The 144,179-nt window shown below is 45.6% G+C and overlaps 3 protein-coding genes and 1 pseudogene across 6 annotated transcripts; all 4 read right to left on the bottom strand.

The window, feature by feature from the left end:
* Positions 1 to 51,940: 51,940 nt before the first annotated feature.
* LOC125552460 (putative inactive receptor kinase RLK902) lies at positions 51,941 to 55,369 on the bottom strand. The gene is made up of 2 exons (XM_048716015.2): positions 53,776 to 55,369; positions 51,941 to 52,879 (listed from the first exon to the last, which is right to left on the bottom strand). Exons 1-2 carry the CDS (start codon positions 55,166 to 55,168, stop codon positions 52,227 to 52,229), a joined length of 2,046 nt encoding a protein of 681 aa, XP_048571972.2. The 5' UTR covers positions 55,169 to 55,369; the 3' UTR covers positions 51,941 to 52,226.
* Positions 55,370 to 58,335: 2,966 nt separating this feature from the next.
* On the bottom strand, positions 58,336 to 60,561 carry LOC125552462 (uncharacterized). The gene is made up of 5 exons (XM_048716019.2): positions 60,327 to 60,561; positions 60,197 to 60,246; positions 60,008 to 60,113; positions 59,866 to 59,924; positions 58,336 to 58,566 (listed from the first exon to the last, which is right to left on the bottom strand). The coding sequence occupies exons 1-5, from the start codon at positions 60,459 to 60,461 to the stop codon at positions 58,512 to 58,514; spliced, it is 405 nt and encodes a 134-aa protein (XP_048571976.1). The 5' UTR covers positions 60,462 to 60,561; the 3' UTR covers positions 58,336 to 58,511.
* Positions 60,562 to 60,650: 89 nt separating this feature from the next.
* On the bottom strand, positions 60,651 to 66,599 carry LOC125552461 (Molecular chaperone Hsp40/DnaJ family protein). 3 transcript variants are annotated; one of them, XM_048716016.2, is made up of 11 exons: positions 66,230 to 66,599; positions 65,419 to 65,487; positions 64,731 to 64,826; positions 63,856 to 63,980; positions 63,580 to 63,775; positions 62,880 to 63,055; positions 62,453 to 62,582; positions 62,094 to 62,254; positions 61,588 to 61,661; positions 61,424 to 61,517; positions 60,651 to 61,194 (listed from the first exon to the last, which is right to left on the bottom strand). In XM_048716016.2, exons 1-11 carry the CDS (start codon positions 66,518 to 66,520, stop codon positions 60,984 to 60,986), a joined length of 1,623 nt encoding a protein of 540 aa, XP_048571973.1. In that variant the 5' UTR covers positions 66,521 to 66,599; the 3' UTR covers positions 60,651 to 60,983. The 3 variants fall into 3 exon arrangements, with proteins under 3 accessions (XP_048571973.1, XP_048571974.1, XP_048571975.1); XM_048716017.2 differs by having other exon boundaries at positions 65,419 to 65,608; positions 66,230 to 66,366; XM_048716018.2 differs by having other exon boundaries at positions 65,419 to 65,546; positions 66,230 to 66,360.
* A 33,341-nt stretch (positions 66,600 to 99,940) lies between these two features.
* Positions 99,941 to 102,236, bottom strand: LOC125554843 (peptidyl-prolyl cis-trans isomerase CYP59 pseudogene; annotated as a pseudogene). Its single transcript, XR_015602136.1, has 2 exons — positions 102,081 to 102,236; positions 99,941 to 101,986 (listed from the first exon to the last, which is right to left on the bottom strand). The product of XR_015602136.1 is annotated as a peptidyl-prolyl cis-trans isomerase CYP59 pseudogene (transcript).
* Positions 102,237 to 144,179: the final 41,943 nt, after the last annotated feature.

Here is a 144,179-nt window from a genome sequence, read left to right on the forward strand (position 1 = left end):
CCACGACTATCGCTACCGCTTAGTGATAAAGTAAATCATTACAGCGCGATTGCATTGCATACAATAAAGCGACAACCATATGGCTCCTGCCAGTTGCCGATAACTCGGTTACAAAACATGATCATCTCATACAATAAAATTTAGCATCATGTCTTGACCATATCACATCACAGCATGCCCTGCAAAAACAAGTTAGACGTCCTCTACTTTGTTGTTGCAAGTTTTACGTGGCTGCTACGGGCTTAAGCAAGAACCAATCTTACCTACGCATCAAAACCCCAACGATAGTTTGTCAAGTTGGTGCTGTTTTAACCTTCGCAAGGACCGGGCCTAGCCACACTCGGTTCAACTAAAATTGGAGAAACTGTCACCCGCTAGCCACCTCTGTGCAAAGCACGACGGGAGAACCGGTCTCGCGTAAGCGTACGCGTAATGTCGGTCCGGGCCGCTTCGTCCAACAATACGGCCGAACCAAAGTATGACATGCGGGTAAGCAGTATGACTTATATCGCCCACAACTCACTTGTGTTCTACTCGTGCATATAACATCAACATATAAAACCTAGGCTCGAATGCCACTGTTGGGGAACGTAGTAATTTCAAAAAAAATTCCTACGCACACGCAAGATCATGGTGATGCATAGCAACAAGAGGGGAGAGTGTGATCTACGTACCCTCGTAGACCAACAGCGGAAGCGTTAGCACAACGCGGTTGATGTAGTCGTACGTCTTCACGGCCCGACTGATCAAGCACCGAAACTACGGCACCTCCGAGTTTTAGCACACGTTCAGCTCGATGACGATCCCCGGACTCCGATCCAGCAAAGTGTCGGGGAAGAGTTCCGTCAGCACGACGGCGTGGTGACGATCTTGATGTTCTACTGTCGCAGGGCTTCGCCTAAGCACCGCTACAATATTATCGAGGATTATGGTGGAAGGGGGCATCGCACACCGCTAAGGCTATGATCACGTGGATCAACTTCTGTCTATGGGGTGCCCCTGCCTCCGTATATAAAGGATCAAGGGGGGGGGGGGTGCGGCCGGCCAGGAGGAGGGCGCGCCAGGAGGAGTCCTACTCCCACCGGGAGTAGGATTTCCCCCCTTTCCTAGTTGGAATAGGATTCGGGAAGGGGGAAAGGAGAGAGAGAGAGAAGGAAGGGGGGCGCCGGCCCCCTCTCCTTGTCCTATTCGGACTAGGGGGGAGGGGCGCGCGGGCCAGCCCTGGCAACCTCTCCTCTCTTCCACTAAAGCCCACTAAGGCCCATATACCTCCCGGGGGGTTCCCGTAACCTCCCGGTACTCTGGTAAAATCCCGATTTCACCCGGAACACTTCCGATATCCAAATATAGGCTTCCAATATATCAATCTTTATGTCTCGACCATTTCGAGACTCCTCGTCATGTTCGTGATCACATCCGGGACTCCGAACAAACTTCGGTACATCAAAATGCATAAACTCATAATATAACTGTCATCAAATATAAGGAAATAAATAACAACATACCTCTCCTACATTCGGAGTGACAAATCCTAATCTCGAAATACGCCAACCCAACATGTACCTTTGGAGACACCTGTAGAGCACCTTTATAATCACCCATTTACGTTGTGATGTTTGGTAGCACACAAAGTGTTCCTCCGGCAAACGGGAGTTGCATAATCTCATAGTCATAGGAACATGTATAAGTCATGAAGAAAGCAATAGCAAGATACTAAACGATCGGGTGCTAAGCTAATGGAATGGGTCATGTCAATCAGATCATTCACCTAATGATGTGATCCCGTTAATCAAATAACAACTCTTTGTCCATGGTTAGGAAACATAACCATCTTTGATTAATGAGCTAGTCAAGTAGAGGCATACTAGTGACACTCTGTTTGTCTATGTATTCACACATGTATTATGTTTCCGGTTAATACAATTCTAGCATGAATAATAAACATTTATCATGATATAAGGAAATAAATAATAACTTTATTATTGCCTCTAGGGCATATTTCCTTCAGATAGTACTTGAAGTCCCTCGAACCAAAGACGAAATGCACGACCTCTCCACAGTTTGCAAGCATACAATATTCATGACCCGACAGCGCTTCGTCGTCCAGAGCTAACCGATACCAGAAAGGATTAGATCTAACTCTAATTAGATCAACTAGAACTAGAGGGGATTCCAAAACTTGTGTCTATCAAGGGCCAAAATCTTTAGTATATATAGGTTGGAGGAGAGGGAGGGGCGCCACAAGGGGGAAGGAATCCTTCCCCCCTTGGTCGGCTAAGAGGAGGGGAAGTTCCCCTCCAATTCGGCCTCCCCTAACTTGTCAGCTAGGGAAGCGCCTCAAGTGTTATTGGGCCCTCTCCAACACTTGGCCTTTTTCTTATTTCTTTGGCCTATTGATATTTAATTAATTATAAAAGCCTTCTAATTATTACGTATTAGAGTTTTTTATTATTAATTTATCATCTCCGGAAACATTTTCCACCTATATATAGATTTCCACCCTGTAAACCCCGAAGCTCTTCCGATAACTCTAAAACGCTTTCGGTTCCTCTAGAAACTATTTCTAATATTAATGAAAGTATTTCATAAATATTTTCTCATAACTCTTGCTCCACTAAGACTCAGCAGATCGTGATTCCCTTAAGCCCGTGACCCTGTAGGTTCGGTAAAACATAGACATGAATAACCCTCTTTTGTTCAATGACCAATAGTGGAACCGTGGACACCCATATTGATCCCTATGAATACACAAATGGCATTCGAGTGAACCTTTGGTTATCATGTTCTATTCCTTTTGCTTCACGATACTCTGCAAAACCTGAGGTGAGATATATCGATATCCTCTTGAGTCATTCTCATGCTCACTATATCAGTCTTCTCAGTACAGGTTTTGTTCTTATTTCTCTTTGACATGTTACAACATCCCTATGACCTAGTCATCTATGTCTGGCCAGACGATGTTGGATGCCGTCACACCGACAGGGCCCTAAGAATATCTCTTCATCGTTGGAGGAGCAAATCTCACTCTCGAGCTATCTAGCCTCTTGTCAAACTTTTCGATGAGCCTGTAAGTTGTCGTTATGGTCGCCGTGTTACGGATGACGTTTGAGCAACCCCAAAGTTCATCGTACGGTAAGAACTGACTATGATAGTCTCATGGTATAAGGAACTAAAGCATAAGTTAAGTATCCATGTTATAATGATTTACTTGTGATGATTGTATCTCAAAGTATAAAAAACAACTTTGATCAATTTAATATGACCGTTCTTCCAACGTCATATTCTCAAAGTTGTTTTAGGACTACCATTACACTTCAAGATATCCTAAGATCCGACAAACATGATCATAAACAACACTTGAGCTAGTCTTAGAGGCGAGACTAGGAATCAGATTTTTACCGTTCATCATTCCACACGTGCATATGAGTTTTCCACTGAATCACATATTTTAGGATCATAGCAGTTTAAACTCTTAATTATAAACATAAAAATAAATAATACAATATTTTATTGCCTCTAGGGCATATTTCCAACAGGAGTATTACTCAGGTGTGCTTGATCCTTAGAAGTTCAACCCTGCTGATGCTCATGACAAAAGTAAAAGTGCACGAAAGAGATATGTTAGGCTGGATGGGTCAGTCAATGTTAATGGTCAAAATGTCCTAAGTTTAGCAGACAAAGTGGTGGGAACAACTATGCTTTTGGAGAATGAAGGTGGGGGTAATGTTGATGTGGGGGCTTGGGTACCCCAGGGAAAGCACCTATTGTGAAATGAAGAAGGCAAGGTTATGGTTCGAAAGTAAGAGATTATGATATGACGAATGAGACAACCTCCTTAGAGGAGGGCCGATGGGATCAATGACTCCTTTATGCTGAAACAACCGTTGGATTGGCGACCCCGCGATAGTTCGAGAGATCCTGATCTCATCCGAGAGGTGGTGCCACGGCGGCGAACTATGGTGCCGAGATGGTTGCAACTATCAACAGTAGAAGCTGGGACCGGCAGAATTTTCTGCTACAACAGATGGAGTGGTGTTGGGGCAATTGGCGGGGGGTGGCGTCATGATTGTTGCAATCGTCAACCATAAAAGCTATGATTGGAGAGCTTTTTTGTTTGCTATGGCGAGGTGAGAAATTACAATCGGCGAGGGGAGAAAAGCTGCGACTAGTATGTAGCGATGCTACGACAGATGAGGCAAGAAGTTGGGACCGGCGTGGTGTGGCGCTGGAACCAGTGGGAGTGAGGTGCTGCGACGGTGACATGCGAGATGTCGTGCTTGGACCAACGAGGCAAGGGTGTTGCAACGATGACATGGATGCTGGACCAGAGATGGTGTGTCCATGGGAACAACAAGGTGAGGTGTTGAGTGTTGGGGAACGTAGCAATAATTCAAAAAAATTCCTACGTGTCACCAAGATCAATCTAGGAGATACTAGCAACAAGAGAGAGGGAGTGCATCTTCATACCCTTGAAGATCGCTAAGAGGAAGCGTTACAAGAACGCGGTTGGTGGAGTCGTACACGCAGCGATTCAGATCGCGGTCGATTCCGATCTAAGCGTCGAACAACGGCGCCTCCGCGTTCAACACATGTACAGCCCGGGGATGTCTCCTCCTTCTTGATCCAACAAGGGGAGAGGATAAGTTGAGGGGGAACTCCGATAGCACGACGGCGTGGTGGTGATGGAGCTCGTGGTTCTTCGGCAGGGCTTCGCCAAGCGCTACGGAGGAGGAGGTGTAGGAGAGGGGGAGGGGCTGCGCCAAGGGAAGGGTCTAGGTAGTCTGGCAGCCCTCCCACCTCCACTATTTATAGGAGAAGGGGAGAGGGGCCCGGCCCCTTCAGATCCCATCTAGGGGAGGGGCGCCTGCCAGGGAGTGAACCCTAGATGGGTTTTGGGCGCCCCCACCCCTAGGAGACTTGCCCCCCAAGCCAGGAAGGGAGGCTGCCCTAGGGGAGGCGCCCCCACCTCTCCTGGTTACGTGAGATGGGGTGGGAGGGGCGCACAACCCCTTAGTGGGCTGGTGTGCCCCTTCCCCATGGCCCATAAGGCCCCCCAACACTTGCTGGTGCCTATGAAACCACTTTCGGACACGCTGGTCGTCACCCGGTACCCCCGGAACAATCCCGGACTCCAATACCCTTCATCCAATATATCGATCTTCACCTCCGGACCATTTCAGAACTCCTCGTCACGTCCGGGATCTCATCCGGGACTCCGAACAACCTTCGGTAACCAGATACTATTTCCCATAACAACTCTAGCGTCACCGAACCTTAAGTGTGTAGACCCTACGGGTTCGGGAACCATGCAGACATGACTGAGACATATCTCCGGCCAATAACCAATAGCGGGATCTGGATACCCATATTGGCTCCCACATGTTCCACGATGATCTCATCGGCTGAACCACGATGTCGGGGATTCAATCAATCCCGTATACAATTCCCTTTGTCTATCGGTATGTCATTTGCCCGAGATTCGATCATCAGTATCCCCATACCTCGTTCAATCTCGTTACCGGCAAGTCTCTTTACTCGTTCCGTAACGCATGATCCCATGACCAACTCCGTAGTCACATTGAGCTCATTATGATGATGCATTACCGAGTGGGCCCAGAGATACCTCTCTGTCATATGGAGTGACAAATCCCAGTCTCGATTCGTGCCAACCCAACAGACACTTTCGAAGATACCTGTAATGCACCTTTATAGCCACCCAGTTACGTTGTGACGTTTGGTACACCCAAAGCATTCCTACGGTACCCGGGAGTTGCACAATCTCATGGTCTAAGGAAATGATACTTGACATTAGAAAAGCTCTTAGCAAACGAACTACACGATCTTGTGCTATGCTTAGGATTGGGTCTTGTCCATCACATCATTCTCCTAATGATGTGATCCCGTTATCAATGACATCCAATGTCCATGGTCAGGAAACCATAACCATCTATTGATCAATGAGCTAGTCAACTAGAGGCTTACCAGGGACATGTTGTGGTCTATGTATTCACACATGTATTACGGTTTCCAGTTAATACAATTATAGCATGAACAATAGACAATTATCATGAACAAGGAAATACAATAATAACCATTTTATTATTGCCTCTAGGGCATATTTCCAACAGTCTCCCACTTGCACTAGAATCAATAATCTAGTTCACATCACTATGTGATTGTAATGAATCCAACACCCATGGGGTTTGTTCATATCTCGCTTGTGAGAGAGGTTTATTGGTCAATGGGTCTGAACCTTTCAGATCCATGTGTGCTTTACAAATCTCTATGTCATCTTGTAGATGCAGCTACCACGCGCTACTTGGAGCTATTCCAAACAACTACTCTACTATACGAATCCGGTTTACCACCCAGAGTCATCTGGATTAGTGTCAAAGTTTGCATCGACGTAACCCTTTACGATGAACTCTTTTACCACCTCCATAATCGAGAAAATTCCTTAGTCCACTAGTTACTAAGGATAAGCTCGACCGATGTCATGTGATCCATTCCTGGATCACTCTTGTACCCCTTGACTGACTCATGGTAAGGCACACTTCAGGTGCGGTACACAACATAGCATACTGTAGAGCCTACGTCTAAAGCATAGGGGACGACCTTCATCCTTTCTCTCTCTTTTGCCGTGGTCAGGTCTTGAGTCTTACTCAATACTCACATACAACCTTTCCTCAAGAAAAACGTTGAGGAAACAATGTTTTGACATCCTATCTGCAAGATTTCATAAATAATGCAGTAACTGCTAACATAAGTCCAACAGACTCTTAGCATCGCTACGAGTGAGAAAGTCTCATCGTAGTCAACTCCTTGAACTTGTCGAAAAACATTTAATGACAAGTCAGCTTTCTTAATGGTGACACTTACCATCATTGTCCGTCTTCCTTTTAAAATCCATCTGCACCCAACAGCCTTACGACCATCAAGTAGTTCTTCCAAAGTCTATACCTTGTTTTTTTATACATGGATCCTCTCTCGGTTTTTATGGCCTCGAGCCATTCGTCGGAATCCGGGCCCACCATCACTTCTCCATAGCTCGTAGGTTCATTGTTGTCTAGCAACATGACTTCCAAGACAGGATTATGTACCACTCTGAAGTAGTACGCATCCTTGTCGACCTATGAGGTTTGGTAGTGACTTGATCCGAAGTTTCATGATCACTATCATAAGCTTCCACTTCAATTGGTGTAGGTGCCACAGGAACAACTTCCTGTGCCCTGCTACACACTAGTTGAAGTGACGGTTCAATGACCTCATCAAGTCTCCATCATCCTCCCACTCAATTCTTTCGAGAGAAACTTTTCCTCGAGAAAGGACCTGTTTCTATAAACAATCACTTTTGCTTCCGGATCTGAAATAGGAGGTATAACCAACTGTTTGGGGTATTCTATGAAGATGCATTTATCCGCTTTGGGTTCGAGCTTATTAGCCTGAAACTTTTCCACATAAGCGTCGCAGCCCCAAACTTTTAAGAAACGACAGCTTAGGTTTTTCTAAACCATAGTTCATACGGTGTCGTCTCAACGAAATTGCGTGGTGCCCTATTTAAAGTGAATGCGGTTGTCTTTAATGCCTAACCCATAAATGATAGTGGTAATTCGATAAGAGACATCATGGTATGCACCATATCCAATAGGGTGCAGTTATGATGTTCGGACACACCATCACACTATGGTGTTCCAGGCGGTATTAGTTGTGAAACAATTTCCACAATGTCTTAATTGTGTGCCAAACTCGTAACTCAGATATTCATCTCTATGATCATATCATAGACATTTTATCCTCTTGTCACGACGATCTTCAACTTCACTCTGAAATTACCTAAACCTTTCAATAATTCAAACTTGTGTTTCATCAAGTAAATATACTCAACATCTACTCAAATCATCTGTGAAGTAAGAACATAACGATATCCACTGCGTGCCTCAGCACTCATTGGACTGCACACATCAAAATGTATTACTTCGAACAAGTTGCTTTCTTGTTCCATCTCACTGAGAACAAGGCCTTTCAGTCATCTTGCCCATGTGGTATGATTTGCATGTCTCAAGTGATTCAAAATCAAGTGAGTCCAAACGATCCATCTGTATGGAGTTTCTTCATGCATATATACCAATGGACATGGTTCGCATGTCTCAATCTTTTCAAAAACGAGTGAGTTCAAAGATCCATCAACATGGAGCTTCTTCATGCGTTTTATACCAACATGACTCAAATGGCAGTGCCACAAGTATGTGGTACTATCATTACTATCTTATATCTTTTGGCATGAACATGTGTATCACTACGATCGAGATTCAATAAACCATTCATTTTAGGTGCAAGACCATTGAAGGTATTATTCAAATAAACAGAGTAACCATTATTCTCCTTAAATGAATAACCGTATTTTGATAAACATAATCCAATCATGTCTATGCTCAACGCAAACACCAAATAACAATTATTTAGGTTTAACACCAATCTCGATGGTAGAGGGAGCATGCGATGCTTGATCACATCAACCTTGGAAACACTTTCAACACATATCGCCATCTCACCTTTAGCTAGTCTCTGTTTATTTTGTAGCCTTTTATTTTGAGTTACTAACACTTAGCAACTGAACCGGTATTTTAATACCCTGGTGCTACTAGGAGTACTAGTAAAGTACACATTATAATGTATATCCAATATACTTCTGTCGACCTTGCCAGCCTTCTCATCTACCAAGTGTCTAGGGTAGTTCTGCTTCAGTGACCGTTCCCCTCATTACAGAAGCACTTAGTCTCGGGTTTGGGTTCAACCTTGGGTTTCTTCACTAGAGCAGCAACTGATTTGCCGTTTCATGAAGTATCCCTTCTTTCCCTTGCCCTTCTTGAAACTAGTGGTTTAACCACCAACAATTGATGCTCCTACTTGATTTCTACTTTCGCGGTGTCGCGAATAGCTCAAGGATCATCATATCTATCCCTGATATGTTATAGTTCATCACGAAGCTCTAATAGCTTGGTGGTAGTGACTATGGAGAACCATCACTATCTCATCTGGAAGATTAACTCCCACTCGATTCAAGCGATTGTAGTACTCAGACAATCTGAGCACATGCTTAACGATTGAGCTTTTCTCCCTTAGTTTGCAGGCTTAAGAAACTTGTGAGAGGTCTCATACCTCTTGACGTGGGCACTAGTCTGAAATCGCAATTTCAGTCTTTGGAACATTTCATATGTTCTGCGATGTTTCAAAAACGTCTTTGGTGCCACAATTCTAAACCGTTAGCATTACGCACTGAACTATCATGTAGTCATTAAAACGTGTATGTCAGATGTTTCCCAACATCTACAGACGACGCCTGAGGTTCAGCACACCGAGCGGTGCATTAAGGACATAAGCCTTCTGCGTAGCAATGAGGATAATCCTCAGTTGACGGACCCAGTCCGCATAATTTCTACTATCAACTTTCAACTAAATTTTCTCTAGAAACATATCTTAAACAGTATAACTAAAGTGTAAGCTACGACATAATTTGCAAGGACCTTTTGACTATGTTCATGATAATTAAGTTCATCTGATTATTTAATGAACTCCCACTTAGATAGACATCCCTCTAGTCATCTAAGTGATACATGATCTGAGTCAACTAGGCCGTGTCCGATCATCACGTGAGACGGACTAGTCATCATCAGTGAACATCTGCATGTTGATCGTATCTACTATATGACTCATGTTCGACCTTTCGGTCTCTTGTGTTCCGAGGCCATGTCTGTACATGCTAGGCTCTTCAAGTCAACCTAAGTGTTTCGCATGTGTAAATCTGGCTTACACCCGCTGTATGCGAACGTTAGAATCTATCACACCCGATCATCACGTGGTGCTTCGAAACAACGAACCTTTGCAACAGTGCACAGTTAGGGGAAACACTTTCTTGAAATTTTAGCGATGGATCATCTTATTTATGCTACCGTCGTTCTAAGAAAATAAGATGTAAACATGATAAACATCACATGAAAATCATAAAGTGACATGATATGGCCAATATCATCTTGCGCCTTTTGATCTCCATCTTCGAGGCGCAGCATGAACACCATCGTCACCGGCATGACACCATGATCTCCATCATCGTGTCTTCATGAAGTTTCTGTTGGGTTTCGTAGTAATTTCAAAAAAATTCCTATGCACACGCAAGATCATGGTGATGCATAGCAACGAGAGGGGGAGAGTGTGATCTACGTACCCTTGTAGATCGACAACGGAAGCGTTAACTTGGTTGATGTAGTCATACGTCTCCACGGCCTGACCGATCAAGCACCGAAACTACGGCACCTCCGAGTTCTAGCACATGTTCAGCTCGATGACGATCCACGGACTCCGATCCAGCAAAGTGTCGGGGAAGAGTTCCGTCAGCACGACGGCGTGGTGACGATCTTGATGTACTACCGTCGCAGGGCTTCGCCTAAGCACCGCTACAATATTATCAAGGACTATGGTGGAAGGTGGCACCGCACACGGCTAAGAATATGCTCACGTGGATCAACTTGTGTGTCAAGGGGTGCCCCCTGCCCCCGTATATAAAAGATCAAGGGGAGGAGGCCGGCCGGCCCTCTATGGCAAGCCAAGGAGGAGTCCTCCTCCTAGTAGGAGTAGGACTCCTACTAGGAGGGGGAAAGAAGTGGGGAGGGAGAGGGAAAGGGGGGCGCCGCCCCCCTCTCCTAGTCCAATTCGGACCAGGGGGAGGAGGCGCGCGGACCACCTTTGGCTGCCCCTCTCTCTCTCCACTAAGGCCCATATGGCCCATTACTTCTCCCGGGGGTGTTCCGGTAACCCACCGGCTCTCCGGTTTTCTCCGAGATCACCCGGAACACTTCCGGTGTCCGAATATAGCCGTCCATTATATCAATCTTTATGCCTCGACCATTTCGAGACTCCTCGTCATGTCCGTGATCACATCCGGGACTCCGAACTAACTTCGGTACATCAAAACTCATAAACTCATAATATAACTGTCATCGAAACCTTAAGCGTGCGGACCCTACGGGTTCGAGAACAATGTAGACATGACCGAGACACGTCTCCGGTCAATAACCAATAGCGGAACCTGGATGCTCATATTGGCTCCTACATATTCTACGAAGATCTTTATCGGTCAGACCGCATAACAACATACGTTGTTCCCTTTGTCATCGGTATGTTACTTGCCCGAGATTCGATCGTCGGTATCTCAATACCTAGTTCAATCTCGTTACCGGCAAGTCTCTTTACTCGTTCCGTAATACATCATCTCGCAACTAACTCATTATTTGCAATGCTTGCAAGGCTTATGTGATGTGCATTACCGAGAGGGCCCAGAGATACCTCTCCGACAATCGGAGTGACAAATCCTAATCTCGAAATACGCCAACCCAACATGTAACTTTGGAGACACCTGTAGAGCACCTTTATAATCACCCGTTTACGTTGTGACGTTTGGTAGCACACAAAGTGTTCCTCCGGCAAACGGGAGTTGCATAATCTCATAGTCATAGGAACATGTATAAGTCATGAAGAAAGCAATAGCAACATACTAAACGATCGGGTGCTAAGCTAATGGAATGGGTCATGTCAATCAGATCATTCATCTAATGATGTGATCCCGTCAATCAAATAACAACTCCTTGTTCATGGTTAGGAAACATAACCATCTTTGATTAACGAGCTAGTCAAGTAGAGGCATACTAGTGACACTCTGTTTGTCTATGTATTCACACATGTATTATGTTTCCGGTTAATACAATTCTAGCATGAATAATAAACATTTATCATGATATAAGGAAATAAATAATAACTTTATTATTGCCTCTAGGGCATATTTCCTTCAGTCTCCCACTTGCACTAGAGTCAATAATCTAGATTACACAGTAATGATTCTAACACCCATGGAGCCTTGGTGCTGATCATGTTTTGCTCGTGGAAGAGGCTTAGTCAACGGGTCTGCAACATTCAGATCCGTATGTATCTTGCAAATCCCTATGTCTCCCACCTGGACTAGATCCCGGATGGAATTGAAGCGTCTCTTGATGTGCTTGGTTCTCTTGTGAAATCTGGATTCCTTTGCCAAGGCAATTGCACCAGTATTGTCACAAAAGATTTTCATTGGACCCGATGCACTAGGTATGACACCTAGATCGGATATGAACTCCTTCATCCAGACTCCTTCATTTGCTGCTTCTGAAGCAGCTATGTACTCGGCTTCACATGTAGATCCCGCTACAACGCTTTGTTTAGAACTGCACCAACTGACAGCTCCACCGTTTAATGCAAACACGTATCCGGTTTGCGATTTAGAATTGTCCGGATCAGTGTCAAAGCTTGCATCAACGTAACCTTTTATGATGAGCTCTTTGTCACCTCCATATATGAGAAACATATCCTTAGTCCTTTTTAGGTATTTCAGGATGTTCTTGACTGTTGTCCAGTGATCCACTTCTGGATCACTTTGGTACCTCCCTGCTAGACTTATAGCAAGGCACACATCAGGTTTGGTACACAGCATTGCATACATGATAGAGCCTATGGCTGAAGCATAGGGAACATCTTTCATTTTCTCTCTATATTCTGCAGTGGTCGGGCATTGAGTCTTACTCAACTTCACACCTTGTAACACAGGCAAGAACCCTTTCTTTGCTTGATCCATTTTGAACTTCTTCAAAACTTTGTCAAGGTATGTGCTCTGTGAAAGTCCAATTAAGCGTCTTGATCTATCTCTATAGATCTTAATGCCTAATATGTAAGCAGCTTCACCGAGGTCTTTCATTGAAAAACTCTTATTCAAGTATCCCTTTATGCTATCCAGAAATTCTATATCATTTCCAATTAGTAATATGTCATCCACATATAATATCAGAAATGCTACAGAGCTCCCACTCACTTTCTTGTAAATACAGGCTTCTCCAAAAGTCTGTATAAAACCAAATGCTTTGATCACACTATCAAAACGTTTATTCCAACTCCGAGAGGCTTGCACCAGTCCATAAATGGATCGCTGGTGCTTGCACACTTTGTTAGCTCCCTTTGGATCGACAAAACCTTCTGGTTGCATCATATACAACTCTTCTTCCAGAAATCCAGTCAGGAATGCAGTTTTGACATCCATCTGCCAAATTTCATAATCATAAAATGCGGCAATTGCTAACATGATTCGGACAGACTTAAGCATCTCTATGGGTGAGAAGGTCTCATCGTAGTCAATCCCTTGAACTTGCCAAAAACCTTTTGCGACAAGTCGAGCTTTGTAGACAGTAATATTACCGTCAGCGTCAGTCTTCTTCTTGAAGATCCATTTATTCTTAATTGCTTGCCGATCATCGGGCAAGTCAACCAAACTCCATACTTTGTTCTCATACATGGATCCCATCTCAGATTTCATGGCTTCAAGCCATTTTGCGGAATCTGGGCTCACCATCGCTTCTTCATAGTTCGTAGGTTCATCATGATCTAGTAGCATGACTTCCAGAACAGGATTACCGTACCACTCTAGCGCGGATCTCACTCTGGTTGATCTATGAGGTTCAGTAGTATCTTGTTCTGAAGTTTCATGATCATTATCATTAGCTTCCTCACTAACTGGTGTAGGTGTCACTGAAACAGTTTTCTGTGATGCACTACTTTCCAATAAGGGAGCAGGTATAGTTACCTCGTCAAGTTCTACTTTCCTCCCACTCACTTCTTTCGAGAGAAACTCCTTCTCCAGAAAGTTTCCGAATTTAGCAACAAAAGTCTTGCCTTCGGATCTGTGATAGAAGGTGTATCCAATAGTTTCCTTTGGATATCCTATGAAGACACATTTCTCCGATTTGGGTTCGAGCTTATCAGGTTGAAGCTTTTCCACATAAGCATCGCAGCCCCAAACTTTCAGAAATGACAACTTTGGTTTCTTGCCAAACCACAGTTCATAAGGAGTCGTCTCAACGGATTTTGATGGTGCCCTATTTAACGTGAATGCGGCCGTCTCTAGAGTGTATCCCCAAAACGATAGCAGTAAATCAGTAAGAGACATCATAGATCGCACCATATCTAGTAAAGTATGATTACGACGTTCGGACACACCATTACGCTGTGGTGTTCCGGGTGGCGTGAGTTGCGAAACTATTCCACAATTTTTCAAATGTACACCAAACTCGTAACTCAAATATTCTCCTCCACGATCAGATCATAGAAACTTTATTTTTTTGTTACTATGATTTTCAACTTCACTCTGAAATTCTTTGAACTTTTCAAACGTTTCAGACTTATGTTTCATTAAGTAGATATACCCATATCTGCTTAAGTCATCTGTGAAGGTGAGAAAATAACGATATCCGCCATGAGCCTCAATATTCATCGGACCACATACATTTGTATGTATGATTTACAAAAAATCTGTTGCTCTCTCCATAGTACCGGAGAACGGTGTTTTAGTCATCTTGCCCATGAGGCACGGTTCGCAAGTACCAAGTGATTCATAATCAAGTGGTTCCAAAAGTCCATCGGTATGGAGTTTCTTCATGCGCTTTACACCGATATGACCTTAACGGCAGTGCCACAAATAAGTTGCACTATCATTATCAACTCTATATCTTTTGGCTTCAACACTATGAATATGTGTGTCACTACTATCGAGATTCAACAAAAATAGACCACTCTTTAAGGGTGCATGACCATAAAAGATATTACTCATATAAATTGAACAACCATTATGCTCAGATTTAAATGAATAACTGTCTCGCATCAAACAAGATCCAGATATAATGTTCATGCTTAACACTGGCACCAAATAACAATTATTTAGGTCTAATATTAAACCCGAAGGTAGATGCAGAGGTAGCGTGCCGACTACAATCACATCGACTTTGGAACCGTTTCCCACGCGCATCATCACCTCGTCCTTAGCCAATCTTCACTTAATCCGTGGTCCCTGTTTCGAGTTGCAAATATTAGCAACAGAACCAGTATCAAATACCCAGGTGCTACTGCGAGCATTAGTAAGGTACACATCAATAACATGTATATCACATATACCTTTGTTCACCTTGCCAACCTTCTTATCCGCCAAATACTTGGGGCAGTTCCGCTTCTAGTGACCAGTCTGCTTGCAGTAGAAGCACTCAGTTTCAGGCTTAGGTCCAGGTTTGGGTTTCTTCTCTTGAGTAGCAACTTGCTTGCCGTTCTTTTTGAAGTTCCCCTTCTTCTTTCCTTTGCCCTTTTTCTTGAAACTAGTGGTCTTGTTGACCATCAACACTTGATGCTCCTTCTTGATTTCTACCTCCGCAGCTTTCAGCATTGCGAAGAGCTCGGGAATAGTCTTATTCATCCCTTGCATATTATAGTTCATCACGAAGCTCTTGTAGCTTGGTGGCAGTGATTGGAGAATTCTATCAAGGACGCAATCATCTGGAAGATTAACTCCCAATTGAATCAAGTGATTATTATACCCAGACATTTTGAGTATATGCTCACTGACAGAACTGTTCTCCTCCATCTTGCAGCTATAGAACTTATTGGAGACTTCATATCTCTCAATCCGGGCATTTGCTTGAAATATTAACTTCAACTCCTGGAACATCTCATATGCTCCATGACGTTCAAAACGTCGTTGAAGTCCCGATTCTATCGAGTAGTCATTAGCTTTGCTCTGCCAGACGTTCATAACATCTGGTGTTGCTCCAGCAGCAGGCCTGGCACCCAGCGTTGCTTCGAGGACGTAATTCTTCTGTGCAGCAATGAGGATAATCCTCAAGTTACGGACCCAGTCTGTGTAATTGCTACCATCATCTTTCAACTTTGCTTTCTCAAGGAACGCATTAAAATTCAACGGAACAACAGCACGAGCCATCTATCTACAATCAAGCATAAACAAGCAAGATACTATCAGGTACTAAGTTTCATGATAAATTTAGGTTCAATTAATTTACTTAAAGAACTCGCACTTAGATAGACATCCCTCTAATCCTCTAAGTGATTACGTGATCCAAATCAACTAAATCATGTCCGATCATCACGTGAGATGGAGTAGTTTCATTGGTGAACATCACTATGTTGATCATATCTACCATATGATTCACGCTCGACCTTTTGGTCTCCGTGTTCCGAGGCCATATCTGTATATGCTTGGCTCGTCAACTATAACCTGAGTATTCCGCGTGTGCAACTGTTTTGCACCCGTTGTATTTGAACGTAGAGCCTATCACACCCGATCATCACGTGGTGTCTCAGCACGAAGAACTTTTGCAATGGTGCATACTCAGGGAGAACACTTCTTGATAATTAGTGAGAGATCATCTTATAATGCTACCGTCAAACAAAGCAAGATAAGATGCATAAAAGATAAACATCACATGCAATCAATATAAGTGATATGATATGGCCATCATCATCTTATGCTTGTGATCTCCATCTTCGAAGCACCGTCGTGATCACCATCGTCACCGGCGCGACACCTTGATCTCCATCGTAGCATCGTTGTCGTCTCGCCAATCTTATGCTTCCACGACTATCGCTACCGCTTAGTGATAAAGTAAAGCATTACAACGCGATTGCATTGCATACAATAAAGCGACAACCATATGGCTCCTGCGAGTTGCCGATAACTCGGTTACAAAACATGATCATCTCATGCAATAAAATTTATCATCATATCTTGACCATATCACATCACAACATGCCCTGCAAAAACAAGTTAGACGTCCTCTACTTTCTTGTTGCAAGTTTTACGTGGCTGCTACGGGCTTAAGCAAGAACCAATCTTACCTACGCATCAAAACCACAACGATAGTTTGTCAAGTTGGTGCTGTTTTAACCTTCGCAAGGACCGGGCATAGCCACACTCGGTTCAACTAAAGTTGGAGAAACTGTCACCCGCAAGCCACCTATGTGCAAAGCACGTCGGGAGAACCGGTCTCGCGTAAGCGTACGCGTAATGTCGGTCCGGGCCGCTTCATCCAACAATACCGCCAAACCAAAGTATGACATGCTGGTAAGCAGTATGACTTATATCGCCCACAACTCACTTGTGTTCTACTCGTGCAAATAACATCAACATATAAAACTTGGCTCTGATGCCACTGTTGGGTTTCGTAGCAATTTGAAAAAAATTCCTACGCACACGCAAGATCATGGTGATGCATAGCAACGAGAGGGGGAGAGTGTGATCTACATACCCTTGTAGATCGACAACGGAAGCGTTAACTTGGTTGATGTAGTCGTACGTCTCCAGGGCCTGACCGATCCAGCAAAGTGTCGGGGAAGAGTTCCGTCAGCACGACGGCGTGGTGACGATCTTGATGTACTACCATCGCAGGGCTTCGCCTAAGCACTGCTACAATATTATCGAGGACTATGGTGGAAGGGGGCACCGCACACGACTAAGAATATGATCACGTGGATCAACTTGTGTGTCATGGGGTGCCCCCTGCCCCTGTATATAAAGGATCAAGGGGAGGAGGCCGGCCGGCCCTCTATGGCGCGCCAAGGAGGAGTCCTCCTCCTAGTAGGAGTAGGACTCCTACTAGGAGGGGGAAAGAAGTGGGGAGGGAGAGGGAAAGGGGGGCACCGCCCCCCTCTCCTAGTCCAATTCGGACCAGGGGGGAGGAGGCATGCGGCCCACCTTTGGTTGCCCCTCTCTCTCTCCAGTAAGGCCCATATGGCCCATTACTTCTCCCGGGGGGTTCCAGTAACCCTCCGGCTCTCCAGTTTTCTCCGAGATCACCCGGAACACTTCCGGTGTCCGAATATAGCCGTCCAATATATCAATCTTTATGTCTCGACCATTTCAAGACTCCTCGTCATGTCTGTGATCACATCCGGGACTCCGAACTAACTTTGGTACATCAAAACTCATAAACTCATAATATAACTGTCATCGAAACCTTAAGCGTGCGGACCCTACGGGTTCGAGAACAATGTAGACATGACCGAGACACGTCTCCGGTCAATAACCAATAGCGGAACCTGGATGCTCATATTGGCTCCTACATATTCTACGAAGATCTTTATCGGTCAGACCGCATAACAACATACGTTGTTCCCTTTTTCATCGGTATGTTACTTGCCCGAGATTCGATCGTCGGTATCTCAATACCTAGTTCAATCTCGTTACCGGCAAGTCTCTTTACTCGTTCCGTAATACATCATCTCGCAACTAACTCATTAGTTGCAATGCTTGCAAGGCTTATGTGATGTGCATTACCGGGAGGGCCCAGAGATACCTCTCCGACAATCGGAGTGACAAATCCTAATCTCGAAATACGCCAACCCAACATGTACCTTTGGAGACACCTGTAGAGCACCTTTATAATCACCCATTTACATTGTGACGTTTGGTAGCACACAAAGTGTTCCTCCGGCAAACGGGAGTTGCATAATCTCATAGTCATAGGAACATGTATAAGTCATGAAGAAAGCAATAGCAACATACTAAACGATCGGGTGCTAAGCTAATGGAATGGGTCATGTCAATCAGATCATTCATCTAATGATGTGATCCTGTTAATCAAATAAAAACTCCTTGTTCATGGTTAGGAAACATAACCATCTTTGATTAACGAGCTACTCAAGTAGAGGCATACTAGTGACACTCTGTTTGTCTATGTATTCACACATGTATTATGTTTCCGGTTAATACAATTCTAGCATGAATAATAAACATTTATCATGATATAAGGAAATAAATAATAACTTTATTATTGCCTCTAGGGCATATTTCCTTCAGTTTCCTCGCCAACTATTACTTCTAGTACTTTGGCTAACGGTTAGCAATAAAGTAAACTAATTACATGGCGTTTTCATTGACACGCAGGTCATAAATAAATTAAGACAACTCCTATGGCTCCTGCCGGTTGTCATACTCATCGACATGCAAGTCGTGATTCCTATTACTCAATCTCATACATCACATATATCATTAATCACATCCTTTTGGCCATATCACATCACATAGCATACCCTGCAAAAACAAGTTAGACGTCCTCTAATTGTTGTTGCATGTTTTACGTGGCTGCTATGGGTTTCTAGCAAGAACATTTCTTACCTACGCAAAACCACAACAGTGATATGCCAATTGCTATTTACCCTTCATAAGGACCCTTTTCATCGAATCCGATCCGACTAAAGTGGGAGAGACAGACACCCGCCAGCCACCTTATGCATCAAGTGCATGTCAGTCGGTGGAACCAGTCTCAGTAAGCGTACGTGTAAGGTCGGTCCGGGCCGCTTCATCCCACAATGCCGCCGGATCAAGATAATACTTGTAATGGTAAGCAAATTGAACAAATCATCGCCCACAACTACTTTGTGTTCTACTTGTGCATAGAATCTACGCATAGACCTAGCTCACGATGCCACTGAGGGAGTCCTGGATTAGGGGGTCTCCGGACAGCCGGACTATATCCTTTGGCCGGACTGTTGGACTATGAAGATATGAGATTGAAGACTTCGTCCCATGTCCGGATGGGACTCTACTTGGCGTGGAAGGCAAGCTAGGCAATACGGATATGTATATCTCCTCCTTTGTAACCGACCTTGTGTAACCCTAGCCCCCTCCGGTGTCCATATAAACCGGAGGGTTTTAGTCCGTAGGACAAGATACAATCATACCATAGGCTAGCTTCTAGGGTTTAGCCTCTTTGATCTCGTGGTAGATCAACTCTTGTAATACTCATATCATCAAGAACAATCAAGCAGGACGTAGGGTATTACCTCCATCAAGAGGGCCCGAACCTGGGTAAACATCGTGTCCACTGCCTCCTGTTACTATCCGCCTTAGACGCACAGTTCGGGACCCCCTACCCGAGATCCGCCGGTTTTGACACCGACATTGGTGCTTTCATTGAGAGTTCCACTGTGTCGTCACCATAAGGATTGATGGCTCCTTCGATCATTGCTAGCGATGTGGTCCAGGGCGAGGTTTTCCTCCCCGGACAGATCTTTGTATTCGGCGGCTTCGCACTGCGGGCCAATTCGCTTGGCCATCTGGAGCAGATCGAGAGCTACACCCCTGGCCATCAGGTCAGATTTGGAAACTTGAACTAGATGGCCGACATCCGCGGAGACTTGATCTTCGACGGATTCGAGCCCATGTCGGACGCGCCGCACAGTCGCGCCGAGCATGACATAACTCTGCCGTCGGACAGTGTTTGGGAGATCGCATCCGCAACTACTCTGACCATTAATCCGGAGCAAATCGCGCCATCCGAGAGCGGAGGGATAGACCCCACCATGGAGGCCGCACTCTAAGTGGCAATAGAGCCAGATACTGACTTCACCCCTTTGAGAGCCGCGTCGCCGAACCATTGGATTTACCTCCGGCCACGGACTCCGAGCCGCCTACATCCGTGCCCGTCTAATTCGACGGGGCGCCGATCATGGAGTTCACCTTCGCGGATATCTTTCAGCACTCACCTTTCGGAGATGTGCTAAATTCATTAAGGTCTCTCTCCCTGTCAGGAGAACCTTGGCCGAACTATGTCCGGCTAGAATGGGATGCGGTCGACGAAGAAATTCGCTGCCCACCCACTTAGTAGCCACTATCGACGACTTAACCGACATGCTCGACTTCGACTCCGAAGACATCGACGGTATGGACGACGATGCAGGAGACGAACAGGAACCATCGCCCATAGGGCGCTAGACCTCCACTTCATCACATGACGTATACATGGTGGATACACCCAGAGAGGGCAATAGCAAAGAGACAACGGAGGATGACCCCTCCAAGCAACCCAAGCGCTGACGTCAGCGGCGCCGCTCTAAGTCCTGCCATAGCAAAAACAGTGATAACAACGCAAGAGGAAATAATAGTCCAGTCGACTCTAGAAACGACGACTGCACCACCCCGGTGGCAAAGCACGATCAAGATGCAAACTGCAAACATAGTACGGATCCGACGTCCGAACACGCCGCCGCCAAGGATAAGCCTCATCAAACCCCGCCTGGGGAAGAAAACAGTCCGGACAAAGATGCACACATTGATGTCTACTACACAACCTTCTTCTTGTAGACGTTGTTGGGCCTCCAAGTGCAGAGGTTTGTAGGACAGTAGCAAATTTCCCTCAAGTGGATGACCTAAGCTTTATCAATCTGTAGGAGGCGTAGGATGAAGATGGTCTCTCTCAAGCAACCCTGCAACCAAATAACAAAGAGTCTCTTGTGTCCCCAACACACCCAATACAATGGTAAATTGTATAGGTGCACTAGTTCGGCGAAGAGATGGTGATACAAGTGGTATATGGATGGTAGATAAAGGTATTTGTAATCTGAAAATATAAAAACAGCAAGGTAACTAATGATAAAAATGAGCGTAAACGATATTGCAATGCGTTGAAACAAGGCCTAGGGTTCATACTTTCACTAGTGCAAGTTCCCTCAACAATAATAGCATAATTGAATCACATAACTACCCCTCAACATGCAACAAAGAGTCACTCCAAAGTCACTAATAGCGAAGAACAAACGAAGAGATTATGGTAGGGTACGAAACCACCTCAAAGTTATTCTTTCCAATCAATCCGTTGGGCTATTCCTATAAGTGTCACAAACAGCCCTAGAGTTCGTACTAGAATAACACCTTACGACACAAATCAACCAAAACCCTAATGTCACCTAGATACTCCAATGTCACCTCAAGTATCCGTGGGTATGATTATACGATATGCGTCACACAATCTCAGATTCATCTATTCAACCAACACATAGAACCTCAAAGAGTGCCCCAAAGTTTCTAGCGGAGAATCACGACGAAAACATGTGTCAACCCCTATGCATAGGTTCATGGGGGGAACCCGCAAGTTGGTCACCAAAACATACATCAAGTGAATCACGTGATATCCCATTGTCACCACAGATATGCACGGCAAGACATACATCAAGTGTTCTCAAATCTTTAAAGACTCAATCTGATAAGATAACTTCAGAGGGGAAACTCAATCCATTACAAGAGAGTAGAGGGGGAGGAGAAACATAAGATCCAACTATAATAGCAAAGCTCGCGATACATCAAGATCGTGCCAAATCAAGAACACGAGAGAGAGAGAGAAAGATCAAACACATAGCTACTGGTACATACCCTCAGCCCCGAGGGAGAACTACTCCCTCCTCGTCATGCAGAGCACCGGGATGATGAAGATGGCCACCGGAGAGGGATTGCCCCCTCCGGCAGGGTGCCGGAACGGGTCTAGATTGGTTTTTGGTGGCTATGGAGGCTTCTGGCGGCGGAACCCTCGATCTATTGTGCTCCTCGTTCGTTTTAGGGTATATGGAGATATATAGGCGGAAGAAGTACGTCAGGGGAGGCACGAGGGGCCCACGAGGGTGGAGGGTGTGCCCAGGGGGCTGGGCGCGCCCCCCTACCTCGTGGCCTCCTCGAAGCTTCCTTGACGTGGACTCCAAGTCTCCAGGTTGCTTTTCTTCCAAAAATAAGTTCTGTGAAGTTTCAGGTCAATTGGACTCCGTTTGATTTTCCTTTTCTGCGATACTCTAAAACAAGGAAAAAACAGAAACTGGCACTGGGCTCTAGGTTAATAGGTTAGTCCCAAAAATAATATAAAAGTGTATAATAAATCTCATAAACATCCAAAACATAAGATAATATAGCATGGAGCAATAAAAAATTATAGATACGTTGGATACGTATCAGCATCCCCAAGCTTAATTCCTGCTCGTCCTCGTGTAGCTAAATGATAAAAACAGAATTTTTGATGCGGAGTGCTACTTGGCATAATTTCAATGTAATTCTTCTTAATTGTGGCATGAATATTCAGATCCGAAAGATTCAAGATAAAAGTTCATATTGACATAAAAATAATAATACTTCAAGCATACTAACTAAGCAATTATGTCTTCTCAAAATAACATGGACAAAGAAAGTTCATCCCTACAAAATCATATAGTTTGGTCATGCTCCATTTTTGTCACACAAGAATGCTCTCATCATGCACAACCCCGATGACAAGCCAAGCAATTGTTTCATACTTTAGTAATCTCAAACCTATAAACTTTCACGCAATATATGAGCGTGAGCCATGGACATAGCACTATGGGTGGAATAGAATATGATGATGGGGGTTATGTGGAGAAGACAAAGAGGAGAAAATCTCACATCAACGAGGCTAGTCAATGAGCTATGAAGATGCCCATCGATTGATGTTAATGCAAGGAGTAGGGATTGCCATGCAAAGGATGCACTAGAGCTATAAATGTATGAAAGCTCAACAAAAGAAACTAAGTGGGTGTGCATCCAACTTGCTTGCTCACGAAGACCTAGGGCACTTGAGGAGGCCCATTGTTGGAATATACAAGCCAAGTTCTATAATGAAAAATACCCACTAGTATATGAAAGTGACAAAAGAAGAGACTCTCTATCATGAGGATTATGGTGCTACTTTGAAGCACAAGTGTGGCAAAGGATAGTAGCATTGTCCCTTCTCTCTTTTTCTCTCTTTTTTGGGCCTTCTCTTTTTTATGGACTTTCTCTTTTTATGGACTTTCTCTTTTTGGGGGGCCTTCTCTTTTTTTATGGCCTTTCTCTTTTTTGGGGGGGCTTCTCTTTTTTTTATTCCTCACTTGGGACAATGCTCTAGAAAATGATGATCATCACACTTCTATTTATTTACAACTCAATGATTACAACTCGATACTTGGAACAAGATATGACTCTATATGAATGCCTCCGGCGGTGTATCGGGATATGCAATGAACCAAGAGTGACAAGTATGAAAGAATTATGAACGGTGGCTTTGCCACAAACACTATGTCAACTACATGATCATGCTAAGCAATATGACAATGATGAATGTGTCATGATAAACAGAATGGTGGAAAGTTGCATGGCAATATATCTCGGAATGGCTATGGAAATGCCATAATAGGTAGGTATGGTGGCTGTTTTGAGGAAGATATAAGGAGGTTTATGTGTGACAGAGCGTATCATATCATGGGGTTTGGATGCACCGGCGAAGTATGCACCAACTCTCAATGTGAGAAAGAGCTATGCACGATACCGAAGAGGCTAGCAATGATGGAAGGGTAAGAGTGCGTATAATCCATGGACTCAACATTAGTCATAAAGAACTCACATACTTATTGCAAAAATCTACAAGTCATCAAAAACCTCGGCACTACGCGCATGCTCCTAGGGGGATAGATTGGTAGGAAAAGACCATCGCTCGTCCCCGACCGCCACTCATAAGGAGGACAATCAAATAACACATCATGTTTCAAATTTGTTACATAACGTTTACCATACGTGCATGCTACGGGACTTGCAAACTTCAACACAAGCATTTCTCAATTTCACAACTACTCAACTAGCACGACTTTGATACTATTACCTCCATATCTCAAAACAACCATCAAGCACCAAACTTCTCTTAGTATTCAAAAACTCATAAGAAAAATTTACTAATCTTGGATACCTAGCATATTAGGATTTTAAGAAAATTACCATGCTATTTTAAGACTCTTAAAATAATCTAAGTGAAGCATGAGAGTTCATCTATTTCTATAAAATAAAACCACCACCGTGCTCTAAAAATATATAAGTGAAGCACTAGAGCAAATAACAAACTACTCCGGAAGGTATAAGTGAAGATCAATGAGTAGTCAAATAATCATGCAACTATATGAAGACTCTCTAACATTTAAGGATTTCAGATCTTGATACTTTATTCAAACATCAAGCAAAACAAAATAAAATGACATCTAAGAATAGCAAACATCATGTGAAGAAGCAAAAACTTAGGATCAATCGATACTAACCGATAGTTGTTGAAGAAGAAAGGTGGGATGCCAACCGGGGCATCCCCAAGCTTAGACGCTTGAGACTTCTTGAAATATTATCTTTGGGTGCCTTGGGCATCCCCAAGCTTGAGCTTTTGTGTCTCCTTAATTCCTCTCATATCACGGTCTCCCTAAATCTCAAAAGCTTCATCCACACAAAACTCAACAAGGACTCGTGAGATAAGTTAGTATAAATCATTGCCAAAACCTTATCATACTCTACTGTATCAAATCACTAAAATTATTATTCAACATTGCATACTAAATGCCTCTGCATATTTAATAGTCCTATCCTCAAATAGAATCATTAAATAAGAAAACATATGCAAACAATGCAAACATAACAGCAATCTGCCTAAACAGGACAGTCTGTAAAGAATGCAGCAACATCTATACTTCCCTAGCTCCAAAAATTATGAAAGAAAATTCCCACTGTAGTAAATTTATCAGAGATTAATATGCAAAAGGTTTCAACATTTTATCACATTCTTACTTTTCTAGGGAATTATTGCAACAGCGGTAAACTTTCTGTTTTCAAACAGCAACATGAGGACTTGTAAAATAGGCATAGTAAAGGCTACCAATGCTACTTTTATTGAAATAAAAGATGAAAAACATTGTTATAAATAACAGAAAGCAAATCCTAAAAAATTAAATTGACGCTCCAAGCAAAACACATATCATGTGGTGAATAAAATATAGCTCCAAGTAAAGTTACCGATGAACGAAGACGAAAGAGGGGATGCCTTCCGGGCATCCCCAAGCTTAGGCTCTTGGCTATCCTTGAATATTACCTTGGGGTGCCTTGGGAATCCCCAAGCTTAGGCTCTTGCCACTCCTTATTCCATAGTCCATCGAATCCTTACCCAAAACTTGAAAACTTCACAACACAAAACTTAACAGAAAACTCGTAAGGTCCGTTAGTATAAGAAAATAAATCACCACTTCAAGGTACTGTAATGAACTCATTATTTATTTATATTGGTGTTAAAATTACTGTATTACAACTTCTATATGGTTTATAAACTCTTTTACTAGCCATAGATTCATCAAAATAAGTAAACAACACATGAAAAACAGAATCTGTCAAAAACAGAACAGTCTGTAGTAATCTGGATCAAACGTATACTTCTGGAACTCATAAAATTCTCAAATAAATTGCTGGACCTGAGGAATTTATCTATTAATCATCTGCAAAAGTAATTAACTAAATATCACTCTCCAAATAAAAATGGAAGCAATTCTCGTGAGCGCAAAAATTTCTGTTTTTTACAGCATGATCAATAAGACTTTCCCCAAGTCTTCCCAAAGGTTCTACTTGACACAAACACTAACTAAAAGCATAAAACCACATATAAACAGAGGCTAGATGAATTATTTATTACTAAACAGGGACAAAAATAAAGGAACTAAAATAAAATTGGGTTGCCTCCCAACAAGCGCTATCGTTTAACGCCCCTAGCTAGGCATGATGATTTCAATGATGCTCACATAAAGGATAAGAATTGGAACATAAAGAGAGCATCATGAAGAATATGACTAGCACATTTAAGCCTAACCCACTTCCTATGCATAGGGATTTTTTGAGCAAACAACTTATGGGAACAAGAATCAACAAGCATAGGAAGGCAAAACAAACATAACTTCAAAACTTTAAGCACATAGAGAGGAAACTTGGTATTATTGCAATTCCTACAAGCATATGTTCCTCCCTCATAATAATTTTCAGTAGCATCGTGAATGAATTCAACAATATAACCATCACATAAAGCATTCTTTTCATGATCTACAAGCATAGAATTTTTATTACTCTCCACATAAGCAAACTTCTTCTCATGAATAGTAGTGGGAGCAAACTCAACAAAATAACTATCATGTGATGCATAATCCAATTGAAAACTAAAATCATGATGAAAAGTTTCATGGATATCATTATTCTTTATAGCATACAAGTCATCACAATAATCATCATAGATAGCAACTTTGTTCTCATAATCAATTGGAACCTCTTCCGAAATAGTGGATTCATCACAAAATAAAGTCATGACCTCTCCAAATCCACTTTCATCAATATAATCATCATAAATAGGAGGCATGCTTTCATCATAATAAATTTGCTCATCAAAACTTGGGGGACAAAAATTATCATATTCATCAAACATAGCTTCCCCAAGCTTGTGGCTTTCCATATCATTAGCATCATGGATATTCAAGGAATTCATACTAACAACATTGCAATCATGCTCATCATTTAAATATTTAGTGCCAAGCATTTTAATGCATTCTTCTTCTAACACTTTGGCACAATTTTCCTTTCCATCATACCCATGAAAGATATTAAAAAGACGAAGTCGTATGAGGCAAAATCAATTCCATATTTTTTGTAGTTTTCTTTTATAAACTAGACTAGTGCTAAAACAAGAAACAAAAAGATTCGATTGCAAGATCTAAAGATATACCTTCAAGCACTCACCTCCCTGGCAACGGCGCCAAAAAAGAGCTTGATGTCTACTACACAACCTTCTTCTTGTAGACGTTGTTGGGCCTCCAAGTGCAGAGGTTTGTAGGACAGTAGTAAATTTCCCTCAAGTGGATGACCTAAGGTTTATCAATCCATAGGAGTCGTAGGATGAAGATGGTCTCTCTCAAGCAACCCTGCAACCAAATAACAAAGAGTCTCTTGTGTCCCCAACACACTCAATACAATGGTAAATTGTATAGGTGCACTAGTTCGGCGAAGAGATGGTGATACAAGTGGTATATGGATGGTAGATAAAGGTATTTGTAATCTGAAAATATAAAAACAGCAAGGTAACTAATGATAAAAGTGAGCGTAAACGATATTGCAATGCGTTGAAACAAGGCCTAGGGTTCATACTTTCACTAGTGCAAGTTCCGTCAACAATAATAGCATAATTGAATCACATAACTACCCCTCAACATGCAACAAAGAGTCACTCCAAAGTCACTAATAGCGGAGAACAAACGAAGAGGTTATGGTAGGGTACGAAACCACCTCAAAGTTATTCTTTCCAATCAATCCGTTGGGCTATTCCTATAAGTGTCACAAACAGCCCTAGGGTTCGTACTAGAATAACACCTTAAAACAAAAATCAACCAAAACCCTAATGTCACCTAGATACTCCAATGTCACCTCAAGTATCCGTGGGTATGATTATACGATATGCGTCACACAATCTCAGATTCATCTTCAACCAACACATAGAACCTCAAAGAGTGCCCCAAAGTTTCTACCGGAGAATCATGATGAAAACGTGTGCCAACCCCTATGCATAGGTTCATGGGCGGAACCCGCAAGTTGATCACCAAAACATACATCAAGTGAATCACGTGGTATCCCATTGTCACCACAGATACGCACGGCAAGACATACATCAAGTGTTCTCAAATCTTTAAAGACTCAATCCGGTAAGATAACTTCAAAGGGGAAACTCAATCCATTACAAGAGAGTAGAGGGGGAGGAGAAACATAAGATCCAACTATAATAGCAAAGCTCGTGATACATCAAGATCGTGCCAAATCAAGAACACGAGAGAGAGAGAGAGATCAAACACATAGGTACTGGTACATACCCCCAGCCCCGAGGGAGAACTACTCCCTCCTCGTCATGGAGAGCACCGGGATGATGAAGATGGCCACCAGAGAGGGATTGCCCCCTCCGACAGGGTGCCGGAACGGGTCTAGATTGGTTTTCGGTGGCTACAGAGGCTTCTGGCGGCGGAACTCCCGATCTATTGTGATCCTCGATCGTTTTAGGGTATTTGGAGATATATAGGCGGAAGAAGTACGTCAGGGGAGCCATGAGGGGCCCACGAGGGTGGAGGGCGCGCCCAGGAGGGTGGGCGCGCCCCCTACCTCGTGGCCTCCTCGCAGCTTCCTTGACGTGGACTCCAAGTCTCCCGGGTTGCTTTCCTTACAAAAATAAGTTCCGTGAAGTTTCAGGTTAATTGGACTCCGTTTGATTTTCCTTTTCTGCGATACTCTAAAACAAGGAAAAAACAGAAACTGGCACTGGGCTCTGGGTTAATAGGTTAGTCCCAAAAATAATATAAAAGTGTATAATAAAGCCCATAAACATCCAAAACAGAAGATAATATAGCATGGAGCAATCAAAAATTATAGATACGTTGGAGACGTATCACACATCATCTCGGCAACGCACTTGAACCTCAGCAGAAGGCTTATTGCCACAGCGAGGAGCCTGAAAAAACAGAAGCAAAGGCTCAAGTTCGCACAAGATACGCTCAACAGTAGGTAGAACAAAGTAAGAAAGTATGGTGAAAGTTACCATAAAAATAGCTATCCAAAGCGCAAGCTATTACCGGAATTCGACGATGAGGCCTTAGAGCCCATACAGCCGAAGAATGATACGGCCAACCAGCCAGATCCACCACCTTGTGAACGCGATAGAGCGGCTAACAAAGTCGCGCATAAGTCAACACACGATCTACGTGAGAACTTGCGTCAAAAATCTGGCGCGACCAGATCCATCTATGGATCTAGGAAGCGCGCTACGGTACAAAACCAACACCGAATACTACAACCGTCTGAACACCATGGCACATCCTAATACAGGGTTGCCGTACACCCCTTATGTTTCACTGATGAGGTGCTGGATCATGAATTCCCAGAGGGATTCAAATCGGTGAACATAGAGGCGTACGACGGGACCACAGACCCTGGAGTCTGGATAGAGGACTTTATCCTTCATATTCATATGGCTCGTGGAGACGATCTCCATGCCATTAAATTCTTGCCCCTCAAGCTTAAAGGGCCAGCTCGGCACTGGCTGAAAAGCCTCCCTGAAAACTCAATTGGAAGTTGGGAGGAGCTCGAGGACACTTTTCGGGCCAATTTTCAAGGGACTTATGTCCAACCTCCGGATGCAGACGATTTAAGTCATATAATCCAACAGTCCGGAGAGTCCGCCCGAAAGCTTTGGAACAGGTTCCTCACCAAGAAGAACCAAATCGTTGACTGTTCGAACACCGAAGCCTTAGCAGCTTTTAAACACAGCGTCCGAGACGAATGGCTCACCAGACACCTCGGCCAAGAAAAGCCGAGAACAATGGCAGCCCTAATAAGCCTCATGACCCGCTTTTGTGCGGGCGAGGACACCTGGTTGGCCCGTAGCAGCACCAGCGACCCAAGCACATCCGAAGTCAGAGATGGCAACGGTAAACCACGACACAACAAAAACAAGCGTCGAAATAAAGAAGGTAGCCCAGATAACACGGCGGTAAACGCCGGATTCATGGGCTCCCGGCCAGGTCAGCGGAAAAAGCCTTTCAAAGGCAGTAGAGAAGGGCAATCTGGCCTAAAAAAAATTCTTGACAAACTCTGTCAGATTCACGGCACCCTAGACAAACCTGCAAATCATACCCACAGAGAATGTTGGGTCTTCAAGCAGGCCGGTAAGCTAAATGCCGAACACAAAGGGGAAGAGACACCAAGCGTAGACGAGGATGAACCTCGCCAGCAAAGCGCCGGAGGACAGAAAAAGTTCCCAATAGAGGTTAAAACAGTAAACGTGATCCATGTGACAAAGAGGAGAAGCAAGCATGCACTCCGAGGGACACGCGCCATAGAGCCCGTCACCCCTAGGTTCAACCCCTGGTTGGCCTGCCCGATTACTTTTGATCGTAGGGATCATGAGACAAATATCCGGCACGAAGGACTGACGGCCTTGGTGTTAGACCCAATAATAAATGAGTACCATTTCACACGAGTCCTCATGGACGGCGGTAGTGATCTAAATCTGATATATCAGGACACAGTCCGCAAAATGGGTATAGACCCGACACAAATAAGCCACAGTAATACTACCTTCAAGGGAGTAATACCAGGCCAAGAGGCCCATTGTACGGGCTCTCTACTACTAGAGGTGGTATTTCGTTCTCCCGATAACTTCCGAAGCGAAAGGTTAACTTTTCACATCGCCCCATTCCGAAGTGGTTATCAAGCACTACTCGGAAGAACAGATTTCGCTCGTTTTAACGCAATACCGCATTATGCTTTTCTCAAGCTTAAGATGCCCGGTCCACGTGGCATCATCTCAGTTAGCGGAAATACCAAACGTTTCTTACATACGGAAGAGGATGCGGCGGCTCTAACAGCCGCAAACTAGACGGCCTCACCAACCAGAAAAATGGCAGGTCGTCAAGACCACGGACACGGTTAAACGAATCCGGCGTTCCATCATATATACATGAGATTGGTTTGATGATCAAACCCTCATAAACGATACCAGGGCTTCCGGCGTGTAATCAGGGCCAGCCCGGCTCAACTTGGCTTCTCTTGAATTTTGATAGTTCATTGATAATAACCAATTCTTCTTTTTGGCACGGCAACTTTCACCTAAGTTCTTTCCTTTTACAGATGACGATCGTGCTACACCTGTCCAGGACACGGCACAACGGAGACACAGGCGCAGACGTGCGGCAGGGACCAACCCAAAGGTTTCTTTTTAGATTAAGACCCTGCGTAAACCTTTTTTACTGTCTCTTGTTGCTCACATCCTCCGGATACTCCACACAACCGAGAAGGATGCTGTCGTTATTGGCATGTGGCAATGTCAGGATTTTGCACGTACCTGGACACATGGGGTTTCTTATTAAGGGCATTTTTTAGCCCGGTATATGTTATAAAGACCGAACGCCTTAGGGAGTGTTCGGCGTCGCGAGATTGGCCCTATATACATCAGCTCCGAATCATGTCTTTGGTCACATGTTGGGTTTGCCCGGCTCCCACGTTTTGGTACCTTACGTTCCGTTATATCGGCTAAGGTAGCACTGGGAGAACTACTGCGATTGTGCCCTGGTTCATCCGGATGAGCACCTCAGTAGAGAAAGCCGAAAACTGACTGTCATGATATAGCGAGAGACTGGTCAACCACTCGATGACTCATCGGAATCTTCGGGATTCCTCCACATTAACCAAGGGCCGTTTTCCGGTCATGTACGTACGCGCCCCATATTCGGACGGGCGCAGAAGTGCCAGGGGCTATATAGTAGCCCCACCGTCAAACTCCTATGGCTAAGTGAAAGTGTTAAACCAATATAGTCCGATTGCCTCGTTCGCTGTGCTATCACCTCCTTAACGGACCAAGACGTTGGATCAAGTGTGGATATGCATTTTCTGCGAACACCCCCGCATTATATGCATGGGGGCGGAAGCCGACGACTGCTAACTTTCAGGTTATATACATATATACATAAACGGCCGCACAAGAGGCATCATAGTACTTTCGGGCAAAAGTATAAATACAACCTTGATAATTCAATAAAACATTGTTTTTACAATGGGAATACATGTCACTAGAACATAATATTCTTCGAGCACTGAGCCTCTATCGAACGAGCGCCTTCAAGAACTTCTTCAAAGTAGTGCTCGGCAGTCACTCGGCCTACGGCCGAACCCTGTGTCGCAACAATGGTGGCCTCCATCTCTGCCCAGTATGTCTTGACACGGGCAAAGGCCATCCGCGCACCCTCTATGCACGCCGATCTCTTTACGGCATCGATGCGTGGAACAGCACCAAGGAATTGTTGCACTAAACTAAAGTAGCTATTCGGCCTTGGCCCTCCCGGCCACAGGTGATCCACAATGGACCTCATGGCAAGTCCGGACAACCTATGGAGCTTGACCCACTCGGCCATTCGCTCATTCAACAGCAGCGGACAGACTGGAGCGTGAAACTATGACCAGAACAGCTTTTCCACTTCGGGACCTTTCTGATCCTTGAAGTACTCGGCCGCATCAGCAGCACTTGCAGCCAAATCCACGTAGGCATCCGCGGAACTCCATAGCCAGTCCAGAGGAGCATACTTCGGATCTCCAAACTTAGTCCGCAACAAGAAGGGCTTCCCAGACACGATATCTGCAGCTTGATACAGCTCCTCCTTCGTCGCTCTAATTTTGGAGCGGGCTTCCTTGGCAGCCACCAGGGCCTTCTCCAGGTTCGTCGCCTTCGCCCGGTTTTCTTCTTCGAGAAGCTGGTAACGGTCAGCGGCATCTTTTAACTCTACAGCCATCTTGGCTATTTTTTCCTTGCTCTCGCAATGCGCGGCCTGTTCGACCCCTAACTGTTCGGCTGCCTTTAGAGCGGCTGCATTGCTACTCCTTGCTTGCTCCTTGACTCGGGCAAGCTCCGCCCGAAGGGTCTCCATGGTGGCAGCTCCATCTGCAGTCACAACATATTAAAGATACTGACATCATGCTACTCTTATTATGTGACGATCACCAGAGAAATCGCTCACCCTGTGCCTCGTCAAGCCGCTGGTTGACAAGCACGATATCGGCATCGGCCGCATCAAGTTGCCGCTTTAGCTCGGTAAATCCATCAGTTCGGCTAGCCACCGTAGCCTTAGCCACCTGCACATAAAGGCAGTCGAATTATTAACTAGGTATATGATCCTCGGGTTGCCGCCATTCTCGACGACAACCAGAGTCTCAGGGGCTACTATCTGCATAGGGCACACCTTGAAGGAAATATGCCCTAGAGGCAATAATAAAGTTATTATTTATTTCCTTATATCATGATAAATGTTTATTATTCATGCTAGAATTGTATTAACCGGAAACATAATACATGTGTGAATACATAGACAAACAGAGTGTCACTAGTATGCCTCTACTTGACTAGCTCGTTAATCAAAGATGGTTATGTTTCCTAACCATGGACAAAGAGTTGTTATTTGATTAACGGGATCACATCATTAGGTGAATGATCTGATTGACATGACCCATTCCATTAGCTTAGCACCCGATCGTTTAGTATCTTGCTATTGCTTTCTTCATGACTTATACATGTTCCTATGACTATGAGATTATGCAACTCCCGTTTGCCGGAGGAACACTTTGTGTGCTACCAAACGTCACAACGTAAATGGGTGATTATAAAGGTGCTCTACAGGTGTCTCCAAAGGTACATGTTGGGTTGGCGTATTTCGAGATTAGGATTTGTCACTCCGATTGACGGAGAGGTATCTCTGGGCCCTCTCGGTAATACACATCACATAAGCCTTGCAAGCATTGTGACTAATGAGTTAGTTGCGAGATGATGTATTACGGAACGAGTAAAGAGACTTGCTGGTAACGAGATTGAACTAGGTATTGAGATACCGACGATCGAATCTCGGGCAAGTAACATACCGATGACAAAGGGAACAACGTATGTTGTTATGCGGTCTAACCGATAAAGATCTTCGTAGAATATGTAGGAGCCAATATGAGCATCCAGGTTCCGCTATTGGTTATTGACCGGAGACGTGTCTCGGTCATGTCTACATTGTTCTCGAACCCGTAGGGTCCGCACGCTTAAGGTTTCGATGACAGTTATATTATGAGTTTATGAGTTTTGATGTACCGAAGTTAGTTCGGAGTCCCGGATGTGATCACGGACATGACGAGGAGTCTCGAAATGGTCGAGACATAAAGATTTATATATTGGACGGCTATATTCGGACACCGGAAGTGTTCCGGGTGATTTCGGAGAAAACCGGAGAGCCGGAGGGTTACCGGAACCCCCCCCCCCCCGGGAGAAGTAATGGGCCATATGGGCCTTAGTGGAGAGAGAGAGAGGGGCAGCCAGAGGTGGGCTGCGCGCCTCCTCCCCCCTGGTCCGAATTGGACTAGGAGAGAGGGGCGGCGCCCCCCTTTCCCTCTCCCTCCCCACTTCTTTCCCCCTCCTAGTAGGAGTCCTACTCCTACTAGGAGGAGGACTCCTCCTGGCGCGCCTATAGGGGCTGGCCGGCCTCCTCCCCTTGCTCCTTTATATACGGGGGCAGGGGGCACCCCTAGACACACAAGTTGATCCGTGTGATCATATTCTTAGCCGTGTGCAGTGCCCCCCTCCACCATAGTCCTCGATAATATTGTAGCGGTGCTTAGGCGAAGCCCTGCGACGGTAGTGCATCAAGATCGTCACCACGCCGTCGTGCTGACGGAACTCTTCCCCGACACTTTGCTGGGTCGGAGTCCGGGGATCATCATCGAGCTGAACGTGTGCTAGAACTCGGAGGTGCCGTAGTTTCTGTGCTTGATCGGTCGGGCCATGGAGACGTACGACTACATCAACCAAACGCTTCCGTTGTCGATCTACAAGGGTACGTAGATCACACTCTCCCCTCTCGTTGCTATGCATCACCATGATCTTGCGTGTGCGTAGGAAAATTTTGAAATTACTACGTTCCCCAACAGTGGCATCCGAGCCTAGGTTTTATATGTTGATGTTATATGCACGAGTAGAACACAAGTGAGTTGTGGGTGATATAAGTCATACTGCTTACCAGCATGTCATACTTTGGTTCGGCGGTATTGTTGGACGAAGCGTCCCAGACCGACATTAGGCGTACGCTTACGCGATACTGGTTCTCCCGACGTGCTTTGCACATAGGTGGCTTGCGGGTGACAGTTTCTCCAACTTTAGTTGAACTGAGTGTGGCTACGCCCGGTCCTTGCGAAGGTTAAAACAGCACCAACTTGACAAACTATCGTTGTGGTTTTGATGCGTAGGTAAGATTGGTTCTTGCTTAAGCCCGTAGCAGCCACGTAAAACTTGCAACAAGAAAGTAGAGGACGTCTAACTTGTTTTTGCAGGGCATGTTGTGATGTGATATGGTCAAGACATGATGATAAATTTTATTGCATGAGATGATCATGTTTTGTAACCGAGTTATCGGCAACTCGCAGGAGCCATATGGTTGTCGCTTTATTGTATGCAATGCAATCGCGTTGTAATGCTTTACTTTATCACTAAGCGGTAGCGATAGTCGTGGAAGCATAAGACTGGCGAGACGACAACGATGCTACGATGGAGATCAAGGTGTCGCGCCGGTGACGATGGTGATCACGACGGTGCTTCGAAGATGGAGACCACAAGCATAAGATGATGATGGCCATATCATATCACTTATATTGATTGCATGTGATGTTTATCTTTTATGCATCTTATCTTGCTTTGATTGACGGTAGCATTATAAGATGATCTCTCACTAATTATCAAGAAGTGTTCTCCCTGAGTATGCACCGTTGCGAAAGTTCTTCGTGCTGAGACACCACGTGATGATCGGGTGTGATAGGCTCTACGTTCAAATACAACGGGTGCAAAACAGTTGCACACACGGAATACTCAGGTTATACTTGACGAGCCAAGCATATACAGATATGGCCTCGGAACACGGAGACCGAAAGGTCGAGCGTGAATCATATAGTAGATATGATCAACATAATGATGTTCACCAATGAAACTACTCCATCTCACGTGATGATCGGACATGGTTTAGTTGATTTGGATCACGTAATCACTTAGAGGATTAAAGGGATGTCTATCTAAGTGGGAGTTCTTTAAGTAAATTAATTGAACCTAAATTTATCATGAAACTTAGTACCTGATAGTATCTTGCTTGTTTATGCTTGATTGTAGATAGATGGCTCGTGCTGTTGTTCCATTGAATTTTAATACGTTCCTTGAGAAAGCAAAGTTGAAAGATGATGGTAGCAATTACACGGACTGGGTCCGTAACTTGAGGATTATCCTCATTGCTGCACAGAAGAATTACGTCCTGGAAGCACCGCTGGGTGCCAGACCTGCTGCTGGAGCAACACCAGATGTTATGAATGTCTGGCAGAGCAAAGCTGATGACTACTCGATAGTTTAGTGTGCCATGCTTTACGGCTTAGAATCGGGACTTCAACGACGTTTTGAACGTCATGGAGCATATGAGATGTTTCAGGAGTTGAAGTTAATATTTCAAGCAAATGCCCGGATTGGGAGATATGAAGTCTCCAATAAGTTCTATAGCTGCAAGATGGAGGAGAACAGTTCTGTCAGTGAGCATATACTCAAAATGTCTGGGTATAATAATCACTTGATTCAATTGGGAGTTAATCCTCCAGATGATTGCGTCATTGACAGAATTCTCCAATCACTGCCACCAAGCTACAAGAGCTTCGTGATGAACTATAATATGCAAGGGATGAATAAGACTATTCCCGAGCTCTTCGCAATGCTGAAAGCTGCGGAGGTAGAAATCAAGAAGGAGCATCAAGTGTTGATGGTCAACAAGACCACTAGTTTCAAGAAAAAGGGCAAACGGAAGAAGAAGGGGAACTTCAAAAAGAGCAGCAAGCAAGTTGCTACTCAAGAGAAGAATCCCAAACCTGGACCTAAGCCTGAAACTGAGTGCTTCTACTACAAGCAGACTGGTCACTAGAAGCGGAACTTCCCCAAGTATTTGGCGGATAAGAAGGATAGCAAGGTGAACAAAGGTATATGTGATATACATGTTATTGATGTGTACCTTACTAATGCTCGCAGTAGCGCCTGGGTATTTGATATTGGTTCTATTGCTAATATTTGCAACTCGAAACAGGGACTACGGATTAAGCGAAGATTGGCTAAGGACGAGGTGACGATGCGCGTGGGAAACGGTTCCAAAGTCGATGTGATCGCAGTCGGCACGCTACCTCTACATCTACCTTCGGGATTAATATTAGACCTAAATAATTGTTATTTGGTGCCAGCGTTAAGCATGAACATTATATCTGGATCTTGTTTGATGCGAGACGGTTATTCATTTAAATCTGAGAACAATTGTTGTTCTATTTATATGAGTAATATCTTTTATGGTCATGCACCCTTAAAGAGTGGTCTATTTTTATTGAATCTCGATAGTAGTGACACACATATTCATAGTGTTGAAGCCAAAAGATGCAGAGTTGATAATGATAGTGCAACTTATTTGTGGCACTGCCGTTTAGGTCATATCGGTGTAAAGCGCATGAAGAAACTCCATACTGATGGACTTTTGGAACCACTTGATTATGAATCACTTGTACTTGCGAACCGTGCCTCATGGGCAAGATGACTAAAACACAGTTCTCCGGTACTATGGAGAGAGCAACAGATTTGTTGGAAATCATACATACAGATGTATGTGGCCCGATGAATATTGAGGCTCGTGGCGGATATCGTTATTTTCTCACCTTCACAGATGACTTAAGCAGATATGGGTATATCTACTTAATGAAACATAAGTCTGAAACGTTTGAAAAGTTCAAAGAATTTCAGAGTGAAGTTGAAAATCATCGTAACAAGAAAATAAAGTTTCTACGATCTGATCGTGGAGGAGAATATTTGAGTTACAAGTTTGGTGTACATTTGAAACAATGCGGAATAGTTTCGCAACTCACGCCACCCGGAACACCACAGCGCAATGGTGTGTCCGAACGTCATAATCGTACTTTACTAGATATGGTGCGATCTATGATGTCTCTTACTGATTTACCGCTATCATTTTGGGGATACGCTCTAGAGACAGCCGCATTCACGTTAAATAGGGCACCATCAAAATCCGTTGAGACGACGCCTTATGAACTATGGTTTGGCAAGAAACCAAAGTTATCGTTTCTGAAAGTTTGGGGCTGCGATGCTTATGTGAAAAAGCTTCAACCTGATAAGCTCGAACCCAAATCGGAGAAATGTGTCTTCATAGGATATCCAAAGGAGACTATTGGATACACCTTCTATCACAGATCCGAAGGCAAGACTTTTGTTGCTAAGTTCGGAAACTTTCTGGAGAAGGAGTTTCTCTCGAAAGAAGTGAGTGGGAGGAAAGTAGAACTTGACGAGGTAACTGTACCTGCTCCCTTATTGGAAAGTAGTGCATCACAGAAAACTGTTTCAGTGACACCAACACCAGTTAGTGAGGAAGCGAATGATGATGATCATGAAACTTTAGAACAAGATACTACTGAACCTCGTAGATCAACCAGAGTGAGATCCGCGCTAGAGTGGTACGGTAATCCTGTTCTGGAAGTCATGCTACTAGATCATGATGAACCTACGAACTATGAAGAAGCGATGGTGAGCCCAGATTCCGCAAAATGGCTTGAAGCCATGAAATCTGAGATGGGATCCATGTATGAGAACAAAGTATGGACTTTGGTTGACTTGCCCGATGATCGGCAAGCAATTGAGAATAACTGGATCTTCAAGAAGAAGACTGACGCTGACGGTAATATTACTGTCTACAAAGCTCGACTTGTCGCAAAAGGTTTTCGGCAAGTTTAAGGGATTGACTACGATGAGACCTTCTCACCCGTAGCGATGCTTGAGTCTGTCCGAATCATGTTAGCAATTGCCGCATTTTATGATTATGAAATTTGGCAGATGGATGTCAAAACTGCATTCCTGAATGGATTTCTGGAAGAAGAGTTGTATATGATGCAACCAGAAGGTTTTGTCGATCCAAAGGGAGCTAACAAAGTGTGCAAGCTCCAGCGATCCATTTATGGACTGGTGCAAGCCTCTCGGAGTTGGAATAAACGCTTTGATAGTGTGATCAAAGCATTTGGTTTTATACAGACTTTTGGAGAAGCTGTATTTACAAGAAAGTGAGTGGGAGCTCTGTAGCATTTCTGATATTATATGTGGATGACATATTACTAATTGGAAATGATATAGAATTTCTGGATAGCATAAAGGGATACTTGAATAAGAGTTTTTCAATGAAAGACCTCGGTGAAGCTGCTTACATATTAGGCATTAAGACCTATAGAGATAGATCAAGACGCTTAATTGGACTTTCACAGAGCACATACCTTGACAAAGTTCTGAAGAAGTTCAAAATGGATCAAGCAAAGAAAGGGTTCTTGCCTGTGTTACAAGGTGTGAAGTTGAGTAAGACTCAATGCCCGACCACTGCAGAAGATAGAGAGAATATGAAAGATGTTCCCTATGCTTCAGCCATAGGCTCTATCATGTATGCAATGCTGTGTACCAGACCTGATGTGTGCCTTGCTATAAGTCTAGCAGGGAGGTACCAAAGTAATCCAGGAGTGGATCACTGGACAACGGTCAAGAACATCCTGAAATACCTGAAAAGAACTAAGGATATGTTTCTCATATATGGAGGTGACAAAGAGCTCATCATAAAAGGTTACGTTGATGCAAGCTTTGACACTGATCCGGACGATTCTAAATCGCAAACCGGATATGTGTTTACATTAAACGGTGGAGCTGTAAGTTGGTGGATGTTCTAAACAAAGCGTTGTAGCGGGATCTACATGTGAAGCGGAGTACATAGCTGCTTCGGAAGCAGCAAATGAAGGAGTCTGGATGAAGGAGTTCATATCCGATCTAGGTGTCATACCTAGTGCATCGGGTCCAATGAAAATTTTTTGTGACAATACTGGTGCAATTGCCTTGGCAAAGGAATCCAGATTTCACAAGAGAACCAAGCACATCAAGAGACGCTTCAATTCCATTCGGGATCTAGTCCAGGTGGGAGACATAGAGATTTGCAAGATACATATGGATCTGAATGTTGCAGACCCGTTGACTAAGCCTCTTCCACGAGCAAAACATGATCAGCACCAAGGCTCCATGGGTGTTAGAATCATTACCGTGTAATCTAGATTATTGACTCTAGTGCAAGTGGGAGACTGAAGGAAATATGCCCTAGAGGCAATAATAAAGTTATTATTTATTTCCTTATATCATGATAAATGTTTACTATTCATGCTAGAATTGTATTAACCGGAAACATAATACATGTGTGAATACATAGACAAATAGAGTGTCACTAGTATGCCTCTACTTGACTAGCTCGTTAATCAAAGATGGTTATGTTTCCTAACCATGAACAAAGAGTTGTTATTTGATTAACGGGATCACATCATTAGGTGAATGATCTGATTGACATGACCCATTCCGTTAGCTTAGCACCAGATCGTTTAGTATGTTGCTATTGCTTTCTTCATGACTTATACATGTTCCTATGACTATGAGATTATGCAACTCCCGTTTGCCGGAGGAACACTTTGTGTGCTACCAAACGTCACAATGTAAATGGGTGATTATAAAGGTGCTCTACAGGTTTCTCCAAAGGTACATGTTGGGTTGGCGTATTTCGAGATTAGGATTTGTCACTCCGATTGACGGAGAGGTATCTCTGGGCCCTCTCGGTAATACACATCACATAAGCCTTGCAAGCATTGCGACTAATGAGTTAGTTGCGAGATGATGTATTACGGAACGAGTAAAGAGACTTGTCGGTAACGAGATTGAACTAGGTATTGAGATACCGACGGTCGAATCTCGGGCAAGTAACATACCGATGACAAAGGGAACAACGTATGTTGTTATGCGGTCTGACCGATAAAGATCTTCATAGAATATGTAGGAGCCAATATGAGCATCCAGGTTCCGCTATTGGTTATTGACCGAAGACGTGTCTCGGTCATGTCTACATTGTTCTCGAACCCGTAGGGTCCGCACGCTTAAGGTTTCGATGACAGTTATATTATGAGTTTATGAGTTTTGATGTACCGAAGTTAGTTTGGAGTCCCGGATGTGATCACGGACATGACGAGGAGTCTCGAAATGGTCGAGACATAAAGATTGATATATTGGACGGCTATATTCGGACACCGGAAGTGTTCCGGGTGATTTCGGAGAACCGGAGAGCCGGAGGGTTACCGGAACCCCCCCCCCCCCCCGGGGAGAAGTAATGGGCTATATGGGCCTTAGTGGAGAGAGAGAGGGGCAGCCAGAGGTGGGCTGCGCGCCTCCTCCCCCCTGGTCCGAATTGGACTAGGAGAGGGGGCGGCGCCCCCCCTTTCCCTCTCCCTCCCCACTTCTTTCCCCCTCCTAGTAGGAGTCCTACTCCTACTAGGAGGAGGACTCCTCCTGGCGCGCCTATAGGGGCCGGCCGGCCTCCTCCCCTTACTCCTTTATATACGGGGGCAGGGGGGCACCCCTAGACACACAAGTTGATCCGTGTGATCATATTCTTAGCCGTGTGCGGTGCCCCCCTCCACCATAGTCCTCGATAATATTGTAGCGGTGCTTAGGCGAAGCCCTGTGACGGTAGTGCATCAAGATCGTCACCACGCCGTCGTGCTGACGGAACTCTTCCCTGACACTTTGCTGGATCGGAGTCCGGGGATCGTCATCGAGCTGAACGTGTGCTAGAACTCGGAGGTGCCGTAGTTTCGGTGCTTGATCGGTCGGGCCGTGGAGACGTACGACTACATCAACCAAACGCTTCCGTTGTCGATCTACAAGGGTACGTAGATCACACTCTCCCCTCTCGTTGCTATGCATCACCATGATCTTGCGTGTGTGTATGAAAATTTTGAAATTACTACGTTCCCCAACACACCTAACGTACGCAGTACTATCAAAAACATACACTATATTACGTACCTCGAAGCCTTTCAGCAGACTCATAAAGGCTTCATGCAAACCGCTTTCAGCGGATGAAATCCTTTCAATTACCGTACCCATTAGCGTACGATGCGCTTCCGAGATGGCCGCTTTCCCCAGAAGATCCTTCAGCGCGTCCGACCGCACACTGTACGGACCCTTGCTGTCGCTCTCCTTAGGAGCCGGATACTGGGGATTCCGGGTAGCCAAAGGGTTATCCTCTGGCCTTAGTGGATCCGGAGATACCCTTCGCGATGACACTTCAAGGTCGCCCGCTTCATAGGCGGGGTGCCAGGGGGAGGCGTTTCACTCTCCATCATCTCCGGAATAAGATCCCCCGAAGACGAACTCTGTCGAGAAGGGCTACGATCCGGACTACAATTTATAAGCATCGGTTATTGTCTTCGGAAGTAAGGTAGGATGTTTCCACTATTAAGTACTTTTCGATTACTTACAGCTCGATAGAGGGTTGATCCCCGTGCGGACATTGTGCCGCAAGAATACCCTCCGAGGCAGGACCCTCTGATGAAATTTCTTCTCCCGTTTGGAAACCTTAGTTTCCGGATCTTCAGAGGTAGTCCTCTTCCTTCCCCGGGGAGAGAGAATGTTAGATTCTTCCCTTTGGTTGTCCTCCCTCGCGGAGGTGCTCATTCCCCCGGCTGGAATAAGTAGCGAGTGAGGCCCGCTTTCGCCCTCTCTATTCCCCTCATCATCTTCCTTTGAGGTCACTAGATAAGGCGCCGGCTCGAGCATCTTGTCCAGTACCGGATTGTCCAAGCCCTCAGGAAGGGGGCCGAACACCTGATCATCATCGCCTTTGTTATCCAGTCCTGGTCAAAGAGCGGCTCTTTAGAATGATGCCATGATAAATAAAAGGACAGTAGGTTCGACATGGGATTACTTACTTGGGCAGCGGGGCGGTTGCAGCTCAGACCCACGTCTTCGGTGGTGTCCAGACACTCTATTTGGGGTTCGAAGAACGATTTGTACATCTCTTGGAGCGTCATGCCGAGGAAATGCTGAATAGCTTGCGGTCCTTCTGGGTTGAATTCCCACATGCGGAGGGGCCGGCGTTTGCAAGGATGGACTCGACGAACCAGCATAACTTGCATTACCATAACCAGACTGAAATATCTCTCAAAGAGGTCTCGGATACGGCTTTGCAGTATTGGCACGTCCTTTGCTGGACCCTAGCTCAGCCCCCTGCTGATCCATGACATCAGTTGCGGTGGGGGGCCCGAGCGAAAGGTGGGGGCAGCTACCCACTTGGCACTTCGGGGAGCTGTGATGTAAAACCACTCCCGCTGCCACAATCCGAACACCTCTGGAAAGGAACCCTCTGGCCATGGAGCGTCAGCGATTTTGCTTATTAAAGCACCTCGCTATGTGCCGCCCCTCGATCATCTTCAGCTTCACATCGAAGGTCTTGAGCCACAGGCCGAAGTGAGGGGTAATGCGGAGGAAGGTCTCACATACGACAATAAATGACGAGATGTGAAGAAGGGAATCCGGGGCCAGATCGTGAAAATCCAGCCCATAATAGAACATAAGACCCCTAACAAAGGGATCCAGAGCGAGGCCTAGTCCTCGGAGAAAGTGGGAGATGAACACAACGCTCTCGTTGGGTTCGGGAGTAGGGACGATCTGCCCTGGGGCAGGCAGCCTATGCGAAATTTCGGCGGTCAGATATCTGGCCTCTCTCAACTTCTTGATGTCCTCCTCTGTGACGGAGGAATGCATCCACCGACCTTGAAGGTTGGATCCGGACATAGTTGAAGGTCCGAAGCACCTGACCTGAGCTTTGGGTGTTAGAACTCGAGGCGGGGGAAGGATTCGATTGAGCACGGGAGAGAAAAAAGAAAAAGCCTCGTCCCCTTTATAAAGAGGGTGAATATCAAGCGTCCTCCTCGTGGCCGTTTGGGACTTGCCTAAGATCTAGGAGTCATACCAACAGGCACGGTTGGGTTACCCACGTCTGTATTGATGAGAATCCCGTGATACGGGGGACACGATCTCTGCTTTGACAAGACGTGTCAAGAAAACCGCCTCGGGTTATGTGCGGAGCTGGTTGAGAAAAATGGTTCGAATAATGACCGGGCCATGGCGTGATGTCATGTTGTCAAAACGTGTCAGCAGATTATATTTGTGGAAATATTATTCTCTCTACAGTGGTATGTGGAACTTATTTTGCAGGGCCGGACACTATCCTTGTATTCAAAACTCTTCCATGGTGTATGCAGAGGAGGAACCCGCCTTGCAATGCCAAAGACAATACTGCGCGCCGGACTCATCGTCATTGAAGCCTGGTTCAGGGGCTACTGAGGGAGTCCTGGATTAGGGGGTCTCCGGATAGCCGGACTATATCCTTTGGCCGGACTATTGGACTATGAAGATACGAGATTGAAGACTTCGTCCCGTGTCCGGATGGGACTCTACTTGGCGTGGAAGGCAAGCTAGGCAATACGGATATGTATATCTCCTCCTTTGTAACCGACCTTGTGTAACCCTATCCCCCTCCGATGTCTATATAAACCGGAGGGTTTTAGTCCGTAGGACAAGATACAATCATACCATAGGCTAGCTTCTAGGGTTTAGCCTCTTTGATCTCGTGGTAGATCAACTCTTGTAATACTCATATCATCAAGAAAAATTAAGCAGGACGTAGGGTATTACCTCCATCAAGAGGGCCCGAACCTGGGTAAACATCGTGTCCCTTGCCTCCTGTTACCATCCGCCTTAGACGCACAGTTCGGGACCCCCTACCCGAGATCCGCCGGTTTTGACACCGACAGCCACTGTTGGGGAACGTAGCAATAATTCAAAAAATTTCCTACGTGTCACCAAGATCAATCTACGAGATACTAGCAACGAGAGAGAGGGAGTGCATCTTCATACCCTTGAAGATCGCTAAGCGGAAGCATTACAAGAACGCGGTTGGTGGAGTCGTACACGCAGCGATTCAGATCGCGGTCAATTCCGATCTAAGCACCGAACAACGGCGCCTCCGCGTTCAACACACGTACAGCCCGGGGACGTCTCCTCCTTCTTGATCCAGCAAGGGGAGAGGAGAAGTTGAGGGAGAACTCCGACAGCACGACGACATGGTGGTGATGGAGCTCGTGATTCTCCGGCAGGGCTTCGCCAAGCGCTACGGAGGAGGAGGAGGTGTAGGAGAGGGGGAGGGGCTGCGCCAGGGGAAGGGTCTAGGTAGTCTGGCAGCCATCCCACCTCCACTATTTATAGGAGAAGGGGAGAGGGGGCCGAACCCTTCAGATCCCATCTAGGGAAGGGGCGGCAGCAAGGGAGGGAACCCTAGATGGGTTTTGGGCGCCCCCACCCCTAGGAGACTTGCCCCCAAGCCAGGAAGGGAGGATGCCCTAGGGGAGGCGCCCCCACCTCTCCTGGTTACGTGAGATGGGGTGGGAGGGGCGCACAGCCCCTTAGTGGGCTGGTGTGCCCCTTCCCCTTGGCCCATAAGGCCCCCCAACACTTGCGGGGGCCTCCGAAACCACTTTCGGACACGCTGGTCGTCACCCGGTACCCCCGGAACAATTCCGGACTCCAATACCCTTCGTCCAATATATCGATCTTCACCTACGGACCATTCCGGAACTCCTCATCACGTCCGGGATCTCATTCGGGACTCCAAACAACCTTCGGTAACCACATACTATTTCCCATAACAACTCTAGCGTCACCGAACCTTAAGTGTGTAGACCCTACGGGTTCGGGAACCATGCAGACATGACCGAGACATCTCTCCGGCCAATAACCAATAGCGGGATCTGGATACCCATATTGGCTCCCACATGTTCCACGATGATCTCATCGGATGAAGCACGATGTCGGGGATTCAATCAATCCCGTATACAATTCCCTTTGTCTATCGGTATGTTACTTGCCCGAGATTCGATCATCAGTATCCCCATACCTCGTTCAATCTCGTTACCGGCAAGTCACTTTACTCGTTCCGTGACGCATGATTCCGTGACCAACTCCTTAGTGACATTGAGCTCATTATGATGATGCATTACCGAGTGGGCCCAGAGATACCTCTCCGTCATACGGAGTGACAAATCACAGTCTCGATTCGTGCCAACCCAATAGACACTTTCGGAGATACCTGTAATGCACCTTTATAGCCACCCAGTTACGTTGTGACGTTTGGTACACTCAAAGCATTCCTACGGTATCCAGGAGTTGCACAATCTCATGGTCTAAGGAAATGATACTTGACATTAGGAAAGCTCTTAGCAAACGAACTACACGATCTTGTGCTATGCTTAGGATTGGGTCTTGTCCATCACATCATTCTCCTAAGGGCCAATTCCAGTTCTGCCCCTAACTCGAACCCACTACTCAGTTTTGCCCCTAATTTTCAGGTATGCTCAGTTTTGCCCCTCCGCCGTTAGTGTCACTTATAGAAATGCCCTTTTGCGCCGTTACCGTCCGGTCAAAGTAATTTGACCATCCAGAAAAAAATAGCAAAAAAAATCAAAAAAATATGAAATTTGATGGGATCGAAGATAGTCATGTCCGCAAGGCGCGTGCACATTTTTGTGTTGGTTGGACACTCCGGGAGCTCGTGGCAAAGGAAAACAAAAATAATTTATGCCTATGAACAGTAAATTCGAAAAAAATAGCAAAAAAGTTCAAAAAAATTTGAATTTATTTGGCGTCAAAGAGGCTTGAGTGCACAAAGTGCTTGCAAGTTTTGGTGATCAAATGACGTACGGGGCGCTCTAGAGAAAAAAACAAAATAGTGCATTTTTTCAAAGTTTTTTTGAGCTAAAATTTGTTTTTTTTCTCCACGAGCTCCTACAATGTCCAAACACAACAAAAACGTGCACACATCTTGCGCACCTGAATATCTTGAGTCCCACGAAATTTCATATTTTTTTTTGATTTTTTTCTATTTTTTTTGAATTTACTGCTCGCATGCGTACAAAATTTATGTTTTCCTTTGACACGAGCTCCCGGAGTGTCCGAACGGCATGAAAATGTGCACGCGCCTTGCGGACATGACTATCTTCGATCCCACCAAATTTCATATTTTTTTGATTTTTTTGCTATTTTTTCAGGACGGTCAAAGACCTTTAACCGGACGGTAACGGCAGAGAAGGGCATTTCTATAAGTGAAACTAATGGCGGAGGGGCAAAACTGAGCATACCTAAAAATTAGGGGCAAAACTGAGTAGTGGGTTCGAGTTAAGGGCATAGATGTAAATGTCCCTTCTCCTAATGATGTGATCCCGTTATCAATGACATCCAATGTCCATGGTCAGGAAACCATAACCATCTATTGATCAACGAGCTAGTCAACTAGAGGCTTACTAGGGACATGTTGTGGTCTATGTATTCACACATGTATTACGGTTTCCAGTTAATACAATTATAGCATGAACAATAGACAATTATCATGAATAAGGAAATACAATAATAACCATTTTATTATTGCCTCTAGGGCATATTTCCAACATTGAGATGTTGGGAGAGGAATATGATATTATGATTCGAGGGGAGGCGAGGGAACTGCGAGCTCGTCGGCCAGTGTGGGGGTTGTGGCGAGCGCGATGACAAGGTGCTGGAGGGCGCGAGGTGGGTGCAGCGAATGATGCAGGAGAAGGATGAGAGGAAGACTCGTACTAAGATGAAGCGGTGGAAAAAGGATAAAGTGGGCTAGGGATCAAATGTCTACGGTTGAGCCAACCAGACGGTGGGTGTGCGACCGGCACAAGCCCTAGGCGGTCGCCCAGCGCCTAGCAGCGTAATTTCTGGAAATATTGACTGGCGCGGTGTTTTGGCTCCTAGGTGCATATGCATCCATTGTCTAAATACACATTTTGAAAAGTTGAAAAATTCGGAACAAAAATCCTGCGGGTATATCCGGACATTCTATGTGCATGCACAAAGTTTCGGATATACACGCGGGGTTTTTGTTCGGAATTTTTCATCTTTTCAAAATTTTATTTAGACAATGGGTGCATATGCACCTAAGAGCCATTGCCAATTTCCGGTATTGACTTCTCTCTATCTATGGATGCCCTTGCACGACTTTCTAGAGAGTAATGTATTTTCATAAAACAATGAAATGCTAAAACTAATAGCACCAGTAGTTTATGATCAACGATAACTTTTATCCATTTGTCAACTCCTTTATCCTCTTCCTTCTGCCCTCTCCTCTTCTGAGTCTCCTCCCATGATGCGTTCACTCCACGCAGGTACCCTCTATACAACAGATTGATTTTTGCTTGAACGGCTATATTTCTTTCTTTTTTTTGACGGGGCTTGAACGGCTATATATAACGTAGTACAACGGATTGTTTTGCATCGTCAACTCTCCACATGCATTTTAATGTCCGCGAACATGTTCGTCCATTCTTATATCAATCGCTCCACGCAACGTCTAGAAAAGAAACCCGTCCGAATCGCGCATTGACGCTCCTTCGGCCGATCTGCTCCAGACATCCGCTCCAATACTATTACAAAATAAAATAGTACTCTAAGAAAAACTCGAAGCAACGTCTAAATTTTTTCGAAGGACCACTTCCAATACTTAACAACACAAAAATAAAAAAAAAACTCGAACCAACGTCTCTACTTGCAACTTGCAAGCATTATTTTAGCGACAGCAAAAGAAAACACCTCCTCCCTACCCTACCCCTTGACCTGTGGCGAATATATCTAAGTCGAAACCTTGGCCGGCCGGCGCATATCACATCATTGCAACCAAACGGGAATTTCACAGCTCACTCCTGCGACCCAGATGCGCGAGGATCATGGGCTGGTCACTTCTTCACGTGGACGCGCCGGGGATGTGCTGTGCGGTGCGCCACCGGTGCGCGGCAGCGAGAGATAGCCAAGCCACCGCCATGGAACGGAGCGCACAGGAGGCAGGACGAGGCGAAGAGGGGCCATTTCTGTCACTCGATTCCATTATACGGTCTAGATTAGGTGAGCAGCCAAGGACGTCCGGGTAGTGGCCAACATGGGGCTGGCTGGCTCGTCTCGTCGGGGAAACAAGTCAAAAGGTCGACCTAGCCTGCTTTTATCTCCCCTTGGTCCTTGGAGTGGTACCAACTCTCATCAGCAAACTTTTTTGATAACTGGTCTCTGTTTTTTTCCTTTGTTTGTTTCTAATCGTAATTGTCCCAATACGAATAAATTTGTGCTCCCGCCGTAACTAAATATTAAAGTGTTTAGATCACTACTTTTAAACGGTTATTGCTACTGTCGTGAGTGAGAGATATACTAACATTTGAAATGAAAGTGGAATAAACATCCATGGAGACTCCAAGCTGGATTAACTAAACCAGGAGGATGAGGGCAGGAGAATCTCACCAAGCATTTCAAGCAGGAGGCGGCCAAAGCTCATAAAAAAAGGCGGGCATGGCTTTTGAGCTGTATGCCAGGAGAGAAGCGGCGCGCGCTGCTCCACTGGCCAGCCGACCGACAGGGCTGCCCGAGCAGCGCACACTGGCCAGCCTAGTTCTCCGCTTCGTGTAATTTTTAGCCCAACTCCATCGCGTGATCTTATTATGTCCGGATGCGTTTGTTTAGGATAGAACGAACGAATAATGCGGTTCAATGCATGGCCTAAACAGATAAATGTTTAGATTCCGTCCGTTTTTGATCCATCCTTGGCCCAAATTTACACCGAGTTTAAGGTGAAACGGTCATCGCGTAAACGGGCTCGTGCCACACCCTTGTCCTTCCTGGCCCATCTGTCGGGGACACTACTAGTCCCTTCGATTCCAACACCTCCACCCCCTTTCCCCGCCTCACCCCACCGCCGGCGCCACCACTATTCTTCGCCTGCCTCCTCAATCCGCACCCCCCGGCCGTTCATACCAAACCACGTCTCGACATGGCCGCCACCATGCCCGCGCTTTCGTCGTAGTTTTGGCCGTCGATTGGAGGAGATTTGGCCGTCGCCGTCGTAGCCGGTGGCAGAGGGGATATGACCGCCGGGGACGTACCACGACGGCCACGGCAGCTTCCGACGAGTGCTCCAGAGCGGCCAGTAGCCGGCCACCAACCACCCCTGCTGCATCGAGGTGATCATCGCGGCCTCTTTGCCACCACAACCGCAAGGTGTTCGACACTTTGCCCACAAAGGTATGGACAGTGTAGATGAATTTTTCTTCCACCACTTCATTTATTCATCGGACGATTCATCATCGGATGATGAAGATCTTGTGATGGCTGCACTGGTCGTTCACGACCACATTCAACGGCAACTTCCTCGGTACAGGGGGTCATTCCCTGGCCGTGCTCCCAATCTGAACCGCAACAGGGAGAGAGGCTACGCCCTGTTCTATGCCGATTACTTTGCCAATACCCCACTCTTCAAGATGGATAAATTCCGTCGCCGTTTTCGTATGGCAAGGTATCTGTTCAATTGTATCCGAGAGGGAGTGGTTGCTCATGACCCATTCTTCGAGTGCAAGACGGATGCCCTTGGCAAGCTTGGATTCTCCTCTTATCAGAAATGCACCGTAGCCATCCGCAAGCTGGCATATGGAATTCCAGGCGATCTGGTGGATGAGTATGTGCGTATGAGTGAGACCACATGTCTGATGTCAATGTATAAGTTCTGCCAGGCCTTGGTGGCAGTGTTTGGCCCTGATTACTTGAGGCAGCCAACTGCCGCTGATATAGAGAGATTTTTGACGACCAACGCAGCTAGAGGCTTTTCAGGCATGCTTGGCAGTATAGATTGTATGTACTAGGAGTGGAAGAACTGTCCATTTGTTTGGCAGGGCCAGTACAAGGGGCATGTCAAAGCGTGCACTGTCATATTAGAAGCGGTGGCTTCGCAGGATCTTTAGATATGACATTCTTTCTTCGGCATGACAGGTTCTCACAATGATATCAACGTGCTGCAGCGTTCTCCAGTCTTCGCAAGGCTTGCAGAAGGCCATTCCCCACCTGTCAACTTTGAGATCAACGGCCACTGGTACAACAAGGGATACTATCTTACTGATGGTATACTATCTTGTAAAATTATTTTTTATTTTCATAGAATTAATATTTGAACGTGCAAACTTGTTTTGATATGAATATATGGGCATTTTGGCTGTGGCGGACAGGATGCGGCCAGACGCTGGGCGCACGAGCACCGCATTCCAGAACAGACCCGGACATGACCCCATTTTCTTACTCAAACAGATCAAATCCGGACAAAGCAGACGTTCGTTTGAAGTCGTGCGGTGGAGTTAGACCTTATTGCTGCTGCTCACCACAGATACTATTACTAGTGGTAGCATAAAACACCGCACAATTGCGTCTGTTTAATGGAGGTTGACACGGCATGGTATTCCAGCTGGTTTGACACGTCTGTACTGTCGGTTCGCCTCTGTAGAGTACTCGTATATGAATGAGCCAACCACAAACCGTGCATAGACGACGATGATGCCTTGTTGTCGCACTGCTCGCCGAGTTTGACGACCCCGTCAGCGTCATGGAACTGCACACGTATAAACGCAACGCTACGTACATGACCCTCGAGTCCCTCTCCGTGGCCGTGTTACTTCGAAAGCACTCTCCGATAAAGAAAGAGGGATGTCTCCTCCGACCTACCACACCACACCACACCAAGACCAGTAGCCGTAGCCGTAGCCGGGTTTCGTCCGTTCACTCACAGGCCGAGCGCTAGACGCCACAGGCGGAGCCATCGATCGGGCGGCGAGCGACGGGCAAAAGGAGGCTCATCACGGCAGGAAAATGGGCAGCCCAACCACCATTAACAACCGAGATCGGCCGATTAGACGAGGTGAAAGTGAGCGAGGGAGGCAGGCAAAGCAAAGCGTCGGCAGCGAAAGCCTAGCTACCGCGAGCAAATCACCGGGTGTTTTAAGTAAGCAAGCATCACAACAGCTGGTGGCAACGGTGGCATGACATCCGTGGGATCGTCGTCCTTAGGTACAGTACAGTACAGGCATCGTCCATGTGTTACTTTCCAAGAATCAAACGCTTACAGTAGTGTTCCGACCGACATGTGCTATAGAACAGAATCAAAGCCCGTGAGAGAAAAGAAGAAGAAGAAAAAGAGGGGCCGAACAGGAGAAGAAGATGAAAGAAACAAAAAATGAAGACATGCACAAGTTGCTGATGAGCAGAGACGCGATCCATGCAAAGAACTAAGCAATTTCCTTTCTTCCAACTGATGAATTTCCGTTCGCGGTGGAGGACGAACGGAGATCGATCAATGCCGGTCGGTTATAGGGACGGCTCGTCGTCGCCCTCGGGGGCGGGGGCGGCGGGGGAGCCGTCCGCGGTCGTCGCGTGCTGGGCGGCGGAGGAGGAGGAGGCGGAGCGCCGGATCTCGTCGATGCGGGCGGCGGCGTCGGACATGCTGGGCCGCCGGTCGGGGTGCTGCGCGGAGCAGTCGATGGCGAGCTGGAGCAGCTGCACCATCTCCTCCTCCACGCTCTGGTACCTGAGGAGCTCCTGGTCGAACACCTCGGCGGTCCACTCCTCCCGGACCACGGACTGCACCCAGCGCGGCAGGTCCAGGCCCTCCTCGTTCACCACGGCGTGGGTGGGCGCCTTGCCAGTGAGCAGCTCCAGCAGCAGCACGCCGAAGCTGTAGACGTCGGCCTTCTGCGAGACGCGCCGGATGTCGGTCACCTCCGGCGCGCGGTAGCCGGAGACGCGGGTCGGGGAGAATGACGGGCCGACGAGCGTGGGCAGGCCGTGGTCCGACACCCGGGCCTCGTAGCTCTTGGTGAGCAGCACGTTGGAGGACTTGATGTTGCCGTGCGACGCCGTCGGCCCCGTGGAGTGGATATGCGCCACCCCGCGCGCCGTCGCCAGCGCGATCGCCGACCGCGCCTCCCAGTCCAGCGGCGTCCGCCCCGACGACCGGTTCCCTGCACGCACGCACACCACCACATACATGAAGATTATTAACACACATCTCATCGTAGTTACGGTGCAACACGGTTGTTTCTTTCTTTTCTTTTGGGCTTCCGTTGGTTTTACGTCTCGTGTGCGTGTGCATGTGCATGTGCATGGCATGTGTTCTTATCTACCCCGTCCGGGCTCACGAATGATGCTTTTAAATCTTGCGTGTGTGCGTATACGCCGGCCATTATTGGCGCGGGGAGGGGGAGGAATCCCGAGGATGGGAGCAGTGGCGCCAACTAAATGTCACATGGACGCATATCAAGTCCATCAACCACCCTGCCCTCCCCGCTCACATGCGCGCGCAACTTGCCAAGGAAATTTCACTCATCTGCAACTAATAACTCCATGTACGTGCTCGCATAGTTGTAGTATCGGACAGTGTTACTGGATTTCAAAAGGGGGTGAGCCTCCATGGACCACGAGCTTAAGCCAGGCAAGTGGGTCGCAAATGGCGGGTCGTGCCAAGGCCTGGCACGTTGCTGGCCGCCTTAAACTAGCGGATTAGATCCCACGCAACTCGGCTGGCAAACGCTGAGCCCGACAACTCTGTCTCTGCTACTGTAGTCGTGCATGCTAGCGTACAAATTGCAGTTCGGGCGTATGAAATGTACACCTTGGGCATGGCAATGGCGGGGACATAAACAAACCGGGCCATGGACGCGGCGGGGTAGGTCAGACACCGGTTAAAAGGGAAACGGAATGGATCCGGCGAAAGGGACGCGCCACCGCGTTGGACTTTTTTCACGCCGGCGACGGAATATCGCCAGCCTGTTTGGATTCATCCACCGACAGGGCGGCAGCGCCGATAACGAACCGGCCCGGCGAGAGGAAACTGTAAAAAGTTTTTGATTTTTCTTACCGTGGAGGAGGGCGGAGAGGCTGCCCATGGACATGTAGTCGTAGACGAGCAGCTTCTCGTCCTTGCTGAAGTAGTAGGCGCGGAGGGGCACCACCAGCTCGTGCTGCACGGCGCCGATGGCCGCGATCCGCTCGCGGAACTCCGGCTCGGGGAGGTCCACGTCCTTGAGCCGCTTCACGGCCACCGCCGCGCCGCTCTCCATCACCGCCTTGTACGCCGTGCCGAACGCGCCCTTGCCCAGCACCTCCGCCGACGCGCGCAGCAGGTCCTCCAGGTCGAACGGCGGGGCCGCCGCCATCGGCCCGAAGTAGATCAGCTTCTTCGACCCGGCCGTCGACCCTCCTCCTCCTGACTTGGCGGCGACGGCGGCTGCGGCGGCCGCGGCGGCCGGCACCGCTGCGGCGCCGCCGTGGACGCCGTTGCCGTTCTGCCCCTTGGGCTCCCCGTCCAGCGGGCCCATGCCCAGGTCCCGCCCCTTCTCCACCGCCGCCGCAGAAGACCTCGGCGCGCTGCTCGACTTCTTCCGGCAGAGGAAGAAGAGCAGGGCGAGCAGCAGCAGCAGGCCGAGCACGCACGCGATGGCAATGCCGGCGATGGCGCCGCCGGAGAGCCTCTTCTTCTTCTTGCCGCCACCGACGTCGGCCGCGCCGCCGCCCGCTCCCGGCTGGGCCTCCGGCGACCCGGCGGGTGTCTCGGCGGTCTCGCCGGGGCAGAGGCCGAGCGGGCCGCCGCAGAGGCCGGTGCCGAGGAAGGAGTCCCTGGGCATCTTGCGGAGCTTGCGGGGGATGGAGCCGTTGAGCTTGTTGTAGGAGACGTTGAACTGCTCCAATGTGGGCAGGTCCAGCTTGGGGATCTCGCCGGAGAAGTCGTTGGTGTCGAGGATGAGCGAGCCGAGGCGGTTGAGCTTGTTGAAGTCGGGCGAGATCTCGCCGGAGAACCTGTTCTGGCCGATGTTGAGGCGCACCAGGTTCCTGAGCGTGTAGAGCGCCGCGGGCACCTCGCCGGAGAAGGCGTTGTGCTGGAAGTACATGGCGCGGAGCTCGGTCATGCGGGCGACGTCGTCGGGGATGGGCCCCGAGAGCGCGTTCCAGCGGAGGGAGAGCGTGCGGAGCGCGGTGAGGTTGCCGAGCACGCCCGAGGGGAGCGCGCCCATGAGCCCGGCGCCGGGGAGGCGGAGCTCGACGACGCGGCCGTTCTCGCAGGCCACGCCCTGCCACTGGCACGTCTGCGCGCTGCCGTTCCACGACGGCAGCGCCGACCGCCCCACCGCCTTGCGCAGCGCCTCCAGCGCCTGCGCGTCGGTGTTGAGGTCGTCGGAGCGGTACGCCGGGAGCACCGACGCGAGCGCCAGCACGGCAAGGGCCAGCCTCGCCGGCCCCGGCATTGCCGCCATCGTAGAGCGGGAGGAAGGGGGGCGGCGAGAGGCTTGTTGCTCTGTCAGCTCAAGGAGGGCACTGGCATGGCCATGGAGAAGGAGAAAAGCAGAGACACTCTCTGTGTGGAGGTAGTACTGGCAGTAGTAGAAATAGAGTGGGCAGGGGGAGGGGCAGGGGAATCTTGAATTATAATGGAAGGTTTGGTTAGCGCGAGGAGCTGGAGCGGCGGGCCTGATTGGCGCGATGGGCCTGATTGCTGCTTTAATCATGGATTGATTAACCCCGGTGGCGCTCACTGGAGCCTGGTTGGAGAATTCCCGCTTTCCTCTTTTTCTAATCCAATCCAAAGGCAGATTAGCAGCAGGGGGAGGAGTCTTTTGAGGCCCGGTGAAACGAAAGGCTGGCTGGACGCGGGACCAGCACCCGCCGGGCCAAAAGACACGAGAAAAATAATACTACTGCTCCAGTGCTGGTAGTAATGTATTTCCATGATGGATGAATTGTTTAGGAAATCGTTTAGGAAATCGTGAGCTGGACGGGTGAACCGCGCTCGCTTTCACCCGGAATTCCGTCGGGAGGAAATTCCTGCCCACCGCGCTGGAGATTCTTTCGGAATGCTGCTGGTTGGGGTTGAGTGAATCCCAAGCTTCCGACCACGAGCAAAAGGTTCGTGAGTGGTACTGCTGCGCTGCTAGGTGCGACACTCGGGCAGTGGGAGGGAAGTACCCGAGCATGGCATGTTATCCAGTTCACGGGCATTTATCGGCCAGTTCCCCGGGCAAGGCGCACCAGCACGGCCTTCTGCTGGTGTACACAAACTTGAATTTTTGGCAACACGTACGTACGTACACACCCAGTGCCTGCCTGAAAACGCAGCAGTAAAACCCGGCAGGTTCACGATAATAATGTCAAAAGGGGAAATTTAACCGGGCAGGTTCAGGATCGCACGCTTGGCAGGCTTTCTGGTTCCGGTCAAGGACTCGCCGGCCGAGCCGCATCATCACGCTCGAGACTCGGCTGCTACTCCAGAGAGAAGAATGGTGGCCAACTTGCTGATGCCCTCCCGCCCGGGAGAACAAGAGCGGCGAGCTCTGGCAAGCAGATGATGATGGCGTGGCCCAGGGAAGTGTGGCGCCTCTTTTTTTTTTTGTGTGTGTGTTGTTGGTTTGGCAATGATCGGTCGACGGTGCGTACGGTAGGTCTTTCCGGGCAGCAGGTATCGTATCGGGTACAACGAACTCTCGTCTTGTTGTTTCATCGGTTGGAAAATTGTGGGATGGGCTCCGCCTCTGCCCCGCCCACCAACTAGATTCTTTTCTCTGCCCGAGCAAATCGGTCCAGCCCAATCGTCTGCCAAGCCTGCTGATGATGCATTGACCAGCTGGTTTCCGATTTCGTTTCTTCCATTTCTGCCTTTCTTCCTTCGAGATTGTACTACTGCTGTATGCATGCAGGCTGGTTGAAGCTGACACAATTTCAACATGGTGCTAATGATAATAATGCCTGCGGGAGGAAGAACCCGGACTGCAATGGATTCCATAGAATGGCTACAGACAGGGCTGAAAGACATCGAGGAGACAAATTTAGTAGATGTAGAGCAAGTCAGCAACCAAAGGGGCGACAATGATACTAGTTTCTAATGTCAGAAAATTGACCAAAGCATCTTAGAAACTGCTTTCTGTCAATGACAATCCTTCAAACGTGATCGGTCTGAAGCTAAGTAAATCACATGATTCCGTGTTGAATTTCGAAAAGGACAAATAACACTAGAGGATGCTGCAGTTTCGTATCAAATTCAGAAAGACAGCGTATGCTACATACAGGATGGTCCAGATGGTTACCTACTTACCATGCTGAACTGGTTGTAAAAAGATGCTGGAACTTGTGGACGGCGATGAGATAGATGTTCCAGTTGCCAGCTCGAAGCTGAACAATGTTGCATACGACGTGGTTCTCTCCTCTTCTACCAAGGGAGGTTTGTCCCCGGAGATGCAGCGACTGAAACTGGGCAGAGGGATGATATCCGACGCCTATAATTGGCTGATAAACTCATGAACATGCCTTTGAATTCCACCAAAACCAACATAACTTCGCAAACTCAAAATTGAGCCCTTGTTTATCTTCATATCCAAAAATATTTGCTGAATCGAGCCTGCAAGACTCATCCATTGACATTGACACAATGCCAGCAACCATGGCGGAATCGTTCAGCTTCACACCATCTCTAAGGAATTAAACACCTTCCAAGATCCATCAATGCAGAGGCTACCCAACTGGGTAACTCTGCACCTGAAGTCAACCGAGAGCAAAATATTGCCGACACATAATGAGGCTGAGGCACCTCTTTCTGAAGTTAACTGATCCTTACATGATGCCGCAGCTACGCTGTTTCCAAAGAGTGGACCAGCCGAATGGTTTTTCCCACTTGTCACAATCGCAGAGTTAAACAGAAAAATTGAATCGGCGGAATATTGAAACTTTTGACTCAGCTACTTCTCTGGATTGAGAGATGTGCCTCGTACTGATTCTGAAAGCATGTTTGCATGATTGTCAAATATGCCTCCCGAGCTTCTCGTTAGTGGCAACAATTATCATGGGCCTCTCCTCTTGACCGAGCACTTATTATCTGAAAATGCAAGGGGCTGTTGGTCGAGAAATATTGCCACACTTTTTGTGTGTATGACATATGGTTATTTTTCACAAAAAGAATATTGCCTAGGGTGTGGCTTAGAATCAAACACCCACCTAATATGAGGTGTGGCAATGTGTGGGAAAGTGTGGCTAGAAACCAAACAGCCCCGAAGTGATGTATTTGCTGACCCCTTTTTAGTCATTCATTGGCAGTAAAACCTGAATGTTGACATGAACTTCAGGAGATTGTTGTTCTGGGTGCTTCTTTCTTGTTGAACCCTTTCCTTTGTAATGTTGTTTGTGTCAACTGAAGCTTCGATTCTGTTGTCTATCATCTAACACTAGCAGTGATCTCAATGAATCTTAAATATGGTTTCCCTACAGTACCTTATTATATTTGCATATCTGACTTGTTTCTTTATCTTTGGATGTCTATTATAAGTCTATTAGGATATCAGAGAGAGGTGACAGTGGAAACACAGGAATAACTTGACACAATTTTCCCGGATAAGAGCTACTGTTAGATACTCCTACTAAATTTTCCAGCATGAAATGAAAACACTGGAAAGATATATGTTGGATTGGTGACTAAGAATTTCATACAAATATACCTACTGCATAATGCAACATAAAGATACACCATATGTTAGGAAATGTTACTGTTTACTGTTTACAGCAGACTTGGAGAATGTTTCTCTGTTCACTCTGTTGGCAGAAAGTGTAAATCCTTCATGAATAGCTGAAGGAACCCTTCACACCATCCAAGCTTTCTCCAAGGGATACCCTGAAATGAACAGAAACAAAAAACACAAGTTGGGGCGACGGAGCAAGAGCAGCTAACCAAACTAAAATGCCATCTTCTATATTAGGTGGAGTGGAGTGGCGAGTGTGGGTGTGAAAGTTTGAATGTAGCATCCACGGTGGATTGGGCTCTTTACCCATCTTCTATCTTTAATGATATGCATGCTGTGCGTATTCGAGAAGAAAAAAACTAAAATGCCAGAGACTCAATGGTCAACTAGTAAAAGATGATGCAATGACAATATGGATACAAGTTAGGTTCATTACAGTATAAAAATGAGATTATTTTTCAGACCTATACAACAATCTGAATAATAAAAGTAGCAGCATGTAAACTCTAATGTAAATTATCCAAAACACCTCAGTCCGAAATAAAGTGATTTCTGTTTTCTTTTTCTGGATGTAATTTCTCAGTAAATAACAAATGATCATGGGGATCAAAGTGATATTCTGGGAAGTACAGGTATTTACAATGTGAGGAGCACCAGTAACTAATATTTTCTTTTTTGTTCTGGAGAAGTAAAACTGTGAGATATAGCAACAAGAATTAGAAACCCAATGGACCCAGCGGGTTACCCTTGATGAACAGTTATACTAGCCAACATTAGGATGAGTCGAGTTGTGAGTTGACAAAATAAAACACACAGTAATGTAGACCGAAGAATCCAAGAGACAGCTGGGTAGAATACATAAGGACAGAACCTTTGTTCTACCGCAGATCATGGAGGTTGGGAATGTGGGTGATGACACTTGAGCAGACTAACATAATGATTTGCTTGGTAGGAATAAAATGTCCTGAGTGCTGCTGTGCTTGCTGTTTGTGAGCTCAGTAAAACATATGAGATGGGTGCAACGTAATCTCCCTTACTGAATTATCCATTTGGCTAACATGTTATGACAGGCTTCATGGTCAGGCTTTTAACACAAGCCATAACTAACTGTTCCACCATAAGTACATCAAGCCTAATCACTAGACGCTGAACATATACCTAAGACTGCCCTTCGTAAGGAACTACATGAAAAGATATAGGTATACAAAATTGGTATGTGGTGAAAATTGCTAAGAACTCTACTTGTCTATGAGCATTGTTCTGACCCTCTCCTAAATATCCCATCTGACAGGAGACATTACTCCAAAAATTATCTCGCTCCTTTTCCACCCTCTACACCCAAACAGAGAGCAAAACAATGCAACCATTTACGATGCTAGGTAGATACGTACAATTCAGCCTATATCCAGAAACATTAAAGCTACACATCGAATATACTACTGCTGTCTTACTTGTGCATGCAGTATTTGTACTCATGGCTGCGGACATAGTCTAGCTCCCCTTCCTCAAGCTGCCACAACACAGTAAAAAAATCCCATCAGAAATCAAATCAAACACCACAAAAGCAGCCTTCCACATCGCGCCTCCACTCACCGGATCGCCGCCGTATATGAGGTTGTAGCACTCCGGCGAGAGGCAGCGCAGCACGCAGTTCTCCTTCTCCGTGGTGGAGGACCTGCACGCGAATCCCCACAGCCCGCTGCGCGGAGCAAAGAGAAACAACACATCAGATGCATTCCCACTGAACGTTAGCAGCACAGCGCATATACGGCGGCCACGTACTTCTCGACGTCGGTGTAGCAGGCGGCCTTGTTCTCGCGGATCTCCTTGTCCTGCAACGCGGAATTGGAGGGTGAGACGGGTGGATGATGGCAGGGAGAAGCGTGGGGAAAGGTCAGGGGAGGAGACGTACGGTGATGGGGCGGCCGGAGGACTTGGCGGCGGCGGCGGTGGGGGAGATGAGGAGAGCGAGGAGGAGGAGGAGGCAGCTGCAGGCCGCGGGGTTCCGCCGCCGCTGAATCCGGTGGAGCGGTGGACGCGGACGCATGGCGGCTGATGGATCCGGTAGGCTGCGGTAGCGGCCGGTGAGACGAATGCGGTGGTGTCTCTGCCCCGTGTGGAGTCCAACAGAACCAATCAAGTGGAACGCATTACAAATGCTCCTGTACAATATATTTCTATCTCTTTGAAATATTTGAAACATGTTTTAAAAACTTCCACGGCATTTGTCACCAGCTTCTCCAAACATATGTCAATCTCTTTTGCATGTAACATGTTCCATTCTTGAGTCAACAGCTTCTTTACAATTGTAGTAAATATTTTCTATCACATATTCATATTTTAATCTGTTCAAGGCATGAGCACTAGTCTAGTAGCACTACTAGTACAAATGTGTTGTTCTATGCTCACTGATGTTACTCTGGTCCCTGCTTCTTCCTGGCTTTTCACACAATAACAGAACTGGCGGGGCGCAAACAATATGATCGCCAATCTGCCCGAGAAACAGATTTGTGCAACCGGATTCAGATCCATTACACTATTAACATCCAACAAACAGCGCTACCGAACTTCACTCTCCATCTTCAGGTTTAGTTGTGCGATCGTCCCCCTTCGGGCAAAACCTGAATTTGTCCCTTCTGCTCATCACGAAGATGATTGCTGCGATCATGAAGCATCCTTCTAACAATGGGGCAGCACGATGAACTCCGCGTTGATAAGTCCACCGTGGAATAACAGGTTGTGCACTGATCGAAGCAAACCTCTGATCCCCTTCATCAGCCCTGCCATGATATGAATGACACTGTTAAATTTGAACAAAAATGACCTACAGTTCTACAGAACTAGGGGATGCTTATTAGTCAAAATACTAAGCTTCTGTCCTTTTGGCTATGCACTAGAAGACGAGTTGGCTTGGCACTACAATGTAAAGGCGGTACTATCAACATATCAATACGACAGACCCACTGTTGCATTTTGTTGCAATAAAAGATAATAAGATACTATATGTACCTGAACAGATTCCTGACAGACCCCCAAAACGATGTTTTCTTCCTTGCCGAAGAATGATGGCTTCCGTCTCTCAAGTTTCCTTGGTCTATAGTTTCTGATTAAGCCACAAGGTTAGGCAGAAAAAAGATGCTAACTACAATTAACTCGGAAACAGTACGATGTACCATCACTAGGAACTGAAATGCCCTGAGTTCCCTTTAGTGCGGCAAGATCTTGAACAAGTGAACGTGCCTGGTCACTGCATAAATAATAAACACAATGAGAAACTAACACAACAAAAGTGACTATGGTGTTAACAATGGAAAAACTAACAAGCAATGCTACTGATTTTCCATTCAGCCTCCCTGAAGGACCACTATGAGTAGCAGCAGCCTTACAGTTGCCAACCGGTAATGCCAACAAAGAGCAAACAACAAACGGAGGACAGGGAAGGTCAGATGAAATATAAGAACAGCCATGTGATTGTTGTTGTCTGTTGAGCCCTGCAATCAAGCATGTCCAATTTGGTTCACTTTTTGAACAAGAAATCAGCTAGTTCTTAAAACTTTTGGAAATTAATATTTAAGGGATGGTTTTGGTGATAGCTAAAGTTCGATATGATATCAACTCATCAGAGAGTAAACACAAGTCAGCAGCACGCATGCTGTTAGAAAACACTGGCAATTCACACCTGATATTCCTTGGGATCTTCACCTTTATCACAAAGTTGTGATCGCCTCTATGGTTAGGCCTCTTAATGTCTGGAGCTCCCAGTTGCGCAAACTTCAACTTCTCCCCAGGCTGAGTTCCAGGAGGAATATAAAGATCCTTCAATCCCTCTATTGTCTCAACCTGAAATAACAAGATTGCTTTCTCGATTAAGCTTAAGTGGGAGTCTTTCTAGCACAAACGAGAATGTTTGCAGCGTGATGGAATTAACAAAGGATATACTTCAGTTATTAGACAACATGTAAGTTTTGTGTGATCTAACTTGAGGACAACGATTACGTGTCAAAAAAGGTTTCAAGCTTTCGAGTTTTGACAGCTCACCTTCACCGTTGTTCCTAAAATTGCATCAGTGTAATCAATCGTGACATCCGAGCACAGATTGAGACCTTCTCTGTGGATGCCTTGTTTTTCTTCAACACGAACAAATATATACAAGTCACCACTTACGCCCCTGCATGATAAGATAGAAATGGATAACAATGATAATAACAATATATTTTCCCAGTAAGTGGACCCTAACAAACTTAAGTACTTAACTGAAATGCGAGTAGTGTTACATTCAGACTGTATTACTCTACTTAAAGTATACAAATTGACAAGTATAAGCACTTTGTCAATTGTCAGAAATCTGAGTATGGACAGCCTAGGTATAGCTTTTACCAAATAACATGTTTAAATTAAACATGCGGAAAACTACATAAGGGGTTCATAAATTTACATAATTATGTATTAATTTCCCAGTGCTTGCCTTTGCTTATCAACACTACCTCCTCCGGTAAGTCGAACGGCTGAGCCATCTTCAATACCTCCCGGTATGTCTACTTCTATACTTCGTTCAACTTGGACTTTGCCTGAACCATAACAGCTTGCGCAATGATCAGTAATTATCTTCCCACTGCCATCACAGTTTAAGCAAGAAGATATCTGCAGAATGTAACAGCAAGATGTAGTAATTTAAAGTATCATACATCAAAAGATACTAAATAAAGTGTATAATTCTGAACTTCAGGAAAGAGAGGACTTTGCTAAGCATGTCAGCCACGAGCAATAGTAAACAGTGATAAACAGACTAAATTATGCGGTAAGTGCACCGAAAAATGGAATATGACATATCAAACATTTACAAAAATTATTGCATGTAAGATTTTGTTGTTCATACACTAATAAGAGTTTATGCATGTTCAGAAGACAAGAGTTCTCCCATATTCCATGAAATAATACACAGTCCAACAGTAACTCCCACATTCATGAACAGTAACCCTAGTGGCCCAACAGAAAAACAGAATTCTAGAGAGACTTCATTTAACAGACAATTTGTATATCGTAGGCTCTAATAAAGGTGCACAAAATTTGCAAAAGCCATGCAGTAAGTAAACTCAGTAAGCCAGTCTGAACACAAGTTACACAATGACAGGAAACACAACGTTCCAGTAGAATGTCTAGGTCACCTGAGATACTATACCAAAAGGTGTCCTCTGAGATTTCATCGACCTGCCTTGACCTCTGCATTGTGCACATTCTGTTATGCTATTGCTAGATTTAGCTCCAGATCCATGGCAAGCGCCACATGTTTCATGTCGAGAAATACTGATCTCCCGTTTGCCTCCAAGGATTGATTCTTCAAAAGGAAGGAGAAGATCATAGCTGCAATACAGATAAAAGGGCGTAAACAGCTATCCAAGAATTAATTTTCCCTGCTCTAATGGGAGGCTGAAATTATTTACCGAATATCAAGTCCCCTGTTATCATTGACATTTGAACTGTAATGAAATCGCCCTGGACCCATGCTATCTCCAAAGAACTTGTTAGAACTGCCAAAGAATGCATTGAAGAGTTCATATGGATCAACCTGCAAAAGAAAACAAAAGGCCGAAGATCATGTTACATTAGCTTTATTCGATTGAGGCCTTCCATGTAAAGTGGTTTGTTAGTTAGGATGCAGGATGCACACAACATACAGCTATTTGCAAGATAATCACACATAAATGAGAATCGCATGCTGTTGCTGTTTTTTTCTTCTTCATTGCATTGCATCCTATGGTTAACTTTGTATTCTGTTGGATAGATTCTCTAGCTTGATTTTTCAGTTAGGTTTTTACCTGGCGTTTATCTGTATATTCTTTCCACGGGTCTCTTGTAAATACTAGTATTGTACATATCTTGTAAACCCTTTTCATTATTAATAATATATATACTGTCAGCGCCTCCTCTACAGTTCTCTGTCAAAAAAACTCTGGTTTGTTTACTTCAGCTACTAACGCAATTATTATACTCCCCCCAATCCATATTAATTGTCGCTGATTTAGTACAACTTTTATATGGATCGGAGAGAATAGCAGAGTTCACTAGTCTTTCAGAAAAAAATGAGAATCACATGCCAATGTGTATAATAGAGAATATAGAATGTCCGCGGAGGGTAAAGTGAGAAACATTTTTACAATTTAGCCCACAATAATTTCATGATCGAGCCTATCAAACTGCTATTACATTAATTGTTAAACATGAAATCCAATTTAGACAACAATTGTTGGTGTAAGTTGAAGAATATAATTAGGAAGAGAAAACAACATCTAGGAAAATGGCAGATTGAAAGAAATACCCCATGTGCACTGAAATCTCCACCTCCATAATCTGCATGAAGTCCTGTTTCTCCAAACCGATCATACAAAGATCTTTTCTCTTTGTCCGACAGAACCTAAAAGAAAAGTGTAGTCATCTGATAACATTGTCAAACATCACAGTTTGGAAGTATATGGTCATCTAAGACTCTTTGATTAAAGCACAACTATAATATAGTATATTACTTAGATTTTGATTCAATGATGTTGTTGATAAACAAGGAACCAGTAAGTACAAGGGTCACCGTTAAGTGTTAACCCCTTGACACAGTGGATTAGCAGTGTAGTAACTAGCAAGGGTAACGCACAAACTAAAGGTTAGGAATAGTTTCAACCTGGCCCTCATTAGATCAAGTTTCATCTATAGCAGAGAAAGGAAAATAAAAAAAGAAATTAATAGTACATCTGCACAGTAAAAGAAAACAGAGACGCAGAAAACATAGCCTTGTAAGTAATAGGTTTTTTAGTGGCTTCATGAAATTGCTGCAACTATTCCAGTATAGCATATCTCCAAGATGCAGAGAATATAACTTCAACGGGCTACAGTGCACATAAAGTGCAGCACACTGGGAAAAATTGGGTCACTTTACTACAAAGAGTAAAATAATAACTAGTCTAACACTCAGCATATCCCTAGCACTTCAGCAGAGACCAGAGAGCAGACAATACCTCGTATGCAGCACTTATCTCCTTAAATTTTTCTTCTGCCCCAGGGCTCTTGTTCATATCCGGGTGGTACTGAAATACAAAACAAACCAAGAAAGTGTTTTCTTCACGGTCTGTAGCTCCAGCACCACCTATACATGGGTGGAATCTTGGAAATCAACACCCCATGTGATAAAATACGAGTAGGGTCTACCTGAAGAGAACACCCAAAAATGCACAATTGGGACTTAATTTGTAGACTGTACTACATATGTATAGCTCGGTAATCTTCAACACAAAGAGGCACAAATATGCAGGATTATCATCTTACAAATTGATAAAACCCAGTATCTTGATCCAGGCATTCCTTTTAACAAGACAGAATGTATTTGAAAATTAGGACGAAACCAAAAAATTAAGTTGAAATTACATTTAGCATAGCTTTGCCGAATCCCGTGAAGGGTAGAACATCTCTATCATATTACTACAATCTTTATGAGAGCTTACTTTTGACCAGGCCAAATCCCAACGAGTCAAAAAATGCTCATGCTGTAACATTGCTGTACTATCGCCACGACCAGCTTTCTGAAATGTACCTCATTTTTAATACAAGATGGAAGTAGTGAAATAGATGCACATGCTGATAATTCCCCAGGTTGGCACCGGAGAATTATGCAAGTGGCCCAACTCAATCATACCACATTATCTCTCTTACTTCTAGTCTCTGTACACTCATACAATTACAGACAGGCAAACTGTACTGGATGTAACAGAATAGCAGCAGCAGCAGCAGCCGAGAGGGGCATGGAAGAGGATGGAAGCGAGAGAGCAGTACCTTGCGCGCGAGGGTGCGGTAGGCGCTCTTGACCTCCTTCATGGTGGCGTTGCGCCGGACGTTCAGCGTGGCGTAGTAGTCCTTCCCTCCGCGCTCGGCCGCAGCCGCCGCGGGCGGTCGCCTCCCGAACGCGGCGGGGAGATGGGTTCGAGCGCGGGCTCGACGGGGCACTAGGCGGGGACGGAAGTGGAGCTCGCCGGAAGTGGAAGGCCGCGGCAGCGGCTGGCGGAGGGTTGAGGTGGGGTTAGGCGGAGGATTTGGGTTCGCCGGGAGGTAAAGCGCGGCGGCCATTGAACGGGGCGGTGGCTGTCCGCGCACCCCTGTACGAGTCCGGTTGCGGTGAAACTCGCAACGCACTGTGGCTTCCACGCTGCGACTCTAACTACTAGCACCAAGCATTGAAAAAAAAAACTACTAGCACCACAAAATGACTACTGGAAAATCGCAATTGCTTTTTTTTTTTACAAATAATATCTCTTACTCAATCACCAAAACAGTGGCATCATTTACAAGCACACTAGGGGTAGTATCCATCCAAAAATCAGGGGTAGAAAATTTAGCTAACCTTGCCAATTCATGAACTACCTGGTTAGCTTCCCTATTACAATGATCATAAACAACATGATTAAAATCTAGTGACATGAAATAACAATCGTCAAAAATTGCGCTAGCAACTGAAGAAGAATTTTCGTCTTCAAGAGCTTCGATGGCCTCATTATTGTCGGAGTTGATCTCAGTTTTACAGCATCCTACCGTACAAGCAAGATTCCTGCCAAATCGAATTGCAGTTGCCTTAGCTGTAAATGAATCAAAACATATGTCAATTTTTTTGTTTGCAGCAGCTATAAACTGGCCATTGTGATCCCTAAGAACAACAACTATGAACCGGCCATTGTGGTTCCTAAGAACAGCACCAACCAAACCCTGTAGTGTATCCATATCATATGCAGCATCAAAATTCAGTTTGGCATATCCGGTTCTAGGCTTTCATCCATACTGCCGACTTCTGCTTGGCTTTGGGAGCAAATGAAATAATATAGTTCGCCAACAAACCTCTCACAGCCAGGTTTATTTGAGCAGCACTTTGTGTAGATTCCCCATGAATTAATTTTCGTTTTTCATACCACAAGAACCATGCTGCAGTTGTCACTACTTCTCTCAACTTTGGCAAGCCCAAAATATAAATGTGTAACGTCCTCGATGCGGCTATAGCTCCCACGTGTCGAGGCACGATTTAGAGACATAACCGCATTGAAAGCAATGTCGCAAGTTAGGCAATCTTCACAACATCCCATGTAATATAGATGATAAAAGGGGAGATACATAGTTGGCTTACACTCGCCACGTCAAACAAAGTACATAAATAGCATTACAACATTCAAACACTCATGGCCCGACTACGGCGCCAAAATAAAAGATAACCAAACATGCGACACGGTCCCGATCACCCCAACTGGGCACCACTACTGATCATCAGGGAAAGACACGTAGTATCGTTGAGAGTCCTCGTCGAACTCCCACTTGAGCTCAAGCGCGTCATCTGGAACGGAATCATCAGCCCCTGCATCTGGTTTGGAAGTAATCTGTGAGCCACAGGGACTCATCAATCTTGCACCCTCGCGATCAAGACTATTTAAGCTTAATAGGCAAGGCAAGGAAAATATGTGGAGCGGCAGCAAGCGACTAGCATATATGGTGGCTATCCTGTTCGCAAAAGAGAGCGAGAAGAGGAGGCAAAGCGCGAGCGAGAAACTAGAGGACAACCTGCGCGAGCATTACTCCAACACCGTGTTCACTTCCCGGACTCCGCCGAGAAGAGACCATCACGGTAACTCACACTATTGATTCATTTAAATTAAATTAAGGTTCAAGTTATCTACAACCGGACATTAACAAATTCCCATCTGCCCATAACCGCGGGCACGGCTTTCGAAAGTTCAAATCCCTGCAAGGGAGTCCCAACTTAGCCCATGACAAGCTCTCACGGTCAACGAAGGAATAGACCTTCTCCCGAGACATTCCGATCAGACTCGGTATCCCGGTTCTTCAAGACACTTCGACAAGTTAAAACAAATCCAGCAACACCGCCCGCATGTGCCGACAAATCCCGATAGGAGCTGCACATATCTCGTTCTCAGGGCACACTTAGATGAGACAGACGTCGGGTAGGCCAGCCCAGAGTTGCCCCTGGTAGCCCCGGACATCGCTCGGTTGGACCAACACTCAGAGGAGCACTGGCCCGGGGGGTCTTAAATAAGATGACCCTCGGGCTCCGGAAACCCAAGGGAAAAAGAGGCCAGGTGGCAAATGGTAAAACCAAGGTTGGGCATTGCTGGAAAAACTTTAATCAAGGCAAACTATCAAGGGGTTCCCATTATCACCCAACCGCGTAAGGAACGCAAAATCCGGGAACATAACACCGATATGACGGAAACTAGGGCGGCAAGAGTGGAACAAAACACTAGGCGAGAGGCCGAGCCTTCCACCCTTTACCAAGTATATAGATGCATTAAGATAACAAGGCAACATAATGATATCCCAACAAGTAAATAATGTTCCAACAAGGAACGGTCTCCAATCTTCACCTGCAACTAGCAACGCTATAAGAGGGGCTGAGCAAAGCGGTAACATAGCCAATCAACGGTTTGCTAGGACATGGTGGGTTAGAGGTTTGGCATGGCAATTTGGGAGGCATGATAAGCAAGTGGTAGGTATCGTAGCATAGGCATAGCAAAAGAGCGAGCATCTAGCAAAGCAAAGATAGTAGTGATTTCGAGGGTATGATCATCTTGCCTGCAAAGTTGTCAGAGTTGACTGGATCCTTGAAAGCAAACTCAACGGGCTCCTCGTTAGCGAACTCGTCTCCCGGCTCTACCCAAACAAGACAAACAAGCAACAAGGACACAATCAACCACGTGCAAACTCGAACAACATGATGCAAAGATGGTATGCTATGCGGGATGCAAAATGTGATGCATATGCAAGATTTGACAAGGAATGGATGAACCTGGCCTCAACTTGGAAATCCAAGTGTGCCACTGGAAACATGAGATGAAATCGCTTGAAAACGATATAAAGAACGCCGGAATCGGAGTTACGGTTTGAAAATGGAAAGCGATTCAAATATGGTCACGTTCTGCGATTTACAGCAAGTAGCCATCTAAATGCAACAAGATAAACATGCTAAAACACTCAAACATGGCATCAAAATACATGGCAGGGATCCACTCATGAAGCTTAACAAAAGACTATCACTGAGCTACGGCCAATTCATCCATTAACAGGTTCAAACAAGCATGGCAAAAATGCATTTGGTAAACAGATTCCAGACTTAGTGAAATTAACACTTGTCTGGAATTTCAGATCAGATAGCACTCTTTGGAGCATGAAAACAATATGCTACAGGACCTGAACATGGCAAAGTAAAGCATGGCATGGAGCTACTCAAAGAGCTTAACAAAAGTCCCTTAGTTACCTTGAGCCAAAAGGGATCAGAAAATACATTTGCAAGCATGTGAACATGGCAAAAACATAATCAGTTTTCAGACTTGGTGAAAACTGGAGCATGCTGAAAACAGATATCAAGTAGGCATGTTTACGAGCTCGATGCACTCACTACAGAGCATGTCATGACAAACTAAGCATACACCCATTAAGAATACACAAAATACAAGCTAGACATGGCAAGAACAATAACATAGCATGCACGGATCAACTACAACATCCTCAGCAAAATTGCTAACAAGTAGACAATCTGCCCAGATTCACGAAATGACAAAAGTAGAGCTCGATTGACTCAAGTTAGGTTGCTCCATAATTGCAAATAAAGACATGGATGGATAGAGCACTACAAGATTAACAAAACATCCTTACTGATCATCCTCAAAAGAGGCACGGAGAAACAACATGAACATATGACAATAAGAGATAAACAGGTTAAGGACTTAGTGGAAATGCTAAGTCCCTGAAATCAGCATTAACAAATGCCTCACTTTGCAAGCTTGTGCTAGTCACCACACACATCACAAAAATACATGGGTTGCACCTCTGGATAGATGGCAAAATATATAACAAAACTCATGAAGAGCCCAGGGACATATCATGCACACAATAATCATGGCAAAAATGACAAATATCTAATTGGAGCAGCAGATCTGACAATTATCTCAAATAGCACTCTTCTAACAGAATTTCGGGCATCAAGATGAACTCAAATGAAAATGATGCAATGAGATGAAATGATGTGCTCTTTGAGGCGAACATTTTGATATGCTATATGCCCAAAATGGAGCTACGGATGCGGAGTTACAATGCGATGAACATAGACAAAAGTTAGGGTTTCGGGGCAAAAGTCAACCCCGAGATTTCGGATCTCAGATCTGCACGCTTCCCGAGGTTCGTCCTCGAGCTCGCCGGAGATGAAGTCGGCCGCCGAAGTTCGTTGGGGAGGCGGCGTGGGGCTCGCCGGAGTCGGTGGCCGGCCGGATCTCGCCGGATCCGGGGCCGGGGCGGCGCTAGGACGAGGCGGCGGGGTCGGTGGTCGCCGGCCAGGGGGCGGCAGGGCGCCGGGCGGCGAGGTCGGCGCACCGGCCGGCGCGGCGGCGAGGCGAGGTGGTGTCCGGCACGGGCGGCGGGGAAGTGGCCCGCGGGAGGCGGCGGCTCCGGCCGGGGGGCGGGGGGGCTCTCCCCGGGCCTAGGCGGGCCCGCGCGGCGGCGAAGTGGGCACCGGGCGGCGGCGAGTGGCAGCGCGCCATGTGGCGGCGGCGGGGCGGACCGGACACGTCCGGTCGGCCGGGTTTTCGTCCGGCGACGCGGGTGGAGATGGATCTAGGGTTTGGACGGGGAAGAAGAAGGAGATTTCGGAGGGGGTCTTTATATAGGCATAGGAGGAGCTAGGAGAGTCCAAATGAGGTGTGGTTTTCGGCCACGCGGTCGTGATCGAACGCTCTAGATGGAGAGGGTTTTGGTGGGTTTTGGGCCAAAGTGGAGGGGTGTTGGGCTGCAACACACATGAGGCCTTTTCGGTCCCTCGGTTAACCGTTGGAGTATCAAACGAAGTCTAAATGGTACGAAACTTGACAGACGGTCTACCGGTAGTAAACCAAGGCCGCTCGGCAAGTCTCGGTCCAAACCGGAAATGTTTAATCCCCACACACGAAAGAAAGGTAGAAATGACCACCGGAGGAGAACGGAGCGCCGGAATGCAAAACGGACAACGGGGAAAATGCTCGAATGCATGAGATGAACACGTATGCAAATGCAATGCACATGATGACATGATAAGAGATGCATGACAACGACAACAACACACGGAGACAAAACCCCGAACCCGAGAAAATAAAATAACTTAACGCCGGAAACGGCAAGAGTTGGAGTACATATTGGGTAAATCATATCCGGGGTGTTACAACACTCCACCACTACGAAAGGATCTCGTCCCGAGATCTAGGACTGAAAGAACGCCGGGTATTCAGAATGGAGGTGATCCTCGTGTTCCCAGGTAGCTTCACGGTCGGAATGGTGTGACCACTTGACTTTGAGGAATTTGATTGACTTGTTGCGAGTCTTGCGTTCAGTCTCTTCAAGAATAGCCACGGGGTGCTCACGATAAGAGAGATCTTCTTGGAGCTCAATGTCCTCGAAGTTGATGGTGCGGTCAGGAGTCTTGAAGCACTTTCGGAGCTGAGAGACACGGAACACGTCATGCACATTTGCAAAGTTTGAAGGAAGCTCGAGTTGATAGGCGAGATCGCCTCTCTTGCTGACAATCTTGAAAGGTCCCACGTATCTAGGGGCAAGCTTCCCTTTGATACCGAAGCGACAAGTACCTTTCATAGGAGAGACGCGGAGGTAAACATGATCTCCGATCTCGAAAGCCAAATCACGTGCTTACTATCATAGTAGCTCTCCTGGCGGGATTGGGCTGCTTTGAGGTTATCTTGAATGACTTTGCACATTTCCTCTGCCTCTGTGATTAAGTCATTTCCGAGAAGCTGATGTTCACCGGTTTCAGACCAGTTGAGAGGGATATGGCACTTCCTGCCATATAGGATTTCAAATGGGGCCTTGCCCGAACTTGCTTGAAAACTGTTGTTGTAGGAGAATTCAGCATAAGGAAGACAATCCTCCCACTTCATGCCGAAGGAGATCACACAAGCCCTGAGCATATCTTCAAGAATCTGATTGACACACTCGACTTGACCGCTAGTTTGAGGATGGAAAGCTATGCTGAAGCAGATGTTGGTGCCCATGGCCTTCTGAAAAGAATCCCAAAACTTGGAGGTAAGATGCTGCCACGGTCTGAAGAGATCACTTGTGGAATACCGTGCAGAGAGACAATCCGAGAGGTATAGAGTTCCGCCAATTGAGCTACAATGATTGACTCTTTGATAGGCAGAAAGTGAGCTACTTTAGTGAGTTTGTCGATGACAACGAATATAGCATCATTGCCACGCTTGGACTTTGGAAACCCAGTCATGAAGTCCATCTCAATATGGTCAAACTTCCATTCTGGAATGGCAAGAGGTTGGAGGAGACCCGCTGGCCTTTGGTGTTCTGCCTTCACTCTTCTGCAGACATCACATTCATTCACGAACTGAGCAATCTCGTGCTTCATTCGAGTCCACCAATAAGCCTGCTTGAGGTCCTGATACATCTTCGTGCTCCCAGGGTGGATGGAGAGGAGAGAATTGTGAGCCTCGTTCATGATCACTTTACGAAGGTCACCTTTGGGCACAACAATACGATCCTCGAAGAAGAGAGTATCCTTGTCATCAAGGCGGTAGCACTTGTACTTGGGTTGACTCTTGGCAATCCCAATCTTCACCTTTTTCACCATAGCATCAAGAAGCTGAGCTTGGCAAATCTGGTCTTCCAAGGTAGGAGAGACTTGAAGGTTGGCGAGGAAACCTTGAGGAACAACTTACAGATTAAGTTTGCGGAAAGCTTCACAAAGCTCGGGTTGATAAGGCTTGAGAATCAGACCGTTGCAATAAGCCTTCCTGCTCAATGCATCAGCAATCACATTGGCCTTGCCTGGAGTATACTCGATACTTGGATTATACTCTTGAATCATTTCGACCCATCGAGTTTGCCTGGGGTTGAGATTAGGCTGAGTGAAAATGTACTTGAGACTCTTGTGGTCAGTGAAAATGTCCACTTTTCTTCCCAATAAGAGATGTCTCCAAGTCAAAAGAGCATGCACAACTGCCGCCAACTCGAGATCATGAGTGGGGTAGTTCTTCTCATTGGGCTTCAACTGGCGAGAGGTATAAGACACAATTTTCTTCTCTTGCATCAACACTGCGCCAAGACCTTGGAGAGAGGCATCACAAAAAACCTCGTACGGTTTGGATTCATCAGGCGGAGTCAGAACTGGAGCGATGACCAATTTCTCTTTCAAAGTGTTGAAAGCAATGTCACACTCCGGAGACCAAACGTACTTGACGTGCTTCTGGAGAAGATTTGAGAGAGGCTTCGCGATCTTAGAAAAGTTTTCAACGAATCTTCGACAATAGCTTGCGAGACCGAGGAAGCTACGGAGTTGCTTCACGTTCTGAGGTGGTTACCAATTCACAATTGCAGACACCTTCTCAGGATTCACCGCGATGCCCTTGGCAGAGATGATATGACCAAGATAAAGAACCTCATCGAGCCAAAATTCGCACTTGGAGAACTTGGCATAGAACTGGTGTTCTCTGAGCTTATCGAGTACCAAATGCAAGTGCTTGGCATGATCTTCCTTGTTCTTCGAGAAAACCAGAATGTTGTCGAGATAGACCAAAACGAAGTCATTGGTGTAGGCGTTGAAGATGAAGTTCATCATGCGAGAGAAAGTCGGAGGAGCGTTGACGAGGCCAAAAGACATGACAGTGTATTCATATGACCCATAGCTTGTCCTGAAGGCCGTCTTGGGAATATCTTGCTCACGGATTCGAATCTGATGATAACCCATACGGAGATCAAGCTTGGAGAATACTTGGGCACCTTTGAGTTGTTCGAACAGCTCGTTGATGTTGGGAAGTGGGTATTTGTTCTTGATGGTCTTCTTGTTCAATGGACGGTAATCAACACAAAGTCGGTCCGTTCCATCCTTCTTCTCCACAAAAAGAACACCACAACCCCACGGAGAAGAACTAGGCCGGATGAGACCCATTCTTTCTTGAATATCGAGTTGCTTCTTCAGCTCCTTCAACTCTTCAGGTCCGAGCTTGTAAGGACGCTTGCACACTGGTTCCGTGCCAGGCTCAAGATCGATGACGAATTCAACTGGCCGGTGCGGAGGCATTCCTAGAAGCTCTTCTGGAAAGACGTCTTGATATTCGCAAACGACTGGAATTTGCGAGATAGCATCCAGTTCACCCTTCTCATTGAGAGAAAATAGACGGATGGTATCATCACGAGCGGCAAATACAATTACATCCTCAGACGAATGAGTCAATTGAATCTGCCTGGCTACACAATCAAGATGCGCCTTGTGCTTAGAAAGCCAATCCATTCCGAGAATAAGATCAATATCCGAGTTACCAAGAACCACCGGAGAAGAAAGAAACTTGTAGTCGCCCAACGTGATAGTAACATCCGGGGCCATAACGCTTGCATTCATGAATTTACCCGGAGAAACAACAGATAACTGTCTAGGCAAATCTTGTAAAGGCAACTCATGCTTAGAAACAAATGGTCTCGAGATGAAACAATGCGATGCACCAGTGTCAAAAAGAACTTTTGCAGGAATATCATTAACAGGAAGGTTACCCATGATGACATCTGACGAGCCCTCTGCCTGAGCTGCATTCATCAAGTTGACCTTGGCGGACTTGGTGTTATGCTTGACCATAGCTGTACTTGCCGATCTCACAGGAGGAGGAGGAAGACGCCTCTGGTTGAAGCATTTGTTGGCATAGTGACCCTTCTGTTGGCACTTGTTGCACGTGATCTCTGAAAGCGGACGGTGGTACGGAGCACTCGACCTTGGAGCTTGAGACGAAGTCTTGTTCTGAAAGCCAGGGTTGGGTGGGTGGGAAGATCCACTGCCACCTTTGCTCTTCTACTGAAACGGCTGACAGAACGGAGGAGGAGGAAGCCAATACTTCTGCTGCTTGGCCACTTGAGTAGAGGAAGAAGGAGTAGCATCTCTGACTCGCTTCTTGGAAGCATCACACCTCAGTTGAGCGGCCTCTTGCTTCAATGCCATGTTGTAGAACTCATCGTACCTCAAGGGCTCAAAGAGAACAAGAGCTAGCTGGATTTCTTCTCTGAGACCACCCCTGAACTGGTATATCATGCTCTTCTCGTCAGGGACGTCCTGCTTAGCAAAGCGGGTGAGCTTTTGAAACAACTTGTTGTAGTCATAGACAGGCAAAGAGCCTTGCTTCAGGTTGCGGAATTCCTCACGCTTGCTTTCAACCACGCTTTGAGGGATATGATGAGCTTTGAAGTCTTGACGGAATTCATCCCAGGTAATCACACGTCCACCTCTGGAATCCTTGTACTACTGGAACCATTCTGCAGCTTGGTCTTTGAGTTGGAAGGAAGCGAACTTGACAAAGTCCTCAGACCTGACGTTACTGCACTCGAAATGCTTGCACAGATCCACGAGCCAATCGTCAGCATTAGTTGCCTCAACGCAATTACTGAAAGTCTTTGGCCCGTTAGCAAGGAACTGGTTGAGTGTAGCAAAGTGATTCTGATTGTTGCCTTGGTTGCCTTGGTTCGCTTGATTGCGCTCTTGAGGAATTTGCATGATCAACTATGTGTTTACATTGGTTGCGGCCATCACAGCTTGCCATGCCTCCGGAGGAGGAGGAGGTGGTGGCGGATCCTGATTCTGATTCTGTTTGGTGCTCTTAGCGGGAGCCATCCTGAAGAGGGTGACAACCGTTAGCACATTGACAGACAAATATTGAAGCTGAATCCAATGGAGTGAAAATTGCAACATATAGTCTTCACATCCGAACATAAGAACGAATGCATTCCTCTTGAAATGGTCACATTGTTGGGTTTCGTAGTAATTTCAAAAATTTTCCTACGCACACGCAAGATCATGGTGATGCATAGCAACGAGAGGGGAGAGTATGATCTACGTACCCTTGTAGATCGACAACGGAAGTGTTTGGTTGATGTAGTCGTACGTCTCCACGGTTCGACCGATCCAAGCACCGTTACTCCGGCACCTCCGAGTTCTTGGCACACGTTCAGCTCGATGACGATCCTCGGGCTCCGATCCAGCAAAGCGTCGGGGAGGAGTTCTGTCAGCACGAGGGCATGGTGACGATCTTGATGTTCTACCGTCACAGGGCTTCGCCTAAGCACCGCTACAATATGACCGAGGTGGAATATGGTGGAGGGGGGCACCGCACACGGCTAAGAATATGATCACGTGGATCAACTTGTGTCTCTAGGGGGTGCCCCTGCCTCCGTATATAAAGGTTCAAGGGAGGGGGGCCGGCCGGCCAGGAGAGGCGCGCCAGGAGGAGTCCTACTCCCTCTGGGAGTAGGACTCCCCCCTTTCCTAGTTGGAATAGGATTCGTGGAGCGGGGGGAAAGAGGAGAGAGAGGAGGAAGGGGGGCCGGCCCCCTCTCCTTGTCCAATTCGGACCAAGGGGGGAGGGGCGCGCGGCCCATCTCTGGCCACCTCTCCTCTCTTCCACTAAGGCCCACTAAGGCCCATATACCTCCCGGGGGGTTCCGGTAACCTCCTGGTACTCCGGTAAAATCCTGATTTCACCCGGAACACTTCCGATATCCAAACATAGGCTTCCAATATATCAATCTTTATGTCTCGACCATTTCGAGACTCCTCGTCATGTCCGTGATCACATCCGGGACTCCGAACAACCTTCGGTACATCAAAATGCATAAACTCATAATATAACTGTCATCGTAACCTTAAGCGTGCGGACCCTACGGGTTCGAGAACAATGTAGACATGACCGAGACACGTCTCCGGTCAATAACCAATAGAGGAACCTGGATGCTCATATTGGCTCCTACATATTCTACGAAGATCTTTTATCGGTCAGACCGCATAACAACATACGTTGTTCCCTTTGTCATCGGTATGTTACTTGCCCGAGATTCGATAGTCGGTATCCCATACCTAGTTCAATCTCGTTACCGGCAAGTCTCTTTACTCGTTCTGTAATACATCATCTCGCAACTAATTCATTAGTTGCAGTGCTTGCAAGGCTTAAGTGATGTGCATTACAGAGAGGGCCCAGAGATACCTCTCCGACAATCGGAGTGACAAATCCTAATCTCGAAATACGCCAACCCAACATGTACCTTTGGAGACACCTGTAGAGCTCCTTTATAATCACCCAGTTACGTTGTGACGTTTGGTAGCACACAAAGTGTTCCTCCGGCAAACGGGAGTTGCATAATCTCATAGTCATAGGAACATGTATAAGTCATGATGAAAGCAATAGCAACATACTAAACGATCGGGTGCTAAGCTAATGGAATGGGTCATGTCAATCAGATCATTCACCTAATGATGTGATCCCGTTAATCAAATAACAACTCTTTGTCCATGGTTAGAAAACATAACCATCTTTGATTAACGAGCTAGTCAAGTAGATGCATACTAGTGACACTCTGTTTGTCTATGTATTCACACATGTATTATGTTTCCGGTTAATACAATTCTAGCATGAATAACAAACATTTATCATGATATAAGGAAATAAATAATAACTTTATTATTGCCTCTAGGGCATATTTCCTTCAGTCTCCCACTTGCACTAGAGTCAATAATCTACTTCACATCGCCATGTGATTCAACACCAAGAGTTCACATCACCATGTGATTAACACCCATAGTTCACATCGTCATGTGACCTATACCCAAAGGGTTTACTAGAGTCAATAATCTAGTTCACATCATTTATGTGATTAACACCCAAAGAGTACTAAGGTGTGATCATGTTTTGCTTGTGAGATAATTTTAGTCAACGGGTCTGTCACATACAGATCCGTAAGTATTTTTTCGAATTCTATGTCTACAATGCTCTGCACGGAGCTACTCTAGCTAATTGCTCCCACTTTCAATATGTATCTAGATTGAGACTTAGATTCATCTAGATTAGTGTCAAAACTTGCATTGGCGTAACCCTTTACGACGAACCTTTTTTCACTTCCATAATCGAGAAACATATCCTTATTTCACTAAGGATAATTTTGACCGCTGTCCAGTGATCTACTCCTAGATCACTATTGTACTCCCTTGCCAAACTCAGTGGTAGGGTATACAATAGATCTGGTACACAGTATGGCATACTTTATAGAACCTATGCCTAAGGCATAGGGAATGACATTCATTCTCTTTCTATCTTCTGCCGTGGTCGGGCTTTGAGTCTTACTCAATTTCACACCTTATAACATAGGTAAGAAACTCTTTCTTTGTCTGTTCCATTTTGAACTACTTCAAAATCTTGTCAAGGTATGTATTTATTGAAAAACCTTATCAAGCGTCTTGATCTATCTCTATAGATCTTGATGCTCAATATGTAAGCAACTTCACCGAGGTCTTTTTTTTTGAAAAACTCCTTTCAAACACTCCTTTATGCTTTGCAGAATAATTCTACATTATTTCCGATCAACAATATGTCATTCACATATACTTATCAGAAATGCTGTAGTGCTCCCACTCACTTTCTTGTAAATACAGGCTTCATCACAAGTCTGTATAAAACTATATGCTTTGATCAACTTATCAAAGCGTATATTCCAACTCCGAGATGCTTGCACCAGTCCATAGATGGATCGCTGGAGCTTGCATATTTTGTTAGCACCTTTAGGATTGACAAAACCTTATGGTTGTATTATATACAACTCTTCTTTAATAAATCTATTAAGGAATGCAGTTTTGTTTATCCATTTGCCAGATTTCATAAAATGCGGCAATTGCTAACATGATTCGGACAGACTTAAGCATAGATACGAGTGAGAAACTCTCATTGTAGTCAACACCTTGAACTTGTCGAAAACCTTTTGCGACAATTCTAGCTTTGTAGATAGTAACACTACTATCAGCGTCCGTCTTCCTCTTGAAGATCCATTTATTCTCAATTGCTTGCCGATCAGTGGGCAAGTCAACCAAAGTCCATACTTTGTTCTCATACATGGATCCCATCTCAGATTTCATGGCTTCAAGCCATTTTGCGGAATCTGGGCTCACCATCGCTTCTTCATAGTTCGTAGGTTCGTCATGGTCAAGTAGCATGACCTCCAGAACAGGATTACCGTACCACTCTGGTGCGGATCTCACTCTGGTTTACCTACGAGATTCGGTAGTAACTTGATCTGAAGTTACATGATCATCATCATTAGCTTCCTCACTAATTGGTGTAGTAGTCACAGGAACAGATTTCTGTGATGAACTACTTTCCAATAAGGGAGAAGGTACAATTACCTTATCAAGTTCTACTTTCCTCCCACTCACTTCTTTCGAGAGAACCTCCTTCTCTAGAAAGGATCCATTCTTAGCAACGAATGTCTTGCCTTTGGATCTGTGATAGAAGGTGTACCCAACAGTAACTTTTTGGGTATCCTATGAAGATACACTTTTCCGATTTGGGTTTGAGCTTATCAGGATGAAACCTTTTCACATAAGCATTGCAACCCCAAACTTTAAGAAACGACAACTTTGGTTTCTTGCCAAACCACAGTTCATACGGTGTCGTCTCAACAGATTTAGATGGTGCCCTTTTAACGTGAATGCAGCTGTCTCTAATGCATAACCCCAAAACGATAGTGGTAGATCGGCAAGAGACATCATAGATTGCACTATATCCAATAAAGTACGGTTATGACGTTCGGACACACCATTATGCTGTGGTGTTCCATGTGGCATGAGTTTGTGAAACTATTCCACTTTGTTTTAATTGAAGACCAAACTCGTAACTCAAATATTTGTTTCCGCGATTAGATCGTAGAAACTTTATTTTCTTGTCACGATGATTTTCCACTTCACTCTGAAATTCTTTGAACTTTTCAAATGTTTCAGACTTATGTTTCATCAAGTAGATATTCCCATATCTGCTCAAATCATCTGTGAAGTTCAGAAAATAACGATACTTGCCGTGAGCCTTAACACTCATCGTACCGCATACATCAGTATGTATTATTTCCAATAAGTCAGTTGCTTGCTCCGGAGAACGGAGTCTTAGTCATCTTGCCCATGAGGCATGGTTCGCAAGCATCAAGTGATTCATAATCAAGTGATTCCAAAATCCCATCAGCATGGAGTTTCTTCATGCGCTTTACACCAATATGACCTAAACGGCAGTGCTACAAATAAGTTGCACTATCATTATTAACTTTGCATCTTTTGGTTTCAATATTATGATTATGTGTATCACTATGATCGAGATCCAACGAACTATTTTCATTGGGTGTGTAACCATATAAGGTTTTATTCATGTAAACATAACAACAATTTATTCTCTTACTTAAATGAATAACCTTATTACAATAAACATGATCAAATCATATTCATGCTTAACGCAAACACCAAATAACACTTATTCAGGTTCAACACTAATCCCGAAAGTATAGGGAGTGTGCGATGATGATCATATCAATCTTGGAACCACTTCCAACACACATTGTCACTTCACCCTTAACTAGTCTCTGTTTATTCTGCAACTCCCGTTTCGAGTTACTAATCTTAGCAACTGAACTAGTATCAAATACTGAGGGGTTGCTATAAACACTAGTAAAGTACACATCAATAACATGTATATCAAATATACTTATGTTCACTTTGCCATCCTTCTTATCTGCCAATCACTTGGGGTAGTTCCGCTTCCAGTGACCAGTCCCTTTGCAGTAGAAACACTTAGTCTCAGGCTTAGGACCAGACTTGGGCTTCTTCACTTGAGCAGCAACTTGCTTGCTGTTCTTCTTGAAGTTCCCCTTCTTCCCTCTGCCCTTTTCTTGAAACTAGTGGTCTTGTCTACCATCAACACTTGATGTTTTTCTCGATTTCTACCTTTGTCAATTTCCACATTACGAAGAGCTTGGGAATCGTTTCCGTTATCCCTTGCATATCATAGTTCATCACGAAGTTCTACTAACTTGGTGATGGTGACTAGAGAATTCTGTCAATCACTATCTTATCTGGAAGATTAACTCCCACTTGATTCAAGCGATTGTAGTACCCAGACAATCTGAGCACATGCTCACTAGTTGAGCGATTCTCCTCCATCTTTTGGCTATAGAACTTGTTGGAGACTTCATATCTCTCAACTCGGGTATTTGCTTGAAATATTAACTTCAACTCCTGGAACATCTCATATGCTCCATGACGTTCAAAACGTCTTTGAAGTCCCGATTCTAAGCCATTAAGCATGGTGCACTAAACTATCAAGTAGTCATCATATTGAGCTAGCCAAATGTTCATAATGTCTGCATCTGCTCCTGCAATAGGTCCGTCACCTAGCGGTGCATCAAGGACATAATTCTTCTCTATAGCAATCAGGATAAACCTCAGATCACGGATCCAATCCGCATCATTGCTACTAACATCGTTCAACACAATTTTCTCTAGGAACATATCAAAATAAACACAGGGAAGCAACAACGCGAGCTATTGATCTACAACATAATTTGCAAAATACTACCAGGACTAAGTTCATGATAAATTTAAGTTCAATTAATCATATTACTTAAGAACTCCCACTTAGATAGACATCCCTCTAATCCTCTAAGTGATTACGCGATCCAAATCAACTAAACCATGTCCGATCATCACGTGAGATGGAGTAGTTTCATTGGTGAACATCACTATGTTGATCATATCTACTATATGATTCATGCTCGACCTTTCGGTCTCCGTGTTCCGAGGCCATATCTGTATATGCTAGGCTCGTCAAGTTTAACCTGAGTATTCTGCGTGTGCAAAACTGGCTTGCACCCGTTGTAGATGGACATAGAGCTTATCACACCCGATCATCACGTGGTGTCTGGGCACGACGAACTTTGGCAACGGTGCATACTCAGGGAGAACACTTTTATCTTGAAATTTAGTGAGAGATCATCTTATAATGCTACCGTCAATCAAAGCAAGATAAGATGCATAAAAGATAAACATCACATGCAATCAATATAAGTGATATGATATGGCCATCATCATCTTGTGCTTGTGATCTCCATCCTCGAAGCACCATCGTGATCACCATCGTCACCGGCGCAACACTTTGATCTCCATCGTAGCATCGTTGTCGTCACGCCAATCTTATGCTTCTACGAGTATCGCTACCGCTTAGTGATAAAGTAAAGCATTACAGAGCGATTGCATTGCATACAATAAAGCGACAACCATATGGCTCCTGCCAGTTGCCGATAACTCGGTTACAAAACATGATCATCTCATACAATAAAATTTAGCATCATGTCTTGACCATATCACATCACAACATGCCCTGCAAAAACAAGTTAGACGTCCTCTACTTTGTTGTTGCAAGTTTTACGTGGCTGCTACGGGCTTAAGCAAGAACCAATCTTACCTACGCATCAAAACCACAACGATAGTTTGTCAAGTTGGTGCTATTTTAACCTTCGCAAGAACCGGGCGTAGCCACACTCGGTTCAACTAAAGTTGGAGAAACTGTCACCCGCAAGCCACCTATGTGCAAAGCACGTCGGGAGAACCGGTCTCGCGTAAGCGTACGCGTAATGTCGGTCCGGGCCGCTTCGTCCAACAATACCGCCGAACCAAAGTATGACATGCTGGTAAGCAGTATGACTTATATCGCCCACAACTCACTTGTGTTCTACTCGTGCATATAACATCAACATATAAAACCTAGGCTCTGATACCACTGTTGGGTTTAGTAGTAATTTCAAAAAATTTCCTACGCACACGCAAGATCATGGTGATGCATAGCAACGAGAGGGGAGAGTATGATCTACGTACCCTTGTAGATCGACAACGGAAGCGTTTGGTTGATGTAGTCGTACGTCTCCACGGTTCAACCGATCCAAGCACCGTTACTCCGGCACCTCCGAGTTCTTGGCACACGTTCAGCTCGATGACGATCCCCGGGCTCCGATCCAGCAAAGCGTCGGGGAGGAGTTCTGTCAGCACGAGGGCATGGTGACGATCTTGATGTTCTACCGTCACAGGGCTTCGCCTAAGCACCGCTACAATATGACCGAGGTGGAATATGGTGGAGGGGGGCACCGCACACGGCTAAGAATATGATCACGTGGATCAACTTGTGTCTCTAGGGGGTGCCCCTGCCTCCGTATATAAAGGTTCAAGGGAGGGGGGCCGGCCGGCCAGGAGAGGCGCGCCAGGAGGAGTCCTACTCCCTCTGGGAGTAGGACTCCCCCCTTTCCTAGTTGGAATAGGATTCGTGGAGCGGGGGGAAAGAGGAGAGAGAGGAGGAAGGGGGGCCGGCCCCCTCTCCTTGTCCAATTCGGACCAAGGGGGGAGGGGCGCGCGGCCCATCTCTGGCCACCTCTCCTCTCTTCCACTAAGGCCCACTAAGGCCCATATACCTCCCGGGGGGTTCCGGTAACCTCCTGGTACTCCGGTAAAATCCTGATTTCACCCGGAACACTTCCGATATCCAAACATAGGCTTCCAATATATCAATCTTTATGTCTCGACCATTTCGAGACTCCTCGTCATGTCCGTGATCACATCCGGGACTCCGAACAACCTTCGGTACATCAAAATGCATAAACTCATAATATAACTGTCATCGTAACCTTAAGCGTGCGGACCCTACGGGTTCGAGAACAATGTAGACATGACCGAGACACGTCTCCGGTCAATAACCAATAGAGGAACCTGGATGCTCATATTGGCTCCTACATATTCTACGAAGATCTTTTATCGGTCAGACCGCATAACAACATACGTTGTTCCCTTTGTCATCGGTATGTTACTTGCCCGAGATTCGATAGTCGGTATCCCATACCTAGTTCAATCTCGTTACCGGCAAGTCTCTTTACTCGTTCTGTAATACATCATCTCGCAACTAATTCATTAGTTGCAGTGCTTGCAAGGCTTAAGTGATGTGCATTACAGAGAGGGCCCAGAGATACCTCTCCGACAATCGGAGTGACAAATCCTAATCTCGAAATACGCCAACCCAACATGTACCTTTGGAGACACCTGTAGAGCTCCTTTATAATCACCCAGTTACGTTGTGACGTTTGGTAGCACACAAAGTGTTCCTCCGGCAAACGGGAGTTGCATAATCTCATAGTCATAGGAACATGTATAAGTCATGATGAAAGCAATAGCAACATACTAAACGATCGGGTGCTAAGCTAATGGAATGGGTCATGTCAATCAGATCATTCACCTAATGATGTGATCCCGTTAATCAAATAACAACTCTTTGTCCATGGTTAGAAAACATAACCATCTTTGATTAACGAGCTAGTCAAGTAGATGCATACTAGTGACACTCTGTTTGTCTATGTATTCACACATGTATTATGTTTCCGGTTAATACAATTCTAGCATGAATAACAAACATTTATCATGATATAAGGAAATAAATAATAACTTTATTATTGCCTCTAGGGCATATTTCCTTCATACATATCCATAAATTGAGAAGCCACTTAGAATTTAGGTAGAGAAATAAATCAACAGGGTACGGATCAAGAACGAATACTCGGTAAGAAATCCCAATCTCAAACCAAATATCCGTGGAAGAAGAACTAGAGCTACAAGAATTCCCACCTATGAAACTCCCGAACCTTTCTGGTTATGCAATCAGGTGTTGGGGATACAGGGGAAGCATAATATCTCACCCAAATCTAGCAAATCCAACATCCAGCTGTATCCATCCTTCAACACATAACCGAGAAAACTTCGGAAACCATCTACCTCAACCTTCGAAAAGCATCCGTTATACAAGTTATGGCGATACTCCCGAACTCCCGCCCCAGTACTGGGTGGCGTCGAGGTTATCTCACCAACGAACTGCATAAAAGAGATTTTCGATGTCGGCGTACTAAACTCAGGTATTCCAGAACTGCAACGATAAAATTGTGATGACAACACCTCGTAGCTCAACTCCCCGGGACACTGCCACAACCCCTAAAGACAGGAGGCACCAAGAACAATGTTCTCGTCACAAAACCATCGGAACGATTCCAAGATACCCGCGTGATCCTAAATTTTTTTTAGTGAAATTTGAGAAGAGAAGAGTCAAAACTCTACGTCAGGATGCCTTACCAGAGCGATGAGGAGATTGGGAAGTAAAAAGAATTCCTAAAATCTCCGATATATAATTCCTAAATGACTCAAAACATTTTTCTAGACACAAACTCGGCTGCTAAAAACAATCAAACAGTGGGGCTCCTAAGGTCGGGGAAGGCTCTGATACCAACTTGTAACGCCCTCGATGCGGCTATAGCTCCCACGTGTCGAGGCACGACTTAGAGACATAACCGCATTGAAAGCAATGTCGCAAGTTAGGCAATCTTCACAACATCCCATATAATATAGATGATAAAAGGGGAGATACACAGTTGGCTTACACTCGCCACGTCAAACAAACTATATAAATAGCATTACAACATTCAAACACTCATGGCCCAACTACGGCGCCAAAATAAAAGATAACCCAACATGCGACACGGTCCCGATCACCCCAACTAGGCACCACTACTGATCATCAGGGAAAGGCACGTAGTATCGTTGTGAGTCCTCATCGAACTCCCACTTGAGCTCAAGCGCGTCATCTGGAACGGAATCATCAGCCCCTGCATCTGGTTTGGAAGTAATCTGTGAGCCACATGGACTCAGCAATCTCGCACCCTCGCGATCAAGACTATTTAAGCTTAATAGGTAAGGCAAGGAAAATATGTGGAGCGGCAGCAAGCGTCTAGCATATATGGTGGCTATCCTGTTCGCAAAAGAGAGCGAGAAGTGGAGGCAAAGCGCGAGCGAGAAACTAGAGGACAACCTGCGCGAGCATTACTCCAACACCGTGTTCACTTCCCGGACTCCGCCGAGAAGAGACCATCACGGTAACTCACACTGTTGATTCATTTTAATTAAATTAAGGTTCAAGTTATCTACAACCGGACATTAACAAATTCCCATCTGCCCATAACCGCGGGCACGGCTTTCGAAAGTTCAAATCCCTGCAAGGGAGTCCCAACTTACCCCATGACAAGCTCTCACGGTCAACGAAGGAATAGACCTTCTCCCGAGACATTCCGATCAGACTCGGTATCCCAGTTCTTCAAGACACTTCGACAAGTTAAAACAAATCCAGCAACACCGCCCGAATGTGCCGACAAATCCCGATAGGAGCTGCACATATCTCGTTCTCAGGACACACTCAGATGAGCTAGACGTCGGGTAGGCCAGCCCAGAGTTGCCCCTGGTAGCCCCGGACATCGCTCGGTTGGACCAACACTCAGAGGAGCACTGGCCCGGGGGGTCTTAAATAAGATGACCCTCGGGCTCCGGAAACCCAAGGGAAAAAGAGGCCAGGTGGCAAATGGTAAAACCAAGGTTGGGCATTGCTGGAAAAGCTTTAATCAAGGCGAACTATCAAGGGGTTCCCATTATCACCCAACCGCGTAAGGAACGCAAAATCCGGGAACATAACACCGATATGACGGAAACTAGGGCGGCAAGAGTGGAACAAAACACTAGGTGAGAGGCCGAGCCTTCCACCCTTTACCAAGTATATAGATGCATTAAGATAACAAGGCAATATAATGATATCCCAACAAGTAAATAATGTTCCAACAAGGAACGGTCTCCAATCTTCACCTGCAACTAGCAACGCTATAAGAGGGGCTGAGCAAAGCGGTAACATAGCCAATCAACGGTTTGCTAGGACATGGTGGGTTAGAGGTTTGACATGGAAATTTGGGAGGCATGATAAGCAAGTGGTAGGTATCGTAGCATAGGCATAGCAAAAGAGCGAGCATCTAGCAAAGCAAAGATAGTAGTGATTTCGAGGGTATGATCATCTTGCCTGCAAAGTTGTCAGAGTTGACTGGATCCTCGAAAGCAAACTCAACGGGCTCCTCGTTAGCGAACTCGTCTCCCGGCTCTACCCAAACAAGACAAACAAGCAACAAGGACGCAATCAACCACGTGCAAACTCGAACAACATGATGCAAAGATGGTATGCTATGCGGGATGCAAAATGTGATGCATATGCAAGATTTGACAAGGAATGCATGAACATGGCCTCAACTTGGAAATACAAGTGTGCCACTGGAAACATGAGATGAAATCGCTTGAAAACGATATAAAGAACGCCGGAATCGGAGTTACGGTTTGAAAATGGCAAGCGATTCAAATATGGTCACGTTCTGCGATTTACAGCAAGTGGCCATCTAAATGCAACAAGATGAACATGCTACAACACTCAAACATGGCATCAAAATACATGGCAGGGATCCACTCATGAAGCTTAACAAAAGACTATCACTGAGCTACGGCCAATTCATCCATTAAGAGGTTCAAACAAGCATGGCAAAAATGCATTTGGTAAACAGATTCCAGACTTAGTGAAATTAACACTTGTCTGGAATTTCAGATCAGATAGCACTCTTTGGAGCATGAAAACAATATGCTACAGGACCTGAACATGGCATAGTAAAGCATGGCATGGAGCTACTCAAAGAGCTTAGCAAAAGTCCCTTAGTTACCTTGAGCCAAAAGGGATCAGAAAATACATTTGCAAGCATGTGAACATGGCAAAAACATAATCAGTTTTCAGACTTGGTGAAAACTGGAGCATGCTGAAAACATATATCAAGTAGGCATGTTTACGAGCTCGATGCACTCACTACAGAGCATGTCATGACAAACTAAGCATACACCCATTAAGAATACATAAAATACAAGCTAGACATGGCAAGAACAATAACATAGCATGCATGGATCAACTACAACATCCTCAGCAAAATTGCTAACAAGTAGACAATCTGCCCAGATTCACGAAATGACAAAAGTAGAGCTCAATTGACTCAAGCTAGGTTGCTCCATAATTGCAAATAAAGACATGGATGGATAGAGCACTACAAGATTAACAAAACATCCTTACTGATCATCCTCAAAAGAGGCACGGATCACTAGGAAACAACATGAACATATGAGAATAAGAGATAAACAGGTCAAGGACTTAGTGGAAATGCTAAGTCCCTGAAATCAGCATTAACAAATGCCTCACTTTGCAAGCTTGTGCTAGTCACCACACACATCACAAAAATACATGGGTTGCACCTTTGGATAGATGGCAAAATATATAACAAAACTCATGAAGAGCTCAGGGACATATCTTGCACACAATAATCATGGAAAAAATGACAAATATCTAATTGGAGCAGCAGATCTGACAATTATCTCAAATAGCACTCTTCTAACAGAATTTCGGGCATCAAGATGAACTCAAATGAAAATGATGCAATGAGATGAAATGATGTGCTCTCTGAGACGAACATTTTGATATGCTATACGCCCAAAACGGAGCTACGGATGCGGAGTTACAATGCGATGAACATAGACAAAAGTTAGGGTTTCGGGGCAAAAGTCAACCCCGAGATTTCGGATCTCAGATCTGCACGCTTCCCGAGGTTCGTCCTCGAGCTCGCCGGAGATGAAGTCAGCCGCCGGAGTTCGTTGGGGAGCCGGCGTGGGGCTCGCCAGAGTCGGTGGCCGGCCGGATCTCGCCGGATCCGGGGCCGGGGCGGTGCTAGGACGAGGCGTCGGGGTCGGTGGTCGCCGGCCAGGGGGCGGCAGGGCGCCGGGCGGCGAGGTCGGCGCACCGGCCGGCGCAGCGGCGTGGCAAGGTGGTGGCCAACGCGGGCGAGGAGGCACGGGCGGCGGGGAAGTGGCCCGCGGGAGGCGGCGACTCGGGCCGGGGGGGCTCTCCCCGGGCCCAGGCGGGCCCGCGCGGCGGCGAAGTGGGCACCGAGCGGCGGCGAGTGGCAGCGCGCCATGTGGCGGCGGCGGGGCGGACCGGACACGTCCGGTCGGCCGGGTTTTCGTCCGGCGACGCGGGTGGAGATGGATCTAGGGTTTGGACGGGGAAGAAGAAGGAGATTTCGGAGGGGGTCTTTATATAGGCATAGGAGGAGCTAGGTGAGTCCAAATGAGGTGCGGTTTTCGGCCACGCGATCGTGATCGAATGCTCTAGATGATGGAGAGGGTTTTGGTGGGTTTTGGGCCAAAGTGGAGGGGTGTTGGGCTGCAACACACACGAGGCCTTTTCGGTCCCTCTGTTAACCGTTGGAGTATCAAACGAAGTCCAAATGGTACGAAACTTGACAGGCGGTCTACCGGTAGTAAACCAAGGCCGCTTGGCAAGTCTCGGTCCAAACAGGAAATGTTTAATCCCCACACACGAAAGAAAGGTAGAAATTACCACCGGAGGAGAACGGAGCGCCGGAATGCAAAACGGACAACGGGGAAAATGCTCGAATGCATGAGATGAACACGTATGCAAATGCAATGCACATGATGACATGATAAGAGATGCATGACAACGACAACAACACACGGAGACAAAAACCCGAACCCGAGAAAATATAATAACTTAACGCCGGAAACGGCAAGAGTTGGAGTACATATTGGGTAAATCATATCCGGGGTGTTACAGAATGTCATGGTCTTTTAAGCACAACAAATGTCCTAGAATAGACTCACCGGCCCTGTCCACCAAGCATGGGAAAAACGCAATTGCTAATTAAGAGCATCTCCAATAACCCCTTTCCCAAATAAATTCCTCGTACTGGCGGGAGTTGAGCAAAAACAAAAAAAAGTTGATAAGTGTCACACACCAGGTACGAGCACATGGCAGCTCCGAACGTTTTTGGTGGCAAACTTAGTTAAGCGAGGATGTCAACTTTAGTTGGAAAGCATGAAAGCCTTTATGCTTCAGTTTATGTTTGACAGAAACTTGACGTGTGTAACTGGAATTTATCATCGTTGCGTGACTAGAATTGCCATCGAAAAACATCAGGGCTGGAGTACCACGCACCTGACGTGTGACACTTATCATTTGAGAAAAAAAAATGCTCCAACGGTTTCCCTTCCACCAATAAATTTTTGGTGATAAAAAAGCCTATTTTCCTTAAATGGAGGGGAGTTGGGCTTCACCCATTACAATCCCAAATAGGCGCCACATCACGTTAGTTGGACCACCGCCGGCGACAGCCGCCACCACCATCCTTCGTGTCATCACCGCCACCGTCAACGGCTGCCTGTTGGAAATATGCCCTAGAGGCAATAATAAAATGGTTATTATTATATTTCTTTGTTCGTGATAATTGTCTATTGTTCATGCTATAATTGTGTTATCTGGAAATCATAATACATGTGTGAATACATAGACCACAACACGTCCCTAGTGAGCCTCTAGTTGACTAGCTCGTTGATCAAAAGATAGTCATTGTTTCCTGACTATGGACATTGGATGTCATTGATAATGGGATCACATCATTAGGAGAATGATGTGATGGACAAGACCCAATCCTAAGCATAGCTCAAAGATCGTGTAGTTCGTTTGCTATAGCTTTTCCGAATGTCAAGTATCATTTCCTTAGACCATGAGATTGTGCAACTCCCGGATACCGTAGGAGTGCTTTGGGTGTGCCAAACGTCACAACGTAACTGGGTGACTATAAAGGTATACTACAGGTATCTCCGAAAGTGTATGTTGGTTGGCACGAATCGAGACTGGGATTTGTCACTCCGTATGACGGAGAGGTATCTCTGGGCCCACTCGGTAATGCATCATCATAATGAGCTCAATGTGACCAAGTGGTTGATCACGGGATCATGCATTACGGTACGAGTAAAGTGACTTGCCGGTAACGAGATTGAATGAGGTATTGGGATACCGACGATCGAGTCTTGGGCAAGTAAAGTACCGATTGACAAAGGGAATTGTATGCGGATTGATTGAATCTTCGAAATCGTGGTTCATCCGATGAGATCATCGAGGAGCATGTGGGAGCCAACATGGGTATCCAGATCCCGCTGTTAGTTATTGACCGGAGAGTCGTCTCGGTCATGTCTGCGTGTCTCCCGAACCCGTAGGGTCTACACCTTAAGGTTCGGTGACGCTAGGGTTGTTGAGATATTAGTATACGGTAACCCGAAAGTTGTTTGGAGTCCCGGATGAGATCCCGGACGTCACGAGGAGTTCTGGAATGGTCCGAAGGTGAAGATTTATATATAGGAAGTCAAGTTTCGGACATCGGGAAAGTTTTGGGGGTAATCGGTATTGTACCGGGACCACTGAAAGGGTCCCGAGGGTCCACCGGGTGGGGCCACCTATCCCGGAGGGCCCCATGGGCTGAAGTGGGAGGGGAACCAGCCCCTAGTGGGCTGGTGCGCCCCCCTTGGGCCTCCCCCTGCGCCTAGGGTTGGAAACCCTAGGGGTGGGGGCGCCCCACTTGGCTTGGGGGGCAAGCCACCCCCTTGGCCGCCGCCCCCCCTTGGAGATTGGATCTCCTAGGGCCGGCGCCCCCCTAGGGACCCTATATATAGTGGGGGGAGGGAGGGCAGCCGCACCCTAGCCCCTGGAGTCTCCCTCTCCCTCCCGTGACACTCCTCCCTCTCCCTGTGCTTGGCGAAGCCCTGCCGAGATCACCGTTGCTTCCACCACCACGCCGTCGTGCTGCTGGATCTTCATCAACCTCTCCTTCCCCTTGCTGGATCAAGTTGGAGGAGACGTCTTCCCAACCGTACGTGTGTTGAACGCGGAGGTGCCGTCCGTTCGGCGCTAGGTCATCGGTGATTTGGATCACGACGAGTACGACTCCATCAACCCCGTTCTCTTGGACGCTTCCGCGCGCGATCTACAAGGGTATGTAGATGCACTCCTCTCTCCCTCGTTGCTAGATGACTCCATAGATTGATCTTGGTGATGCGTAGAAAATTTTAAAATTCTGCTATGTCCCCCAACAGTGGCATCATGAGCTAGGTCTATGCGTAGTTTCTATGCACGAGTAGAACACAAAGCAGTTGTGGGCGTGGATATTGTCAATTTGCTTGCCGTTACTATTCTTATCTTGATTCGGCGGCATCGTGGGATGAAGCGGCCCGGACCGACCTTACACGTACGCTTACGTGAGACTGGTTCCACTGATTGACATGCACTAGTTGCATAAGGTGGCTGGCGGGTGTCTGTCTCTCCCACTTTAGTCGGATCGGATTCGATGAAAAGGGTCCTTATGAAGGGTAAATAGAAATTGGCATATCACGTTGTGGTTTTGGCATAGGTAAGAAACGTTCTTGCTAGAAACCTATAGCAGCCACGTAAAAACTTGCAACAACAATTAGAGGACGTCTAACTTGTTTTGCAGCATGTGCCGTGTGATGTGATATGGCCAAAAGGATGTGATGAATGATATATGTGATGTATGAGATCGATCATGTTCTTGTAATAGGAATCACGACTTGCATGTCGATGAGTATGACAACCGTCAGGAGCCATAGGAGTTGTCTTTATTTATTTATGACCTGCGTGTCAATATAAACGTCATGTAATTACTTTACTTTATTGCTAAAGCGTTAGCCGTAGTAGTAGAAGTAATAGATGACGAGACAACTTCAAGAAGACACGATGATGGAGATCATGATGATGGAGATCATGGTGTCATGCCGGTGACAATGATGATCATGAAGCCCCGAAGATGGAGATCAAAAGGAGCAAATGATATTGGCCATATCATGTCACTATTTGATTGCATGTGATGTTTATCACGTTTTACATCTTATTTGCTTAGAACGACGGTAGCTTAAATAAGATGATCCCTCGTATTAATTTCAAGAAATTGTTCCCCCTAACTGTGCACCGTTGCGAAGGTTCGTTGTTTCGAAGCACCACGTGATGATCGGGTGTGATAGATTCTAACATTCGAATACAACTGGTGTAAGCCAGATTTACACACGCAATACACTTAGGTTGACTTGACGAGCCTAGCATGTACAGACATGGCCTCGGAACACGGAAGACCGAAAGGTCGAGCATGAGTCGTATAGAAGATACGATCAACATGAAGATGTTCACCGATGTTGACTAGTCCGTCTCACGTGATGATCGGACATGGCCTAGTTAACTCGGATCATGTTTCACTTAGATGACTAGAGGGATGTCTATCTGAGTGGGAGTTCATTGAATAATTTGATTAGATGAACTTAATTATCATGAACTTAGTCTAAAATCTTTACACTATGTCTTGTAGATCAAATGGCCCACGCTAATGTTGCCCTTAACTTCAACGCGTTCCTAGAGAAAACCAAGCTGAAAGATGATGGCAGCAACAATACAGACTGGGTCCGGAACCTGAGGATCATCCTCATAGCTGCCAAGAAAGATTATGTCCTAGAAGCACCGCTAGGTGACGCACCCATCCCAGAGAACCAAGACGTTATGAATGCTTGGCAGTCACGTGCTGATGATTACTCCCTCGTTCAGTGCGGCATGCTTTACAGCTTAGAACCGGGGCTCCAAAAGCGTTTTGAGAGACACGGAGCATATGAGATGTTCGAAGAGCTGAAAATGGTTTTCCAAGCTCATGCCCGGGTCGAGAGATATGAAGTCTCCGACAAGTTCTTCAGTTGTAAGATGGAGAAAAATAGTTCTGTCAGTGAGCACATACTCAAAATGTCTGGGTTGCATAACCGCTTGACTCAGCTGGGAGTTAATCTCCCGGATGACGCGGTCATTCACAGAATCCTTCAGTCGCTTCCACCGAGCTACAAGAGCTTTGTGATGAACTTCAATATGCAGGGGATGGAAAAGACCATTCCTGGGGTATATTCAATGCTGAAATCAGCAGAGGTGGAAATCAAAAAGGAACATCAAGTGTTGATGGTGAATAAAACCACTAAGTTCAAGAAAGGCAAGGGTAAGAAGAACTTCAAGAAGGACGGCAAGGGAATTGCCGCGCCCGGTAAGCAAGCTGCCGGGAAGAAGTCAAAGAATGGACCCAAGCCTGAGACTGAGTATTTTTATTGCAAGGGAAGTGGTCACTGGAAGCGAAACTGCCCCAAATACTTAGCAGACAAGAAGGCCGGCAACACTAAAGGTATATGTGATATACATGTAATTGATGTGTACCTTACCAGTACTCGTAGTAGCTCCTAGGTATTTGATACCGGTGCGGTTGCTCACATTTGTAACTCAAAGTAGGAGTTGCGGAATAAGCAGAGACTGGCGAAGGACGAGGTGACGATGCGCGTCGAGAATGGTTCCAAGGTTAATGTGATCGCCGTCGGCACGCTACCTCTACATTTACCTACGGGATTAGTTTTAAACCTCAATTGTTATTTAGTGCCAGCTTTGAGCATGAACATTGTATCAGGATCTTGTTTAATTCGAGATGGCTACTCATTTAAATCCGAGAATAATGGTTGTTCTATTTATATGAGAGATATGTTTTATGGTCATGCTCCGCTGGTGAATGGTTTATTCTTAATGAATCTCAAGCGTAATGTTACACATATTCATAGTGTGAATACCAAAAGATGTAAGGTTGATAATGATAGTCCCACATACTTGTGGCACTGCCGCCTTGGTCACATAGGTGTCAAACGCATGAAGAAGCTCCATGCCGATGGAATTTTGGAGTCTCTTGATTACGAATCATTTGACACGTGCGAACCATGCCTCATGGGTAAAATGACCAAGACTCCGTTCTCAGGAACAATGGAGCGAGCAACCAACTTATTGAAAATCATACATACTGATGTGTGCGGTCCAATGAGTGTTGAGGCTCGCGGTGGCTATTGTTATGTTCTCACCCTCACTGATGACTTGAGTAGATATGAGTATGTCTACTTAATGAAACACAAGTCTGAGACCTTTGAAAAGTTCATTGAATTTCAGAGTGAGGTTGAGAATCAACATGACAAGAAAATCAAGTTCTTGCGATCAGATCGTGGGGGAGAATACTTGAGTCACGAATTTGGCACACACTTAAGGAAATGTGGAATAGTTTCACAACTCACGCTGCCTGGAACACCTCAGCATAATGGTGTGTCCGAACGTTGTAATCGCACTCTATTGGATATGGTGCGATCTATGATGTCTCTTACCTATTTACCGCTGTCATTTTGGGGCTATGCTTTAGAGACTGCCGCATTCACTTTAAATAGGGCTCCGTCGAAATCCATTGAGACGACACCGTATGAATTATGGTTTGGGAAGAAACCTAAGCTGTCGTTTCTAAAAGTTTGGGGATGCGATGCTTATGTCAAGAAACTTCAACCTGAAAAGCTCGAACCCAAGTCGGAAAAATGCGTCTTCATAGGATACCCTAAAGAAACTATTGGGTATACCTTCTACCTCAGATCCGAAGGCAAGATCTTTGTTGCCAAGAATGGATCCTTTCTAGAGAAAGAGTTTCTCTCGAAAGAAATAAGTGGGAGGAAAGTAGAACTCGATGAAGTATTACCTCTTGAACCGGTAAGTGGCGCAGCTCAAGAAATTGTTCCTGAGGTGCCTGCACCGACTAGAGAGGAAGTTAATGATGATGATCATGAAACTTCAGATCAAGTTGCTACTGAACTTCGTAGGTCCACAAGGACACGTTCCGCACCAGAGTGGTACGGTAACCCAGTCCTGGAAATCATGTTATTAGACAACGGTGAACCTTCGAACTATGAAGAAGCGATGGCGGGCCCAGATTCCGACAAATGGATGGAAGCCATGAAATCCGAGATAGGATCCATGTATGAAAACGAAGTATGGACTTTGATTGACTTGCCTGATGATCGGCGAGCCATAGAAAATAAATGGATCTTTAAGAAGAAGACAGACGCGGATGGTAATGTAACCATCTATAAAGCTCGGCTTGTCGCTAAGGGTTATCGACAAGTTCAAGGGGTTGACTACGATGAGACTTTCTCACCCGTAGCGAAGCTGAAGTCTGTCCGAATCATGTTAGCAATTGCTGCATTCTATGATTATGAGATATGGCAAATGGACGTCAAAACGGCATTCCTTAATGGTTTCCTTAAGGAAGAATTGTATATGATGCAGCCAGAAGGTTTTGTCGATCCTAAGAATGCTGACAAGGTGTGCAAGCTCCAACGCTCGATTTATGAGCCGGTGCAAGCATCTCGGAGTTGGAACATTCGTTTTGATGAGATGATCAAAGCGTTTGGGTTTACGCAGACATATGGAGAAGCCTGCATTTACAAGAAAGTGAGTGGGAGCTCTGTAGCATTTCTCATATTGTATGTGGATGACATACTGTTGATGGGAAATGATATAGAATTCTTGGAAAACATAAAGGCCTACTTGAACAAGTGTTTTTCAATGAAGGATCTTGGAGAAGCTGCTTATATATTAGGCATCAAGATCTATAGAGATAGATCAAGACGCCTCATTGGTCTTTCACAGAGTACGTACCTTGACAAGATATTGAATAAGTTCAAAATGGATCAGTCAAAGAAGGGGTTCTTGCCTGTATTGCAAGGTACGAGATTGAGCACGGCTCAATGCCCGACCACGGCAGAAGATAGAGAAAAGATGAGTGTCGTCCCCTATGCCTCGGCCATAGGGTCTATCATGTATGCCATGCTGTGTACCAGACCCGATGTAAACCTTGCCGTAAGTTTGGTAGGAAGGTACCAAAGTAATCCCGACATGGAACACTGGACATCGGTCAAGAATATCCTGAAGTACCTAAAGAGGACTAAGGATATGTTTCTCGTTTATGGAGGTGACGAAGAGCTCGTCATAAAGGGTTACATCGATGCTAGCTTCGACACAGATCTGGATGACGCTAAGTCACAAACCGGATACGCGTATATTTTGAATGGTGGGTCAGTAAGCTGGTGCAGTTGCAAGCAAAGCGTTGTGGCGGGATCTACATGTGAAGCGGAGTACATGGCAGCCTTAGAGGCAGCACAAGAGGCAATCTGGGTGAAGGAGTTCATTACCGACCTAGGAGTCATACCCAATGCGTCGGGCCCGATGACTCTCTTCTGTGACAACACTGGAGCTGTTGCCCTTGCCAAGGAGCCCAGGTTTCACAGGAAGACCAGGCATATCAAGCGTTGCTTCAACTCCATTCGTGAAAGTGTTCAAAATGGAGACATAGATATTTGTAAAGTACATACGGACCTGAATGTGGCAGATCCATTGACTAAACCTCTCCCTAGAGCAAAACATGATCAACACCAGAACTGCATGGGTGTTCGATTCATCACAATGTAACTAGACTATTGACTCTAGTGCAAGTGGGAGACTGTTGGAAATATGCCCTAGAGGCAATAATAAAATGGTTATTATTATATTTCTTTGTTCGTGATAATTGTCTATTGTTCATGCTATAATTGTGTTATCCGGAAATCGTAATACATGTGTGAATACATAGACCACAACACGTCCCTAGTGAGCCTCTAGTTGTCTAGCTCGTTGATCAAAAGATAGTCATGGTTTCCTGACTATGGACATTGGATGTCATTGATAACGGGATCACATCATTAGGAGAATGATGTGATGGACAAGACCCAATCCTAAGCATAGCTCAAAGATCATGTAGTTCGTTTGCTATAGCTTTTCCAAATGTCAAGTATCATTTCCTTAGACCATGAGATTGTGCAACTCCCGGATACTGTAGGAGTGCTTTGGGTGTGCCAAACGTCACAACGTAACTGGGTGACTATAAAGGTACACTACAGGTATCTCCGAAAGTGTCTGTTGGGTTGGCACGAATCGAGACTGGGATTTGTCACTCCGTATGACGGAGAGGTATCTCTGGGCCCACTCGGTAATGCATCATCATAATGAGCTCAATGTGACCAAGTGGTTGATCACGGGATCATGCATTACGGTACGAGTAAAGTGACTTGCCGGTAATGAGATTGAATGAGGTATTGGGATACCGACGATCGAGTCTTGGGCAAGTAAAGTACCGATTGACAAAGGGAATTGTATGCGGATTGATTGAATCTTCGAAATCGTGGTTCATCCGATGAGATCATCGAGGAGCATGTGGGAGCCAACATGGGTATCCAGATCCCGCTGTTAGTTATTGACCGGAGAGTCGTCTCGGTCATGTCTGCGTGTCTCCCGAACCCGTAGGGTCTACACCTTAAGGTTCGGTGACGCTAGGGTTGTTGAGATATTAGTATACGGTAACCCGAAAGTTGTTCGGAGTCCCGGATAAAATCCCGGATGTCACGAGGAGTTCCGGAATGGTCCAGAGGTGAAGATTTATATATAGGAAGTCAAGTTTCGGCCATCGGGAAAGTTTCGGGGGTAATCGGTATTGTACCAGAACCACCGAAAGGGTCCCGGGGGTCCACCGGGTGGGGCCACCTATCCCAAAGGGCCCCATGGGCTGAAGTGGGAGGGGAACCAACCCCTAGTGGGCTGGTGCGCCCCCCTTGGGCCTCCCCCTGTGCCTAGGGTTGGAAACCCTAGGGGTGGGGGGCGCCCCACTTGGCTTGGGGGGCAAGCCACCCCCTTGGCCGCCCCCCCTTGGAGATTGGATCTCCTAGGGCCGGCGCCCTCCCCTAGGGACCCTATATATAGTGGGGGGAGGGAGGGAAGCCGCACCCTAGCCCCTGGCCTCTCCCTCTCCCTCCCGTGACACTCCTCCCTCTCCCTGTGCTTGGCGAAGCCCTGCCGAGATCACCGTTGCTTCCACCACCACGCCGTCGTGCTGCTGGATCTTCATCAACCTCTCCTTCCCCTTGCTGGATCAAGTTGAAGGAGACGTCTTCCCAACCGTACGTGTGTTGAACGCGGAGGTGCCGTCCGTTCGGCGCTAGGTCATCGGTGATTTGCATCACGACGAGTACGATTCCATCAACCACGTTCTCTTGAACGCTTCCGCGCGCGATCTACAAGGGTATGTAGATGCACTCCTCTCTCCCTCGTTGCTAGATGACTCCATAGATTGATCTTGGTGATGCGTAGAAAATTTTAAAATTCTGCTACGTCCCCCAACACTGCCACCACCAATCTCCACCACCCACCCCGTCACCATCAATCACCGGCGACTGTCGTCGCCACCACCTCCCGCGGCACCACCATCGCCCATCGCGAACGACCTCCACGCCATCGCTGTTGTTTGTCGTGCCACCACCAAGTGGGACCTATAGGTCAGGTTAGGTATTGTTGAAGATTTATCCCCAGTAACCGGAGAAGTGTTATTGGGGAGTTCCAATAGGTAGTTGTTGGGTTTTTTTTGTTGAGCTGTTGGAGATGCTCTAAGTTTTCAGGAAATTCGCCGGGTTTCGCAAGGAGGCGACTGGGCGAGCCAAAGATGAAATGATACGTGGGAGGGGTAGAGTGACGACATCTCGACAGTTCAAATGACGACCTCCAGAGTTTTTGTTGGGTGTGCGAAAGGGGGAATGGGGTAGAGAGATGGCCGGGGTGGTGTGAACCAATTCGCAAGGAGCAACCGCCCAAGTCAAAAATGGTTGGGTGGCAATGACGAGGCGGCGACGCTGGCCGTGGGGTGCCAGCATCGACAATTAGGCCGGTTATGGAGGGTAGGTGGATTGATGGAGGTGGCATTGCCATATTCAAAAGAACTTTCAATTTGACCAAGGGTTACATGTGAAAAAAAATATACCTTTGAATTCATATTTGAATGAACTTTTCAATGGTATAATTTTTATGTCACAAAAAAATATATTATCAATCAAATTTAAGATCAAAGTTAGATTTGCAAATCTTTATTCATTGGAATGGAGGGAGCAGGTAATAAAACCCATCTCTTATTTCAATTTTTTATAAGCCAGGTTGGAACAATGAGAGAACAAAGGTAGCCACTGAACAATCACAGGCTGATACGAGTCTTTGTGAAAACAAAATATTCAACCATGGCCAGATCTCCAAACATATAAGCTACTCCTATTTGTGTCAATTTTGGATCACAAGCGACACCACAAACTCAATGTACAACAGAAATCAGATGACCAAAAACTGACAGGGATACAGCCCCGTGCATCTGCTTCTCACGGTGTCCAGAGTCTTCGCTTCTATGCCTCTCAGTAGCTGCTGCTTCTCCTTGGCAATCGCCCTATATATCTACAGTCATCATCTTCCCTTATACCTTAATCAACTCCTGATCTTCTTTGTTAACACACAAAAAAAGCTCATGGTCTTCTTCGTTCATATTAAAAATCATCCCTACGTCTGCTCTTGCTCTGCTGTTTGCCGCTATAGTCACGATTGTTGCGCCTACTATAGCTTCGATCACTAGATCTATCGTAACTGATGTGGTCATCGCGCCTCCGCCCCCCTTCCTTGCTAGTATGGAGTTTCTCCCTGTTGTTCCTATCACGATCACGCTTGTGTGGTACCTCTGATCGCCAATCGCCCAATTTCTGGGCCTTTCTTCGATCGCCATTTCGACGATCTTGCTTATTACCAGCACTAGCACCGTCCTCATCAAAGACTAAATCATAACTGCGACGGTTACTGCCACCTCGCTGAGTGTTTTCATCTTTCAGAACATAATCTCGGTCCTTGTTTTTCTTCTCAAAACCCTTATCCAGATCTCGGGCTTGGTAGTCAGGGGCATGACCTTTGAAGCACCCATCTTTACTTGCATTCCGCGTGCCCTGTCTGAACTGTCGCCACAACTTTGAAACGCTCTGACTAAAATCAACTTGAATCCTTCGGTCATCAATCAGACAATTGTTCATATCCCTGTGTGCACGCTCGCAGGCTTCCTTTGCCTCGAACTCAACGAAAGCATAACACAGGCTGTCACCAGTCTTGTAGTCGCGGATTGTTTCGGCCGATGTCACGGTTCCGAAACGAGAAAAGATTGTATACAGATCCTCATCCTGTGTCACTGGGTTGAGTTGACAAACAAACAAGACATTGTCTGGTGGCTTGACCTCGGCATCTGGAATGTCTCCGATACTCGCAAGGATCATGGCATTCGTATGTGCTTCTTTAGAGCGGATCATCTCCTCAAGCTGCGCAGGGTCCACTGTTTCATCGAGAGGGACCCAAGTATCCTCTAAGCGCTCCTCTGCAATCTCGTCGATCGGCTTTCCAATGGGCGAATTTGGAGGAACAAGCTCAGCAAGCTCAGCAGGATCATCGTCAGGGTCATACAACACATAAGTATGTTTAATCCTTATGTCCTTGAATGGCCTCCCATCAGCATCAACATATGATTCATTTATCTTCGTCAGTGTGTCAAGACCTTCACCTTCAGCAACTACCCCAAACACAGTGTGTTTATCATCGAGGTATTCCACGTCGTCCCGCAGCGTGATGTAGAACTGCGAGGCGTTGCGGTTTTTGCCGGCGCTTGCCATCGCGACGGTGCCGATCTTTGAATGCCTCAGTTCCGGGTGGATCTCGTCGTTGAAAAACCGAGCCTGGTCACCGTGGAGGAACTTGTAGACGGAATTGCCGCCGGCGCCGGTCCCGGTCGGGTCCCCGGTCTGTGCCACGAAATCCTTGGCCACCTTGTGGAACAGGCACCCGTTGTAGTACTTCATCTTGCAGAGCTTGAGAAAGTTGTAGGTGGTTCGGGGGCACTGATCGGTGTGCAGATCGACAACGAGATCGCCCACGCTGGTGACGATTAAGACCGACATATCCGCAGTACTCCCCTAGCCAACCGGCTGTAATGGGGCAGCAACCTGTACCGGGACGGAGCCGCGGTGGTGAGTGTGGCCGGCGACCTCGACCTTTTGAGGCGTGGACAGGGTAGATCAGGTGGCCGGTGGGTAACCCAGAATCGCCGTCGGCGTCTCGCCTGATTAGGAATCAACAATGCCGAGATCAAAAGGCTCCGCGAGTCCCCCGAATCCTGCGAGGATTTCGAACCGAATTAGGGATGAATCCGTTTACTTGTATTGTTGGACAACACGAGAGATAGGGGGAGGCGGGAAGAGAGCAAGCACCTTGCGTTGCGCGGGAGGGTGGCGTCGCGGCAGACGCTCAGCGTAGCGTAGTAATCCTTCCGTCGGCGCTTGGGCGCGGCCGCTGCGGGTGCGGACGAGGAGAGCGGAGGATTGGAAGGCGGCGGCGGCGGGCGGAGAGAGGAGGCAGGGTTAGGCGTCAGCCATCAGGTTCGGCCATTGAACAAGGCGGTTACGACGAACCGACCTGAGCTGGTGCTCCGAGTTGGTCTCCAAAGACCGATTTTTGAAAAAAAAAATCACAAAACATGTGTTCATTTTTTTTTCAAAAACACTCAACTGTAAAATAGCAAATCCGCTTTTTAATTGTAATTTCTATTGGTAGCTTACCAAGCTGGCCACTTGGTCATTGGACCCTTTTAACCAGCGAACATCAGTTGGGACGCAAGGAAGCTGAAAAGGATTTGCATGAAGATTTATACTGACCGAGGATGACACGTCTAATTGACAAGTATGATGAATGCGCCTCAGGTTTTTTTTTATAGGATTTGCTGTGTTTACCAATTAAGTAGTCATCCTCGCGACAATATAAATTACCATAAAAAACGTTCGATTTGTCATCCCCTCACCGAACGTCAGTTGAATAGCATTACCGATGACATTATATTTAGACCCAAAATTTCCAAAAAAAAAAGTCATCCAACTGGGGCTCTAACATTTTGGACTTGAGTACGTTGAAAAAAGACATACAACCTTGGCAAGAATAATGACTCAAACGCAACCCAAATGTCCATGTTGACCGTCAACCTCATACCCAGCCTATAGGTGGGGTGAATATGGGATGCCCGAATGTGTCCACCACATAGGATCAGGTTCACTATGGTCCACCCCGACACCACATATATTCGTCCCTATTCGCATTCCAGACCAAACCCTAGCCATTCCACTCCACTCCGTCTTGAATCTCCTGTTTGGTGATCTCCGGCCTTCACCGACATGACAGTCAATGGATGTGACTTCGAGATCTTCCGATCTGTCGACTCAAACCTCGTCCCATGCAGGGACGAGGAGGAGATGGTCATCTGCATGGCTCTCCGCTGCTCCCGAGAGGAGTGCGTGCGACCGCTGCCAGACTCAATCCTGCGGGAGTCCATTGTGTATGCACAAATGGTTCTTGGATCCACTGGGAACAGTGGCTTCAGGCACATGACCGAGGACACGGCGACCATCAACTGGAACTCCGGGGGGCGGCACAATCACTTTGCTAGTGCCTCGTCTCCATCGCGTCGGGCTCCGAGTCGGAGGTCAACGTTGGCATGTGTTACGGGCCACCCATTGAGGTCACGCGGCATGCCCGCCGTGCGAGGCATATGACGCAGGAAGTCCTAGTAGCCCTCAAGGTGGAGGCAGAGTCGCACGACGCCTTGGATGAGGAAGCCCACCATGCCCGAATCGTCGAGAAGCGGAAAAGGAGGATGGCACGCGTCCTAACAAAGGAGCAAAGCCGATCGGTCTATGCCATGGCCGAACTGCCCCCATGGAGGAGGAGGAGAACGGTGACGTATCAGACAGCTCCGGCGGTGAGCAGATCTGCCCCGATCCATTTTGCGTCTTCGACCACTACTTCCGCAACGAAGACGACAAGTGCAAGGGAAAGTGTGGCCATGGATGAGCTTCTTCTCGTTGCATTCGTAGTGTCGGTGGAAACGACACCTATGGGGTCATTGGGATCCCTTCTATGGTTGGTGAGCGTGAGGTTGTGCAAACAACGGGTCTGGCAGAAAGCACACGGATCGTTTACCCAGGTTCGGGCTGCGAAGATGCGTAATACCCTAGTCCCTGCTTTGGTGGATGTATTTGAGTGTTCTTGTGTTCTTGAGCTAGCTACGGGGTGCAACTTGCCCAAAAGAGCCGAATCCCTCCCCTGGACGCCTCGGGCCTCCTTTTATAGGCGAAAAGGGGTTGCCACGGTGGCACACAGGAGGTGGAAAGGTCTACAGTGGATGAGTCTATTCTATGGCCCCGTCGGACAAACGCATTTAATGGGCTGCCGACGTGCCCCTCTCACTTTATCGGGGGGGGGGGGGGGGGGGTAAGGAAGCACGTCCCACCTGTCGCCGCCACGCCTGGCTTCGACACGCGTCCGAGCTGACGAGGCATCGGAGCACCACGTTGGCTGGCTGCTGGGCTGGCGCGGTGGTGGAGCCTTTATGAAGGGTCGCATGCCGCCACGCAGGTGCTCGCCGAGTTGGTGTAGAGGCCGCCCGTCGCCAGGCAGGTGCCTGCCCAGCTGGTTGAGCTAGCAGCTGCTTGGGAACGGTGGTGGAATCTTGGCTGGCACGGGCCTGGCAGTGGCCCTGCTGATGCCCTCGGCAAGAGCCTTGCCGGGTCCCGACAAGGGTATTGCCGTGGCGTTGTAGTCGCCCTCGGCAAGGGTCTTGCCGGGGGCCTTGTGGATTCCCTCGGCTAGGATCCCACCAAGGGTCGCCGTCTTCTAGTCCTCATATGATCTCACATGTTTATGATCTTGACGAAGATTTGCATGCCACCACAGAGGCGCCTCCCGAGCCTTGGTTCCAATGTAGTTGGTTGGGTTGGAGCCCGTGGGCTCAAGGGTGGCTTGCTCCGCTGGCATCGGGAAAGTTGCCCCGGCAAGGCTCTTGCCGGGGCTGCGGAGGCTGCCTCGGCAAGGATCTTGCCGAGGGAGCCCACCTCGCCCTCTTTCTCTCCTGCGCTTCTGGTCTTGGCGTTGCCTTGGTTGTCTCGTGCTTCGGCTTCTCTCCGGCTTCCCTCCTCTGCCCTGCTAAGTGTGGCTGTGGCGCGCGGCTTTGACTGCCCGTGCACAAGTAAAAGGGTCAAAAGAAGAGCCCCTACTTTTGTACACCGACAGGAGCCCTCGGGCCTGGGCCACACATAAGCATGCCGCGTTGTTGGGCTAGGCCCAGAACGGTGCGTGGGCAGGTGGGGCGGATTTTACCACAGTAACTTCTCGTCCGATGCGCTTCCCCATGACCTGTGTTGAACACGCGACATGGAGGGTCGTGCATGACGTGGGGGTCATGCATGGGGCGGTTTCCGCACGCATGCGTCACATCGTGGTAAAGAGGCGGCTCGCGCCTTCCCCATAAAAAGAGGGAGGCGCAGAGGCGCGGCTCATTTACTTGGGTGGACTCGGGTCGTGGTCTTTAAGGCGTCAGTGCCCCACGATCACGGGGTGGGGAACGGTCGCCACACCCGTCCCTTCGATTCCGCTTGCTTGCCACGTGTCCCCCATGCAGGTGGCAGGCGGTGGAGGCAGGAAACCGGGCCGTTACTGATTGGGGCAGCGGGTCGGCCCCGATCCCCTGCAGCCCTGATGGCTGGATTGGCCGAGTAGGGCGGCCAAGCCCCGACCCCGCTCCTTTATAAGGAGGGGGAGGGGGATGGCATCCCACATCCTTTCATCATCCGTCTCCATTCACTTCGGCTCCTTTCTTCCATCTGCCATGGCGAGAGGAGGCGCCGGCCCTTTGACGGTGGCGGCGAGGGTTGCTGCTCGTCAGCGCGTCCTTCCTCCCTAAGAGCTCATGGAGGCAGAGCCGGCCACGAGGGGAAGGGGGAGGGGGTGAGGCCGAGGTCGCCGTGGCGCTCGGGGGAGAGGGGGACGGGGTGGCGCATCGGCCTCGCCTCCGCCAGCGATGCCTCCCCTGATGGAGGGCCACGTCGGGGACCAGCCCCGCGAGTTCTTCATCAGGCTGCGCCGGCCACTGACACGTCTCCAACGTATCTATAATTTTTGATTGCTCCATGCTACTTTATCTACTGTTTTGGACTATATTGGGCTTTATTTTCCACTTTTATATTATTTTTGGGACTAACCTATTAACCGGAGGCCCAGCCCAGAATTGCTGTTTTTTTTGCCTATTTCAGTATTTCGAGGAAACATAATATCAAACGGAGTCCAAACGGAATGAAACCTTCGGGAACGTGATCTTCGCACCGAACGTGATCCAGGAGACTTGGACCCTACTCCAAGAAGTTTCCCGGGAGGTCACGAGGGTGGAGGGCGCCCCCCTGGGCGCGCCCCCTGCCTCATGGGCCCCTCGGAGCTCCACCGACGTGCTCCTTCCTCCTATATATACCTATGTACCCCCATTAGACCAAAGACGGAGCCAAAAACCTAATTCCACCGCCACAACTTCCTGTATCCACGAGATCCCATCTTGGGGCCTGTTCCGGAGCTCCGCCGGAGAGGGCATCCATCACGGAGGGCTTCTACATCAACACCATAGCCCTTCCGATGAAGTGTGAGTAGTTTACTTCAGACCTTCGAGTCCATAGCTAGTAGCTAGATGGCTTCTTCTCTCTTTTTGGATCTCAATACAATGTTCTCCCCCTCTCTCGTGGAGATCTATTCGATGTAATCTTCTTTTTGCGGTGTGTTTGTTGAGACCGATGAATTGTGGGTTTATGATCCAACTTATCTATGAATAATATTTGAATCTTCTCTGAATTCTTTTATGTATGATTGAGTTATATTTGCAAGTCTCTTCGAATTATCCGTTTGGTTTGGCCAACTAGATTGGTAGTTTTTGCAATGGGAGAAGTGCTTAGCTTTGGGTTCAATCTTGCGGTGTCCTTACTCAGTGACAGAAAGAGTTGCAAGGCACGTATTGTATTGTTGCCATCGAGGATAACAAGATGGGGTATTTATCATATTGCATGAATTTATTCCTCTACATCATGTCATCTTGCTTATGGCGTTACTCTGTTTTTAACTTAATACTCTAGATGCATGCTGGATAGCGGTCGATGAGTGGAGTAATAGTAGTAGATGCAGGCAGGAGTCGGTCTACTTGTCACGGACGTGATGCCTATATACATGATCATACCTAGATAACCTCATAACTATGCTCAATTCTATCAATTGCTCAACAGTAATTTGTTCACCCACCGTAGAATATCTATGCTCTTGAGAGAAGCCACTAGTGAAACCTATGGCCCCCGGGTCTATTCTCATCATATCAATCTCCATTACTTTATTTTACTTGTTTTGCTTTTACTTTTTACTTTGCATCTTTATACCAAAAATACCAAAAATATTATCTCTATCAGATCTCACTCTCTTAAGTGACCGTGAAGGGATTGACAACCCCTAAGTGTTGGTTGCGAGTTGCTACCGTTTTGTGCAGGTACGAGGGACTTGCGCGTGACCTCCTACTGGATTGATACCTTGGTTCTCAAAAACCGAGGGAAATACTTACGCTACTGTGCTGCATCACCCCCTCCTCTTCGGGGAAAACCAACGCTAGCTCGAGACGTAGCAAGAAGGATTTCTGGCGCCGTTGCCGGGGAGGCCTACGCCAAGTCAAGTCAAGATTTACTCTCCCGTCAACGAGCCATTTCTGGCGCCGTTGCCGGGGAGGCCTACGCCAAGTCAAGTCAAGATTTACTCTCCCGTCAACGAGCCATTTCTGGCGCCGTTGCCGGGGAAGCCTACGCAAAAGTCAACATAACAAGTACCCATCACAATTTCTATCTCTCGCATTACATTATTTGCCATTTGCCTCTCGTTTTCCTCTCCCCCACTTCACCCTTGCCGTTTTATTCGCCCTCTCTTTCCCAATCTCCTCCTCTTTTTCCCTTTGCCTTTTGTTTGCTCGTGTGTTAGTTTGCTTGCTTGTTCGTCACGATGGCCTTACCTAATTTTGGTGATCTTCACCTTAAAAGGCTAGAAGATATCGAAAACGATGTCAGGAAGTTTATGGTCTTACAATTTGAGCATAATAATTTCTTTAGAAATGAGCTTAAGGAACAAAGAGTTTTATGGGTTATATGAATAAAGAGCTCGATGATATGTCCAAAGAAATTGATGGTGTAAGAGCCCAAATTGCTCATCTTGAAAAAATGACCGCTGAAATTTTGGATATGCAAGCCACCTTAGTCAATAAGATGGCCGCTAAACCGAATAACTATGAGAATCAAGATGAAGATCTGAAAGTTATTGATGTGTCCCCTATTAAATCGTTGTTTTGCAATGTGAATCTTGATGAATCTGATTATGATCTTCCCTTACCTAGAAGACGTTCTAAGAATTCTGAGTTTTTAGATCCTGATGATGAAATTGATAAAAAAGGGATTGAAAGAAATAAAAATCTAGATATTGCTAAACCCACTATTTTGGATCTTAATGAATTTAACTATTAAAATTGCTCTTTAATTGATTGTATTTCCTTGTTGCAATCCGTGTTAAATTCTCCTCATGCTTATAGTCGAAATAAGGCCTTTACCGAACACATTGTTGACGCCTTAATGCAATCTTATGAAGAAAAGCTTGAGTTGAAAGTTTCTATCCCTAGAAAACTCCATGATGAGTGGGAACCTACAATTAAGATTAAAATTAAAAATTATGAGTTTCATGCTTTGTGTGATTTGGGTGCTAGTGTCTCTACTATCCCCAAAGCTTTGTGTGATTTGCTAGATTTCCGTGACTTTGATGATTGCTCTCTAAACTTGCATCTTGCGGATTCCACTATTAAAAAGCCTATGGGAAGAATTAATGATGTTCTTATTGTTGCAAATAGGAATTATGTGCCCGTAGATTTTATCGTTCTTGATATAGATTGCAATCCTTCATGTCCTATTATTCTTGGTAGACCTTTCCTTAGAATGATTGGTGCAATTATTGATATGAAGGAAGGGAATATTAAATTCCAATTTCCCTTAAAGAAGGGCATGGAACACTTTCCTAGAAAGAAAATAAAATTACCATATGAATCTATCATGAGAGCCACTTATGGATTGCCTACCAAAGATGGCAATACCTAGATCTATCCTTGCTTCTTATGCCTAGCTAGGGGCGTTAAACGATAGCGCTTGTTGGGAGGCAACCCAATTTTATTTTGTGTTTTTTGTTTTTTGTTTTGTTTAGGAATAAATAATCCATCTAGATTCTGTTTAGATGTGTTTTTATCTTTTAATTAGTGTTTGTGCCAAGTTAAACCTATTAGATCTTCTTGGAAGATATTTATTTGATCTTGCTGTAATTTCCAGAATCTTTGCGCTCAGTGCCCGAATTGTCAAAAATCACCAGAACGTGATAAAATAGTGATTCCAATTTCTGATGATCAATAAACAAATTGTTCAGGTCGTCTAATTTTGGTAGAATTGTTTGGGTTCCAGAAGTTTGCATTAGTAACAGATTACTACAGACTCTTCTGTTTTTGACAGATTCTGTTTTGCGTGTGTTGTTTGCTTATTTTGATGAATCTATGGCTAGTAAAATAGTTTATAAACCATAGAGAAGTTGGAATACAGTAGGTTTAACACCAATACAAATAAAGAACAAGTTCACTACAGTACCTTAAAGTAGTCTTTTGTTTTCTTTCTCTAACGGAGCTCACGAGATTTCTATTGAGTTTTGTGTTGTGAAGTTTTCAAGTTTTGGGTGAATTCTTTTGATGGATTATGGAACAAGGAGTGGCAAGAGCCTATGCTTGGGGATGCCCATGGCACCCCCAAGATAATCCTAGGACACCAAAAAGTCAAAGCTTGGGGATGCCCTGGAAGGCATCCCCTCTTTCGTCCACTTCCATCGGTAATTTACTTGGAGCTATATTTTTATTCACCACATGATATGTGTTTTGCTTGGAGCGTCTTGTATTATTTGTGTCTTTTCTTGTTAGTCTACCACAATAATCCTTGCTGTACACACCTTTTGAGAGAGCCATGTATGAATTGAAATTTGTTAGAATACTCTATGTGCTTCACTTATATCTTTTGAGCTTGATAGTTTACTCTATGTGCTTCACTTATATCTTTTTGAGCGTGATAATTTTTGCTCTAGTGCTTCACTTAGATCTTTTAGAGCACGGTGGTGGTTTGTTTTAAAGAAACTTGATCTCTCATGCTTCACTTAGATTATTTTGAGAGTCGTTAATAGCATGGTAATTTTCTTAATGTTAATATACTTGGTATTCAAGATATGTGAAACTTTCTTTTTAGTGGGTTGAATACTAAGATAAGTTTGATGCTTGATAATTGTTTTGAGATATGGAGGTGATAATATCATAGTCATGCTAGTTGAGTAGTTGTGAATTTGAGAAATACTTGTGTTGAAGTTAGCAAGTCCCGTAACATGCACATATGGTTAAAGTTGTGTAACAAATTTGAAGCATGAAGTGTACCTGGCTTGTGCATCCTTATGAGTGGCGGTCGGGGACGAGCGATGGTCTTTTCCTACCAATCTATCCCCCTAGGAGCATGCGCGTAGTACTTGATTTTTGATGACTTCTAAATTTTTGCAATAAGTATATGAGTTCTTTTGACTAATGTTGAGTCCATGGATTATACGCACTTTTACCTTTCCGCCATTTGCTAGCCTCTTCGGTACCGTGCATTGCCTTTCTCACATTGAGAGTTGGTGCAAACTTCGTCGGTGCATCCAAACCCCATGATATGATACGCTCTTTCACACATAAACCTCCCTATATCTTCCTTAAAACAGCCACCATACCTACCTATCATGGCATTTCCATAGCCATTCCGAGATAAATTGCCATGCAACTTCCATCATCATCATCATCATCATCATCATCATGACATGCTTTACTTTTGTCATATTGCCATTGCATGATCTTGTAGTTGACATCGTATTTGTGGCAAAGCCACCATGCATTATTTTTCATACATGTCACTCTTGATTCATTGCACCATCCCGGTACACCGCCGGAGGCATTCATATAGAGTCATATCTTGTTCTGGTATCGAGTTGTAATCATTATGTTGTAATCAATAGAAGTGTGATGATCATCATTATTAGAGCATTGCCCAAAAAAAGAGAAAGGCCAAAAAGAAAAAAAGAAAGGCCCAAAAAAAGAGAGAAAATAAAAAGGGCAATGCTACTATCTCTTTTTCCACACTTGTGCTTCAAAGTAGTACCTTGTTCTTCATGTAGTAAGTCTCATATATTGTGCTTCAAAGTAGCATCATGATTTCATATAGGGAGTCTCATAAGTTGTCTTGTTCATACTAGTGGGAATTTTTCATTATAGAATTTGGCTTGTATATTCCAACGATGGGCTTCCTCAAAATGCCCTAGGTCTTCATGAGCAAGCAAGTTGGATGCACACCCACTAGTTTTCTTTTGTTGAGCATTCTTAGCTCTAGTGCATCCGTTGCATGGCAATCCCTACTCCTTGCATTAACATCAATTGATGGGCATCTCCATAGCTCATTGATTAGCCTCGTTGATGTGAGACTTTCTCCTTTTTTTGTCTTCTCCACACAATCCCCATCATCATATTCTATACCACCCATAGTGCTATGTCCATGGCTCGCGCTCATGTATTGCGTGAAGGTTGAAAAAGTTTGAGATTATTTGAGTATGAAACAATTGCTTGGCTTGTCATCGGGGGTATAGAAGTTGGGAACATCTTTGTGTGACGAAAATGAAGCATAGCCTAACTATATGATTTTGTAGGGATGAACTTCCTTTGGCCATGTTATTTTGAGATGACATAATTGTTTAATTAGTATGCTTGAAGTATTATCATTTTTATGTCAATATGAACTTTTGTATTGAACCTTTCGGATCTGAATATTCATACCATGATTAAGAAGATTTACATTGAAATTATGCCAAAGTATCACTCCGCATCAAAAATTCTCTTTTTATCATTTACCTACTCGAGGACGAGCAGGAATTAATCTTGGGGATGCCTGATACGTCTCCAACGTATCTATAATTTTTGATTGCTCGATGCTACTTTATCTACTGTTTTGGACTATATTAGGATTTATTTTCCACTTTTATATTATTTTTGGGACTAACCTATTAACCGGAGGCCCAGCCCAGAATTGCTGTTTTTTTGCCTATTTCAGTATTTCAAGGAAACAGAATATCAAACGGAGTCCAAACGGAATGAAACCTTCGGGAACATGATCTTCGCACCGAACGTGATCCAGGAGACTTGGACCCTACTCCAAGAAGTTTCCAGGGAGGTCACGAGGGTGGAGGGCACGCCCCCCTGGGCGCGCCCCCTGCCTCGTGGGCCCTCGGAGCTCCACCGACGTGCTCCTTCCTCCTATATATACCTACGTACCCCCATTAGACCAAAGACGGAGCCAAAACCTAATTCCACCGCCGCAACTTCCTATATCCACGAGATCCCATCTTGGGGCCTGTTCCGGAGCTCCGCCGGAGAGGGCATCCATCACGGAGGGCTTCTACATCAACACCATAGCCCTTCCGATGAAGTGTGAGTAGTTTACTTCAGACCTTCGGGTCCATAGCTAGTAGCTAGATGGCTTCTTCTCTCTTTTTGGATCTCAATACAATGTTCTCCCCCTCTCTCGTGGAGATCTATTCGATGTGATCTTCTTTTTGCGGTGTGTTTCTTGAGATCGATGAATTGTGGGTTTATGATCCAACTTATCTATGAATAATATTTGAATCTTCTGTGAATTCTTTTATGTATGATTGAGTTATCTTTGCAAGTCTCTTCGAATTATCCGTTTGGTTTGGCCAACTAGATTGGTAGTTCTTGCAATGGGAGAAGTGCTTAGCTTTGGGTTCAATCTTGCGGTGTCCTTACTCAGTGACAGAAAGAGTTGCAAGGCACGTATTGTATTGTTGCCATCGAGGATAACAAGATGGGGTATTTATCATATTGCATGAATTTATTCCTCTACATCATGTCACCTTGCTTAAGGCGTTACTCTGTTTTTAACTTAATACTCTAGATGCATGCTGGATAGCAGTCGATGAGTGGAGTAATAGTAGTAGATGCAGGCAGGAGTCGGTCTACTTATCACGGACGTGATGCCTATATACATGATCATACCTAGATAACCTCATAACTATGCTCAATTCTATCAATTGCTCAACAGTAATTTGTTCACCCACCGTAGAATATCTATGCTCTTGAGAGAACTAGTGAAACCTATGGCCCCCGGGTCTATTCTCATCATATCAATCTCCATTACTTTATTTTACTTGTTTTGCTTTTAATTTTTACTTTGCATCTTTAAACCCAAAATACCAAAAATATTATCTCTATCAGATCTCACTCTCGTAAGTGACCGTTAAGGGATTGACAACCCCTAAGCGTTGGTTGCGAGTTGCTACCGTTTTGTGCAGGTACGAGGGACTTGCGCGTGACCTCCTACTGGATTGATACCTTGGTTCTCGAAAACTGAGGGAAATACTTACGCTACTGTGCTGCATCACCCCCTCCTCTTCGGGGAAAACCAACGCTAGCTCGAGACGTAGCAGCCACCGTGTTGCCGCCTCTGTCTCCCTACCCCATTTGCTCGGGAGATGGAGCTCAGTCCACCCCAGACTCTCAGGTTGCACATGAGGGGCTGCAGGAACGGCGGCACGCGGGTCGACGTCGACTTCCCCGTTCCTCACGTCATGTACCTCCGCCGCGGATGGAAGACGTTCACTCGCATCCACAGCCTGATGGCGGGGCTTATCCTCTACTTCAAGTTAATGGAGGGCGGCCTTCTCTCCGTCAAGGTCTTTGGAGATCTTGGAACTCGCCTGAAGTGTTGCATGGAGAGCTCCTCCGACGATGAACACTCCTCTTCAAGAGGGAGTGATGAGGAGGGTAGCGACAGCGACGACGAGAGCGTCGAGCAAGGTCACGTCGACCTCGTCTTCGAATAATCGCGTCGCCCCGCCCTACGCCATGCGGCCTGCCGAGGGCCATCCTCATCAAGCTCTCCATCGGGGCGCTCCCGGTCGTCTCCTTAGGCGGCTGGCGTAGGAGGGCCGGAGAAGGCGAAGAAGGCGGGTGGCGGCCGTCAAGTCAGAGTACGCGGGCACCGACGCCTTCGTCGCGTATTGCTGGCCCGCTGCCTCGTCTTCCAGCTCCTTTCCTGGTATCAAGATGTTCTCTTGGTGCCTTCTGCTCCTCGTACCTTGCCTAGTCGCTCTTTTCGCCCTCCTGCCATCTTGTTCCACCTTCTAAGGAGAGGGACAAGAAAGGGCTTATGGGCATCTTATCTCTTTTTAGTTTGTAAGCCTGCGGGCACTTGTTAGATTTTAATTTTGTAATCCCCTTGCTCATGTTTTTACTTCCGTATGAACTGTACCTGTGTAGGATGTTTTTAATGAAAAAGGGTGCTTGCCGGGTTCTCTGTGCGTGAGCGAGGCCATGCCAAGGAACAAATCCTTGTTATTTTTAAGATAAACATTGTCGCCTGTGACTTCAGTTGACCATTCTCACGCTTTTGGCGGAGGCGAAACCTTGCCGTCCCCTGACTTCAGTTGACCATTCTCACGCTTTTGGCGGAGGCAGGGCGAAATAGAGTTAGGCCCTTCGTTTATTTCCTCGCCACCGCGTCTACGACCCGATTCTGTCCCAGGGACTTGGGTACAAGAAGAAGGGGGGGCATGGTGATCTTGGAGCAAAACGAGGTTTCATTTGTCCCAGTTCCATACGGAAATGCACAACAGGGGATGAAGGACTTATCTGAATCCGCAGCCCCCGGCAACTTTGGCTTGCCGTGGTTAGATCCTTGTGTTTTCAGCCCCCGGCAGTCTTGGCCGGCCGGGGCCGGAGCGCCGGTTTGTTTTCTTTCTCCCAAGCGGTTCAGCAGAAGTGTCCACGTACCCGGCGAACCAAAGAAGACAGAAAGACGCATGCCCGACCTCTAGGCTAGGGGTTAGTCGCCGCTATGCACTATCAACCCTAACCGAGGGAGAGACTTAACCTAGCATGCATGCTAAAACTTAGGGCACCAACGCTTCACTGAGGGAGAGTATTAAGTTCATAAGAACAGAGTAACGCCTTAAGCAAGATGACATGATGTAGAGGAATAAACTCATGCAATATGATATAAACCCCATCTTTTTATCCTCAATGGCAACAATACAATATGTGTCGTTTCCCTTTCTGTCACTGGGATCGAGCACCGCAAGATCGAACCCAAAGCTAAGCACTTCTCCCATTGCAAGAAAGATCAATCTAGTAGGACAAACCAAACTGATAATTCGAAGAGACTTGCAAAGATAAACCAATCATACATAAAAGAATTCAGAGAAGATTCAAATATTGTTCATAGATAAACTTGATCATAAACCCACAATTCATCGGATCTCGACAAACACACTGCAAAAGAAGATTACATCGAATAGATCCCCAAGAGAATCGAGGAGAACTTTGTATTGAGATCCAAAGAGAGAGAAGAAGCCATCTAGCTACTATCTATGGACCCGAAGGTCTGAGGTAAACTACTCACACATCATCAGAGAGGCCATGGAGTTCATGTAGAGGCCCTCCGTGATCAATGCCCCCTCCGGCAGAGCTCCGGAAAAGGCCCCAACACTACAAAAAAACACTTCCGTGATGATACGTGTTTTTCACAGTAGGTCGCGTTTTCTATCATGAATGTACATCCATGACAATTTTATGACAGAATCAAGATAGTCATACCTGTGCTGTCATAGAAGTGTTCCATGACATTACCAAAATTATCATCACGGAAGTGTCCACTTCCATGACGATAAATCACGCGTCACAAAAGTGCTTTCGTCAAGGGTGACTGACACGTGGCATCCACCGTAACGGAACGCCGTTAAGCTATCGGGTCGGGTTTTGGATCCGATAACCCGTTAACAACCCCGACCAATGGGGATTTTCCACGTGTAAAATCATCATTGGCTGGAGGAGACATGTGTCAGATCCACGTTGGCACAGGTGTCACTCATCCAATGGGCGAGACGCGCCTATGATATGTTGACACGTGGACCGGCCCATCAAGTTTAAATGGGCCGGCCCAACTGAAGGCCCACAAGATTTTGCGGATCATAATGGGCCGGCCCAGCTAAAGGCCCATGAGATTTTGCGGACCATAATGGGTTGGCCCAGCTAAAGGCCCACAAGATTTTGTGGGCCATAATGGGCCGGCCCAGGTAAAGGCCCACAAGATTTTTGTGTGCCATAATGGGCCGGCCCAGGTAAAGGCCCACAAGATTCTTGCGGATCATAATGGGCCGGCCCAACTAAAGGCCCACGAGATTTCGCCGACATTAATGGGCCGGCCCAGCTGTAGGCCCACAAGATGATGAGGACCCTAGTAGGCCAGCCCATTAACTGGCTGCCATGTTTTGGGCCAAATGCCGGCCCATATTTGATCCTGTCCATTAATGGCCTGCCACGCTCCGGGCCTAATAGTGGCCCATATGAGATCCGGCCCATTAAAAGCCTACCACGTTTTGGGCCAAATTACGGCCCAGATCAGGTCCAGCCCTTTGAGAGGCTTTGGGCTCAATTATGGCCCATATCAGATTCGGCCCGTCAACTGGACACTATGCTTTTGGGCCCACTTGCTAAAGGCCCACTTAGTAATTCGGCCTGATATTAGTTTTGGCCTGTTAAGGGCCCGTTTAACATTTCGGCCCTATATTAATTCCGGCCTGTTAAAAGCCCGTCATATAGTTGGGCCTAACTATGGCCTGGTTTGCATCCGGCCTGCTCGCAGCCGATATCTGATTGGGCCAAACAAGGACCGAGACAATTTTGGCCTGTTAAAAGCCCGTGATTTGATTCGCACAATCATGGGTCGGGGTTCATTTCGGGCTGCTTCCGGCCCATGAGCTGTTCGGCACGTTTCAGGCCCAACCTACATCGTGATTGCATGACGGCCCGATTATGTACCATAATTTTACGGTTTGGCCGGTTTACTGCGAAGACATGATATATATACAGTAAAATAACTGCAGCATCATGAATAAGAAAAAACTTAGACTATACAATAAAGAAATTACGTCATATTACATCCACTGGGCATCGAAGTTCGCCACTATGATAATAAAGCACAAGCAGATAGCAGATTACATACACTGGGCATCAAAGATCGCCACCGGTGCAAATAAACATGCCGACAAAATAATATACAAAACCGACAGCACTTCAATAGAGTTCAAGAAAGGTTAGCCCTGCTGGGGAGCTGCAGCGCAAGCAGCTGAGCAAGATGATGAGACTGCGCTTGTTCAACACTTATATCTTCCTCACTCTGAAAGGTAAACAAGCAAACATATGACATGTTTTGCACATAAAAGTATCAGTGTTGACAATTCATCACATTTCTTACCGATGAATAAAGTGACATAGTTTAAAATTGCATTAACACAATATGGTATTGTTCAGGTCAAGACATGGCAGGAAATGACATTGTGAAGGAGTTGGCAGCTTCATGACACCACTGGATTATAGATCAAGAACTCATAAGTATCAATGGTTAGTGTGCTGTCAATTTATACCATTTTAGATTGGCAAATAAAGAGACGGTTTAAATAATAGTAGAATGATATGACATTGTTCATAGTTAAGACATTGCAGAATATGACATTGTGCTGTAGTGGGTAGGTTCACCACACCACTGGATTATGGATGAAGAATAGAAGCATACATGCAGTGCAAAAGAAGACCACTTGCTCTGTATAGTTTAATTTACATGGTATGAAGAAGGAACTTGGTTGTACAACTGAAAACTTAAATTGAGAAAGGACAAACTTTTGTTTATGAACTACATAATAAACTTTAAACAAGCAATTTGATGCAAACACCAAAAATAAACAGCTGTTGCAGTCATGCCTAACCAAATATATACAACAAAGTTTGAAGGCTTGAGATGGACAAACTTACATTATTGGTGAAGACAGGCTCTATAAAGGCCTTGTCCATGCTGATGGGGGGGGGGCAATTCAAGAAGTTTACCACATAATCTTCTTCAAAAGCATTGCCTTTATTCTACATTTTGTTAAGAGTAAATATAGATGTGATAATATATGAAAAATGGAGAACATTTAAGATAAGATGAAGAGTGATGCTACATAACCAAGTAGCTATAAATGTAAGTGCAGCGGTACAGGCAAAAGGTACAGCCAAGAGCAATGCACAGCTAAACTTCTTCAGTACCAACCTTATGGTAAGAGTAAATATAGATCTGATGTGTAGAAAATGGAGGGTAAAGGAAAATAAGCTGCAGAGTGATGGTACATGAACAACTACCTGTCATTATAAGTACACTGATAAAGGACATCATGTACTTACAAGAACAATGCAGAGCTAAAAAAACATTGACATTGGATATATTCTACACTAATGTAACCATTCATATAGATCAGATAATTTGAACCGAACAATTGATAAGCAAGCTATCATGCATACTGCTGTCACATAATGAACCAGGTATGTATGCAAGTACAATGATACAGGACAACAGGTACTAACAAGAGCAAAGCAGCGGACAGCATATTTGCAATATCCTGTCATTCTTGTCAAACCGGAATTCTTCTTCGAGCAGATTTCCTGCAAAAAAGATCCGTAAGGCACATGCGAAAAAGTAGAAGTTCAAATTGTCATGTGATTTCATAGACAATACCTCATCCTGGGAACAAGACCAGTGCATAACAAGGTTTTTCCATTCAATGTCTTCTAAATTTAGCACAGCATACTTCACCGGAAATTCGTTTATAGACTTGCCATCAAAGTGTGATTTCCTCAGGTAACACCGATACTGCCGCAATGCTTCCTTGAAAAGCACAAGCAAGCTTTGCTCGTCATGAATATCCAGATTGACCCTCTCCTAGTTACAACAATGTAATGTAAATCATTGATGTGTTCAATCAGCAGAAAACAGGAAAATAATAACCATGAATAATAGCACTTACACGTAAGTTGGACAGGAAGATGTGAAAATGGTGTTTGTCTTCACAATAATCTTCCCATGATGGGAATATATGCATGTAGTCCCTAACAACATTGAAAGCGTTGTCTTTTAAACTGGGAATAAATGGAATGGGGTTCCAATCTGCAGGAATTGGCCATCTCTGCAGTTGGGATAGGTCTTCGGCTGGTGGACTTGCTGTACTTTTTGCTGGAGTGGGATTTTTCTGTGGTACAGCTGATGCTATGGCAAATTAAATTGGTATACCTTTTGCTGGAGTGCAGGTCCTGTGTGGTGGGGCTAGTGGTGTGGCCAGTGAAGTATGGGTACAGTCTGCTGGAGTCGATCCTATGTTTTGTGTCGCTGGTTGTACAACCAATATAAGTGGGGTGCTGTCTGATTTCTCTGGCACCACCACGTTTTTCAAGGACTTTGCTGGTGCTCCTTCAGGTTCGGCAATCACTCTCTTCCTTTTTGATGTATGATGCACAAGAAAAACATTTGAGTGGAAAAACATGGTATGATGACAGATGGAATATGTATTGATAATGGATGGGCATGGCATCTCGACATATATGATGAGTAAACTAAGCAGATGGCGGTGCAACAAAGTAGAAGAAATGCAAGACAACATATGCAAGATACCCGCAATCAATAAAACATTGCCAAATTAGAACATGCACCTTGATGGGTGAACAGGACAGGCCATCTGCCTTTGACTCCTCGAGGTTAGAATAGTCATTAGGATCATATTCTGAACAAGAATCAACAGCGTATGAGTTTCATTGCATCCAGAATGGCACTCGATGCCTTAGTGCAAATTTTGTAAGTCATTGCAGTGTTTAGCTTCAAGAGTGGACTGCTGCTAGCGCGACACAAAGCAGCTACACAAATCATAGTGTAGATATAATGGGAAAACCTTAAGCATCAGAGTAAAATCAGCAAAGTGGAACTTGCTGGAATATATGTGCTAGTATTGCCGGTACGGCTAGAAAGGCTTCGGATACCAGCTCTCTTCAAGTGAAGGTGCGGTACTGTTAATATAAGTGTAATTCTCAAAGGTGACAGCTCCCCGCATTTCCTTGCCATTCTTACAGGATTCAAGTCGGCAGGCCACTACAAATCCTATTCCTATGTTTACAAGATCCTACGAATCAAAGAGGCTCAAAGTGTCCATCACAACCGACTGTATAGACCTCTACACTGCAAATATCCCTACTCATCTTCAGTACAAGGAACATACTGTACTACTATCATACTCCCTCTGTTCCAAAATATAAGTCTTGGTAGAGATTTCCACTATGGATCACATACAGATGTATCCAGATACATTTTAGAGTGTAGATTCACTCATTTTGCTCCATATGTAGTCCATGGTGGAATCTATACAAAGACTTGTATTTAGGAATGGAGAGATTACATATTAAAGAAGAACGGAAGAGAAACATGGTAAAGAAGAGCAAGCAGATTTTGGATAATAAAATGTTGGTTGCGCAGTGCCCACACATGATGAACCAGAGCGCATTAAGAATGCAACTCCCAGCTGTCTCTCGACCATTTCAGGCGGTTGGATGAAGATCCTACGTCTCCTAACCCTTCTTCTTCCTCGTCTCTGATTCTTCCCATACAGAACACCGCATGGGCCGCCGGACGGACCACCGGCCCCCACCGCCTATGTTCCTTCGCCACCCCCACCCCCGCCCAACCCCCACCCACGTCGATTTTTCTTCGTTCGGCGAGGCCCCACAACCACCCGAGCCCCTTCGATCGCACCGGCGAACTCCGAGAGCTCTGAAAAATCGACTGACCCAATTTTGAAATTTAGTCTACTGTGATTTAACTAGTGTGGAATATAAAAGGGGAAAACCATAATCATTGGGAGTATAGTGTTGAGCGTGCCATGGCGGATCTGAAGGTGCAAACCGGACAAAGGCAACTTCACAACCAAGACAAGAAATCAGAGTAAAGTAGTGGCGATCTATTTTCTTGTTGCGATAAATAAGTTGAGCAGATACGAAAGAGTACCGCCTCTGGTGCGGCGCTGTGTACACATCTGCTGAGAGTTTGACAGTGCTGTGGTAGCGATGGCTGTTGGTGGCGTGGAAGCAGATCTAGGAGGGTAGACGGTGGCGGCGGGGCACGGTGGACGAGACGGTCGTAGGAGCGGCGCAGGCAAGGTGGACGACGACGGGGATGAAGCGAGAGGACGGGATGCAAGGATCCCGGTCCGAAGCCGTGGATGAGAGAGGTCAATCTCTTGTAATGGATGGCGGCGTCGGGGTATCAGCTCCGGCATGGTGGAGGAGGACGACGGTGGATGGGACGGCGGACGGCGGCGGACGGAGGAGGGTGGGGTGGAGAGGGTGTTTTGGCGCCCACGGAGTACGAATGGGGAAAATGGAGGTAGAGAGGAAGGGGGGAACCATGTATTCAGGGCGCGCTTGTCTCAAATGCGAGGAAATTTACAAACTTAGCCCCCGTTTCAAATTTCTACTACATCAAGCAACATTAGTCGGTTGGGGATAGGACGGTAATCTCGCATACACCGAATATTTGCCGACGAGAGTTTGTTATTGGCGCCCACCGTGTATGAATATGAATCGGGGAGGGAGTCGATTTCGGCCAAGGACACACTGTGTTTTGGCGCCCACCATGTATGAATCCGGGTGAGAGGCGGTTACGTCACGTTTGGGTGAAATTACAAACCTACCCCTATCGAAACCTATAGAAATCCAGCAGATAGGCTTTGCGTGGCAGGGATAGGCAGTAGTGATTTCCATCTCGCAGATTTTGGTTTCAGGCGGTTACTGCGACTTTCCCCGCTTCGTTCAAATTTTGCAGAGTGCACGTTTACCGTGCCTACTCAATTCGAATCCCGTTTGTATTCTATTTTTTTCAGGCGGGATCCATTTTCAATTGGAATTACATTCTATATACATCATTATATATATATTTTCAAAAGCACAACAAAGAATTCTGCTCCTTTATATGTATAATATGATTTACAAATACAACAATCTCGAAATCTTAAGGTTGAATTCGAAAAAATTAACCAAATTATGTTCTACTAAAATGTATGGATCAGTAATATCTACATATTAAATAACATAGATGTGCATGAATTCATATGAGTATGCATGTTTGATAGATCAATTTTGGTTCGAGTATGGATTACATGTATCATCATCTCGAATTCAAATATTTGAATCCCTTTTTTGTTCAGTCCTTTCACGCCCATCTCTCTCACATGCATGCTCCTTCAGGTAGCTATCACTCTCTTTTCTCCAGCTCACCCGCACGCTCACTTCATGTTTCTCCTATCCTCGCAAAAATGGTCTCTCGATGTCTCCCTTGAGAAGTGTCACACTCTCCCTATCATTATACATTACACGGTTTTCATTATCTCTCACGTCTCTACTGTTCTCTGGTATCACTCGGTACCTAAGCTTTCTTTTTCACCGCCACACACATAGTCTCCACTCGTCTTTCACTTTGTCTTTCTCTCTATGGGATTCTCTCACACACCCTATATGTCTCTACATATGACTCATAACACTAAAATTACTCTCTCTCTCTCTCTTGTAGACGCAACATTTGTTGCGGTCTCCTTTTCGTCTCCATCCCAGACTGACATTATTCATTTGTTTACCGATCAGACAACCCCGACTACCGTCTCCTCTCTCTCTCACAGACACACACACAACTCCTGCTTCCACTCCCCTTCCCGACTACCATCTCTCTCTCTCACACACAAAACTCTCGCTTTCGCACCCCGACTCGTATTTCTCTCACAAACATTTATCGACTAGCTAGCCTCTAGATAGGTTTATACACCCGCACACTCGTGCTTCCACCATCGCATACATGTCTCTCTCCCGCTCCTTGTATCTATGTAGATTTTTCTTCCCTTCTTGAGACACGCCCTCTCGATCGTGCACACACACACACTATCGCCTCATTTTAAGCTGATACCTATCGCACACACACTCCTTGTGTCTTTGTCACACATGCACTCCGTCCTCCTCCACTCTCCCTCTCTCTCACACACATGGGCTTTTTGCAACAACTAGCAAGATGCCCATGCATTGCACGGAACATCAAGATGCATTTGTATGAGTAGTTTATCTTGTGGGGGAAAAGGATGAATGAGGGAAGGCCTTATTTGCAAATGTGGAGAGGGGTGTGGGTATCTTTTTGCAAAATTGCCATAGTTTCCTTCCTATCCGTCAGATAGAGATCCGACGGCCTATATTGCAGGATGGCAGGCACATGATCATCACCGACAATGCTTTTTACAAGAGTAGGGATAAAAAATAGAGTTGGTGATGATGATGGGCCTGCCATCCTGCAATGTAGGTCGTCCGATTTATATCTGACGGATAGGAAGGAAAATATGGCAATTTACCCGCACTCTTCACCACATTTGCAGATAAGGCCTTCCCTCGTTCATCCTTTTCTCCCACAAGATCTTGATGTTCCGTGCAACGCACGGGCATCTTGCTAGTAAGAGTAGAAATTAGACATATACCACTTCTCGAATCTTGAAACCAACAACATTCCTTCCTTATCTCATCAAAACCGCCAAAGGAATATATTTTGAGTGAAACATAACATATTTTTAGTGATATACGTATTTCAAAACTAGACTTTTTTCTATCAAATCGGTGAATATGTATTAATCTGCTTTGATCGTGTGGCAACGCATTGGCACATTGCTAGTAGTTATTATAATTTTTGGACACCAGACAAACGGTGGACTACATATACGAAGAGAAGAGGCGCACGCACGCAGTCGGCCTCTCCCTAGGTGCACGATTGCTGCATTCGCGGGTACCGGGTACGTGGTGGAGCACCTTTGTAGGAATAGTCAGCTTGCATGATAATTTGATCCGTAGGAGTTGATGGTCGGGACCACAGGTGGACGACTTGGAGCGCGGTGGCTCGCTAGTTGCCATAGATCGAGTAGCCACGTTTAAAATATCATTTTTTAGCGGGGTTAAGAGTTCCGATTTTCAATGGCGCGTTATAAGTAGTAAGTAGTTTTTAGAACGATTGGTATGGAGCGAAAATGGAATTCATAGTACTACGTACCTCCTTGGCGTATGGTTGTATGGTTTTTTTTGCGATGGAGGTTGTATGGGTTTATGTTGCGAGATGTTGAACCTGGTAGTTCTAGGGCAAATACTATGGTTTAGATTTAGATGCTGGTTTTCAGTAATGAAAATCGGAAGGGGAAACCCTTCTTTGATTAAAAAAAGTACTACCTCCATTCTGGTTTACTAGTCCCCATCGTACTTTGGGTTAAAGTTTGTCCACGAATTTTACTTGTAAAATGTGAATGGAAAACGAGATTTTGTTATACCCAAACAAAAAAAGGACTAGAGGGAGTGATTGCCCCGACACGGACGCGACCTCTCATAGCGCATGCATTGAACCGGCGCGCCGGCCAAGAGGGCCACACTCGCTGCAGGCCCGGCTGAGCATGCTTCCTCGCCGCGTGCAACCAGCTTAATACTGCCCCGCCTGCCTTCATTGAATCCGCGCGTGTGCCGGCAACACGTCCTTCCGCGAGCCAGCAGGCATTTTAGAACACAAAAAATGACTAAAATATAATTAATTTACGCATGGTCTTGACTTGTTGTGCTCGCACTGGTAGCAGGAACTAGTAGAGGATTTTCTTTATTTATAACTCTCCTCACATTTTTTTGGCTTTGAAGTGAATCATGGTTGTGGACATTATGTATGAATGTGCAGATATCTGTGAACATGAGTTTGATGTGGAAGTTGAACTTGGAATGTCGGGCTTGCGCGTGAACTATACCATGTCCAATGCTTCATCTGTTATTGTTTGGAAAGTAATTGTTGTTATTACATGACCCGAAAAAAAACATTTTGTGCCACATCAGTAGATGCACGGACATCACAACAGGCATGCTGACTGGATAAACATTTGAACCTAGCTATTATGAAGGAAATTTTGTATTGACAACAGTTTTAGATAGCAGGAGACGCCTAGCCTGCTCTGCCTCTGCTAGCTTATTTCTGGCTTCTTCCATCTCTTTTTTGGCTTGGGTGAAGAGAGCATCTGATTGCTCTTTTCGCTTCTTCAGGAACTCAGCTACATTCTCAAGGGCTGTTGCATGCTTTCTTTCAGCCTTTACTAATGCCACGAGGACACGAACAACTGACGACTCCACCTGGCTTGTGTGTAATCTAGCATCATCTGGGAATTTGCACCTTGTGTCTAATCCAGCATCATTAGGGAACTGGCACCTTGTGTGTAATCCAGCCTCATTTTGGAAACATGATCTCAAGGTTGACCATACTTCCCTCCTCGCAGGAACTGCATCCTGACATGAAGTTGCTTCTTTTTTAGATCAATACTCAGAGCAACCTAGATCCATTTAGTAGAAGCCAGATAAACAGAACTCGGAGAAGTGAATTCGAAAGGAAAATAAAAAATAAAAACAGACTACAAGGTGAGAACACCCACTTCCTACATCAAGCTAAAAACGAAAGCATTAGGACGATTAAGACTCTTCTTATTACACATCAAAGAACACCACGCTTAATAGAAACAGAAACTACAACATATACACATCGAAGAACACGAAGCTACACGAAAGTAATTGAATGGGTGTTACTTACCAAAGCTCATTTTACAGGTTCGGTGCAGCTCCTCTTTAACTTGCCACGCTCCTTGAAGATGTCCCGAATATCCCGTGTTTGGTCTTCATTGCTCCTCTGCATGTTCACACTCGTGGTTTTAAAATCTCAACATGGCAAGAAAAATACACTACTAGTAATACTCGCACATCTTGTGGGCAACATTAAAGCACTCGTCTGCCATGTTAGAGCATCTCCAACAGAATCGCAACGCGTGGCGCTTTAAAAATCTCAACATGCTATCTCTACTCTCTTCTCTACTGTTATATTTATTTTATATTTAATATTTATTATTTATCTCTACTTCCTTTACTGTCTACTTTTTTCTCTATACTTTTTTTTCTTGCAATATAGGTCGTCCGATTTATATTTGACAGATAGGAAGGAAACAAATGGGAATTTTGCAAAAACATACCCATACCCCTCTCCAGATTTGCAAATAAGGCCTTCCCACGTTCATCCTTTTCTCCCACAAGATAAACTACTCATACAAATGCATCTTGATGCGTGCAACACATGGGAATCTTGCTAGTTCTAAAAACCTTTCCATCATTTGCCACACTATTGGTTGCAGATGAAAAACCTACCCAAGAACAGCGCGATACAGGAGCGACGCACAATTACAAGCTAATATTCTATTGGACAATGGAGGCTATAACCAATTACTTTTACGGGAACAATAGCACCCAGGAAATTTGAAGGGTTGGTATGAACAAAATTGGAACTGCACATGTACTGCTAAGTGATTCAAAACACACATTACCAATCGAGGAGGAGAACGATGGTCGCGGCGGCCTCTATGAGTCATGGTCGGCAACGGGAGTCAGTTCATTATCCACGACGGTGGTACTTCTGCGCTTGGCGTCGGCTTCCGGGAAGCAGATCCGAGACCGTGGAAGACGATGCCGGGGAAGAGGCTCAGTGTACGACGACGACGGTGGACCGGCTCCAGTGCGGCGTACGAGGTCGTCGATGAGGCAGATGCGCTGCGGTGGACGAGTGTGCCGATGTAAAGGGGAGGAGCACGAAGGCTGTGGTGCCGTGGAGAAGTCTATTTTGTGGTGGGGATAGAAAATGGGGAGTATTCAGGTGTACTACTCTGGGTGCTGGGGTGGGGTTGGCTGGGTAGGGTGAACTTGAAGTTACAAAAACAGCCCCCTACCAAGCGTCATCCGTAGGCCTGTTCCGTAGGCTATGATGGTAACTTCCCACTGCTCGAATCAGGGTCGCGGGAGATTTTCCCGCCGACCTCAAAATTTTGTGACACTGGACTCCCCGTGTGGCACGTTGAGTGATTCGGCTAAGCAACTAGCGAGTAGTAGTAGTAAACTCTGCATATTAGGTTTGACCGTAGTCAAACTTCCTAAAGTTTAACCAAGTTTATAGAAAAATATAAACGTTTACCATAACAAATATGTATGATGTGAAAGTACATTCAATAATGAATCTAATGGTATTTATTTGTTATGGTATATGTTAATATTTTTTGTTATAAGCTTTCTGAGAGTTTACAAAACTTGACTTTGACCAATGCTAATACGCGGACTTAAATAAAAACGGAGGGAGTACACATTTGTTTTGTTAGTTTGTAGTGAACTAATCATTTGTTGAAATTGTGAAATAAATATATTAGGCTATTGACTTCGAATGTAATGGTCTATACAATTCAATAGCTACAATCATTGTCGAATCCCAAGATGTATACAAGGTCTATAGTACTTCACAACATGCTCAAACTCACATAATCCCAGTCAAATGAGAATCTAAATGCATTTCATAGTTATTACTTTATAGGATGCAACAAAAACAACCATAACTCTACATCAGCCAATATAGAAGCAACATTTTGACATATCCCAATGTGTGAATGAAACATGCAGAGAGAGCTTTTGAAGATGGAGCAGATAGGGCGGGAAAGATTGTATGTGTGTGGACGAGAGAGTAGGAGACAAACCTAACGAGACGGAGAGAGAGAGAGATAGAGAGAGAAAGAGAGAGGAAGAAGTTAGGTCTATGAGAAAGATGGATACATGTAATATACATGAGATGCGTGTGCATCTGGATTCTGTATACATGGAAGGAGAAGATACAACATGTTTGATGAGAGAGCTGGAAAAACATGGACGAGAGGGGAAGGATCTCGTGGGTTGAGGGATTGACAATTTTGTGCGGGGGAGAGAGGGATTGGTAATTTTGTGCAAGAGAGAGAGAGGGTGGGGGAGGAGTCAGTCAGCCGTCGTCACATCACCCTGCTTCCAAATGACCCCACATTCTCTAGCGCGGTGTGGTCGCCGTCTTCAATCTGCTCGATGTCCTCTTTGAAGATTGAGGTGTTGTGCATGTTGGGGTGCAAAGAAGCACAAGCGAGAGTGGTCGCCGTATAACTTTGGATGGGGATGAATTGTGTGCTCGGGGGAGTGTGTGTGTGTTGTGCTGCGTGTGTCTCTCTGTGTGTGTGTCAGATATTGAGAGAAAACAAACCTAAGGAGAGAAATGGGTATTCAAGAAGAGATTGTGCAGGCCTTGAGGTGGGCAGGGGCCGGTGAGGGTGTTAAAATGTGCGCGTTGATGCATGTGTTCATGCGACCGTGCGAGGGAAGGACGAATCGAGAGAGATGGTTGTTGTGTTACGGATGCTCCTCTCTCTGTCTCTCTCTCTCCCTCTCTCTCTCTCTCTCTCACACACACACACAAGTAAACTAGAAGACTGTTCTCTCATGTATACACAACGTATCGGCATCTTTCTATGTCTCACTCATGCATGATCATTTGCACATTCACACCTCTCTATGTCTGTATCACACGCACACCGTCTCCACATTGCCCTTCTGCCACAACACACATATGGACACATACACACGTTCTCAGTCACACACACAAAATCAGTATTAAAAAAACTAGGGCGCACCTAAAACGTCCAAATCCAAATAAACACGAACTGGAGCTAAATTCAAATATATGGAAATATTGCAGCGTCAAGAACTTTCACAGGAAAAAAAGTTGAGTAATATTCGAGGATTGTTTTCACACACACAAAAAAGGTTCGGTGGATGTCCTTCGAGCGCGACACGATGACGCACCATTCGATCGACCGCGCGGCCGCGGTTCACGCGCTTGCACATGATTCCTTATCATGGCTGTGGTACTAACTAATAAAAGCGCTGCCTAAGTCTAATGTTTACGTGTACTAATACGGTTTTCTTTTAAGTTTGACCAACCTTATATATAAAACTAAAGTAAGCTCCCACACGCACACTCATCAATATGCCGCCACCGCCATTGCGCATGCCGGCGCCCGCATGCTCCGGCCAACAATTTCTCGCCCATCACCGCCATGTCGCCGCCATCCCTGTGCCATGAAGCCAAAGGATCGCTCGCTCACATCGTCTGCAATCCCTCCTCACGATGCCGCCGCGCTGCCAAGCACGCGAGCAGCTGGTGGAGCCGCGTCTATGCACGCAGCGTATGAAGAGGAGGACGAGCGAGTGCTCCAGCACGCCGGCGAGGAGGAACTAGTGGGTCATTGTCGTCTCCGCCTGCGTGGAGGAGGCGCGCATGGTGGCTGTCGGGGCGGAAGCCGGTCGCGCGTGCGTTGAGCCCGCAAACCGGGTGCGGACGCGCAATCTACCTTCGAGACGTTGAATTCCATGTGGATCCTGCAATCTGAAGGAGCAATTTGGGTCAGTCGACTCATGTGAGCCGTTTGATGCAACATGGATGGCTAGAAGGACTTCTTCCACCTCTTCTGCCATCTTCTTCCTTCGCTCCGTCGAACTTCTTTCACAAATCGACTGACCCAAATTATACTACTAGTACAAACGTATTAAGTACAGTAGGAACAGAAAGATACGAGCAGTAGTACCAGCTGCAAGAAGAACAGTAGTAAGACATAGTACTAGTACTACTGTACGTACTAAAGAGTTCAAATAACGAGAAAGAACATAAACATAGTTCTGCTGGGGCCTCAGCACAACACACCCTTGAAATTAAACTAAGCAACTAGTCCGCTTGACATTGTAGTAGAACCAGCATGAGCGACGACACTGCCACCTACTCGGAGTCCGAGTCCACGTCCTCGACTTCGTCCTCGTCCCTCTTCCTCTTCCTCTTCGCCGACGCTTCTTTGCTTGAACTGGACACTGGGCTCTGCTTCTTCATCCAACCCTTGTAGATATTTAAACAAAGGTAGGGATCCATTGCTGCGTACAGGATGTGATCTTCATCTAATGTCTTTGACTCCCATGCATGATGAAACTCGTGATGAGGTTTCTTCAGTTTAGCGTACGAAGGATCAATCATGGCTGCTGCCAGGGTCAGCATTGAAGGTTGAGAGGAGGACACCAGGCTTGCCTTCTAGAGATCGAAGGGCTGGCCTACAACGAGACCTATCCGACGCAAGACATCCCTGTCGTTCTTAAAGCCTACAGTAACAAATTTCACTCTTTTGTCCTTGAGGAAGTTCTTAAAATCCTGGGACTCAATGTCGGCATGGCATATGTGGTAGACCAAGCAAACGTGATGTACGCAAACCTGGATCATGGCGGGCTTCTTCCTCTCTTCGTCCTTTAGATCCTTCTCTCATCCCCGGACTATGGTGTACTCAACATCTAGCCCAGCGACCCACTCATCCGTTGAACTGTTGAACATGCGTAGGAAGCGAGCAAGCCATGCTTTCATCATCTCGGATCCACGTGTGTAGATGATGATGAACTGATCGCCGGTGATGGCTCTAACCTGGTACTCAGCGGCGACCATGGAGATTTGGGAGGCCATGGATTTTGGAGGAGGGTTAGGAGAAGTTGAACTGTTGTACCCTGCAAAAAAACTGGAAGCGAACTAATGTGAAAGGACGGGACGATTGGGAGCAAACTGTTGTAAGGTAGAATACGGGGACGAGTAGGGTGTGTGAACGGCGTGGGGTTGCTGGTTTGCCCGGTGGATAAACGGCTGCAAGCCCCCAAAGAGTTCTCGAGAACTATGTGGGACCCACTAGATGTCATGTCTACTAGACCCATATCGTAGGCCTGGCGGTATAGCTTCTGCCTGTTCGTACGCCATGCCGGTGCGTGGATGTGTAGCGACCAGACCTCAAACAGTCTGATCTCTGTGCTCCGGTGTCATCCCTGGATCAGTAATGCTGACAGCACACAGTACTCGGAGGATTTATAACAGAGTAGCAATCACACACTTGTTACATCGAGTGTCTCAAGAGAACTTATTACAATAAATATGGCTTAAGGCCATCTAATAACGATAACAGCGGAAGGCTTGGAAGATAAGTGAGTGCATCAACTCCAACGGTATCACTGAGTATAGAACCACGACCTAAAAACTCCTTAATCGTCGTCTGAAAAGTCTGCAACATTAACGTTGCAGCCCGAAACGGGTCAGCACATGGAATATGGTGGCAAGGTAACACATAGAGAGTAATTGAATGAAACAGCTATACTATATGCATATCTGGCTGGTGGAAAGCTCTATGGTTACAGTTTTGCGTAAAGCCAATTTTTCCCTACTTCAAAGGAATAAATTTATTTAACTATCATGGTAGTTGTTAAACATTGAGAATGGTTGACAGCATTCTCAATCCCAATTAAGCATCATCATTAAACAAAACCCAACAAAATTAATTTAGAGTAACATGTTGAGATTCACATGATAATCCAAGTACTAGATACTCAAGATTGTCCATAACCGGGGACATGGCTAACCATGATTAGTTTATTACACTCTGCAGAGGTTTGCGCACTTTTCCCCACAAGACTCGATCGCCTCCGTTTGGTTTCTCGCACTACATGGTGTTTGAGAAGACGGATGACCGAGACATAGTCTTTCAGAAGCGCTAGCACCTTACGATCGGGTAGACCGTACCACCTACATCCCCTACATCTGCTAGTCTACCACTGTAAGAGTTCGCACGACTTAGTCAACTATGCTAGAGCCCATAATAGCTTGTGGCTGCACACGGAAGTTTCTAGTATGAATAGTCTCATGATCCCTTTGAGCCTGGGTGGCGGTCCAAAAGAAAACAGGCAAATCCTGGAATACCCAGGTGCCTCAATCCACCCAGATGTGTGTTTAAGTTGCCACCTTAGATAAACCATTAATTAAGAAACTCACATCTGTCATGGATATCACTCACCCAATCCACGTCTACTAGCATAGCATGGCATAATAAGCAAACGTAGAAGTAACTCCCAAAGGTTTGAAAGTAAACAGGTAATAGGTACTACCTCAACTACTTCCCATCCCACAATTTAATTAGATCCTAATCATGCAATGTTTGAGGATTGTTCTAATGCAATAAAACTAGGTAGTAGGAAAGGTATGATCAAAGTGTTACTTGCCTTGCTGATGATCCGGGAAACCTAGCGATTCGAAGTAACAGGCGGCGCACTCCGGATATTCTATCGCAGACAAACAAACAAGCATACAATAAGTACTCATCTAATGCACAAGTAAAAGTCAAATAAGAGATCTAACCAGAAGTTTCAACTTAAGAACTCCGGTTTGCAGAAAGAATCAAATCGAACGAAGCAACGAAAATCAAACGGCGAAAGAAACAACTTCGTTCTATTAATCTGGATCTAAGGCAAATTTTATAGTAGCAAAAACTTGTTTAAGTTGGTTAAACGGATAGAGAGTTTCGAGACGAAACTCCAGGCGCTTGAATCGTCTGATTTCGATAAACGAGCGAAAAGTTATACTAAAAAAAATCGGATGAGGAATCGCGATCAGAAAAATCGCGGATTAAATCCAAGAAAAAGAAAAACGACGAACGTTCATTAGAACGAACGAATGGACGAACGCTCGCTATTTAAATAAATCAGAAAAACCAATCTATTAAAAAATTGAAACTAAATAAAAAAACCGATGGAAAAACCGGACGGTTTTTCGAAAATAAAAATTAAAAAAACGGCAGGGATTTCGAGGCGCGGCGAACCTCGGGCGGCGTGCAGCGGCGAGGCGGCGGCGGCGGGAGGGGGCGGCGGCAGCGCTGGGAGGAGGCGGCGGCGCGGCGCTGGGGCTGGGGCGGCTTAGGGTTTCGGCTGGGCCTCCTTCCCCGGCTTATATAGCCTATTCGGGCCGGAGTCCGGGTCGGACACGGCCCGTTAGGTCGGTTCATTTTTTTAATAAATAATTACGCGCGGAAGAAAAATAAAAAGAAATACTAGACGGACTCCAAAAATCCCGAAATAAATTTTCCTGGGCTTCTAAAATCAAGCCGCACAAGGTGAACATTTATTTGGGGCCTAAATGCAATTTTGAAAAACGCACATTTTTCCTAAATTCAAATAAAATAACAAAAAACTCCGAAATAAAATCTTATTTGATTTTATTATTAAATCCTCAATATTTCTTTATTTTGGGAAAGTCATTTTATTCCCTCTCTCATATTTTTGTAATAGAAATAATTGACGATAAAATAACAAAATCAAATGATCCTATTCTCAAAATTTGAGAAAACTCAAATATGAAAATAACGAAACTCTCTCCGTGGGTCCTTGAGTTGCGTAGAATTTCTAGGATCAACCAAAATGCAAAATTAAAATATGATATGCATAGATGATCTAATGTATAACATTCCAAATTGAAAATTTGGGATGTTACAAACCTACCCCCCTTAAGATGAATCTCGCCCTCGAGATTCGGGTTGGCTAGAAAATAGGTGAGGGTGGTCCTTGAGCAAATCTTCCTCTCGTTCCCAGGTGGCTTCGTCCTCCGTGTGGTGGCTCCATTGAACTTTGCAAAACTTGATAACCTTGCTGCGAGTGACTCGGTTGGCAAACTCGAGAATCTTAATTGGTTTCTCCTCGTAGGTCAAATCGTTATCCAACTGAATAGTTTCCAATGGCACTGTATCTCTCAAAGGTATGTCAACCATCTCCGCGTGACACTTCTTCAACTAGGAAACGTGGAACACATCATGAACTCCTGACAATCCTTCGGGCAATTCCAACTTGTACGCCACTTCTCCCATACGCTCCAAAACTCGATATGGTCCTACAAATTGTGGCGCTAACTTTCCTTTAACTCCAAAACGCTTTGTTCCCCGAAGTGGTGATACTCGAAGATAAGCTCTATCTCCAACTTCGTAAACTGTCTCCTTGCGTTTAGAATCTGCATAACTCTTCTGTCTGGACTGAGCTACCTTGAGCCTATCACGAATCAACTTCACCTTCTGTTCAGACTCTTTAATCAAGTCAGGTCCAAACAACTGGCGGTCTCTAACTTTGTCCCACGACAACGATGTCCTGCACCTCCTTCCGTACAAGGCTTCGAAAGGGGCCATCTTCAAACTGGTTTGGTAACTGTTGTTTTAAGAGAACTCTACATATGGCAAATTGTCGTCCCAACTAGATCCGTAATCTAGCGCACAAGCTCTCAGCATATCCTCCAAAATCTAATTGACTCTCTCGGTCTGTCCATCTGTCTGTGGATGAAAAGCTGTACTGAATTCTAGCCTGGTACCCAAAGTTTCATGCAACTGCTTCCAGAACTTTGAGGTAAACTAGGTTCCTCTATCTGATACGATACTCCTCGGAACTCCATGCAGACATACGATCCTGGTCATGTATATCTTTGCCAACTTTGCACTGGTGTAGGTAGTCTTTACTGGGATGAAATGAGCTACTTTCGTCAATCGATCAACTACAACCCAAATCGAGTCATAGCCTGAACGAGTCCCGGGTAATCCCGTGATAAAATCCATGCCTAACTTATCCCACTTCCATCCGGGTATCGGCAATGGTTGTAACAATCCTGCTGGCTTCTGATGCTCTGCCTTTAGTCTTTGACATACATCACAAACTGCTACATACTCTGCAATATCCTTCTTCATTCCGGTCCACCAGAAAATATCTTTCAAATCCAAATACATCTTGGTATTTCCTGGATGAATCGAACATGGTGAATCGTGTGCCTCTTGCAGAATCAACTTCCTAATCTCCGGGTCATTGGGCACATAAACATGGTCTTCAAACCATAGGGTGTCATGCTCATCCTCACGAAATCCTTTAGCCTTTCCTTTGCTAAGTTTCTCCTTAATAGAGGCAATCTCCTTGCCAGTCTTCTGAGCTTCTCTGATTCTATCCATCAAAGTTGACTGAATCTCCAATGCTGCTACATAGCCTCTCGGAACTATTTCCAAACATAGTTCATGAAGATTTTCTGCTAACTCCCTTGGTATTTCTCCCATCATTAATGTATTGACGTGGCTCTTACGGCTTAATGCGTCAACTACTACATTAGCCTTTCCGGGATGGTAATGCAATCTCATGTCATAATCCTTGATGAGCTCCAACCATCTCCTTTGTCTAAGGTTTAACTCCTTCTGTGTGAAGATGTATTTCAAACTCTTATGATCCGTGTACACCTCACAATGATTTCCAATCAGAAAATGTCTCCATGTTTTCAATGCATGCACTACGGCTGCTAACTCCAAATCATGCGTAGCATAATTCAACTCATGAGGCTTAAGTTGTCTTGAGGCATATGAAACTACTCTCCCTTCCTGCATAAGCACTGCTCCAAGTCCTCGACGTGAAGCGTCGCAATACACCTCATAATCCTTGGTCTGGTCTGGCAAAATCAACACTGGTGAGGTAACCAAACGTTTCTTCAACTCCTTGGTCTGGTATCTTTCTTTAATAACTCCGTCATAGGCTTCGCAATCTTGGAGAAATTCTCAATGAATCTCCGGTAGTATCCTGCGAGTCCAAGAAAACTCCAGATCTCTCCCACGGTGGTTGGTGCTTCCCACTTGGTCACGGTATCTACTTTGGTAGGATCTACTGCTATACCTTCTCCAGATATAACGTGTCCGAGGAATCCTACTTCCTTCAACCAAAACTCACATTTGCTGAACTTGGCATATAATTGATGTTCTCTGAGCTTCTCAAGTACCAAACGCAAATGCTCCTTATGCTCCTCTTCATTCTTTGAGTAGACCAGGATATCATCAATGAACACTACGACGAACTTATCCAAAAACTCCATAAATACTTTGTTCATCATGTTCATAAAATATGCGGGTGTGTTAGTCAGACCAAATGACATAACGGTATACTCGTACAACCCATACCTGGTGGTAAAAGCTGTCTTAGGAATATCCTGTTCTCGAATCTTCAACTGGTGGTATCCTGATCGCAGATCGATCTTGGAAAATACCTTAGCTCCTTGCAATCGATCAAACAGATCATTGGTAGTGGGTACTTGTTCTTGATCGTTACTTCATTCAATCCTCGATAATCAACAACCATCCTTAACGATCCATCCTTCTTCTCCACTAGAAGTACTGGCGATCCCAAGGCGAAGAACTTGGGCGAATATATCCCTTATCCAGTAACTCCTTAATCTGCTTCTTAATTTCCACCAAATCTTTTGCAGGCATCTTGTATGGTCTCTTTGATATTGGCCCTGTGCCTGGCAATAGCTCAATCAAAAACTTAATATCTCTATCCGGTGGCATGCCTAGAAACTCCTCTGGAAATACTTTAGGGAAATCCTTCACTACTGGTACTTCCTCCTGCACAACTCCTGTTAAACAATTTACTTGAGTCCTCTTTGGCACATGTCGGGATACATACTAGATCCTTCTCCCTTCTGGGGTGGTAAGCAAAATTGACTTACTAGCACATTCAATATTCCCTTCATACTTTGATAACCAATCCATGCCTAATATCACATCCAATCCTTGGGATTCCAATACTATTAGGTCTGAGGGAAAAACATAGTTACCAATCCTTAATGGTAACCGATCACACCATCGACTAGCCATATATTCTGCTCCAGGCGAGGGTACTAACATGGTTGACCTAAGGGCTTGGGTTGACAGGTTATACTTATCCACAAATCCCCTTGAGATGTATGAATGCGATGCACCCGTATCAAAAAGAACGAGTGCAGTAAATGACTTAACCAAAAACTTACCTATTACTGCATCAGGCTGAGCTTCAACCTCCTCCACGCTAACGTGGTTCACCTGTCCCCTGTTGAAAGGGTTCAGATTCTTCCCAGAGCTTCCATTGCTATTTCCATTTTGTATTTCAGGGCATTCATTGGCATAATGTCCGGTCTTTGAACACTTAAGCAAGTGACTTGGCTCAGGTCTTTCTTGGCTGGGGTTGATGGGTTGGTGCAATTCTAGCCATTGCTTCCTCCATTCCCATTACCATTCCTGGTGCCATTGTGATTGTGCGAGCTACCTCCTCCATGGGTATGCTGAAAATGTCCTCCCGGTCTAGGGGTAAAACGTGGCTTCTGCTGAGCTCCTGAATTGTACTTTCCTTGTCCATACTTCCTCTTGCGATTCTCAATTTGCCGCTGCTTGCCTTCAATCATAAGAGCACGGTCTACCAACTCCTGGTAGTTGTTGAAGGTTGCTACCATCAACTGCATGCTCAACTCATCATTCAGTCCTTCCAGAAACTTCTCCTGCTTAGCTGCATCCATAGCAACGTCACCTGGGGCATAACGTGCTAACTTACTAAAGTCCTCCACACACTGTCCTACTGTCCGTCCTCCTTGGTGCAAGTTGCGAAACTCACGCTTCTTCATGGCCATAGCTCCTGCTGAAACATGGGCAGTATGAAAGGCCTGCTGAAACTAGTCCCAAGTGACAGTGTCGACAGGGAAAGTGGCTGTGAAATTCTCCCACCATGATGCTACGGGTCCTTCAAGCTGATGTGCAGCAAGCTTCACCTTCTCCGCATCCGTGCATCCTGCTGTGGTCAACTCTCTAGCTGTCTTGCGAGCCAATCATCTGCTACTATCGGCTCGGTGCTACTGGAAAACACCGGTGGATTTAGCCTAAGAAAACGGGCTAAGTGATCAACAGGTGGTGGTGGTGGTGGGTTGTTGTTGTTCCCCTGGTTCTGATTCTGGACTAGCAACTGCATCAATGTGTTCTACTGCTGGATCAACTGGGTGAGCTCCGGTGGAAAGGTAAATCCGGGGTTACGTCTCGGAGGCATCTGAGGGTTTAGAAAAGATGAGATGTAAGAATAGAGGGGGTCTAAAGAGAAAACACTACCCATATGCACATGAGGCAAAAGCAAACAATTCACTTCATTCAATCAAACAAGGGCATACAATCGATCTAACTATCACAAAAGTTCTCGGACTACTATATTTACATGGTGGACTACTACTACTGATGAGGTGGTCTACTAGAAATATTCTTTGGTTGCAGACTCCATGATATCTGCTCCAGCTTCATCAACATAGTCATCATCGCTTTCGTCTGGGTCCGAGTCTGTGTCATCGATGATGATGTAGTCTTCCGGGCTAATCTCCTTGGGTTCTTCGTCTTCATCTACTGGTGTAGGGTCTCCCATAAATATCGCTAGCTTCATAGTTAGGTCGGCATTCTTATCCACCAACACTTCAATTTCCTCTTGATAATCTTCACGTGTAGCCTTGAGTTCTTCCTTCAGTTCCTTGATTCTAGTCCTTGCCTTCTTCAGATCTATCATGTCGGCGCACATCTGGTTCTCCTGTTGTCGAATGTGCTGATTTAACTCCTGGATAAAAGCTGCAATTGATCTATCCTTCCTGGTGCTAATCATCTCCTAGTGCTCATCTCGGCACCCATAAATCTGGTAGATAGTATCCTTGAGATCATTGCGGTAGACTTCGCTAATGCGTCCCATGGCGATGTGAGCTGCCATGCTCTTTCCTAGACTCCAAGTTGGTGCATCAAAAGAAAACTCTATGGGCTCAGTGACTGGCATGAACGTCCTTCCTGGAACTTGAACTTGAATCATCCAGCGCTCTTCTTCAGGTAAAGTGGAATTGTAGGTTCCTGTGAAGCTGGGTACTCCTATGTTCAGATATCTAGTGACTTCCTTCAAGTGACGTCCAAAGGGTGTATCTTCATCCGGTTGTGTGAACTTGTTCCTTGCATCCGCCATCCTAAAAGAGTAGAAAAGATGAGAGGTCAGAAAAGAAGAGAGTGAATAGTGATCTAGGTCTTTAGCTTAGTGGTCGTGTCCTACAGTCAGCGTGTGCTCTGATACCATCTCTATAGCGACCAGACCTCAAACAGTCTGATCTCTGTGCTCCGGTGTCATCCTTGGATCAGTAATGCTGACACCACACAATACTTGGAGGATTTATAACAGAGTAGCAATCACACACTTATTACATTGAGTGTCTCAAAAGAGAACTTATTACAATAAATATGGCTTAAGGCCATCTAATAACGATAACAGCGGAAGGCTTGGAAGATAAGTGAGTCCATCAACTCCAACGGCATCACTGAGTATAGAACCACGACCTAAAAACTCCTTAATCGTCGTCTGAAAAGTCTGCAACATTAATGTTGCAGCCCGAAACGGGTCAACACATGGAATATGCTGGCAAGGTAACACATACAGAGTAATGGAATGAAACAGCTATACTATATGCATATCTGGCTAGTGGAAAGCTCTATGGCTACAGTTTTGCGTAAAGCCAATTTTTCCCTACTTCAAAGGAATAAATTTATTTAACTATCATGGTAGTTGTTAAACATTGAGAATGGTTGACAGCATTCTCAATCCCAATTAAGCAACATCATTAAACAAAACCCAACAAAATTAATTTAGAGTAACATGTTGAGATTCACATGATAATCCAAGTACTAGATACTCAAGATTGTCCATAACCGGGGACACGGCTAACCATGATTAGTTTATTACACTCTGCAGAGGTTTGCGCACTTTTCCCCACAAGACTCGATCGCCTCCGTTTAGTTTCTCGCACTACATGGTGTTTGAGAAGACGGATGACCGAGACATAGTCTTTCAGAAGTGCTAGCACCTTACGATCGGGTAGACCGTACCACCTACATCCCCTACATCTGCTAGTCTACCACTGTAAGAGTTCGCACGACTTAGTCAACTATGCTAGAGCCCATAATAGCTTGTGGCCGCACACGGAAGTTTCTAGTATGAATAGTCTCATGATCCCTTTGAGCCTGGGTGGCGGTCCAAAAGAAAACAGGCAAATCCTGGAATACCCAGGTGCCTCAATCCACCCAGATGTGTGTTTAAGTTGCCACCTTAGATAAACCATTAATTAACAAACTCACATCTGTCATGGATATCACTCACCCAATCCACGTCTACTAGCATAGCATGGCATAATAAGCAAACGTAGAAGTAACTCCCAAAGGTTTGAAAGTAAACAGGTAATAGGTACTACCTCAACTACTTCCCATCCCACAATTTAATTAGATCCTAATCATGCAATGTTTGAGGATTGTTCTAATGCAATAAAAATGGGTAGTAGGAAAGGTATGATCAAAGTGTTACTTGCCTTGCTGATGATCCGGGAAACCTAGCGATTCGAAGTAACAGGCGGCGCACTCCGGATATTCTATCGCAGACAAACAAACAAGCATACAATAAGTACTCATCTAATGCACAGGTAAAAGTCAAATAAGATATCTAACCAGAAGGTTCAACTTAAGAACTCCGGTTTGCAGAAAGAATCAAATCGAACGAAGCAACGAAAATCAAACGGCGAAAGAAAACAACTTCGTTCTACTAATCTGGATCTAAGGCAAATTTTATAGTAGCAAAAACTTGTTTAAGTTGGTTAAACGGATAGAGGGTTTCGAGACGAAACTCCAGGCGCTTGAATCGCCTGATTCCGATAAACGAGCGAAAAGTTATACTAAAAAGAAAATCGGATCAGGAATCGCGATCAGAAAAATCGCGGATTAAATCCGAGAAAAAGAAAAACGATGAACGTTCATTAGAACGAAAGAACGGACGAACGCTCGCTATTTAAATAAATCAGAAAAACCGATCTATTAAAAAAAACCGAAACTAAATAAAAAAATCGACGGAAAAACCAGACGGTTTTTCGAAAAAAAATAATAAAAAAACCGGCAAGGATTTCGAGGCGCGGCGAACCTCGGGCGGCGTGCGGCGGCGTGGCGGCAGCGCTGGGAGGCGGCGGCGGCGCGGTGCTGGGGCTGGGGCGGCTTAGGGTTTCGGCTGGGCCTCCTTCCCCGGCTTATATAGCCTAGTTGGGCTGCAGTCCGGGTCGGACACGGCCCGTTAGGTCGGTTCGTTTTTTTAATAAATAATTTTGCGCGGAAGAAAAATAAAAAGAAATACTAAACGGACTCCAAAAATTCCGCAATAAATTTTCCCAGGCTTCTAAAATCAAGCCGCATAAGGTGAACATTTATTTGGAGCCTAAATGCAATTTTGAAAAACGCACATTTTTCCTAAATTCAAATAAAATAACGAAAAACTCCGAAATAAAATCTTATTTGATTTTATTATTAAATCCTCAATATTTCTTTATTTTGGGAAAGTCATTTTATTCCCTCTCTCATATTTTTGTAATTGAAATAATTGATGATAAAATAACAAAATCAAATGATCTTATTCTCAAAATTTGAGAAAACTCAAATATGAAAATAACGAAATCCCCAACTCTCTCGTGGGTCCTTGAGTTGCGTAGAATTTCTAGGATCAACCAAAATGCAAAATTAAAATATGATATGCATAGATGATCTTATGTATAACATTCCAAATTGAAAATTTGGGATGTTACAGGATGTAACTTCACTTAATTCCGTCAAACGTCGCGCCTCCCACGACCTTCGCCTCCCTCGCGTGGTCGCGCCCTTTGAGACTTCGACCGGCTATAAATGAGCAATTTTTTTGCCTTTTTTTAGATAAGCAATTTTTTTGCCTACTCCGCATGCATGATACTCCCTCTGGTCCTTTTTACTCTCGTCAACCGTTTGCAAAGTGTTTGACCAAATTTATACTTTTTTGAACACCACCTTATATTAATTAACCAGCCACACTAGTACACTCATTCGATACAATATTCACCACACAGGGCAGTACGTTATTACAAGAATACCATCTAATCTATTGTCAAAGCTATACTTAGCGATTAAGTGTGCCATCTTATTGGCCGAACGGCTAATCTTTGACAATTGAAGATTGTTGATCAACTTCAAGACGCTTGATACGTCTCCGTCGTATCTACTTTTCCAAACACTTTTGCCCTTGTTTTGGACTCTATCTTGTATGATTTGAATGGAACTAACCCGGACTCACGCTGTTTTCAGCAGAATTACCATGGTGTTGTTTTATGTGCAGAAAACAAATATTCTCGGAATGACCTGAAACTCCACGGAACATCTTAGAAGAAATAATAAAAAATCCTCGCCAAAGATGAAGACCAGGGGGCCCACACCCTTCTCACGAGGGTGGGGGGCGCGCCCCCTACCTCATGGCCCCCCTGTTGCGTCTCCGACTCTAACTCCACCTCCATATATTGAGTTTCGATGAGGAAAAAACCGGAGAGAAGAAATCATCGCGTTTTACGATACGGAGCCGCCGCCAAGCCCTAAAACCTCTCGGGAGGGCTGATCTGGAGTCCGTTCGGGGCTCCGGAGAGGGGGATTCGTCGCTGTCGTCATCATCAACCATCCTCCATCACCAATTTCATGATGGTCACCGCCGTGCGTGAGTAATTCCATCGTAGGCTTGCTGGACGTTGATGGGTTGGATGGGATTTATCATGTAATCGAGTTAGTTTTGTTAGGGTTTGATCCCTAGTATCCATTATGTTCTGAGATTGATGTTGCTATGACTTTCCTATGCTTAATGCTTTTCACTAGGGCCCGAGTGCCATGATTTCAGATCTGAACCTATTATGTTTTCATGAATATATGTGAGTTCTTGATCCTATCTTGCAAGTCTATAGTCACCTACTATGTGTTATGATCCGACAACCCCGAAGTGACAATAATCGGGACCACTCCCGGTGATGACCATAGTTTGAGGAGTTCATGTATTCACTATGTGCTAATGCTTTGTTCCGGTTCTCTATTAAAAGGAGGCCTTAATATCCCTTAGTTTCCAATAGGACCCCGCTGCCACGGGAGGGTAGGACAAAAGATGTCATGCAAGTTCTTTTCCATAAGCACGTATGACTATATACGGAATACATGCCTACATTACATTGATGAATTGGAGCTAGTTCTGTGTCACCCTATGTTATGACTGTTACATGATGAACCGCATCCAGCATAATTATCCATCACTGATCCGGTGCCTACGAGTTTTCCATATACTGGTTTATGCTTATTTACTTTTCCGCTGCTACTGTTACAATCACTACAAAATACCAAAAACATTACTTTTGCTGTCTTTACTTTTGTTGCCGCTACCACCATTATCATATTACTTTGCTACTAAACAATTTGCTGCAGATACTAAGTTTCCAGGTGTGGTTGAATTGACAACTCAGCTTCTAATACTTGAGAATATTCTTTGACTCCCCTTGTGTCAAATCAATAAATTTGGGTTGAATACTCTAACCTCGAAAGCTGTTGCGATCCCCTATACTTTTGGGTTATCAAGACCTTTTTCTGGCGCCGTTGCCGGGGAGCATAGCTCTATTCTTTGAGTCACTTGGGATTTATATCTGCTGGACACTATGAAGAACTTGAGAGATCCAAAAACCAAGATCTATCCCTCAACTACGAGGGGAGGTAAGGAACTGCCATCTAGCTCTGCACTTGATTCACCTTCTATTATGAGTAAGTTTGCGACACCTACACCTGCTTCTGCTATTCGTTCTGATATGTCGCATGTTATTGATGATGCCACTTCTGCTATGCATGATACTTATGATGAAACTGCTTCTATGCCTGATACTACTGTGCCCCTTAGTGAATTTCTTGATGAACAAATTGCTAGGGCTAGAGAAAAAGAAATTATTGAATCCGAATACAATGATGATAGTGATGATGAAAATATGCCTGTTATTCCTGAGGGCTATCTTTTTGATATGGAATCTTCTGCCGCTATTTTTACTTGCAAACATAGATATGAGCTTAAGAGGTTATTAATTAAATGGAACAAAGAATCACTTAGAGATAGAATGAAACCCGACCCTGCTTTTGCTACTTCACCTATATGTGTTCCTGATAAAGATTATGAATTCTCTGTTGATCCTGATATAATTACTTTGGTTGAATCTCATCCATTTTATGGCTATGAATATGAAACTGTTGTGGCACATCTTACTAAGTTAAATGATATAGCTGCCCTGTTCACTAATGATGAGAGATCACGTTACTTTTATATACTCAAAATATTTCCGTTCTCATTAAAGGGTGATGCTAAGATATGGTTTAATTCTCTTGATCCTGGTTGTGTGTGTAGTCCCCAGGATATGATTTATTACTTCTCTGCTAAATATTTCCCTGCTCATAAGAAACAAGCTGCTTTGAGGGAAATATACAACTTTGTGCAAATTAAAGAAGAGAGTCTCCCACAAGTTTGGGGGAGGCTTCTCAAGTTACTTAATGCTTTGCCTGATCATCCTCTTAAGAAAACTGAAATACTTGATATCTTTTATAATGGACTAACCGATGCTTCTAGAGATTACCTGGATAGTTGTGCTGGTTCTCTTTTCAGGGAAATAACACCGGATGAAGCTGAAATTCTATTGAATAATATGTTGACAAATGAAAATAATTGGGCACCTCCTGAGCCAACTCCCGCTCCAATTACTGAGCCTATTCTTAAACCAACTTCGAAGAAGAGAGGTATTCTATTTCTCAGTCCCGAAGATATGCAAGAGGCAAAGAAATCTATGAAAGAAAAATGTATTAAAGCTGAAGACGTTAAGAATTTACCTCGTATTGAAGAAATACATTGTCTTAATATACCGCCTATTGAAGAAACTTATGATCTCAATTCTTTATTTACTGAAGAACCTCCTGACCCCGATATCTCGACACAGGTAGTAAAGGTAAACTCTCTCTATAGATATGATAAAGCTGAA

This window comes from Triticum urartu, chromosome 4A, assembly GCF_056163025.1.
Source record: "Triticum urartu cultivar PI428250 chromosome 4A, HENAU_Tu73, whole genome shotgun sequence".
In the NCBI taxonomy this organism is placed as follows: Eukaryota; Viridiplantae; Streptophyta; class Magnoliopsida; order Poales; family Poaceae; genus Triticum; species Triticum urartu.

Excerpts from the sequence above, each read along its gene's own strand:
- LOC125552462 (XM_048716019.2), bottom strand. The coding sequence starts at position 60,461 with ATGCGTCCGCGTCCACCGCTCCACCGGATTCAGCGGCGGCGGAACCCC. Across the intron at positions 60,247-60,326 it reads CCTCCGGCCGCCCCATCACC|GACAAGGAGATCCGCGAGAA; the intron begins GTACGTCTCCTC and ends TCCGCGTTGCAG. Across the intron at positions 60,114-60,196 it reads TGCTACACCGACGTCGAGAA|CGGGCTGTGGGGATTCGCGT; the intron begins GTACGTGGCCGC and ends TGCTCCGCGCAG.
- LOC125552461 (XM_048716016.2), bottom strand. The coding sequence starts at position 66,520 with ATGGCCGCCGCGCTTTACCTCCCGGCGAACCCAAATCCTCCGCCTAAC. Across the intron at positions 65,488-66,229 it reads ACCGCACCCTCGCGCGCAAG|TACCACCCGGATATGAACAA; the intron begins GTACTGCTCTCT and ends TTTGTATTTCAG. Across the intron at positions 63,981-64,730 it reads GAGATTTCAGTGCACATGGG|GTTGATCCATATGAACTCTT; the intron begins GTATTTCTTTCA and ends TTTCTTTTGCAG.
- LOC125552460 (XM_048716015.2), bottom strand. The coding sequence starts at position 55,168 with ATGGCGGCAATGCCGGGGCCGGCGAGGCTGGCCCTTGCCGTGCTGGCG. Across the intron at positions 52,880-53,775 it reads CCTCTCCGCCCTCCTCCACG|GGAACCGGTCGTCGGGGCGG; the intron begins GTAAGAAAAATC and ends GCGTGCGTGCAG.